The sequence below is a fragment of the Rana temporaria genome, chromosome 5 (genome assembly GCF_905171775.1).
Source record: "Rana temporaria chromosome 5, aRanTem1.1, whole genome shotgun sequence".
Classification (NCBI taxonomy): Eukaryota; Metazoa; Chordata; class Amphibia; order Anura; family Ranidae; genus Rana; species Rana temporaria.
The window spans coordinates 30373879-30518057 of record NC_053493.1 but is presented as its reverse complement, the minus strand read 5'-3'; the positions used below and the strand labels follow the sequence as shown (position 1 = coordinate 30518057).

Here is a 144179-nt window from a genome sequence, read left to right as displayed (position 1 = left end):
TTATTTGCTCCGCCCTTTTGCATCAGAGCCAATCAGAGTTCTCCTTCCACACTCGTCACAGGTTAGCAACCAATAGGAACCTGCCTGCATGGACATTATATAAGCTCACTCCCAGCACCATTTCATTGCAGATTCAGAAGCTGGCTATAGAGTGTGGAGGCTGTTTCTGTGTTCCTGGTTTCCTGTGTCTTTGTTCTTGATTGATTTAGATCATCACCAGCATTGCTATTTAGTGATTCCAGTGGATCTTTTCCAGTATATCAACTGCTTTTTTCAAAGCAATAGACCCAAGAGCTTTTTTCAAAGCTACGTTTTGTGCTGTTTTGTGCTGTTTTTTTCATTTGTGTTACTGTTTGATCCTGCAATCCTCCCTGTTCAGTTATATTTGCAAGAGATTTCAGAACACATATTGATCTGAGCTTTATAAAAGAGCTTTTCTAAAAGCTAAGTTTTGTTCATCTTGTGTTACTGTCAGATCTTGCAGGTTCACTGTTCAGTGATATTTGATAGGCATCTCAGTTCAAATTTTGTTTAGTTTTCCCTAAAGAGCTTTTATAAAAGCTAAGTTTTGTGTTCAGTTTAGTTAAATTTTGTGTAGTAAGTGTACACACTGTTAGTGTACATTTATTTCATCTAGCTTAGCTTAGTGTGTGTTTAGTGTCTGTGTTTTGTGTTTAAAAAAAAAAAAAAAAAAAAAAAAAGTTAGTGTTTGTTTAGTGCTTTTTTTTTTTTTCTTTAATTTTGTAGTCCTTGTCTGGTGTACTACTTTTCTTATAGTTTAGTAGCTGTCTGTGTACGTCTTTGTCTGCGTGCCTGTCTTGTAAAAAAAACACAAAAACACATTTTGTTCACATTTTCCCCCCCAATAAAGTTTAACCCCCCCACACACATATCAGCAATTATGAGCGGCATCCGTGGCCGTGGCAGTAGGGGTAGGGGAGTTACTCCCAGTGCTGGATCGCTGCCAGCACGGGGTACCTCTCGTGCCCCTACTAGTGGTAGAGGATCGGGTGCAAGGGGAGTACGCCTGATCCGGGAGTTCTTCCCATCGGGCAGCCGCCCGATATTGCCATCTCAGGCTCAAGTAGTGGTGGACTACATGGGGCACAGCAGTGCCACTGAGTCGTCGGTCCCGACTCACAGTAGTACCACCATTACACCGTTGCCTGTACTACCCCCCCCCCAGCCCCCAAGAGTCCAGCATCTTACTGTTCGACAGCGACAGTGATAGGGATCTCTTGGGGGAGGCCATGCATCAGGCAGACCTCCAGCTCTGTCCTGATGGTCAGGACCTTTTTGAAGGGATGGATGAGGAGGATGGGATACCTGCTGGCAGTATCCCAGAGACATCCCTTCAAACTGGTGCTGCTGTTTTGGTGCAGGAAACAGCAGCACCTAGTCAGACCCAGGCGTGGGTGAGGGGACAGCGGAGCCAGGCTAGAGGCTCCATGTCACGTGGTTCCCTCAGACCAACACATCTCAGCCCTTGGTCTGACATCTCTGGGGGCGAAGAGGGTGACCCATCATGGTTGCCATCTGACGCGTCGGCTCACTACGTCAGTGACGACGGGGAAGGTAGGCACCCTGGTGAAACGGTGCGCCAGGTCACCACCAGGGAGACCATCGTCAGGGTCTCCACTGGTGATGGCAGCAGGAGGTGTCAGGAGGAGGAGCAGCAGCAGCAGCAGCAGCAGCAGGCAGCTCCACCTGTGCGCACCGAATCCCAGCAGGTGCAAGTAAGCGTCACCCCATCTGACAGGAGGGCGGTGCTGAAGTCACCTGTCTGGAATTTCTTTACCCTGGTGGCAGACAACCCTACCGTGGCCATCTGCCGGATTTGTAAAGTGAGGGTGAAGAGAGGGAAGTGTTTGGCTCGGGTGGGTACCACAGCCCTGAACCAGCACCTGAGGATAAACCACTGGGCGTTGTATGACGAGATGAAGCGTGGTGGTGGTAGCAGCGCCACCACCACAAGTGAGCAGGGTACAGCAGCCCCTGCCACATCTTCATCTGTTTCCAGCAGGTCATGCCCCCCCGCTCCCTCTAGTAGAGGTACTGGTACCGGCAGCCAGACCTCTACTTCCACAGCACCCTCCACGTCTGTGTCCCGCACTGCCGTCCGGCGCCAGGCGTCGATTTCAGACGCCTTTGACCGCACCACTCCCTTCCCCCCTGGAGACCGACGTGTGCGTTCCCTCAATGGGCTCCTGGCAAGGGTTATTGCCCAACATCTGCTGCCCTTCAACATAGTTGACAGCAACCCCTTCAGGCAGATGTTGGAGCAGGCCCAACCCCAATGGCGTGTCCCCAGCCGCCATTTCTTTGCCAGGACTGGTGTCCCTGCCCTACACCAGCACATTGTTCAGAATGTAACCCTGTCGCTGGATCACGCTGTCAGCGACAGGGTTCATCTGACAATGGATGGCTGGACCAGCAGGCATGGGCAGGGACGCTACATCAGCTTCACGGCCCATTGGGTTTCCCTCCGAGGCGTCGGTGAGGGATCGTCGGCAACCGATCTTGTGGTGCCGCCCCGGGGTGTCCAGGGGAGAACTGCTGGTCTCCCTCAAGCCACTGTCTCCGCAGCTGCTGAGCCTCCCAGCAAGCGCCCCCGTAGCTACTCAAGTGTGGGGCACGTGCGCTGTCAGGCCGTGCTCCAGCTTGTTAGTTTAGGGGACCGGAGACACACTGCAGAAGAAGTGCTGAAAGCACTTCAAGCTCAGGTCCAGAAGTGGCTGACACCCCGAAGGCTCCAGCCAGGTATGGTTGTCTGCGATAACGGCAGCAACCTACTCGCCGCCCTCCATGCTGGCAGTCTGACGCACGTGCCCTGTCTGGCACATGTCCTCAACCTGGTGGTGCAGAAGTTCCTGCGCACTTATCCAGGGTTGAGTGACATTGTGGCAAAGGCGCGTAGGATTGCCAGCCACTTCAGGCGCTCCCCAACCGCTACCGCGTCCCTGTCCAAATTGCAGCGGAAGTACAATCTGCCCCTTCACAGGCTGATTGTGGACAGTGTGACGCGGTGGAACTCCACCCTCCACATGCTGAAGAGGTTGTGGGAGCAGCAAAGGGCGGTGAGGGAGTACCTGATGGAACTAGGCACTCAGAGGGCTTCACCACAACTCCCTTTCATCGCCTGTGCGCAGTGGGGGCAGATAAACCAGGTCTGCCAAGTGTTGTCCTCCTTCGAGCAGGCGACCAAGATGGTCAGCAGTGAGCAAATTGGCCTCAATAGCGTGCTGCCAATACTGTTCATGCTGGAGAGGACACTAGATCGCCTGCTCGAGGCTGGGGAGAGTGCCTTGGTGGAGCAGGAGGAGTCAGCAATGCTCCACCGAGACCAGGGCCAGGACCAGGAGGAGGAGGAGGAGGAGGAGGATGATGATGAAGAGGAGGAGGAGGTGGTTGCTGGTGTCGTCCCGGAGTCAGGGCCTGGTCAGGAGGGAGAGCCGGTGTTGGGGGCACCGATAGTCCGGGGGTTGGGCATGTCTGAGTTTGACCAGCAGCGCCTCAGGGAAGAAGAGTCGCACCTCATTCACCTGGCCAGCATTGAGGAGTCACAGCGGGCTGTGCTCTTCCCCATGGCTGCCCACATGCTCAGATGCCTCAGGAGGGACCCCCGGGTTAAGACCATCAAGACGAGGGATGATTTCTGGATGGCCACCCTTTTGGATCCCAGGTGCAAGGGGAAACTGGAGCAGTTCATCCCAGCCAGCCGGAGGCAGCACCGGATGGAGGAACTGCAGGCAGCCATTGTCAGACGGTTGGAGCAGGCAACTCCCCGGCCTCCAGTTGTCCCCCCTCATCTCACCCAGCAGGTGGCTGCACCCAGCTGCAGCCGAGCAGGGGACCTAATGGAAGAGATGAGGATGTTCTTCCAAACCGAGCGACCCAGTACCACCACCAGCAGCAGCAGCAGCAGTCACCACCAGCGGCTGGCCCACATGGTGGCAGACTACATGGCGTCCGTCGGTGCTTCTGACAGTATGAGCACCGACGACCCCATGGAGTACTGGGTTGCCAGATTGGACACCTGCCGCGAGCTCGCTCAGTATGCGCTGGAGTTATTGTCTTGCCCCCCCTCCAGCGTACTATCTGAGCGGACATTCAGCGCGGCAGGTGGGGTGGTCACGGACAAGAGGACCCGTCTGTCCACAGAGTCCGTGGACAGACTCACATTCATAAAGATGAATGAGTCCTGGATCGGCGGTGACTTTCTGGCACCCGTCGTCGGTTCAGGGCGCTGAAGGGTCCCTTGCCATGCATTCCCTGATGAAGCCCCGGACCTGATGTATTTACAGTGCTGAATATAACTATTTCAACATCAGAGAAAATCAATGTTAATATTTGGTACAGTAGGCTTTCTTTGCAATTACAGCGGTCAAAAATTTCTTGTAGTTTTACACCAGCTTTGCACACACTGGAGGAGGGATTTTGGCCCACTCCTCCACACAGATCTTCTCTACATCAGTCATGTTTCTGGGCTATCGCTGAGAAACACGGAGTTTGAGCTCCCTCCAAAGATTCTCTATTGGGTTTAGGTCTGGAGACTGGCTAGGCCACGCCAGAACCTTGATATGCTCCTTACAGAGCCAATCCTTGGTTATCCTGGCTGTGTGCTTTGGGTCATTCTCATGTTGGAAGACCCAGCCTCGACCCATCTTCAAAGCTCTAACTCAGGGAAGGAGGTTGTTGCCCAAAATCTTGCAATACATGGCCCCGGTCATCCTCTCCTTAATACAGTGCAGTCACCCTGTCCCATGTGCAGAAAAACACCACCAAAGCATGATGCTACCACCCCCATGCTTCACATTAGGGATGGCGTTCTTGGCATGGTACTCATCATTATTCTTCCTCCGAACACGGTTAGTGAAATTATGATCAAAAAATTATATTATAGTCTCATCTGACCACATGATTTTCTCCCATGACTCCTTTGGATCAGTCAAGACAATTATGTCAGCAGTTATTTCACACCCTATATACTCTTATTAAGACTGCTGTACATCATGGCAACTCCTGCCCATGTGATATGACTCTGTATCAACTACTACTGTTAATACTACTACTGCTGCTTCTGCTGCTGCTGCTGCCCAGTCAAGACACCTATGTCAGCAGTTATTTGACACTCTATATACTCCTATTCCTACTGCTGTTCATGATGGCACCTCCTGCCCATGTGATATGACTCTGTATCAACTACTACTGTTAATACTACTGCTGCTTCTGCTGCTGCTGCCCAGTCAAGACACCTATGTCAGCAGTTATTTGACACTCTATATACTCCTATTCCTACTGCTGTTCATCATGGCACCTCCTGCCCATGTGATATGACTCTGTATCAACTACTACTGTTAATACTACTGCTGCTTCTGCTGCTGCTGCCCAGTCAAGACACCTATGTCAGCAGTTATTTGACACTCTATATACTCCTATTCCTACTGCTGTTCATCATGGCACCTCCTGCCCATGTGATATGACTCTGTATCAACTACTACTGTTAATACTACTGCTGCTGCTTCTGCTGCTGCTGCTGCCCAGTCAAGACACCTATGTCAGCAGTTATTTGACACTCTATATACTCCTATTCCTACTGCTGTTCATCATGGCACCTCCTGCCCATGTGATATGACTCTGTATCAACTACTACTGTTAATACTACTGCTGCTTCTGCTGCTGCTGCCCAGTCAATACACCTATGTCAGCAGTTATTTGACACTCTATATACTCCTATTCCTACTGCTGTTCATGATGGCACCTCCTGCCCATGTGATATGACTCTGTATCAACTACTACTGTTAATACTACTGCTGCTTCTGCTGCTGCTGCCCAGTCAAGACACCTATGTCAGCAGTTATTTGACACTCTATATACTCCTATTCCTACTGCTGTTCATCATGGCACCTCCTGCCCATGTGATATGACTCTGTATCAACTACTACTGTTAATACTACTGCTGCTGCTTCTGCTGCTGCTGCTGCCCAGTCAAGACACCTATGTCAGCAGTTATTTGACACTCTATATACTCCTATTCCTACTGCTGTTCATCATGGCACCTCCTGCCCATGTGATATGACTCTGTATCAACTACTACTGTTAATACTACTGCTGCTTCTGCTGCTGCTGCCCAGTCAATACACCTATGTCAGCAGTTATTTGACACTCTATATACTCCTATTCCTACTGCTGTTCATGATGGCACCTCCTGCCCATGTGATATGACTCTGTATCAACTACTACTGTTAATACTACTGCTGCTTCTGCTGCTGCTGCCCAGTCAAGACACCTATGTCAGCAGTTATTTGACACTCTATATACTCCTATTCCTACTGCTGTTCATGATGGCACCTCCTGCCCATGTGATATGACTCTGTATCAACTACTACTGTTAATACTACTGCTGCTTCTGCTGCTGCTGCCCAGTCAAGACACCTATGTCAGCAGTTATTTGACACTCTATATACTCCTATTCCTACTGCTGTTCATGATGGCACCTCCTGCCCATGTGATATGACTCTGTATCAACTACTACTGTTAATACTACTGCTGCTTCTGCTGCTGCTGCCCAGTCAATACACCTATGTCAGCAGTTATTTGACACTCTATATACTCCTATTCCTACTGCTGTTCATGATGGCACCTCCTGCCCATGTGATATGACTCTGTATCAACTACTACTGTTAATACTACTGCTGCTTCTGCTGCTGCTGCCCAGTCAAGACACCTATGTCAGCAGTTATTTGACACTCTATATACTCCTATTCCTACTGCTGTTCATCATGGCACCTCCTGCCCATGTGATATGACTCTGTATCAACTACTACTGTTAATACTACTGCTGCTTCTGCTGCTGCTGCCCAGTCAAGACACCTATGTCAGCAGTTATTTGACACTCTATATACTCCTATTCCTACTGCTGTTCATCATGGCACCTCCTGCCCATGTGATATGACTCTGTATCAACTACTACTGTTAATACTACTGCTGCTTCTGCTGCTGCTGCCCAGTCAATACACCTATGTCAGCAGTTATTTGACACTCTATATACTCCTATTCCTACTGCTGTTCATCATGGCACCTCCTGCCCATGTGATATGACTCTGTATCAACTACTACTGTTAATACTACTGCTGCTTCTGCTGCTGCTGCCCAGTCAATACACCTATGTCAGCAGTTATTTGACACTCTATATACTCCTATTCCTACTGCTGTTCATGATGGCACCTCCTGCCCATGTGATATGACTCTGTATCAACTACTACTGTTAATACTACTGCTGCTTCTGCTGCTGCTGCCCAGTCAAGACACCTATGTCAGCAGTTATTTGACACTCTATATACTCCTATTCCTACTGCTGTTCATCATGGCACCTCCTGCCCATGTGATATGACTCTGTATCAACTACTACTGTTAATACTACTGCTGCTGCTTCTGCTGCTGCTGCTGCCCAGTCAAGACACCTATGTCAGCAGTTATTTGACACTCTATATACTCCTATTCCTACTGCTGTTCATGATGGCACCTCCTGCCCATGTGATATGACTCTGTATCAACTACTACTGTTAATACTACTGCTGCTTCTGCTGCTGCTGCCCAGTCAAGACACCTATGTCAGCAGTTATTTGACACTCTATATACTCCTATTCCTACTGCTGTTCATGATGGCACCTCCTGCCCATGTGATATGACTCTGTATCAACTACTACTGTTAATACTACTGCTGCTTCTGCTGCTGCTGCCCAGTCAAGACACCTATGTCAGCAGTTATTTGACACTCTATATACTCCTATTCCTACTGCTGTTCATCATGGCACCTCCTGCCCATGTGATATGACTCTGTATCAACTACTACTGTTAATACTACTGCTGCTTCTGCTGCTGCTGCCCAGTCAATACACCTATGTCAGCAGTTATTTGACACTCTATATACTCCTATTCCTACTGCTGTTCATGATGGCACCTCCTGCCCATGTGATATGACTCTGTATCAACTACTACTGTTAATACTACTGCTGCTTCTGCTGCTGCTGCTGCCCAGTCAAGACACCTATGTCAGCAGTTATTTGACACTCTATATACTCCTATTCCTACTGCTGTTCATGATGGCACCTCCTGCCCATGTGATATGACTCTGTATCAACTACTACTGTTAATACTACTGCTGCTTCTGCTGCTGCTGCTGCCCAGTCAAGACACCTATGTCAGCAGTTATTTGACACTCTATATACTCCTATTCCTACTGCTGTTCATGATGGCACCTCCTGCCCATGTGATATGACTCTGTATCAACTACTACTGTTAATACTACTGCTGCTTCTGCTGCTGCTGCCCAGTCAATACACCTATGTCAGCAGTTATTTGACACTCTATATACTCCTATTCCTACTGCTGTTCATGATGGCACCTCCTGCCCATGTGATATGACTCTGTATCAACTACTACTGTTAATACTACTGCTGCTTCTGCTGCTGCTGCCCAGTCAAGACACCTATGTCAGCAGTTATTTGACACTCTATATACTCCTATTCCTACTGCTGTTCATCATGGCACCTCCTGCCCATGTGATATGACTCTGTATCAACTACTACTGTTAATACTACTGCTGCTTCTGCTGCTGCTGCCCAGTCAATACACCTATGTCAGCAGTTATTTGACACTCTATATACTCCTATTCCTACTGCTGTTCATCATGGCACCTCCTGCCCATGTGATATGACTCTGTATCAACTACTACTGTTAATACTACTGCTGCTTCTGCTGCTGCTGCCCAGTCAAGACACCTATGTCAGCAGTTATTTGACACTCTATATACTCCTATTCCTACTGCTGTTCATCATGGCACCTCCTGCCCATGTGATATGACTCTGTATCAACTACTACTGTTAATACTACTGCTGCTTCTGCTGCTGCTGCCCAGTCAATACACCTATGTCAGCAGTTATTTCACACCCTATATACTCTTATTAAGACTGCTGTTCATCATGGCACCTCTTGCCCGAGTGATTTGACACTGTATTGTCAATGTCTACTACTACTATTACAGCTCAGTCAAGACACCTGTGTCCCAATTTTTTGGTACACTATTGACTACTATGACCACTACTGATGCTGTACAGTATTCCCCAAGTGTTTTTATGCTATGTATTACTATTACCACTACTGCTTGTAAATCATGCCTGTGTGATACTTAGTGGGAATGCTTTAATAAGCATTCCCAGTATGGATACCCGTAAATGTATTAATCTTAATTAGTGTGAATGCTTTAATAAACATTTCCAGTATTGATATACGTAAATTTAGTAATCTTATTATTCCTTACGTTTTTTGGTTCTGCGTAACTTCGGCATACTTTCAGCTATTGAGACCATTCAACTGTAAAAATGTTCGTCTCTTTCAGCTAATGATGGGACTTCTTCAAGTTTTTTTCTACTTTTTACACTTTTATAAATTTTAAGCTTTTAGACCCTTTTTTTAACATTGAAGTCAATGAGAACATCCTTTTCCCCTTTGAATTCACATGCCCTGCCAAAAGTTTCAGCTACTTCATACTTTCACTTACAGACACTGAAAAAACTGTAAAGCGGTCACAAAATATTTAGCTATCCGGCTATGACTTTTCAGATCTTCATCGTTTACAATTTTTTGTTGAAAACGCAATTTACGTTTTGCGAATTTTTCACAAAAATGCGATAGGTTATAATGTAATCCTATGGAGGGGATTTAGAGTCTGTCATGTGACCTTAACATTGGAGATCTTTGTAATTAAAAATATCTTTACAAAAAGGGGAAACAAAATGGTCTCACGCCCACAAGATCTACTTTTCATACACAATTTTTATATCAAAACGTAGCTATGCTTGTCTGGTTTCTGGCAATGTGATCAATTCTGCGATACGTATTTTAGTTTTAGTTATTGGAGCAACAGCCAGAAATTATGTCTCATAGACTCTCATGTTAAATTATCTAAAAAATGTTGCTGCAAAACTCACAAAGACGCTGTTTTCTAAATCGCAGACATGGCCACATTTTTAAGTTTATCAACATAAATTTCATATCAATGCGTTCACAAGGGCCGTGTATTTCAAACGGTGTAGTCGTTGTATCGATCGCATGTACGGTTGAGGATTTATTAAGCTTTGTTTGGAGGCTTAAATCATGTATTTGATCTGTGAATTAAAAGCGTTTGTAATGTTATTTCTTTCCATAAATAACTTTCCTGACCTCAGTGCAATATTCCTCCTCACTGACCTGGGGGGGAGGGGAAACCTCTTGAGGGGGGAGGGGCGACCAGGAAGTCAGCATACTCTATACTTTGCAGATAGAGAAAGAAGCTGTGTGTCCTAAAGATAGTGTAGTGGTTATGGTGAATGTCTTTGGCAAGGGGCTCAGCAATTAAGCTATTCAGCATTCCCACTCGCATTTTCCTCAGGAAATGCATTGTCTAGTTACATTATATTTTAATACTACTGCTGCTGCCTCCATGCTGAGTAAAGCTTCATGACCTCTCTGGCACAGCGGATTCACCAACAGCCTCCGCTTCAAGCTACCAGACCGGATCGTAACAGCAAGTGTAACTAAAACAATTAACCTTATGTTAAACCCTGGTTTGCGGCCTTTATACTGCAACCATTAGGCTGTCTGCAAGAGCAAATCTGCACTCTCTCTCTCTTTCTTGCTCTCTCTCTCTCTCTCTGTATATATATATATATATTTATTGTTGCTTTTGTTATGTTCATTTTTCAACAGTTTATTTTGTGTTCGTCGTGTCTGTGTCCGTGTGCTTTAGTTTGTCCTAGGTTTGTGTTAAATAAAATGATAGTATAAAATGTTTTTGCTTATTATGAAGTTAGATGTGTTGATGTTGATTTGTTCGATGTGAAGTTAGATGTGTTGAAAAACCTAAAAATCGATCTCAAAAAGAAATGAAACATTTCCAAAAAATAACATTTTTTAATCAAAAAATTAATTCAGACATAGCTGAGCATGAGCTTCTGAAGCCTTTCCAGCTCAGCAAGATATTCTAATTGCTGCTGGTCTAGCTGCGTATTTTGCTGGACCAGGTATTTAATTTGTTCATGATTTGCCTTTATCCTCTGATGTGTCTTCTTTAGCAGCGCGTGCTGCTGCATCATCTTTCTTGCTACTGTTAGGATATAATAAAAAAACATTTGGATTTCAAAGAACGTTACCAAATAAATAAAATATTTTTTTTGCTTATTAATCAATCATTATCATGTGTATACACTTGTTATGTGTCTAACACATCCCGGGAGTGCAGAATTATTAGGCAAATGAGTATTTGGACCACATCATCCTCTTTATGCATGTTGTCTTACTCCAAGCAGTATAGGCTCGAAAGCCTACTACCGATTAGGCATATTAGGTAATGTACATCTCTGTAATGAGAAGGTGTGTGGTCTAATGACATCAACACTCTATATCAGGTGTGCATAATTATTAGTCAATTTCCTTTCCTTTGGCAAAATGGCCCAAAAGAAGGACTTGACAGACTCTGAAAAGTCCAAAATAGAGAGATATCTAGCAGAGGGATGCAGCACTCTTAAAATTGCAAAGCTTCTGAAGCGTGATCATCAAACAAAAGAAACGTGTGGAAAAACAAAGGCGCAAACTTAACTGCCCATGACCTGAGAAAGGTTAAGCGTGCAGCTGCCAAGATGCCACTTGCCACCAGATTGGCCATATTTCAGAGCTGCAACATCACTGGGGTGCCCAAAAGCACAAGGTGTGCAATACCCAGAGACATGGCCAAGGTAAGAAAGGCTGAAAGACGACGACCACTGAACAAGACACACAAGCTGCGACGTCAAGACTGTGCCAATAAATATCTCAAGAAAGATTTTTCTAAGGTTTTATGGACTACTGAAATGAGAGTGAGTCTTGATGGGCCAGATGGAAGAGCCCGTGGCTGGATTGGTAAAGGGCAGGGAGCTCCAGTCCGACTCAGACGCCAGCAAGGTGGTGGTGGAGTACTGGTTTGGGCTGGTATCATCAAAGATGAGCTTGTGGGGCCTTTTCGGATTGAGGATGGAGTCAAGCTCAACTCCCAGTCCTACTGCCAGATTATGGAAGAGACCTTCTTTAAGCAGTGGTACAGGAAGAAGTCACCATCCTTCAAGAAAAAAATGATTTTCATGCAGGACAATGCTCCATCACACGTGTCAAAGTACTCCACAGCGTGGCTGGCAAGAAAGGGTATTAAATAAAAAAAAGTAATGACATGGCCTCCTTGTTCACCTGATCTGAACCCCATTGAGAACCTGTGGTCCATCATCAAATGTGGGATTTACAAGGAGGGAAAACAGTACACCTCTCTGAACAGTGTCTGGGAGGCTGTGGTTGCTGCTGCACGCAATGTTGATGGTGAACAGATCAAAACACTGACAGAATCCATGGATGTCAGGCTTTTGAGTGTCCTTGCAAATAAAGGTGGCTATATTGGTCACTGATTTGTTTTTGTTTTGTTTTTAAATGTCAGAAATGTGTATTTGTGAATGTTGAGATGTTATATTGGTTTCACTGTTAAAAATAAATCATTGAAATGGGTATCTATTTATTTTTTGGTTAAGTTGCCTAATAATTCTGCACAGTAATAGTAGTCACCTGCACACACAGATATCCCCCGAAAATAACTAACACTAAAAACAAACTAAAAACTACTTCCAAAAAAATTCAGCTTTGATATTAATGAGTTTTTGGGGTTCATTGAGAACATGGTTGTTGTTCAATAATAAAATGAATCCTCAAAAAATACAACTTGCCTAATAATTATGCACTACCTGTATACTTCTAGCATCAATACCATATTATGGTTCTACAATCTGACAGGTGCGCTTTATATGTTGTCCATTTTTATATCTACATTTTGTTGTTGAAATGTTATTAATCATTGTGCACATATTTACCTTCCTGAGCGAGGCTCACAGGACCGCTCTCTTCCTCCTGCTCTTCCGCTTGAGAAGCTGGGGTGGTGGGGGGGGGAATCTCCTCAGCTTGCTCCTCAGCAGGAGCTGGGGTTGGGGAGTGGGAGGGCCCTGGCTGCTCCTCTTCATCCATCTCCTCCTCTGCCGCATCCTCCTCTGCCGCATCCTCCTCCTCCTCCTCATCGGCCTGGCGCCTTCTGCGCTTGGCGCGGATAACTGGCATTGGAGCTCCTATAATAACACAATGTTCATATATTATAAAAATGTTTTCTAATGACGTATGCAAATTCTGTGTACTCTGCTGTATTGTATATGAATACAAATTGATTTATATAGACAGTTAACCAATGGGACAATGTTATATTAAAGGGTCTTGTGGGCACTACAGGGGACTGAGCGTGAGCTGGGATGCAACCATGTTAAAATGAGCTGTTTTTGTCTCCTTTGTTTTGTTCAGACCATCTCATGTTAAAAAAAGGGCCTGATGGAGCACACGGGATTACTATAACAACCCCACTCCTAACACAGGAATTTAGTGGTAATCTATATATATAAAACTCAACGTGTGTGTGTGCATAAATGTATGTATGTATGTATGTATGTATGTATGTTCCAGCATCACGTACAAACGGCTAAAGATATTTATATGAAACTTGGCACACAGGTTACTTATATGTCAGCCACAAACATAGGATAGGTGGTTTAAACCTTACCCACCCCCACTTGCCATGGTCGGGGTTTTTCTTTAAAGTCCCATGCAAAGCAATGGGAAAATTATGTTCCCACATAACTTCTGTGTTCCTGTCTGCTGCCCCATGTCTTTTTTCAACAGTACTATGAATACCTTGGCCGGTGGTGATATATGTTAGCACAACATGGCATCTTGGTTAACAACATCTGACCTTACATGAATTACATATGACCTTACATAACTGTCACCAAAGGAGCTGCGGTGGCTCCACGCGATTGCCACTGCACTGACAACTGATTCACCTCTGCAGCTAGGGGTTCGGATCCCGCTCTCGGCTACCTGTGAATTGAGTTTGGTGGTCTCAGCCCCGCCACTGGTGGGTGTGCTATGCGAGGTTGGGTTGGGAGGACCCCCTCACACCCGCCATTGCCAACCGGGGCATGGAGAAAGGTGGCAGATTGCCTCTGGGGGAGGCCTCCCAACTCCTGCAGGCCGGCTCCTCTCTCTTTCGAGTTCACGCACAAAATACACTTTTTTAAAAAAAAACATAACTGTCAACAATAACTTACCTGGATGATATTTAGCCCGAAGACGTCTGACATTACCCATTTGGCGCCTCTTGAGGTCAGACCACTTCTTAACAATGGCCTTGTGGTCATGTTGGCCGCCAAAGTCAGCGATTAGGGCGCTGACCACAGCCCTTTTCTGTGGCTGCCGCCGCAGGTCATCATATCCTGTTTCCAGGAACTTCTGCAAGATGAAGAACAAAGTATATTGTAATACTTCTGTTGACAGCCTTATGGATATATGACGTAAATGTATGCTATTCAACAATTGGAAGCATTCTCGCCTTATTAATCAATGACAGGGGTAACATGAAAGATTTTATATCCTGCCATTTCGGTCGCCACCTTTTTTGCATAAATATAGCAGCCATTATCATTTGCATAATTATGAATATATTATTAACAACACAGGATACACGTATAGGGGAGATATGCGTTGCTAACTCTTTTCCCTGTCAGGAGCCTAACGCCCCGGGGGGTCAGAGACGGGACCTTTTTCGGAGGACCACTGACGTATGTACCAGTCGCAGTTTTTTGTGATGTCACTCTTTAGGTGTGTGCACATTTTTCACTGCATCCGGGTGGAGTTTTTGGGTTGTGTTTTGCACGCCACAGGCTTTTCAACAGGAAAAAAAACAGCTGGAGGCAGAATGGTTGCAAAACACTACGTGTTTGTTACTTAACTCTGGGTTTCAAGACCAGTCCACCTCCAGCTGTTGCAAAACTACTACTCCCATCAGCCACGGTCTGTCAGTGCATGCTAAGAATTTTACTTTTGCTGCATCTAGGGTGCCACAGTTTAGAGACCCGTGCATAAAGGCCTGAAAAATGGGGGCCTGCAGAACTTACAATACTAGAAGTGCCAGCATTCCCAGGCATGCTGGAAGTTGTAGTTCTGCAACATCTAAAGGGCAATATGTATTCGAACGTCCTTGGGCCTTGAGGACACTGAAGTCAGGACGTTCGCATACGTCCTATGTCCAAAAAAATTTTAAATTCATTATGCTAAATAACAAGGAAAAGTGCCTAAATACACATTTGCCAACCAGGGTGTCTGCAGCTGTCCAGGCATGCTGGGACTTGTAGTTTTGTAAAAGCAGGAGACACATTTTTTGTGAAATACTAATATATGATCATATATACTAACTTTTAAACTAGACTTAAATGCTGGGCTGGGCTGGGACTTGTAGTTTTGTAAAAGCAGGAGACACATTTTTGGTTAAATACTAATATCTGATCATATATACTAACTTTTAAACTAGACTTAAATGCAGTTGAAGATGATGAAATAACAGTGGTCAAAATACTTACACAAATCAGCAACTTTTCCTCAGACTTAGTGAAATTGCTTCCAACCATGTTGCTGTGTGATTGCGCTGCGATCATAAGTTGGAAACTGGCAAGGCTCCAGGAAATGGTCGCGTGTTGTTCGCGTGTTGATTGCGCTGCTTGGACCGAGATGGGTCCATATGGCTTCGGCTGTATGGACCACAGTAACTCTTTTCCCTGTCAGGAGCCTAGGAGCCTAACGCCCCGGGGGGTCAGAGACGGGACCTTTTCGGAGGACCACTGACGTATGCAACCGTCGCAGTTTTTTGTGATGTCACTCTTTAGGTGTGTGCAAATTTTTCCTTGCACCGGGTGGAGTTTTTGGGTTGTGTTTTGCACGCCACAGGCTTTTCAACAGAAAATAACCAGCTGGAGGCAGAATGGTTGCAAAACACTACGGGTTTGTTACCTAACTCTGGGTTTCAAGACCAGTCCACCTCCAGCTGTTGCAAAACTACTACTCCCATCAGCCACGGTCTTTCAGTGCATGCTAAGAATTTTACTTTTGCTGCATCTAGGGTGCCACAGTTTAGAGACCCGTGCATAAAGGCCTGAAAAATGTGGGCCTGCAGAACTTACAATACTAGAAGTGCCAGCATTCCCAGGCATGCTGGAAGTTGTAGTTCTGCAACATCTAAAGGGCAATATGTATTCGAACGTCCTTGGGCCTTGAGGACACTGAAGTCAGGACGTTCGCATACGTCCTATGTCCAAAAAAATTTTAAATTCATTATGCTAAATAACAAGGAAAAGTGCCTAAATACACATTTGCCAACCAGGGTGTCTGCAGCTGTCCAGGCATGCTGGGACTTGTAGTTTTGTAAAAGCAGGAGACACATTTTTGGTTAAATACTAATATCTGATCATATATACTAACTTTTAAACTAGACTTAAATGCAGTTGAAGATGATGAAATAACAGTGGTCAAAATACTTACACAAATCAGCAACTTTTCCTCAGACTTTGAGAAATTGCTTCCCACCATGTTGCTGTAATATTGGGAAACTGGCAAGGCTCCAGGAAATGGTCGCGTGTTGTTCGCGCAATTGCGCATGCGCGATCGAAAAATCGCAATCGCAATATGTATTTTGGTTAAAATATCATACATATTCGATTTCAGAGTGCTGCTACAGCAGTTTTCGAAATATCTGCAATAAATTTCGCATTCGCATGTTGCGATATTTCGATAAAATATCAGGAATATTCTGAGCCAATCAGAGCGCTCCTCCAGCATATCTCGAAATTGCGCAATAAATATCGCATTCGCATGTTGCGATATTTCGATAAAATATCAGGAATATTCTGAGCCAATCAGAGCGCTCCTCCAGCATATCTCGAAATTGCGCAATAAATATCGCATTCGCATGTTGCGATATTTCGATAAAATATCACGAATATTCTGAGCCAATCAGAGCGCTCCTCCAGCATATCTCGAAATTGCGCAATAAATATCGCATTCGCATGTTGCGATATTTCGATAAAATATCACGAATATTCTAAGCCAATCAGAGCGCTCCTACCGCAGTTATTAAAAAAATCGCAATTATTTTCGCATTCGCAATAGCGAAAAATCGCATTCTATTAATTTCGATAAAATATCACGAATATTCGAATTTAGCGAATATATCTCGAATATTCGAATATATATTCGAGATATATCGCGAAATCGAATATGGCATATTCTGCTCAACACTAGTGATCAGTGGGAAGAATGTCCCTTATATTGGTGATCAGTGGGAAGAATGTCCCTTACATTGGTGATCAGTGGGAAGAATGTCCCTTACATTGGTGATCAGTGGGAAGAATGTCCCTTACATTGGTGATCAGTGAGAAGAATGTCCCTTACATTGGTGATCAGTGGGAAGAATGTCCCTTACATTGGTGATCAGTGAGAAGAATGTCCCTTACATTGGTGATCAGTGAGAAGAATGTTCCTTACATTGGTAATCAGTGGGAAGAATGTCCCTTACATTGGTGATCAGTGGGAAGAATGTCCCTTACATTGGTGATCAGTGAGAAGAATGTCCCTTACATTGGTGATCAGTGAGAAGAATGTCCCTTACATTGGTGATCAGTGGGAAGAATGTCCCTTACATTGGTGATCAGTGAGAAGAATGTCCCTTACATTGGTGATCAGTGAGAAGAATGTCCCTTACATTGGTGATCAGTGGGAAGAATGCTCCTTACATTGGTGATCAGTGAGAAGAATGTCCCTTACATTGGTGATCAGTGAGAAGAATGTTCCTTACATTGGTGATCAGTGAGAAGAATGTCCCTTACATTGGTGATCAGTGAGAAGAATGTCCCTTACATTGGTGATCAGTGAGAAGAATGTCCCTTACATTGGTGATCAGTGAGAAGAATGTCCCTTACATTGGTGATCAGTGAGAAGAATGTCCCTTACATTGATGATCAGTGGGAAGAATGTCCCTTACATTGGTGATCAGTGAGAAGAATGTTCCTTACATTGGTGATCAGTGAGAAGAATGTTCCTTACATTGGTGATCAGTGGGAAGAATGTTCCTTACATTGGTGATCAGTGAGAAGAATGTTCCTTACATTGGTGATCAGTGGGAAGAATGTCCCTTACATTGGTAATCAGTGAGAAGAATGTCCCTTACATTGGTAATCAGTGGGAAGAATGTCCCTTACATTGGTGATCAGTGAGAAGAATGCTCCTTACATTGGTGATCAGTGAGAAGAATGTTATTTACATTGGTGATCAGTGGGAAGAATGTCCCTTACATTGGTGATCAGTGGGAAGAATGCTCCTAACATTGGTGATCAGTGGGAAGAATGTTCCTTACATTGGTGATCAGTGGGAAGAATGCTCCTTACATTGGTGATCAGTGGGAAGAATGTTCCTTACATTGGTGATCAGTGGGAAGAATGTTCCTTACATTGGTGATCAGTGAGAAGAATGTTCCTTACATTGGTGATCAGTGGGAAGAATGTTCCTTACATTGGTGATCAGTGGGAAGAATGTTCCTTACATTGGTGATCAGTGAGAAGAATGCTCCTTACATTGGTGATCAGTGAGAAGAATGTTATTTACATTGGTGATCAGTGGGAAGAATGTCCCTTACATTGGTGATCAGTGGGAAGAATGTCCCTTACATTGGTGATCAGTGAGAAGAATGTTATTTACATTGGTGATCAGTGGCAAGAATTAAATTCCTATAATAAACATTTATTTTGAACATTGTGTAGAGAAATTATTTGCAATGTGGGCAGTGCAATATGTAGGTGGGACTTTGTGTGGATATAGCTTGAACGTGGGCGGGGACACAGGGGGCCCCATGATCTTCTTTTGCCCGGGGGCCCCATGAGCTGTCAGTCCGCCCCTGCTCCAGTGTGAAAGCCCGAGCTGCCAGCAGCTTTATTGGAGTGCATTAGGAGCAGTGAACTCACAGCTCCTAATGCGCTGCTGCCCATTGAAGTCCAGGATCCCCATATTTTGACCAGTGGTGGGGTGGGTAGTCAGCTACATACCAATATGGGGTCTCTGTGACCCCTGGTCGTAAAGCTACAATCCTCGAAGTCAATCTTTTTTTGGGGGGGGGGGGAAATGGTCCTATCTTGAGGAAGGGGCCTGGAGCTGCAGCTCCGATAACCCCTATGTTAATCCGGCCCTGGAAAAGGGGACTTTGAACAACTGAGCAACACACCAGGTCTGTTTTTTTTTTTATCCCAGGTAAGACGCTTCTGACGTTGTTTGTTGGTCAGGAGGCTTGACAAGAGGAATACGACATTTGAAGCCCATGTCCAGGATCCGTCTGTGTGTGGTGGATCATAATGCACTGAATCTTTTGCAATTACCTTTTGAGGCGTTCCCTCCTTATGGAGGGTGTCAATGATGGTTTTCTGCACAACTGTCAGGTCAGCAGTCTTTCCCATGATTGTGATTCCTACTGAACCAGACTGAGAACCCATTTAAAGGCTCAGGAACCCTTTGCAGGTGTTATGGCTTAATTAGCTGATTAAAGTGGGACACTTTGAGACTAGAATATTGCACCTTTTCACAATATTCCATTTCTGAGATTGTGGATTTGGGGTTTTCATCAGGGCTCAAGTCCTGCGGGAACGCGTGGGAACGGAGTTCCTGCACTTTTTTACAGCAGGAACGCAGTTTCCATTTGCAGGACTAGAGCAGCCAAGCCACCCGAGCCAATCCTTCACTGAGCGGCGATGCCCAGCTTGACTCACTGTCAGGGGCAGGTCGAACCTTAGTAATCTTTTATGTTACTGGCTGCTTCCTGTATATGGATTCATCGGGTAGTGTGCGGGTATTCCATCACTTCCTCGATGCCGCAATGTCTCCTGGGAGCTTTTGTCATTGTTCCCAGGAGACATTGCGGAGGTCTGCCGCGAGTTATCGTGGGATTTAGAAAGAACTTGTTTAAAAAAAAAAAAACATGCGCTTTAGTAATTATGCATATGAGCGTATCATTTTTTTTTTTTTTGGTGGGGAGTGGATCTTGGGTGGGAGTTCCCACACTTTTTTCCCCAGGACTTGACCCCTGGTTTTCATGAGCTGTAAGACATAATCATCACAATTATGACAAATCACGGCTTGAACTATCTTGCTTTGCATGTAATGAGTCTCTCTCATATATTAGTTTCACCTTTTAAGTTGCATTAGTGAAATAAATTTACTTTTGCACGATATTCAAATTTTTCTAGTTTCACCTGTATATCTTTAGTGGTTGCAGTATCTTTTCAGTATCTTTGCAGTATCTTTGCAGTATATTTAGTGCAGTACTGCACAGTAATGAAGATATTCATTATTTCAGCTGGAAGTGATACACTGGAGGTGCGAGCCGGTGATCTGCCGATATGGTTCCGGCTATCGAGATGGTTCCTGTAGAGACTGCGCAGGCGCAATCCTTGCCGATGGAAATCTCCGAACCTTGGCCCGGCATCGAGGGCGACGTGGAATTTGAGGAAAGTGGCCAGTTGGCCTCACGTCCTCGCTTCGCTCGGACGGCTCGCTCCGCTTGCTCAGCCTCCTGGCCCTTTTTTTAACATCCTTCAATCCACGGGGATGTTAAAGAATGAGAGTGTATGCCGGCCGAGGTTCGTAGATTTCCGTCGGCAAGGATTGCGCCTGCGCAGTCCTTACAGGAACCATCTCGATAGGGGTACCTTAACGACAAGTCACCGGCTTCACTTTAGACACATTTGAAATATAGATTTTTTCTGCTTTGTTGCGCTCACATATTTTGCACTAATAAAGAAGCACGTTTGTCTTTGGGTACAATTACTCAGAAGCCACGTCCTGTGTATGGTGGGGAATATACAGAAGGAAGGGACGTGTCTGCACAGGTCTGTCTGGACAGGAATGTATCCCTGGAGGGGGAGTCCTGTCCTCGGCTTCCATACCTCCCCCTGTCATAGAGACAACCATGTCAGTTTGACAAGATGCTCTCATTTAGACATTCCTGGATTGAGGCAAGTTCAACATGCAAGCCTTTGACTCCACAATTTTTGTAGAACTACAAGTCCCAGCAAAAAAAAGGGATGTATTTAAAAAGGGGGTTGCTGTTCTAGAAGGACCCTAAGATCTGATGTCAGTACGGAGTAGCATTACCAACTCTCCATATGTGAGCATGGAACCCACAAAACTGATTTCTGTGCCTGGCAATGGAAAGATAAAAAAAATACATACTGGTATATATATCTGGGTAGCTCCTGGCATGTAGTGGAAATATTCAGGCCCACAAATTATCACACCAGATCTCCCAAAAAATAACATAATGGCCCGGATTCAGAGACATCTTACGCCAACTGTTGATACGCGGCGTAAGTTCAAGGATGCGCCGTCGTATCTATGCGCTGTATTCAGGAAACAAGATACGCCTGAATTTCGCCAAGATACGACCGACGCAAGTCTCCTACGCCGTCGTATCTTGGGTGCATATTTACGCTGGCCGCTAGGGGCGCTTCCGTTGATTTACGCGTTGAATATGTAAATTACCTAGATACGGCAATTCACGAACGTACTTGCGCCCGTCGCAGTATGCTACGCCGTTTACGTAAGGCGTATGTCCGGCGTAAGTTTACCCCTCATACACCAGGGGTAAGTCATGTTAAGGTATGGACGTCGGAAACGTCGAAACAGCGTCGTATTTTACGTTACGCCGGCGTAAATATGGGAGCAAGTGCTTTGTGAATACTCAGCTTGCCTCTCAATGTTAGGTCGGCGTAGCGCATATGAGATGTGCTACGCCTATCTAAAGATGCGCCGATCTCTCTGAATCCGGGCCAATAGTTTTAAAATGGGCAGATGTGTCACCCCTAGTCATTCACTGTAGGACGTGTCTTCTATGGCCAGTCACTACTGATTACTGTGTGTGATTTTTTTCACATTCCGCAGCAGTGGGCATAAAAGAGGAAAATAGGGAAAGAAAGAAAGGAATGAATGGATGGAGTTTGAAAGGAAAGAAAAAGGAGCGAAGAAGGCAAACAAAAGGAATGGAAGATGGAAGGAAAGAAAAAATAGAAGTGGGCGAAAGGAAAGAAGAAAGAAAGAAAAAGAGAAGATATGGAAGAAATTGAAAAAAAATAAGAATGGAGGATGGAAAGAGAGAAGGACAGGGAGAAAAAAAGAACTGTGAAAGGAGAGAATAAATAAACTGAAAATGAAGGAAGGAATAGAGGATGGAAGGAAAGAAAGAAAGAAAGAAAGAAAGGAATGGAGGTTGATAGGAAAGATAAAGGAGGAAAGTAGGTGAAGGGAAGGAAGGAGGAAATGGAGAATGGAGGGAAAGGAAAAAGGGAAGTAGGCAAAAGGAAGGAAGGAATAGAGGATGGAAGGAAAGAAAAAGGAGGGAAGTAAGTGAAAGGAACGAATGAAGAAAGGAGGGAATGGAGGATGGAAGGAAAGAAAAGGAGGCAAGGAGGCAAAAGAAAAAAAGGAATGGAGGATGGAAGGAATTAAAAAGGAGGGAAGTAGGTGAAAGGAAGAAAGGAAAGAAGGAGGATGAAAAAAAATAAAAAGGAGGGAGGTAGGCAAAAGGAAGGAAGGATAGGAGGATGGAAGAAAAGAAAAAGGAGGAAAGTATGTAAAAGAAAGCAAGGAATGGAAGATGAAAGGAAAGAACGAAGGAAAGGAAGGCAGGAAGGCTGTAAAAAGTTATACATTGAAGGAAAGGAGGATGGAAGGAATGAAAAATAAGGGAAGAAGACAAAAAGAAGGAAGAAAAGAAGAAGGAGGATGGAAGGAAAGAAAAAGAAGGGGAGAAGGCGAAAGGAAGGAAGAAAAGAAGGAGGATGGAATGAAAGAAAAAGGGGGAAAGTAGGTGAAAGGAAGGAATGAATAGAGGATGGAAGGAACAAAAGAAATTAAGAAATTAATGGAGGTTGATAGGAAAGATAAAAGAGGGAAATAGGTGGAAGGAAGGAACGAGAGAATGTAAGGAAAGAAAAAAGAGAAGTAGACGAAGGAAGGATGGAGGGAATGGAGGTTGGAAGGTAAGAAATAAGAGAGAAGGAGACAAAAGAAAAAAGGAATGGAGGATGGAAGGAATAAAAAAGGAGGGAAGTAGGCGAAAGGAAGAAAGGAAAGAAGGAGGATGAAAAAAATAAAAAGGAGGGAAGTAGGCAAAATAAGGAAAGGAAGGAAGGATAGGAGGATGGAAGGAAAGAAAAAAGAGGGAAGTGGGCAAAAGAAAGGAAGGAATGGTGGGTGGCTGGAAAGAAAGAAAGGAAGGAAGAAATGGAGGATGGAAGTAAAGAAAAGGGAGGGAGGAATGGAAGATGAAAGAAAAGAATGAAGGAAAGGAAGGCAGGAAGGCAGTAAAAAGTTATACATGGAAGGAAAGGAGGATGGAAGGAATGAAAAATAAGGGAAGAAGGCAAAAAGAAGGAAGAATAGAAGAAGGAGGATGGAAGGAAAGAAAAAGAAGGGGAGAAGGTGAAAGGAAGGAAGAAAAGAAGGAGGATGGAATGAAAGAAAAGGGAGGGAAGTAGGTGAAAGGAAGGAATGAATAGAGGATGGAAGGAAAGAAAGAAATTAAGAAAGGAATGGGGTTTGATAGGAAAGATAAAAGAGGGAAATAGGTAAAAGGAAGGAAGGAAGGAATGGAGAATGGAAGGAAAGAAAAAAGGGAAGTAGGCAAAAGGAACGAAGGAAGGGTGGAGGGAATGGAGGATGGAAGGAAAGAAAAAAGAGAGAAGGAGGCAAAAGAAAAAAGGAATGGAGGATGGAAGGAATTAAAAAGGAGGGAAGTGGGTGAAAGGAAGAAAGGAAAGAAGGAGGATGGAAAAAATAAAAAGGAGGGAAGTAGGCGAAATAAGGAATGGAAGGATGGATAGGAGGATGGAAGGAAAGAAAAAAGAGGGAAGCATGTAAAAGGAAGCAAGGAATGGAAGCTGGAAGAAAAGATAAAAGGAAAGAAAGGCAGGAAGGCAGGAAAAAGTTAGACATGGAAGGAGGGAAGAAAGTGAAAGGAAGGAAAGGAGGATGGAAGGAAAGAAGGAAGGAAGGGGAGAATAAAGCAATTGTGAAAGGATAAAAAAATTGTGAAAGGATAAAAAAAATTGCGGAAAAGATAATGGAGGAAAGTACAAAACTGATAGCGTTACACATTGGATAACATCAATAAATCCAAACTTTTAGTAGTTAAAGCAGTATTAAAGCGGAATTAAAAAGTGGAACTTCCGCTTTAAGCACTCCTCGCCCCCTGACATGCCACATTTGGTATGTCATTTTTTTTACCTTCTTTTTAGTGGAACTTCCTGTCCCACTTCCTCCTTCCTCTTCTTGAAAGCCTAGGCGACTCCTCCTCTTGCCCTAGGCGGCCCCTCCCTGCCAGCGATCTTCTGGGACATGTCATAGGTCCCAGAAGATTGGCTGGCCAATAGCAGAGCACAGCACCACTCGCGCCCGGCCGTGAAGCCCTAAGCTGTCACGGCCGGGTGCCCACAGTTGCTATGACGGCGCCGAGGAGAGGAGGGTGAGAGGAGTGACGCTCCAGGGGGCCGCATCGCTGACTTATTAAAAGTCAGCAGCTACGCTTTTTTTTAGCTGCTGACTTTTAATAAACTTAAAAACAAGTGGAACTCCGCTTTAAATCCATATGCAAACATTTATTATATTGCAGTTTACCAATTCTTAAATGTGGTGGCTGCATTCATTTTCTTTTTTTTTTTTTATTTAGGCTTTCTTCTGTTTTCATCTGGTGATCCAGCCAGTAAGTCTGACGCTATTCAAAAAAACAAGCTCTCTTCCAGATGTATCAGTTTACAAGGATGAGAAAAAAATATTTAACACTGACAGGGGAGCTTACAATGATCAACTTTTACTTATTTAAAGGGGAGTTCCAGCCTTTTTTATGTTTATTGAAAGTCAGCAGCTACAAAAAGTGTAGCTGCTGGCTTTTAATATACAGACACTTATCTGTTCCACTGTCCAGCGACGCGACGCACGGAGCCCCCCCCCCTCTCCGCCAGCGCCTCCATTCTAACTGTGGGCACCCGGCTGTGACAGCTTTCGGCTTAACGGCCGGGCACTCACTGAACATGCGCGGGCGGCGATGCGCTGCATGAGTGGACAGGGGATCACCTGGGAACTGTCACGTGTCCCAGATGATCGCCTACAGGGAGGGGCCGCCTAAGGCGAGAAGAGAAGTCGCCTTAAGCCCTTCACACACGATCGGATATCTGATGGAATCGAATCCGATGGATTTTTTCGGCGGATATCCGATGAAGCTGACTTTCATCAGTCTTGCCTACACACCATCAGTCAAAAATCCGACCGTGTCAAAACCCGGTGACGTACAACACTGCTTCCGAGCATGCGCCGACTTGATTCTGAGCATGCGTGGATTTTTCTCCAATGGAGTTCCACACAGACGATCGGATTTTTCTATCCAAAGGAAAAATTTAAAACATATTCTATTTATTTTTCACTGATGGAAAAAAGACCGATGGGGCCCACACACAATCCGTCGGTCTGTTTTCATTGGACAAATCGATCGTGTGTACATGACTTAAGCGGTCCCTGGGTGGAAGGAGGAAGCAGGACAGGAAGTCCCACTCCTACTGAAGCCCCCCCCCCCCCAAAAAAAATTACATGCCAAATGCGGCATGTAAGGGGGCGAGGAGTGGTTTAAGTGGAAGTTCCACTTTTGAGTGGAACTCCACTTTAACTGCTTGCCGACCAGCCGCCGCAGTTTTACGGCAGCAGGTCGGCTCTGCTGGGCGAGAGCACGTAGCTATACATCACCTCGCCCAGCAGCCAATAGGGGCGCGCGCGCCCCCGCTCGTCCCTGACTCCGTGCGCGTGCCCGGCAGTCGCGATCGCCGCCAGGCTCCCGCGATCGCTCGTTACAGAGCGGGGACCGGGAGCTGTGTGTGTAAACACACAGCTCCCGGTCCTGTCAGGGGAAAAATGCCTGATTGTCTGTTCATACAATGTATGAACAGCGATCAGTCATTTCCCCTAGTGAGTCCACCCCCCCTACAGTTAGAACACACCCAGGGAACATACTTAACCCCTTCCCCTCCCCCTAGTGTTAACCCCTTCACTGCCAGTGGCATTTTTATAGTAATCAATGCATTTTTATAGCACTGATCGCTATAAAAATGCCAATGGTCCCAAAAATGTGTCAAAAGTGTCCGAAGTGTCCGCCATAATGTCGCAGTGCCGAAAAAAATCGCTGATCGCCGCCCTTACTAGTAAAAAAAAAATATAAAAAAAAATGCCATAAAACTATCCCCTATTTTGTAAACGCTATAACTTTTGCGCAAACCAATCAATAAACGCTTATTGCGATTTTTTTTTTACGAAAAATATGTAAAAGAATACGTATCGGCCTAAACTGAGGAAACATTTTTTTTTATATATTTTTGGGGGATATTTATTATGGTAAAAAGTAAAAAATATTAATTTTTTTCAAAATTGTCGCTCTATTTTGGTTTATAGTGCAAAAACTAAAAACCGCAGAGGTGATCAAATACCACCAAAAGAAAGCTCTATTTGTGGGGAAAAAAAGGTCGCCAATTTTGTTTGGGAGCCACGTCGCACGACCGCGCAATTGTCAGTTAAAGCGACGCAGTGCCGAATCGCAAAAAAGTGCTCTGGTCTTTGACCAGCAATATGGTCTGGGGGTTAAGTGGTTAATGAAAAATCTTTATTCCAAAAGGAAAAAAATGTGTGCTGTAACTGCTTATAAAGTATTAGCTCGACTTCGGCTTTGACTTTGGCTAGTGTATTTAAATCTGCTAGTACATCTAAGGCCCCGTACACACGAGAGGATCTATCCGCTGGAATTGATCTGCGGATCAGTTCCAGCGGATAGATCCGCTGGTGTGTACATCCCAGCGGATCTTTTTCCGCGGATTTTTTTCGGGCCGACCGATTTCCAGCAGATAAAAATTTCTTAGCATGCTAAGAAATCTATCCGCTGGAATCGGCTTCAGCGGATCGATCCGGTGGTCTGTACAGACTCACCGGATCGATCCGTCCGATTCCCTCCCTCGCATGCGTTGTAATGATTCGACGCATGCGTGGATATCCTTATATGACAGCGTCGTGCACGTCGCCGCGTCATCATCGCGGCGACGGCGCGACACGTCATTGCGATGGGATTTTGGCGCGGATTTCGATCCGATGGTGAGTACACTCCATCGGATCCAAATCCGCGGATCAATCCTCTCGTCTGTACCCGGCATTACACTTCGGCCCCCCCCAGACCAACAATGCTGCTGTCTACTGTACCTCCTGTGCTCTTTCATCGAGAGTGGGGGGCACTCCAATACAGGAGGTGTGTTACTTGCCAGATCACCAGGTGAAAACGGAGGGGAAAAGCCTAAAAAGGGAAAACGAATGCAGCCACCGCAATGATTGGGTAAGCTGCAAAATATAACATTTTTGGTTTTGAGTTTAATACTGCTTTATTGGTACACTCTACAAATGTGCTGACAATGACATATGAAGTGGTCAGACTCTGTATGTGAGTTTTTAGCCCCTATTACACACAATAGTCTGCAGACTCCCCCCTTGTACTCCGTTCTGGTATACTTCTCTGCTGGAAAGTATGACGCATCTGGATAGATGGAGGTGGGGGGTGGGGTTGGTCTGGGATGCTGCTGTCTCTCCCTTTAAGATATGCTTAGGAAACACATGGTTCACGTCTTTTCTTTTTTTTTTTTTAGAGCTATAGACGGGAGGAGATAGAAAATAAGAGCAGAAAACTTTCTCCGCCTCCTCCATCCAGTGTTTTCATTAAGACAATAAGGGGTTAAACAATGTAACACATCATCAAGTTGGAAAAATCTGTCTCAGCAGCCAAATCCTCGCTGCGCCACTCCCACCCCCATCATTGCGGTTGGTCCAGAGGAGCTTTACGGAAAAAAAAGGAATAGAAAAGGAGACTGAATTTTTTCATTTTTCTTTTTTCTTTTTTTTTTCTTTCTTTAAGAACTCGGCTTCTTTTGTATATATTCTTTTTCACCGGCCATCGAAAATCTAAGCTCTATCTGTTTGATTTTCTTTATTTTTATTTTTTTTATTATTTTCTCTCTGTTAATATTACAATTCAAAATGACAAACATCAAAATCAACATACAGGCATATATACTGTATATCTATCAATAAGCCCCCCACCCCCCACCCAAGACAAAACTACTATCCTTTCCTTACCCAGAGAATACAATTTTAATTTAAAGGGGTTGTAAAGGTAAAAGTTTTTTCACTTTAATGCATCCTATGCATTATGGTAAAAAAACATCTGACAGCACCGCCCCCCCCCCCCCCCCCCGAGCCCCCGTTTTACTTACCTCACCCCTCAAAAGTCCCGGGCGCGTCCTCGTCATCCTGTTCGGTTCCCAGCCTGGCCGTTGATTGGCTAGGCTGGGCGGATTGATAGCAGCGCAGCCATTGGCTGGCGCTGCTGTCAATCACAGCGGATGACGCGGCACGCCGGGGGGTGGGGCCGAGTGATACAGTCGGCGGCTATGGCCGCCGCTGTATCACGGGAGCGCGCTCGCAAAAGCTTTCCACCATGCGAGGGAGCTCGCATGAAGGTGGAAAGCTTTTGCGAGGAGGAGCCGAGACAGCCGCCGAGGGACCCCAGAAGACGAGGTTCGGGGCCACTCTGTGCAAAACGAACTGCACAGCGGAGGTAAGTATAACATGTTTGTTATTTTTAAACAAAAAAAAATCTTGGCTTTAGTGTTTAACCACTTAACCCCCGGACCATATTGCTGGTCAATGACCGGGCCACTTTTTGCGATTTGGCACTGCGTTGCTTTAACTGACAATTGCGCGGTCGTGCGACGTGGCTCCCAAACAAAATTGGCCTCCTTTTTTTCCCACGAATAGAGCTTTCTTTTGATCACCTCTGCGGTTTTTATTTTTTGCGCTATAAACAAAAATAGAGAGACAATTTTGAAAAAAAAATGAATATTTTTTACTTTTTGCTATAATAAATATCCCCAAAAATATATCAAAAAACGTTTTTTTTCCTCAGTTTAGGCCGATACGTATTCTTCTACATATTTTTCGTAAAAAAAATCGCAATAAGCGTTAATTGATTGGTTTGTGCAAAAGTTATAGCGTCTACAAAATAGGGGATAGTTTTATGGCATTTTTATTAATATTTTTTTTTTACTAGTAATGGCGGCGATCTGCGATTTTTATCGGTACTGTGACCTTATGGTGGACACTTCGGACACTTTTGACACATTTTTGGGACCATTGGCATTTTTATAGGGATCAGTGCTATAAAAATGCATTGATTACTATAAAAATGCCACTGGCAGGGAAGAGGTTAACACTAGGGGGCGAGGAAGGGGTTAAGTATGTTCCCAGGGTGTGTTCTAACTGAAGGGGGGGTGGGACTGACTTGGTGAAATGACAGATCGCTGTTCATACATTGTATGAACTGACGATCAGGAATTTCTCCCCCTGACAGGACCGGGAGCTGTGTGTTTACACATACAGCTCCTGGGTTCTCGCTCTGTAACGAGCGATCGTGGGTGCCCGGCTGTGACCGCGACCGCCGGGCACGCAAGTCGGGACCAGGGGCGAGTGGGGGGCGTGCGCGCACCCCTATTGGCTGCATAGTGAGATGACGTATAGCTACATGATCTCGCGCAGCAGAGCCAACCTGCCACCGCATAACTGGTCAGCAAGCATAACTGGTCAGCAAGTAGTTAAGCAGTCTATTGATTGGCCCAATTGTGTAACAAAGAAGCATAGCCTTAAACCAGGGGTCCCAAATGTCCCCGATTTCGAGGGACTGTCCCTGATTTGGAGCAATGTCCCTCTTTCCTCCTCATTTGTCCCTCATTTTGGTCTGATCTATATAGTTGTACAGTAAAACCTTGGTTTGAGAGTAACTTGGTTTGAGATGTTTTGCAAGACAAGCACATTTTTTTTATACATTTTGCCTTGGTATACAAGCGATGTCTTGATATAAGAGTAGCGTCATGTCACAACTGGGTATAAAAAAGAACACAGGCGCCTCTAAGTTTAGCAATATGGTTACATTTAATGAAGGTACAACATTTAGCAACTTATTTCTACACTTAGAGGCGCCTCTCTTCTCTTTTATACTCTGTAAAAAAAATGCTTTGATATACAAGTGCTTTGGATTTCAAGCATGTTTCTGGAACAAATTCTGCTCGCAATCCAGGGTTTTACTGCATATAAAATGCACTTATCTATCAAAAAGTGTTTCCCAGTGCTAATCCTTTCATCTGATTTCTAAATTGCTGCATTTGTAAATTTAAAAAGCCAATAAAAGAAACAGAAGAGGTAAAAAAAAGCCCTTGTGGGTTTAACTAACTTTTAATTTTTGGTTAATTCTCCTTTCAGGGGGTGTGGCAGGGGGCGTGTACATACTTTTGCTAGTAGGTGTCCCTCATTCCCATTTCAAAAAGTTGGGAGGTATGTTAAAGTGGTTCCAAAGTCTAAACATTTTTTACTTTTTCGTCGTTTATGATCATGTGACTGCAGTGATTGGCTGATCACATGATCAGAAAGGTCCCAATCACAAGCAGCTATCTGGAATTTTCTATTTGGCACCAGTAACTGTGTCAGGAGTGCACAGGGCATGTTTAGGCATTCATTTTGGCCCCTCACCCTCCCTTATACTTACCTGAGCCCTCATTCGATCCATCGCTGTGCCCAGTGCCGATCCTGACCTCCCTGGGGCCCTAAGCAAAATGACATGGCACATTAAAAATGAGAAGCGGGGGGCGCTGATGACAGTGACATGTCACATTAAAGAAAGTTGAGAACCGGGGGGAGGGGGTGTTCTGCTGTCGAAAATGACATCTTACATTAAATTGAGAAGCGGGGGATGGTGACTTCTTACCTCTTCTCCCATGCAGCCAGCGAGTTGAGAAGCAGGGTGAGGGGGCGAAAATGACTTCTCACCAGGCAGGGCCTCTAGTAATTTGGGGGGCCCTTCGCAGCTTTGCGGTGCCCTAAGCGACTTGCATAGTGAGCCTATAGGGCGGATCAGCCCTGGCTGTGCCCATCTGCAGTTCTTCTCTCCCCTCACCTCCGGGTCTCGCTGGCTTTGCTGGGGCACCGGGAGCCATTGGCTCCCAGTGCTGTCGATCAAAGCCAGCAGTGGGTGGAGCCGAGTCCCATAGCTCCCAACTGTCCCTGATTTGGAGCAATGTCCCTCTGACCCTCATTCCTCCTCATTTGTCCCTCATTTTGGTCTGATCTATATAGTTCTATATAAAATGCACTTTTTATCTATCAAAAAGTTTTTTCCAGTGCTAAACCTTTCATATGATTTCTAAATTTCTACATTTGTAAATTCCAAAAGACAATATAAAGGAATAGAAGTGGTAAAAAATAGCACTTGTGGGTTTAACCAATCTTGTTTTGTTGTACAATTCTCCTTTAAGGGGGAGTGGCAAGGGGTGTGTCTTATGCCTGCATATTTTTGCTGACAGGTGTCCCTCATTCCCATCTCAGAATGTTGGGAGGTATGCGAGTCCCACTGTCTATGTCAATAGAGGCATTGGGAGCAAGCATGGAAAGCTGCTTCCAGTGGGGGCCCTGGACAGAGAGGAGGGGCCAACAGCACCAGCGGGGGGACCTGAAAAGAGAAGGTTTGGGGCCACTCAGTGCAATTTAGTTGCACAGAGCAGGTGAGCATAGAGAAGTTTGTTATTAATGTAGCGCCTGGGTGCTTTATAGTACCGGTGCTAGTTAAATTTAGAGGGAGATCAGAGTGTAGTTAGACTCTGATCCAACTTGTTATGTGCAAAACAGGGTCTCTGTCTCAGCTGGGCTGTGCTGCAGGCTATTCTGTTGCGCTGGGGTGTTCTTCCAACCCCGGTGCTGCAGGTGGCAGCAGTGGAGTCAAGGTTTGGGTACTTTTTCCCACCAGCCAATCATGAGGGTTTGGCCTTGCTGTGCTTGCTGGGGAGGGGTATTATGAGGCAGACGCCATTGGTTCTGGGTCTTCTTCTTCGAGTGTGGCACCTTCATGGTGACCGCGTCACGGCGCCCCAGCATTATGGCCTACCTGACCGGGGCGTGCGTCCCGCGCGGTGTTCCTGGTTCCGGGGCTATGTTGGCCCGGAGCATCTGAACAGCGACGGGGACCCAGTGAGTGACTGGGTTCCCACCTTTGAGGATCCCAAGCGGTATTGCTGTTTGGTGGGGAGTCCATTTGAGGAGCGCCATTGAGAGGCTGGTGGTCCAAAAGGATTTCGACAACCCACCAGGGATCAAGGTAGCCGGACACCGAGGGATTGATCACCTGTCAGTCGGTACCTGGGCAACAAGTTGAAGGAGATCCAGGCGTAATTCATCTAAGGAGGGATATCTCCGTGATTACAATCCAGAGGGCCTGTGGCAGAGGTATCTTTTTTGAAGTTCACCAAGGAGGGTCTGTGGCAGGGACTTTATCCTACAAATGTTCGAGTGATACTCCGGCTGCCAGGTCAGTGAGAGGGGCCTGTCCGGGTACAGTAATCCCACTCACATAGGAGTGGCACAGAAAGTGTGAAGCCTCGTACACATGACCGAGGAACTCGACGGGCGAAACACATAATTTTCCTCGTCGAGTTCCTTGTTAGGCTGTCGAAGAATTCGACAAGGCAAGTTTCTTCATTCCCGTCGAGGAAATAGAGAACTTGCTCTCTTTTTGGCTCGTCGAGTTTCTCAACAGTTTCCTCAACGAAAACACACGACCGGTTTCCTCGGAAAAAAAAATATCTCCCAGCAAACTTTTGTTGAATTATATTCCTTAAAAGCCACAAAAGCTATAAACCCATTATGTGTGGATCAAATGCCTTTTCAAACCCAAAGATAAAAAATTCTGTCAAGAGCTGAACCCCCCAGCCCCCCTCCCTTAAACACTTACCTGAGCCCTCTCTCGATCCAGCGCTGTTCCCATCTGCATCAGCTGTTCCCCCCTCTCTTCCGTCTCACAGGAAACTCGACAGCAGGGGGAGGCATTGGCTCCCTCTGCTGTCAGTCAATGCCTGTGAGGAAGAATCGGGGGGGGGGGGGCGTGGCCGAGCTGTGCTGTGTGTGTAACGGCCGCATACAGCCCAGCTCAGGAGTGCGCTCAGAACACTTCTAGATTGTAAGCTCTAACGAGCAGGGCCCTCTGATCCCTCCTGTATTGAATTGTATTGTGACTGTACTGTCTTCCCTGATGTAAAGTGCTGCGCAAACTGTTGGCGCTATATAAATCCTGTATAATAATAATAATAATAACAGTGCCCCCATAGATACAGCACCTCCTCACCAGATGTTAAATGCTCTCTGAATTCTCCAGTACTTAGATTTGGAACCTGCAAGATTCACCTTGAACCCAAGGTAGCAGTGAACCCCAACCTCACCCCTATTCCGCAGATCATGTGGGAAATCAGGTTGCTCAGGGCTGAATTATGGGGTGCCTTATGGGCTTGTCAGTGGTGCCACACTGCATCCTATATTTTTGTAAAGAGTCATGCCTTTCCATGGTGCAAGCGGGCTGGCAGAGGACTCTGATGTGAACGTGGGGGGGGGGGGGGGACTGAGGACTCTGATATTAATCGAAAGACTGAGAACTATGATGAGAATGGGGGGACTTAGGACTCTGATGTAAAAGGGGGGGTGAGAACTCTTCTTTAAAGGGAGGGACTGATGTGAAAGGGGGGACTTATGACTCTGATGTAAAAGAGGGGGGGCTAAAGACTCTTCTTTAAATGGAGGGACTGAGAACACTGATGTGAAGGGGGGAGGGGGTTAGCACTTTGATGTAAAAGGGGGGGTTGAGGACTCTGATGTACGAATGGGGGGACTGAGGACTTTGATATAAATGGAGGGACTGGGAACTCTGATGTGAAAGAGAGGGGGGACTTAGCACTTTGATGTAAAAGGGGGTGGGTGAGAACTCTGATGTAAAAGGGTGGAGACTGAGAAGTCTGATGTAGAAGAAGGGGGCTAAAGATCTTGATGTAAATGTGGGGAGCTGCGTATTCTGATGCGAAGGGGGGTGGGGGGCTTGGGACTCTGATATAAAGGGAGGAACTGAGAACTCTGATGCGAAAGGGAGGGACTTAGGTAAAAGTATGGGGGGTGAATGAGAACACTGATGTGAAAGTGAGGACTCTCACATAAAGGGAGGGACTGAGAACTATGATGTGAAGGGGGAATTAGCACTTTGATGTAAAAGGGGGGGCTGAGAAGTCTGATGTAGAAGAAAAGAAATGAGGATTTGGTTGTAAAAGTGGGGGGAATGGGGAGCTGAGTATTTTTATGTGAAGAGGGGGGGCTGTGGACTCTGATATAAAGGGAGGAATTGAGAACTCTGATGTGGAAGGGGCGACTTAGATGTAAAGGGGGAGGGGCTGAAACTCTGATGTGAAAAGGGGGGACTTAGCACTTTGATGTAAGGGGGGGGAGCTAAAAATTCTGAGGTGAAAGTGAAGGGCTGAGAAGTCTGATGTAGAAGAAGGGGACTGAGGACTTTGTTGTAAAAATGTAAAAGGGGAAGGAGGGAGCTGTAGCCACCCCCTATTTAGGTGTCCAGCCCCTTTTCGGACACCGCGTGCCTGAATTACAGCGGCGGAGATGATTTTTTTGAAGCACCTAATTAGAGCCATAGGCTCTAATAGGCTTAACAAAAAGGTGGACTTGGCGTGCAGAGCATTGAGCTCGCAGTTCACCCAGGTGTGTTAGAAAAGCAAATAAATACTTGCTTTTCCAACACTGAACCACCTCTCCGCCAATCAGGAGGCGCGGGTCTAATACCCATCACCTGAAGGCACAGGTGATCCCATTGGACGGCTAGCAGAAGGCAAGAAGAGACGCATGGAGGAAACAGGAGACGTCGCCTGACCTGCGCTAGCCGTCCCACAGCGGCTGCATTTGCTGGGCACAGTTGGCTGCATATGATGGGCACAGATGGCTGCATTTGCTAGGCACAGTTGGCTGCATTTGCTGGGCACATTTGGCTGCATATGATTGGCACAGTTGGCTGCATATGATGGGCACAGATGGTGGCATTTGCTGGGCACAGTTGGCTGCATTTGCTGGGCCCGTTTGGCTGCATATGATGGGCACAGATGGCTACATTTGCTGGGCCCGTTTGGCTGCATATGGTGGGCACAGATGGCTACATTTTCTGGGCACGTTTGGCTGCATATGATGGGCACAGATGGCTACATTTGCTGGGCACTGTTGGCTGCATATTATGGGCACAGTTAGCTGCATATGATGGGCACAGTTGGCTGCATATGATAGGCACAGATGGCTGCATTTTCTGGGCACGTTTGGCTGCATATGATGGGCACAGATGACTACATTTGCTGGGCACTGTTGGCTGCATATGATGGGCACAGTTGGTTGCATATGATAGGCACAGATGGCTGCATTTGCTGGGCACTGTTGGCTGCATATGATGGGCACAGATGGCTGCATATGATGGGCACAGATGGCTGCGTTTGCTGGGCACAGTTGGCTGCATTTGGTGTTTTGTTTCAGTATTTTTCAGAATGTTCAGTTCGCTTGCGCCCCCAAAACTTTTGAGCACCACTTGCCACTACTTAGGACTCTTATATAAGGGGAGGGACTGAGAACGCTGATTTGAAAGGGAGGGACTTCGCACTTTGATGTATAGGGAGGGGCTGAGAGCTCTGATGTGAAAGGGAGGGGCTGAGAGCTCTGATGAGAAAGGGAGGAACTGAGAAGTTTGATGTAGAAGACGGGGACTTTGTAAAAGTGTGTGTGGGGGGGGGGGGGGTTAGCTGATAATTCTGATGTGAAGACGGGGGGTGGGGGGCTTAGGACTCTGATATGAAACGGAGGGACTTAGGACTTTGATGTATAAGTGGGGGCTGAGGACTCTGATGTGAAAGGGGGGGGGGGGCTGGGAAGTCTGATGTAGAAGAAGGGTACTGAGGACTTTAATGTAAAAAAGAGAGAGACGGGGGGGGGGGACTGAGGACTCTAATATGAAACGGAGCGACTTAGGACTTTGATGTAAAAGGGGGGGCTGCGGACTCTGATGTGAAAAGGTGGCTTCTGATATGACACAATGACCCAATTTTAGAATGGGGTGCCTTGAGATTTTGCACTTTTAAAGGGTTCTGTGAGTAAAGAAACACAATGAAGTTGATTTACTAAAACTGAAGAGTGTAAAAACTGGTGCAGCTCTCCATAGAAACCAATCAGCTTCCAGGTTACTGTATATTGTCAATGCTTAATAGAACAAACTGATTGGCCACCATGCAGAGCTGCACCTGATTTTTCATCTGTTATAGTAAATCCCAAAAGTCTTAGAGAATAATGAGTCTTATATTGTAGGTGGGTGTGCTGACAATGATGGTTTTCTACATGAAATGTATCTGATGTTGGCCACGTGTTATAATAGATTTTCAACTGTCATTTTTAGAATACAAATGATACATAATAATATAAATGAGGAACAATCACACACACACACATTATACACATTAAAAAAAACACAAATAAAAAATCTGTGCCCTAAATATGATCAAAAATGGATCCAACCTAAGAAATATTTCACTGTAAAGTTTTGGCTCTGATAGTCTTCTGACGGGTGGAATATGTTGTGGTTCCATCAGAGACAGCATAGCAAGTCCTACGTGTCATCCCAACCAGCACAGATCCAACACACAAAGGGTTAACACCCTCATCCCAACATAGTGGGCGGGGCCATGCCAATCATTCCTTTATCTTTTATCCTGCAGCCTCAATGGGAACAAATATGAACATTTACTTCACTTTTTAAATGATTTGCTCCAAAAAATATATATATTTTTGTTTTTTTCACAAGAAAACCTAGACGTGTCTTAATTTGATTGCAGCAAGAATGGAAGAATCCGATAGAAATCCATGCAGCCTGAATTTATTTAAATATTGATATTGTTCACTTACTGTACATCTTGTACTTGTTCAGGTCTGTAGACACTGGGGGTGAAAATTCCCCAAAATAGACAAGTGGAGCATTGGAACCTAAATGTAATCTAAACCCAGGAATGAAAACTAATAGTATTACAACTAACTGCTCCTTAGATGTGGTGGCTGCATTACTTTTCTCTTTTCTTTTACATTTTATTTTATTCTGGGAATCCTACCATTAAATCACTTCTGGTCTTATGGTAACAACCGTACTGAGCAGCATTTTCACCCTAGGACAGAGAATGTGTTAGGACTACATAAAATGGCATTAGGACTACATAACCCCTCCCTCTCCTTTCCATAACATTTTTTTTCCCTCGTTTTGCAGTGAGAGTCACAGAGATAGCATAGCAGGGAACAATGCTAACTGATAAAAGTCCAGAGGCAGAGAGTACATAAAGTTATCATCTCACAAGCTTTCTTGTTGGATCAACAGTCTTTTTATATTTTTTTAATTTTTGCATTTTCTAAACAGATATAATTAAATAATTTAAATGTATTAATATATATATATATTATAATGATTAAAAAGAGAATATATATATATATATATATATATATATATATATATATATATATATATATATATATATATTTTTTTTTTTTTTTTTTTTTTCTCTCTTTTTATTCGTTATAATATATATCTTTTCATTTTATATATATATATATATATATATATATATATATATATATATATATATATATATAAAAATGTAAATATATATATTATAATAATTAAAAAGAGAATATATATATATATATATATATATATATATATATATATATATATATATATATATATATATATATATATATATATATATATATATAAAATGAAAAGATATATATTATAACGAATAAAAAGAGAAAAAAATATATATATCAATATATATTAAAAGTGAAAATAGATATATTATAATGATTAAAAAGAGAATATATATATATATATTCTCTTTTTAATCATTATAATATATATATATATATATATATATATATATATATATATATATATATATATAAAAATGTAAATATATATATTATAATAATTAAAAAGAGAATATATATATATATATATATATATATATAAAATGAAAAGATATATATTATAACGAATAAAAAGAGAAAAAAAAATATATATAAATATATATTAAAAGTGAAAATAGATATATTATAATGATTAAAAAGAGAATATATATATATATATATATATATATATATATAATGAAAAAATATATATTATAACGATTAAAAAGAGAAAATATATGTATATATATATATATATATATATATATATATATATATATAATGAAAATATATATATTATAATGATTAAAAAGAGAATATATATATTATAATGATTAAAAGGAGAATATATATATATATATATATATATATATATATATATATATGTATGTATATAAAATGAAAAAAATATATATTATAACGATAAAAAAGAGAAAATATATATATATATATATATATATATTAAAAGTGAAAATAGATATATTATAATGATTAAAAAGAGAATATATATTTATATATATATATATAAAATGAAAATATATATATTATAATGATTAAAAAGAGAATATATATATATATATATATATATATATATATATATATATATATATATATATATATATATATAAAATGAAAAAATATATATTATAACGATTAAAAATCTCGCCACCTTCCTCCGGTAAATGGTTAAGTCTGAAGTGGAAAAAAAAAATAAAAAATAACGATTAAAAAGAGAAAAAAAAAATATATATATATATATCAATGTATATTAAAAGTGAAAATAGATATATTATAATGATTAAAAAGAGAAAATATATATATATATATATATATATATATATATATATATATAAATATATATATAAAAAATATATTTTTTTTAATAAAAAAATATATGATTTAAATATATGCATATTCCCCCTGTGCCTGCGTGGGTTTCCTCTCACACTCCAAAGACATGCTGGTAGGTTATTTGGCTTGTGTCTAATTTGGCCCTAGTATGTGTACGTATGAAAGTGAGTTTGGGACCTTAGATTGTAAGCTCCTTGGGAGCAAGGACTGATGTGAAAATACAATATATATGAAAAGCACTGTGTAAATTGATGGTGCTTTTAAGTACCTGTAAAAAATGTATTATATCTATCTATCTATCTATCTATATATATATATATATATATTAGTAATATTATACATGAGTTATATTGCGCCAACAGTTTATGCAGCGCTTTACAGTATAAAAAAGAAAGACAGTACAGTACAGTTAACATACAATAAAATACAAGAGGGCCCTGCTCATAAGAGCTTACAATCTAATAGGGTGGAGATTGTGGTGCAAAAATTTTATAACTGGGGGGGGTGAGCTGATGGAAGTGATAAAAAAAATAAAAATGTTGAAAGAATGATAGGCTTTCCTGAAGAGGTGAAAATAAGATAATAAAAAATAAGATATTAAAAAAATATTATAAAATAATAAAAAAAAAAATCTGTGGTAGTTTAACAGATGACAATAAGAGCAAATAAAAAGTAAGGAAAAAATAAGAATTAATAAGAAAAAAATAAAATAATTTATAACAAAAATGTACATTTACATACACGTTAAAGTTCTAAAAGAGGAAATATCAGTTTTTGTAAAATGAACAAAAAACGCAAATATTAGATTTTAACATAGGGAGCATGCTGGAACTTGTAGTTTCACATCAGCCGGAGAATTATCACAATGAAAATCTTATTTAGCACAATAGGGCATGCAAAAGAATGCCTTCCTCTGGATCAACTGTGGGTATGGAGTTGGGTGTATGGGATTGTATTGTGTTTTTTATTTTGTTTGTTTATTTATTAAATTTTTTTGTGGTTGAACTGGATAGACTTGTGTCTTTTTTCAACCTAACTATGTAACTATGTAAGTAAGCAGCATTAAAAAAAAGTGATGTGGCTAAATGCTCAGAGGAGCATGCTTGGACTTGTAGTGCCCTTACGGGAACTATTAACCTAAAATCTGACAAAGGGTGTGTTAGATATTGTAAATCCAGCAGGTTATAGTCAATTCAGGACTTGTAGTTCCACATCAGCCAGAGAATTATCACAATGGAAATCTAATTTAGTACAATAGGGCATGCAGAAAATTCTTAGTAAGCAGCATTAAAAAAGTGATGTGGCTAAATGCACAGATGAGCATGCTTGGACTTGTAGTGCCCTTACGGGAACTATTAACCTAAAATCTGACAAAGGGTATGTTAGATATTTTAGATCCAGTAAATTATAGTCAATTCAGGACTTTTAGGAGAATAGCAAGGTGAGAACAATGGTGAGCCTTCTGGGTGGACCTTCTAAGGTCTAGATGGACCTTCTAAGGTCCACCACCTGGAAGGTTCCATCCAGCGCCCTCTCCACCTGCATGCCACCAGTAGACACATCAGCATCTTCTGATTGGTTCTGGAAAGGCATTCTGCCCCAAAAAAAAGAAATCCAGCTTTTCTTTTTTAAAACCAACTACTGTCCACGTCCTCAAAGAGAATGGAACTAATTTAACAACAGTGCATTCGTCACCACCTCTCCTTTGTTGCCAAAAGTGGTGGGGCAGGCAAGAGAAGGGAGTAGCTCATGACCTGCTCACTGTTAGATCCCACTCCTCATTGGTCTACGGTTTATTGATGACACTCTACAGAGGGAACCTCCTGCTGTATAAGAGGGGAGGACCAGGCATTATTATTTTAGCATCAAGGCTGCAGGTTTCTGCTAAGAAGGAGACATTGAAATCAACACTGTATGCCAGCAAACTATAGGAGTTAATACCACCCAGCCCTGTACACAAGGAGTCTGCATGACTAAACACTAGCCATGCTCAGCTTTGTGGATTTACGGAGTTTGTTGCTGCTTGCAGTAACCTTATGCCTAGTAACATGTCAAGGTCAGTGTTTATTATACATTTTCTTTTTTTTATTCTCTTTTTTTATTGCGCAAACTTGCGCTTGGTCCTGTCTCAGTATGCATGGTGTTTCTTTCTTCTTCCTTTTTTTTCTCCCCTAATAGCTTCATTCTGCTCCTTGCACTTAATGGTTAATTGCAAACACTAACCAGATGTTTTCTGTAACCAGTCATCATGGCAAGAAGCCAAGAATGCACTTTAAATCATTTTCATGCTCTAAGCTTGGGTAGGCTTTTTTTTTTTTTCAATCAGGAATAAAAGTTTGCTCTGGATAGTCATTTTCTAACGTGGCTTTTAAGTTATTCTTGAAAAAAGTTTTAAGGATGGAAAAAGACAAAAGTTTTTTTTGGCACATCTGGGAGACAAGGGCGTTGTGCAGTATTGTCTAGGCATTTGCAGCTGTATGATGCACGCCATCTTGTGGCTGTTTTGTGTTAGTGCAGGGGACCTCAAACCAGCAGGGATACAACTAGAAATACATGCTTTCCAAAGTTTTTTTTTCCCCAAGTACCAGAAGGCATTAATTACTTGAGAAATTATTTAGTCTGGGATTCTGTAAGGAGAGTTAGAAAATATGTTAGGGATATTTGGGGTAAAGGTTTGAGTTAACCGATTATATAGCCTGTAGGGTTGATTTAATACAATTGGAGAGTGTAAAATCTGGTGAAGCCCTGCATAGAAACCAATCATCTTTCAGGTTTTATTGTCAAAGATTAATTGAACAAGCTGAAGTTAGAAGCTGATTGGCTACCATGCACAGCTGCACCCGATTTTGCACACTCCAGTCTTAGTAAATTATCCTCTGTATGTAAAAAGAAGTTTAAACAGATATGAGAAGTAGAGCAGAGCTGACATGCATCATTCTAAAGCTATTCAAGACAACAAGAGTGCAGATAAAACTTACAACTCCCACCACTTACAAAGCTGGCCAACAAATTCTTGACTTATGACGGTTATGCTAGAGGTGCAATTTTTTTTTTGGCCAATTTTGAGGTTTTTCCATCAGCTCCCAACCACAGCGATCTCCCACCCACTCTTTTTTTGTATTAGCTTCCCAGTTTTAAACAATTAAACAATCAATCATAGCATGGAAATTATATATTTTTTTTAACATTTGGCCAATTGAAACTGACAAGGAAACCCTTCAACAAGTGTAAAACCTGTGATGAGGTTCCAAAATTGGCAACAAAGTTACCAAGGACATGGAAATCTGGAATGTGATTTCTTAGGACACAAGAATTTAAGAATTTTTAGATGAGGAATGCATTCCAGCAGAATTTCCTATATATATATTGTTTTTTTGATTTTATATATATATATATATTGTTTTTTTTAATGATATATATATATATATATATATATATATATATATATATATATATATATATATATATATATATATATATATATATATATACATATATATATTTATATTTTAAAGAAATATATATATATATATATATATATATATATATAAAATATATATATATATATATATATATATATATATATATATATATATATATATATATATATATATATATATTTATTTAATTAAAAAAAAAAATATATATATATATATATATATATTTCTTTTATATATATATTTCTTTAAAATATATATATATATATTTATATATAAAATTAAATATATATATATATATATATATATATATATATATATATATATATATATATATATATATATATATATATATATATATATATATATATATATATATTTATTTATTTATTTAAAAATATATATATATATATATATATATATATATATATAAAAAATTAAAAAAACAATATATATATATATATAAAATTAAAAAAACAATATATATATATATATATATATATATATATATATATTGTTTTTTTAAATTTTATATATATATATATATATATATATATATATATATATATATATATATATATATATATTGTTTTTTAAATTTTATATATATATATATATATATATATATTGTTTTTTTATTATATATATATATATATATGAAAGAGGTGCCATTAGAAATGTATAAGCTGCTAGACCACTAGAATGGCCCCCCTGGCTCTTTTCCAGCACATGTTCCAATTTCTCCTGCCAGAAATTTGAAGCCAGAGCATGCTTGGACCTTTAGTTCTCCAGCAGCTTGGGGGCCAAGGGTTGTCAAAGCTTTAAACAGGCACAGAAAGGGTGAATGAACATGACTTCAGAATTTTCCCACAGCTGCCTCTAGGCATCCTCATGTACAGACCGGTTCCCTAAGGAATGCAGTTACATGTTAGAGAAATTGACGGTTGCTCCCTCTGGTGGACATTTCAAGATAATGCAGATCATTGGAAAATACACCAATTTTTAGACATATATGGAGAGAGAAATTCAGCCAGGCAAAAGTAGTTTGATGTGTATTTGAGATGTAAGCTTACATATAAAGTCTGTGACAGTCACTGGAAAAAACAGTAGGCATCAGGTATCTAAGCCTCAAAAATTATATTATATACATTTTTTTGTATGTGCCTTTTTTTAATTCAATGTATTACTAATACCTTAACCTTGCATAGGATAGATAAAAACATGAGTTATTAATTTGAGATTAAAGGAAAATTTCAAACAGATGCTCATTAAATACACACCAAGAAATGTTTTTTTTTTTTTTTTTTTTAACTTTTGAATTAAAAACAAGCTAAATGTTTTCTCCTCGTCTACAAAATAACCTGTCCTCCTTTTTATTCTTATCAGTTAACAAAAAGCTAATAAGATTTTTAATTAATAGTGCAAAGGGGAGTGCTGTAACTCTAACCCAAGATGGCCAATCCTAGGTCAGTTCTCAGCAGCCTAGAGCATGTGGGCAAATGGAATCTGATTTCTGATTGGTTACTGTGAGTTAGTGAATACCACCACCACTTTTTTCCCCATATTATTAAAACCAGTAAGTGTTCTGTAGCAAGGTGAAGGGGTCAGCTGTCAGTGGCCTTTATAACTATAAATGGCTATCACTATATCATATATGTACTAATTATATCATGATCAATAAAAAAAAACGATTTAATTTTATTATATTTTATAACTGAATATAATTACATTTTATAATTTAAGGTGTATATATATTTATTATATATTTTATAATTTAATAACACATTTTAACAATTTTTTATTTTAATAATTTTTTTTTTTTTTTACATTTAGGACAGTGATATATAAGCTGTAGTAAATAAAAAAAGAAAAATAATTAAGTGAATATAATATCATTTAAATTGTTTTTATTACATTATGTTTTAATATTTTTATATATGCTGTAGTAAACAGAAAAATAATAATAATTAAGTGAATATATTATCATTTAAATAGTTTTTATTACATTATGTTTTAATATTTTTTATATAAGCTGTAGTAAACAGAAAAATAATAATAATTAAGTGAATATATTATCATTTAAATTGTTTTTATTACATTATGTTTTAATATTTTTATATAAGCTGTAGTAAACAGAAAAATAATAATAATTAAGTGAATATATTATCATTTAAATTGTTTTATTACATTATGTTTTAATATTTGTATATAAGCTGTAGTAAACAGAAAAATAATAATAATTAAGTGAATATATTATCATTTAAATAGTTTTTTATTACATTATGTTTTAATATTTTTATGTAAGCTGTATTAAACAGAAAAATAATAATAATTAAGTGAATATATTATCATTTAAATTGTTTTTATTACATTATGTTTTAATATTTTTATATAAGCTGTAGTAAACAGAAAAATAATAATAAATAAGTGAATATATTATCATTTAAATAGATTTTATTACATTATGTTTTAATATTTTTTTCTTTCTTTTTTTTTTTTTTTTCCTCTCCTTCTCTGTGTTTCTCCTGAACAGAGGTCAGTATAATATTTATTATTTTTTTCCCTGTTCTTCACTCCTTGTATATTTGCTTAGATAAATAATAAGTCTATTTGATACCTTAATAGAGTTTGCTTGTATGGATGACCTTCATTTTGGCTTTTCTGAGCCCACCCAGACTTCCTGAGTGGGCAGGTTTTACCGGTGGGCTCACCCTCATATAGGGGGGCAAACATGGCACAGTGCAATGATCCCAGTGACAGATCTGGGGATAGAGCTAAAATTCTCACCACTGGATTTAAAAGCAAGTGGACTTTGCACTTTATTTCAACAACTTTAAAAAACTTTGTACCATTGGTCGGATCTAACCAGGTGCGGATACAAAGTTGGACAATCCAATGGATATTCATTACTCCAGCTTGGGCACCTTGACTTTGCCTGACAAAAAATTTACCTTTGGATTTATAGAGACGATAGGTTTGCTACTGACCTCTTCTTTTTTGCCATGGAAGTAGTTGGTCGGCACTTAAAATGTAAGAAAGAAAAACGTCTTGGCATAAAAATGTTGTTAAGATTAATAATTATTAATCGTTTTTAATTAATTTATTATTATAATTTTGAAGTGTTATTAAGACTTTTGCTAAGACTGATGTGATGCCTTTACTTATTTTCTTTTTTTTCTCTCTTTTCGCTTTCTTTTTTACTTCTAGAACGAAAGGGTAAGCATTTTCTGTGTGTTTTTACCTCTGTGATTTAAGTTCAGATCAGTTATTTAAGACAATATAATGGAATGTTACAGGCGTTTTGGATGAGTTGTGGTCATAAGGGAGGGAGGAGGGGGGTTGGGAATGTATTTGCCTGGGGTGACAGGTGTTGTGCAGGTCCAGGCAGCTCCAGATATGGATCCTGAGGCTACTAGGAGGCAGGTGACTCTACTTCATAGATGTCCATCAACAATCAATTTGGACTTGCTAACTTAAAACAAGACTGCAGTGGATGAAATAGGGTGGCTGCCAATGTTGACTTCCTTTTGTAAATGCTAGCTGCCTGGCTGTCTCTGGGTTCAATGTTTTCTAAGCCACTGACCCTGAACAAGCATGCATCAAATACAGTCAAAAGAAATGCAGAAGCCTATGGGGTTGATTTACTGAAGGCAAATGTGCTGTTGACTATGCAAGAGTCTTTACTCTTAACTAAAGCTGGTCATACAATTTCCTTTAGCTTTAACTTCAGCGATGTGGTGCAAGGGCCTGCCTGATTGCATTCAAATTGAAAAGTGCTTAGGTTTGCCCTTATACTATATGGTTTTGGTCAGAGCTTTTTTTTCTCAGAAAATAGGTGCAGGAACTCAACCACGAACCTGTTCGGATTTCAAAAACAGTAGAAGGGTCTTAAAGGGGCATTAAATACCAGGATTGCATTACATAAAGAGTGCAGAGTTCAGGGGGGGGTTACACACAGAGTGCAGAGCTGTCACTTGTAAACACAGAAACCAGACTTCTGTGTTTACAAGTGATTGTGGTGAGCAGGCACCAAAGGGTCTGAGCCAGAGGTGGTGGAACTGAGTTCCCCCAAGTTCCCCCTGAAAAAAAACCCTGGTTTTGGTAAACCTAAAGGAAAGTTGTACAAGAAAATCATATAATGTATTGTTAGCCTTCATGCATGCTCAGTTCCATCACCCAATCATGTGCAAGCAAAAATTAAAAATGACATTGTGAATTTTCATCTCCTCCACTAAGCTAAGGGAAAATTCCTTTTAAAAGTGAATGCTGCCTTGCAAAGGGAACAGCCTATTTGCCTTTAGTAAATCAACCCAATTGCCTGTATACGTGCGTGTTCCAGGTCAAAGTTATGAGGCTGTTGGAAAGCATAGCAGCCAGGCAGCTAGCATTTTCAGAAGGAGGACAGAACCCAAATTTCTCTAAGCAGGTTTCCTTTCTTATTGTTGTTTTGTTAGTTATTGCTTACTGTAGTAAAGTATATCATAGAAAGGCTTAAGGTTCCAATAACATGAGTCTTGATGCTATCAAATGAGGTTAAATTTCGATATGCTATTGATTCACAACCAACTACTTATAAATGTATAAAAATGTAAAATATAGGATTACTTTAATTTGTGTGTGTGTGTATATATATATATATATATATATATATATATATATATATATATATATATATATATATATATATATAAAATCTACATGCAGGACTGCTTAAATTTAAACTCAACACAAGACTTGACCATGTGTTTGGATGGCCCTTTAAACATAGTAATCTGGTACAGTAGGCCACGTGCAGTCAATGATGTCACAGTGTTGGGGTTTAGCTACACATGAGATTTTTATTTGCTTAGCAGCATGAAATTAACCCCTTTCAGAAAACTTTCTCTTCTGCCAACCTTACCATGAGTCTCATTATCCTTCTACTCTTCCAATAAAAATTCCATGTGTAGTTTGGCCCTTTAAATAACTGTTCGCCAGGACAGTGTGACGCCTCCTGGAGGTTACAAGTACCCATAGATCCGTCTATTAATGCTTGCTTGTGCCTGTATTTCATCAACCAATAGATAGACACTAAAGATGGGCTTCACATGAGGTTTTCAGCTTCTTAGTGTCACAAGATTATAAATATCTTGAAATTTTCCATAGCTAAACCTCATCCAAAGAGGTTAGCGCCATGTTAATACGGAATTAAAAATCTTGGGGCCAGCCTATAGGTAGCATGCCATCATCGGACCTCATCCAGTCTTGTGTTGTTAGCTTGGTTTAAATTAAGCAGTTCATGGTGGCAATTCCTATAGTCCTATTCAATTATGGAAAAAGTTTGGTAGAAAGTGTATTAACTCAAAACAACCAATCAAAAACCATATTGTACTGTTTCAAATGTACACTCATTGAATTGAGTTGGTTGCTGAGGGCGAATGCATTTGACTCATCAGCACAGTTAGGCCCCGTACACACGTCCGAGGAACTCGACGGGCAAAACTCATCGTTTGCTCGTCGAGTTCTGTGTGAAGCCGCCGAGGATCTCGGCGAGCCAACTTTCCTCATTGAACAACGAGGAAATAGAGAACATGTTCTCTATTTGGCTCGACGAGGAACTCGTCGGCTTCCTCGGCCGAAAGTGTACACACGCCGGGTTTCTCGGCAGAATTCAGCTCCGATCGAGTTTCTGGCTGAACTCTGCCGAGAAACTCGGTCGTGTGTACGGGGCCTTACTTACACTTTATGCCTTTGAATGAACCCAATGGTGCGTTGACCCATCTTGGGTTTTGCAGGTAGATACAGATGTTTGATGACGATGTGGACAATTGAAATGTACAAAAGCAAGTTGGATGTGTGCTTTGTAATGTGTAAAATCTGCGGTTTATGGGCAGGGATGGCAGACCTGTGTCTGGCCAAGACTTGCGCTTCTTAGCCAGTAGTATGTGGACCTCGAGGGCACCTACCGATAGCCCAAGGGGGTTATAAGCTTATTGAACAGTTTATAAAGTTATATTTGTTATAGAAATAATTGTAGTACTGTATCTGGTTTTGGTGATTCAAAACTGAGTAAGTGGGTTTGGAAAGTTTGCATGTAAGGGGTTTCTGACAATACCTTGGGCATTGAAGGGTAGAGGGCAACGTACACACCCTAGTTGGTGATTATCTGTTATAAATAGACACATAAAGTGATTACAAAGAGAAACTCAGATCTAGGCGGGTGTGGCAGTTCTGTGTTATGTCAGAGTTGTGTACGCCTACTAAGCATTTCCTTATCTGCAGGGTCCAAGAGGATATAAGGGCCCACAAGGAGAACAGGTGAGGAGAAATAATGTCTCTATAATGTGAATGCTCTACATTAGAAAGTAATTGTAATGCAAATATTGAATGTTTGGGAGATTTATATTCTTATTTTTACTATTTATGTGTTTCTTTTTTTCTTTTTTTTTACAAAAATGATCTCCAGCGATATACTGTAAATAAATAGTAGAGAGCAACAAAAAAGACAAAGGAGGAAAGAGACAGTGACCTTCTTGTAATATATGAATACAATTAAGATAATTATAAGCGTGTTTGTTATTTTTTTTATTATTTAGCAATTTTTATGGCAGATGCAAATTATATATATATATATATATATAGAGATATATATCTATATATATCTATCTATATATATATATATATATATATATATATATATATATATATATATATATATATATATATATATATATATATATATATATATATATTTATATTTATATTTATATATTATATATATTATTTTATATATATATATATATATATATATATATATTTATATATATTTTTTGCAATATTTATTTGCTGCTGTAGCAAGAAGGGCAATAGAAATATTATGTAAATGATAGCTATCCACTATCAAAAAGACTGGCAATGGATCCTCAACATTTGAAGGTGTTCTATTTGAACTTTTTTTGGAAGCTATAAGGAAAAATAATCCTAAAAATTGGCGGATGTTGAGTTGGAGGATCTACACATTGTTACCAAAAATGCTGGATACATTTTATACATATAGAAACCCAACATTTAATACATTTGGGAAATCACGTGCAAAGCCATTTAGAGGAAAAGCTGTCTTTGCTGCCTAAAATAACTAATCTAATTGTTATGTGATACAAACAGTTATAATTGGAGAGATGAGGATCTCTTCTTCAAACAGTGTTAGGGATGTTGCTCACAGGACACATGGCAGGCAAAGGGAGTTGCCCAAAAGCCCCCTAAAAAAGCCAATAAGATTGCAGGTTTCACGTGGTCCAATGACACATAACTGCTGCAAGCTGATCTCTGATTGGTTGATATGTACAAAGCTGATAGTGGCAATTGTATATTATTAAATACACTCAAGTCATGCTCTATAAATTGATTGTTTTAATCTGAAATTTTAAGGGACCCCCAGGAAGAGATGGTGTAGATGGAATACCCGGCCCACCAGGCCCCCCTGGACCCCCTGGACTCGGTGGAGTAAGTCTAAGAAAACTTTTAACTTTACACTTATCAGTGAACACTACAATATGGAGACTAACAATCATGCTCACATTACTGACAGAAAATTATTGCCAATTTCCAATTGCTGTCACAATTTCTGCAATATTGTGCCTTTGTTCCTTTGGAGTCATATCACCTGGTAATCCTGTCATCAGGGATCCAAGCCCATAATGGTCTGGAAACCATCACATGGTGTTCTTTCCTTGAGTACAAAGAAAACAGAGTCACACCCATTAGTGATATTTTAAATACCTTTTAGTTAATTTTTTTTATGGAGATTTGCGGTGCTGTGTTGGTTGATCCCTGTAAACAAAAAAGTCAACTGGGAAATCACATCACACACAAAGTGGATGAGGGTACAGAATCCAACCACCAAAAAGGAAGGGCCTCAAACCCTGCCCCCCTCTGAAGCACAGGGGTCCTGATGGGAAAAGCCACTCTAGTCCTCCTGGACGAAATCAGGCGGACTCCTGTCCTTACTAACCTGCCAAAGCTGGTGCACCATTTGCTAGCTGAGGGCTATCCCAAAAAGAGATCCATGAAAACCACAGACCCTCCCTCCTATATCAGGGTAGGCCTAGATAAGCCTGCAGCTATCGTCTTTTGTAGAGTGAAAAAAACAAACAAGTGCGCAGTGTAAATTCTTGTGCAATAAATAGTGAATCGTGCAAAAGGAATAAAAAGTTCCAAGCACAATACACATGGCAGATCTTTCAACCAATATAAAAAATACTCTAGGATAGCCAAAAGGCCTGCCCAAGAAACATTGTGCACTAAAAGCAGAAGTGACATGATTTAGTGCCAATTAATCTTAGTAGGGTCCAAAAACCCATGGTGTTTTTCAGGCGCCCCTAGGATACCCCCCCCCAGTGGGCACATCACTGGGAACTCCTTGTCCTCCCCATCCCTACAAAAAGGCATTAGCACCAAGAGAGACTGCTCATCATGGGAACACAGAGATTAGTCAGAAATTGACCTGGATTAGATCCCTTCCTTAGTCTCTTCAAAACTAAGGCCTCATGTACACTGCTGCTGGTAGATGGACGTTTAGGAGCAGTTGGGCATTTTTTTCAACGGCTCCTGAACTTTCCTCTATGTTACCTTATCAGTACACAGGGTCATTTATATTCATTTCTAGGCAGTTGAGTTTAGAGGCTTTTTCTGGAACCCCAAAAAATGCATTCAGAAGCTGTGTTTAGAGGCATTTCAAGCAGCAAACGTGGCTAAACGCATTTAGCAGCGTTTCGTTTACAGACGTTTTTCATTTTTAGACGCAGCTAAACGCAGCATGTAAACGCGGCTAAACGGTCATTTTTTAGACGACGGTTTCTAGCTGTCAACAAAAATCATTCAGGAGAGGTTGAACAACGTCCCGTGTACATGAAGCCTTATATTAAAGTTTGTCTGGAGTTTGGCCCTAATGATTCTACCTTTGAAATAATTGTATATATTTTTTTTCTCTTTTCAGAATTTTGCTGCTCAATATGATCCTTCCAAATCTGCAGAACCCGGAGCACAGGTAAAGAAATGTCTTTTGAGTTGGTAGTCTTTTTATGTAAGAGAGTTTCCCTCATCAGCACCCAACAGAGCAGTCAATTGCATTGGCTTACTAAATATTTGTGTGTTGGTTTAACCTAGCTTTTCTCAAATGTTTTGCCTCAGAGAAACCCTTGAAATTATTTTCAGTTCCTGGGGAACCCTTGCTAAACCAATTCATTGATGGTCATTTTCTAATGACATTGATAGCCAGTGTCAAAAATTCCCACTTACAGTGGTGCTTACACAGCCAAAAAGAGCACCAAGTGGCTGGTTTAACCAATGCTAACATCAGATGAGTCTACTGTCAATTCATATAGTCTCATTATCAATTTGTAACCATTCTTTTTGTTTCATGTATCTCCCCTTAGTGATTTGTACAGTAGTGTCCATCTCGAATTGGTCATAAAAACCATAGTAAAGGTTCCAACTCTCACAAATAAGTTGACCTCTAAAAAAGACAGCCACCAGATTCAGCCAATCAGGATCAAACATAGACACATGTGAAATGAAGGCCACTGTCTACTGATGTGGCCAGTTCAGAAGAATGGTATGGGTGGGTGACTGTTGGGCCACCTCACATTTACCATTTAACGCAGAACCTCTTTGGGGGTGGGTGGTCTTTTGTGTGTTTTCTCCAACAATGGGACATCTGCATTCCCCTCCTTGGTCTGTTCCTGCTGATAAAATCTACTAGTGGTCTTTTTTCAGGCCCAGCACCCGGCTTTGTTCCCAGTATCCTTCAGATACTGGGAATAAGCCCATCAGATACCGGGAATAAGCCCTTTAGATACCGGGAATAAGCCCTTCAGATCCCGGGAATAAGCCACATGCAGTCTACACAAAATAAAAAACTGCTAGGAGAAAGAGGAATCATTTTTTGGGCAGGAGAGACTTTGCATGACTCTTCTGCCAAAATACTCTGCCTCCTAGCAGTTTAATATTTTTGAACTTTTTTTTAACTTTAGTTCATTTAAATATATTTGTCAATAGCTACACTTAGATCCACTTTGTGTGCACACAAAAAAAATGCCTTTGCAGAGCCAGATATCACCCTGTTAAAAGTAACAGTGATATAGTCACTGTACTGTACATAGCCTGTGCAGAAAATAGAACAGTGTATGGGCAGGAGACCTTCATGGCATCAGCAATCTGCTGATCGTGGGATCAATGCTTTTCAGGCTCTTAAAACAAAAGAAAATACATGCACTGGTGTTTACTGGTGCAGCTGTCTTGCTTATATCACCATACTGTAGAAGACTGCTTTTCACATAGGTGACCTTAGACCCTGAACAGTTTTGAGCCAAGAAGTTACTATTGAAAATGTAATCCAAATGCCTTAATGATGTCTCATCTAGCACAATAACAATGCAATTGTGTTTATGTTTCTTTAATTATTATCTACATCATTTTTTATAGGGCATCATGGGACCAAGAGGACCTCCAGGAGCCCCTGGATCTCCCGTAAGTATATTGCCTGGAGTGGAGTCACAAGAATTGCAAAAATTAAGCTTAATGTGACAATTGTTTGTGATGGAGTTTAGGAATTGAGGTGCCATAGTGCCAGAATTAGGGACAATAGGACATAATAATTGTGTGTGGCATGGCGGTTTATGAGGAGCGCGTCAAAGTTGATAATATTTTGAGATTAATAAAGACTTGTGGCCCATTGATCAGGATAATGAGAACTTGAATAGTGAATCTTGTGACTCTAGAATTATGCATGGAATGGCTACAGATAAAAAATTTAATATATGGGTCAGAGATTTAGAAGTGCTGTGACTGTGATTTGTGGATTATGTGTCACCAATGTTAGGTTTGTTATAGTGAGGTGTCATGTGGGTCAGGGTGATGTGGCAGTAGGGCCATGTGACATCAGCCTTTGGAGTGATATGACGCTAGAATTAGAAATGGCGTGACACTGGAGTTAAGAGTGATGACACTAAGGTTGGGAGCCATGTGACACTAGGGTTAGGAGTCATGTGACACTAGGGTTAGGAGTCATGTGACACTAGAGTTAGGAGTCATGTGACACTAGGGTTAAGAGTCATGTGACACTAGGGTTGGAAGTCATGTGACACTAGGGTTGGGAGTCATGTGACACTAGGGTTTGAAGTCATGTGACACTAGGGTTAGGAGTCATGTGACACTAGGGTTAGGAGGGATGTAACACTAGGGTTAGGAGTGATGTGACATTAAGGTTAGGTGTGATTTTACACTAGGGTTAGAAGTCAAGTGACACTTGTGTTAGGAGTAATATGGCACTATGGGTAGGAGTGATGTGGTATAGTGGTTAGAAGTAATGGAATTTGGGATGATGCAATACTGTGGTCAAGGGTGATGTGGCACTGGAATTAGAGTTGATGTGTCACTTGACTCAAAAGTGAAGTGGCATACGGGCTAAGAGTGATGTGGTACTGAAGTAAGAGATATTGTTTAATACTGGGTTAGAGGTGATGTGACACCACCATCAGGGGTGATGTGACATTATAGTTAGGAGTATTGTGGCAATACATTTATAAATTATGTAGCACTGGTACTGGGTTTAGGGGCAATGTCCTTCTAGAATTAGGGGTAATGTGATGTTGTAATTAAGGATGGTGAGATGCTAAAGCAAGGGTTTTTTGGTTTTGGGATTAGGAGTGATTGTATTCTAGATTTAGGGATGATGTGGCACTGGGGGCTAGAGTGCAATGGGGTTTCAGTTGAAGTGACACTAAAGCTATAAATAATGTGAACTGGGACATGACGTGGCATTTGGATTGGGGATATTATAGCAGAGGGTCAAGAGTGATCTGGCAGTTGGGTTGAGAGTGGTGGGACACTTGGAATAAGGATGACGTGGCAGTGAATTAGGACAGATATTGCATTGCAATGAACTGTAGGACCCAGAGGTTAGGAGTGGGATGATGTGGCAGTAGAGTGCTGTTGCACTTGCAATTGCAGTGATGTTGTATTTGGGTTAGGAGTGATGTGGCACTGAAGCTAGGGATGATGTGGCATTTGGAAAAGGATACTATGGTTCTGGGTAGAAAATGACATGGAATTGGGTGTGAAACTAATGTGCACTGAGGTGTGGCATGACATGGCACTGGGGCATTGGATTTTGGAATGATGTGGATGTAGGATTAAGAATGGTGTGGCGCTAGGCTCTGGAATGGCATGGTACTGGAATGTCGAATGATGTGGGTATGAGGTTTGGAATGATGTGGTACTGAAGTTTGGAATGATGTGGTACTGAAGTTTGGAATGATGTGGTACTGAAGTTTGGAATGGTGTGGCACTTGGTGCAAAGATGATATGACACTGGGATTTGTGGTATTGGGATTTGAAAGGGTGTGGCAATGAGGTTTGGAATTATATAGCCCTGGGAAATCAAGATGTTTTTTTAAATGCCCTAAAGGCAACTTGACTAATACTCAATTTACTACTTGAATACTGTGTGATATAACCCTTAGATTATACAGTGAGGGTGGACACTGTAATAACAAATCTAGGGAAAGTGATTTATTTTATCAACATTGTGTATAACTATAACTTTGTTTTACATTTGTAGGGCTCTCAAGGTTTCCAAGGTCTTCCCGGTGAAAACGGTGAACCCGGTCAAACTGTAAGTGCCCAGCTTAATTTATAATCCTAATAAATAATATTTTATTTAAATACTGTAAGTTTGCATTATTAATTATATTACTTTATATCTTATAGGGCCCTCTAGGATCCAGAGGACCAACTGGTCCCCCAGGCAAACAAGGTGAAGATGTAAGTAATTAAGACCATTTCATACATCACGCACCTTTTAATGGAACACCATATGCCTTTTACATTACCAACTCACAAAATACATTTTCTGTGCAATATTACTGGATGTCACCAGAAATGAGAGTAATGGAAAAGTGTTTGTTTTGTCCATCGCATTAGTCAGATATCAGATGCATTGTGTAACCTATGGTATAAAATGAAAGCTGTTATTTAATTAGTGACTATGGACATCAACTCTTATTTTATTTTCTCAAATAAGAAAACCTGAGGCCCCAATGCTGTAACATTAAATGACATCCAGCTAACAGAATTCTGCAAGCATCTATCATACAATTGTAAAATAATATATGTCATCTAATTCTGATTGCCACAGAAAATCTTGTTTTGGTCACATCTTCAAATCCCTTGGAAACTGTAATATATACCAAAAAGTGGAAGATTCTTTTATAACTAGTCCATTATAAAAGCAACACTCGGAAACACATTTTTCAAACCTCTTTCAAATAAAAAAATTCAGTAAAGGTTTCTACAATACCACCCTTTACTCCTGGCAACAAACCCTGATAACATAGACAATTGGAAAATAAAAGGGGATGACATACTGTATATGGCACTTTGCGGCACCCGCCCCCCGTAGCCAATTCTGGCAGGAATTATCTGTCAGTGGCAAAATAATCTTCTCTGTTATCCCCTGGAGCTTCTTGAGATGAACTTGGCAGCATTGTAGAGTTACCCAAGAGTCCCCTAAACCAGTGGTCATCAACCCTGTCCTCAGGGCCCACTAACAGGCCAGGTTTAATGTATTACCTTGGGGAGATGCAGACTAGAATACTGCAATCACTGAGCAGCAAATGATATCACCTGTGATGTATTTCAGTTATCTTGCAAACCTGGCCTGTTAGTGGCCTCAGAGGACAGGGTTGATGACCACCGCCCTAAACTATATAGATAAGTATGGATTCACACAGCAATCAGTGGTTCTTGGATACGTTTTAAAGAATCGAACGCTGTTAAGATCATGAACACCATACAGAAATCCTTTTTTGATGGGTATTAACTTATTAGCAGGGTTCGAATTAGTGTCTTCAAGTTGGCCATATACCAGAAATGTGCAGATGTTGGCCTATTAGGTGACTTAACATACATGAGTGGACATCTTCCTCAGTAACTATCTCTATCAACTGATACCTCATTGTAGTTTAAAGTAGAACATATGTATCTATATATAGACATATCTATATCTTTTTTTACTGGAACAGATCCAACATAGTTCAGTAGATCATAGCTGCCAGCCTTGAATCCAGCAATGGCCATGCCAACATTGTCTGCATTATGTTGATTTTTTTTAATTTACCAGAGACCTGACTTGGTTATCTTTTTTGGACAGATAGTAGACCCTCACTATTGTTAGCATTTAAGCCAATGCCCCTTAAACAACAAGCTTTTGTTGCCAGGGTCACTTCCCTATCAACCTATAAACTCCCACTTGGACGTCTCTGCAGCAATGTATGAATGTATATAGGTTGTAACTTTCTATCATTAGACATCGGCTGCCATAGTGCTGCTGTTTAAAAGGAGGAACCTTGCATCAATATGCATTACCCCCCAGATATCTATCGCATGGGGTTGCTTCACCTGGAATTAGACCTACAGTAGGTGCTGCATCACCCACTGCAAGCCTAATAGGTTTAACCTCTATTACTGTTCGTTATCTTAGCAGTTTATAGATGAACATATTATTGGATGTGTATTTACCTCTTTTCTAACAATTCATTTTAATGTTTTTGTTTCTTTTTAGGGTCATCCTGGCAAATCTGGAAGACCTGGTGAGAGAGGACCCGTCGGCACACTGGTATGAGTACTTCATTTTGCACCAGTATTAATAAATCTAAAATAAGCATGGGCTTGAACCTTGGAAGCCCATACATAACAACAGAACTAGTTTAAACATTATTAATCTGGTGTTAGCTCCTAAGTGATTATGAGCACTTTTGTGGAGGTATAATATTTTAGAAAATTTTAATTTGTTACACTTTATTTACACCATTTACACGTTTATTTGGTAATACACAGGATATATAGAAAAAAAAACAGCATTCAGTAGCATTCCACATTTATTAATTGATTCTCCTTTCTCTATTTTAGGGTGCTCGTGGTTTCCCTGGAACTCCTGGTCTCCCCGGATTCAAAGGCATTAGAGTAAGTTACAGTTTACAAAAGAATGAAGATGATTTAGTTGTTCCACTTAATGTTAAATAGTATATAAGGGATTATAATAATGCTTATATTCTGTTTTTTATATACAAATAAAATTGTGATCCTTATTATTCATCATAGAATCCTCATACCATATAATTACATACTTTTTTTAGCATATTGATGGTTTGTTGGACCATATTTTTTAATGCACTACTAAAGAGCTTAAGCTGTAAAGTTCTACATCTAGAAGACATTAAAGTTAACTCTTATTGTAGCGATATCACACTATGCAAAATAGACGTTACTTAGCTTAGTAAATAAGATGAAGCTTCACCATCCAAACGTGTACAAAAAATTACTCTTGTGCATGATTGGGTATTTTAAAGTGAAGCTAAATTTAAATTCTCTACTCCTTTAGTAAACTCCATTGCCTTTGTATTTGCCATGACAGTGCACATACACCAGGTCTCACTGTTACAATTATCAAGACATTAAGGTTGATTTTGGAAAAGAATACAGCCTGTAAAGTGTACATGAATGAGGCTTAGGCCCCGTACACACGACCAGTTTCCTCGGCAGAATTCAGCTTCCGACCGAGTTTCTGGCTGAATTCTGCCGAGAAACCCGGCCGTGTGTACACTTTCGGCCGAGGAAGCCGACGAGGAGCTCGGCGAGGAAATAGAGAACATGTTCTCTATTTCCTCGTTGTTCTATGGGAGCTCTCGTCCCGCCGAGCTCCTCGGCGGCTTCAGTGCTGAACTGGCCGAGGAACTCGATGTGTTTGGCACGTCGAGTTCCTCGGCCGTGTGTACGAGGCTTGAGCTGTGATCACTTCAATTATCCAATCACATTCAAGCAAAATCCATTTTTTCCAAAATCCAATACACATAATTGGGTATTCTAATGCCCTGTACACACGATAGGTTAGTCTGATGAAAACGGTCTGATGGATTTTTCCATCAGTTATCCAATGAAGCTGACTGATGATCAGTCGTGCCTACACACCATCAGTTAAAAAAACGATCGTGTCAGAACGCGGTGACGTAAAACACACAAAGTTCAATTCTTCCAAGCATGCGTCGATTTGATTCTGAGCATGCATGGATTTTTAACCGATGGACGTACCTACAGACAATCGTTTTTTTCTATAGGTTTTTTTATCCATCAGATAATTTTAAAACAAGTTCCTATTTTTTTAACCTATGGATAAATAACCGATCGGGCCCACACACGATCGGTTTGGTCTGATGAAAACGGTCCATCAGACCGTTTTCATCAGACTAACCTATCGTGTGTACGCAGCATAAGTGAACACAAACTCATTCGTTGTACAAAATTAAGTAAGCAATCAATTTTCTAAGTGAACAGCATCTACTACTTTAATAAATCAACCCTGTTGTCTTCTTAAACAGTAGGTTTTAATAAAAATGCACAGTATTCAATGTGCTATTATCCAATTTGATAAGATTGTATTATTTTTATTTATTTGTTTGTAAATTCTTCTTTATTGGATTTCAAAAGGCCTAGTTATACAAAACAAAGCCTATTGGGCATACCCATGCTTAAACAAACACTATATGACCCAACAAAACAGCACAAAACACACTTGACAAGACAACCGATGCCCTAGGGAAGGGGTGTCAAACTCAATTTCATTGTGGGCCACGTCAGCATTATGATTGCCCTCAAAAGGGCCAGTTGTATCTGTAAGATTAGATGTCCAGCGCACCCCCTCCCTTTTTTCATTAGATGTCACGAGCCACCCCACCATCAGAAGTTGAGTCCCCCACTCTCCCTTACATCACAGTGCACCCCCTTTCCTTATGCTGCTGCTGGGAAGAAGCTGGATGCATTGTTTAAAAGCAGAAAGTAAGGGTCTGGAGTAGGACCAGAGGAGGGCTGGAGCTCTCCTGCAGCTGCAGGAGAGGTGCAAGGGCCACATGAAATGGCCTGAAGGGCCAGATTTGGCCCACGGGCCTTGTGTTTGACACCTGTGCTCTAGGGCAAATTAATTTGCTCCACTGAAGGCACCATAAATAACAAAGAGGATCCTACAGAGCTCTGAATTGAGCCATAACCACCCCCAAGGAAATACTATTAAAAGTACTGGGAGGACATGGGGACGGAAGCCACTGTCTCCTTGGATTTAGTCCAAACATCCCAAACTTATAGCTAATTAATGTTTTATCATTTTACATCTCATAGCAAAATGTATGATTGCAATAACTACGCAAATTTGAAATTGATCAATAGTGTAAGTTGCATGGGGTGCTTATAAGTGATCCAGTTAGATTTAACGTGTATAATCCAGTCATTGTGTGCAATGTGCATAACTTTTGTTTCCAAAAACATCCCTTTTTGGATTGGTGTAAGACATCTACTCTACATCTACTCTAAATTTACCTTGCAAAGATTCCTAAATGAAATTCCAAAAATAATGTATTGCATGCATTTATGCAACAAAACCCAAGATACATGACAAATTATACCTACCGTGTAAGAGCAAAGCACTTAAATCTAATTTGTATCAGTATTTGGTTCTGGCCTGATAGAGATTCTAATCGTTCTTTGTGTTTTCTTTCAGGGACATGCTGGTTCAGATGGTCAGAAGGGAGCTCCTGGTGTCTCTGGTGTGAAGGTAATTTGCTTTCTACTTTCTGTTCTATAAAGGGAACACGTGCAAGGAGAAGAATGAATCTCTAACTTGAATTTCCAATTCTGGGATTGCTGAGGTTCAAATTAAAGCTTTGTTTCAGCGCCTGGCACCATGGAACAATAAATACAAGTTTAGGCCAAAACATTTTCATGGTCATGTTTTCATTGTAGGGTGTCTTAGCTTCAATGGGTTTGTATGTATTGGGGATCCCAGTGATAAAAGTCAAGTTTTAATTGGTACCTGGGAAATCAAGGTTGTAGTAGGCCAGTGATGGCGAACCTTGGCACCCCAGATGTTTTGGAACTATATTTCCCATGATGCTCGTGCACTCTGCTGTGTAGCTGAGCATCATGGGAAATGTAGTTCCAAAACATCTGGGGTGCCGAGGTTCGCCATTACTGTGGTAGGCCTTATGATCCCTTTATGAGGGATGTGGTCTAGATCCAGGTTTTGGTGGGCAGATAATGACAGCAAGAGGTGGACTCTTAGCACATGTCATCAAGGATCAAGCAAGCTAGCTTTTCCTTCTGTTCACTTTAGGTCATTCCTAGATTGTAAGCTCTAACGAGCAAGGCCCTCTAAAATGTCTGCCTTCATTTTGTTAATCGTTGCGCAAACTGTTGGTGCTGTATAAATCCTGTATAATAATAATAATAATAATAATAATGTGCTGACATGGGTGCATCTAAAACTTACAAATGGCTGGCAGATGTGAGAGGCCTATGACAGCTGCCATCTTTCTGCAGTTTATTATTTTTATTTATTGCAGGTTCTTATATAGCACCACCAATTTACATAGCTCTTTACATATACAGTGTATCATATCAATCCCTGCCCTCAAGAAACGTACAATCTAAGGTCCGTAACTCACATTTCTACACATAACCTTCCAGCATGCATTTTGAGTGTGGGAGGAAACCCACACAGGTACAGGAAAAACATGCAAAGTAGCGTCGTGGTTGGGATTTAAACCAACGACCCCAGTGCTACTCGGTGGAAGTGCTAACCACTTAGCCACTGTACTTCCTTACACTGCAGAGAAGGCATTTGAGATATAGAAATCAAAATTCTGTCTCTTGGCATTAAATCGACTAGATTGCATAAGATTTCATTTTTATTTTTGTCACAAAGATGCACTTATCCTGAGATATTCAGAAGTCAGTGAGGTAGGAATGTAAAGGATAGGTGCCATACATACAAAAATGATCCATTTATTCCACAGCTGGTAGTAAAGTTTGATATGGAGCATATTTGTCTTTTGTCATCGAATTCAATAAAATATTGCATTACTGAAGTCCTACATGTTGGTGCAACATAAGCATTTATTGATGATCGCTTAACCAATTTTTTTCTTCTCTTTTAGGGAGAAAATGGCGGTAATGGTGAAAATGGTTCTCCAGGTCAAGCTGTAAGTGTCTTTTTTTTTTGTTTGTTTTGTTTTGTTAATTTTTTGTCTATTGTGATAGTAATTTGTCAAAACAAAAGCATAATTGAACTATTGTTCTTTAGAACAATGGTGACATTAGCATCCATAACCAATTTAGCTTAGCATACATGTTTTTGCAACAAAAACCTGCAGTATCAGCTTTATTCAGTGAAGCCTTACCATGCAAGGAAAATCAATTTTAACAATCAATTCTTTGAATGACATATGTCATACAGAGAGACAACAAAGTGGCCACAGAAATTCTTCTGCTTCTTGATTCTACTGTAACATATCAGAGTGGTCAATGAATAACCTTTGGTTATGGTTCTCTTACATTATAAGAGCATTTATTCATCTTGACTACTTGCAAAAATATTATTGGCCTGTCTGGATAGAAACAAAGTCTTGAGGTCATGTCTCTCCTCCATATAATGCATAGGTAATGAGAGGGCTTCCCTTGCGGCTAAAGTCCTAACACCCCTGGAGGTGATGCAAGGTAATGCAAGTATCAAAGGAGCAGAGGTGCCGTTAGGTTGATCCACTAAGAGCTGTTTTAGGAAGTGTCCGCCTAAGTGGTCCTCAGGCATGTGGTGAGGAATGATGACAGCAACTCAGGGGACCCTTGTGGTACAGCAGGTCCAGTGTGGCAGCAGGTGATATATTAATACCTGTGGAGGAATCAGGATCAGACTAGCAGGGCAAAACTGGAAAAGCATAGCCAAGGTCAATATCTAAGCCGGGGTCATACACAGGAGGCTAAGATTTCAGCCAAGGAAGCTGCCATCTTGGCCTCTGTTTAATCTACAACTGCCATGATGCTGCACATGTGATCAGTCATGACACCAGCTATTGGATCGTTCAACAGTTTGGTTGAGAGCACAACCAATGGGAGTGTTACATTGCCGACACGTGCAGCAAATGAAACGGTTTTATGGATGGGTTTACTTCCGCTTTAACAGCCCTGTATAATGATGACCCCCTATAACATTAACCTAAGGGTAAACCAGGTGTTCCTTTAGCTTGTCCACTACCTCAGTGCACAAGTTGAAGACATATTTGTGATGGTTCTCTTTTGTCCAGGCCATGGTATAGCTAGTAATAGCTAGTCACATTCAACTGAACTTGATCTGTAAAGTTGAAGGACATTTTGCTATAGTACTCATCCAAACTGAAGAAGCTCCTTCGATCGGTAGCAAAATGTCCTTCAACATTACCGATGTCCAGTTAAAAGTGGCTAACTACCGATACCTACAGGTAGAGTATTTTTCCACCCTTGCTTCACTGAAAAAGGTAATGCAGGGGGCGTTAAACTACAAAAAACATGTTTATTAAGGTGTTTATTAAGGTGGAACTAGTTGATAAGTAGGTGTGCTGCCTTTTTACAGTGATGCTAATTTCCATTTTTTTCCGCATCTATTTTCCATTGTATTGTTTAATTATCTGGCCCAATGGGTTTACTGTGTACATGGCGACGCATGGTTATAATGATTCACTAGCTTTGCAATGTTCATAATAGCACACAGTTATAATGTTCTACAAGTTATATAGATAATAAACAAGGGGTTTGTAACTAATGAATATATAAAATAATGAATGTTCCCTCTTGTTTTGTAGGGTGCTCGCGGTCTCCCCGGTGAGAGAGGACGTATTGGACCTGCTGGCTCTGCTGTAAGTTAATAATCACGTTTATCTGAAATGTAGCTAATCACTGAATGTATTAGGTTTTCTAATCCGTGTGCTTGTTGTTCCTGTAAGCTTATCATATATTTCTATTTCATTAGGGTTCTCGTGGAAGCGATGGCAGTTCTGGCCCCGCCGGACCTGCTGTAAGTAGATACTTTTATTTTTATTACAGACGGTATGAATTAAAGAAGATCTTGTTTTAGTAAAGCAGTATTTTACAAAAAAATAAATAAAATTTGACCTTGTATAATAGAAGCTAAAAGTGTTTTGGCAATTTTGAGTGCCCATAGTAAAAGTGTATTTATAGTTAAACTTTTGCGCTAGTTTTGAACTGTAGGGAAGATTAAATCCTCTGTTAGGTTTTTAATGAAGTTCATGTACTCCCTCCCCGGGATCACACTCTCTAACTGTCATGGTGACTATTGTCCCTGAGAATGCAAATGATAGGATATCCCAAAATTCTCATTAGAACAGTAGGGGAGGGGAAATTCAACACATCGGAAACAAGACCAGTATGTAAAATAAAAAAGTCAAGGCAAGGTTGCTCCATCATTTGCTGGGGGATCTCGCAAAAGATGAACCTCTGGAGCATTATTTAAACCTGAGAAGTATTTTCATTTTAAGGATATAAAATAAAGGCATTTTAAAAATTCCTAACTGGTTCATTTTTTGTGATTCTATTTCAGGGCCCAATCGGTTCAGCTGGTGCTCCCGGCCTTCCCGGTGCTCCTGGTGCCAAGGTGAGTGTACCAAGCCTGTGTATTTCTGGTTCACAGTTACCTGAATATGTTAAACCTACACATTGTATGCTTTATTGAATAAGGCAACGTGCATTGTGCATTGAGACCAATCATAACTCACCTTTAACAGATCTGCCATTAGTAGGTGATAGCTGATTGGTTGTTATTGTTTTTTTGCACTTTGCACATATTATTGTTAAATTCTCTTACATAATAAGCGTGTGAGTGTAAAGAATCATTATAATGATTAAACTCAGCATACCGAAGAATTATATCTCAAGGCAAGGTTAATATCTAGGCATGTTGGGAACGTGTGAATATTTGCATGTTTTCCCAAAACGCGTTGCCATTTAGCTGACACAAGGCGGTGCCATTAACCATGCGGCTCACTTCATCGCGTTTTTGGAAAAAAGTCAGGGCATTTCTCATGCATAGGGCAGCCTATTGAGATGAATAGGCTACCCTACATGTAGCATGCTGGGATGTGTGGAAAAAGGTGCAGAAATGCCTCTGCCCTTGGCCGCAACTGTAGGTGTGAACCAACTGTAAGAAAACAGTATTAGAACTAACTAGTAGGTCTGGTGGTGTGGAAGGTCTGATCTTTTGGCCTAACTTTATCTAATGTGCCTCTGAAGGAGTGCTTATTAACATGCCAAATAATATGTTGACTTTGTGTGCTTCCTGAGCTACTTCATTGGCATAAATAGGCCACAACTACTATAGGTCAAAGAGTCTTCAGCTAGCAGCTAAGGAAAATAAAAATATTAGCACATATGCCCAGATAGCAAGCAAGTGTCCTGCAAGTTTGAAATGACTTGTTAAGCTATTGCTAGACTTGCCAGACTTCACAAGTTTGTTGCACAATTGCAGCAAGTCCGCATTGCATGACTCCAGATCAACTTACTTTGCAAACATTCTGCAAGTCTGCTGCAAGTTCTGGTTCAGTTATCTTGTGCAATAGTCATCCCACCACAGGGGTCACTGTGGCTGAATTGTTATGCTGTAGACTTGCAGAGCTCTTGCTGTAGGCTCACCACTGCAACTTTGCTCTTGCTAGAGACGTGCAACGCAAATTTGCTCCAAATTGGAAAAGTGTCACTAGAACTTGTCCTTTAAGTGCTCTGCAAGTGTATAACTTGCCAGTGAAAATATGCAGCACGTTAACAGACTTACAATTCAACACTGCCACACATTTGTGGCAAGTTATCCTTGCTATCGGGGTAGTGGTTGCTTTACTAAAGGCAAACAGACAGTTCACTTTGCATGAGCAGTTGCGCTTTGTATAGGAATTTGCCCCAGAGCTTAGTGAAAGAGGAGAAGCTGTGCTTGCTTCCATCATCCAATCATGTGCAAGCAAAAATTCTGTTTTCTGATTTTTCTTGCACATGCTTGAATATTTTTTATAAATGGAATTTCAATACATTCACTAACCACTGGGGAAAATTCCCATGCAAAGTGCAACTTGCCTCACAACGTGAACAGCCTTTTTGCCTTTAGTAAATCTGACCCCTAGTCTTAAAATTCATCTTCCTCTAATGAGCAATATGGCAGCATAGAATAATGAAGGTGACATTTGTCAGATCCTAATGTTCTGTAGACCCTGTGACATGGCCCACCACCCGCCTGTTCTTTGTAAATTGGTAACACTTGCCTTGAGTTCTTCTTGTAAGCCTATTTGAAAACCTCTCTCTCCACCCATTAGCTTAGTATGCAGGTACTACCACTGCAAACCTTAGTTTTTCAGCTGAGACAATACAACTTAGTATAATTGCAAATTTTAGGTGATTTATTTATTTATTAAAATGCTTATTGAGAGCGCAGTCTTTACCCAAAGGCCTCGATGCGCGCAGTCTTTACCCAAAGGCTGATGATGCTGGCCTTGCTGAAAAACATATGTATGACGGTTGAAGGAATACATGCATGATGTAATAGGCCTTGAAGTGCAAGCAGTATTTTAAAGAATATTCTGGTGGTATTATCTATATTATCAGCTTGCCTCTCATTAACATTTTTTTTTCACCTACTAGGGTGAGTTAGGACCTTCTGGTAACAGTGGCCCAACTGGTGCTGCTGGAGGAAGAGGCGAGCCTGGACCCCCTGGTTCTCTTGGACCCGCCGGACCTCCCGTAAGTAAATTTTGGCATTGAACTTGGATAATTAATTTTACAATCTCAATTGTACCTAAAAATTGTCTTTGCTTATATTTTAGGGAAACCCTGGTACTAATGGCGTCAATGGAGCTAAAGGTGCAGCTGTAAGTATCCTAATCACTTAAATTATTGGGTGTGAGATAAGCTGCGGGGGGATTATTTATATTGTGAATTAACTGTATTTATTTGGATAGATTCTTAACTAAAATGTTTTTCTTGCACTATTTCAGGGTACTCCTGGTGTAGGTGGTGCTCCTGGCCTCCCCGGAGGTCGTGGTATTCCTGGACCTGCCGGACCTGCTGGACCATCTGGCGCAAGAGGTCTTACTGTAAGTAACTCAACTCCTACCAGCCATATATACTATTTAAAGGACACTTTGGCTTAAATTGAAGATATAGCCAAGTGTTTCATAAACCTATTGGGAGTTAAAAGATAATTTTCACTACTAATCTACCAAATACTCTCTTCATTTGAGCCCTATTGCTCACTGATTACATATTTCCTGTGAGTTGGGCAGGACTGCTCAAATAGAAAGTGTTGCTTCTGCATTTTTTCTTAGAGTTTGGCAATGGAAACACCATGATGATCAAATTGTTATGTCTCACACGCTATGCAATAAATCAGTAATACTAATCCTTGACTGACTTTAGAATGTCTCATGACAATATATTGTAATGACAAATTTAAGCTCACATACAAGTAGCTTCCTGTTGCAAATTTTTGTAACACTGTTAAGGCTGATGTCCACCAAAGCCAACCTTTATATCTTTATGCAACATTATTAGTTTAAAAACACCTACCCTACTAAGTGTTTGGTTTTCCAATTTTATATTGTTGGCAAAACAATGTTGTACAAATAAAAGATTATATAAATAAAGTTTTACGGGTTAATATGGTCACATTAATGACAGACTTTTTTTTTTTTTTAGGGCGACCCCGGAACTGCTGGTGGCAAAGGAGACACTGGACCTAAAGGAGAACCTGTGAGTATCATCGGCCAATGTTTAAAACACATTTTTGAGCCATAGTTTGCTTTGAGGCTCATCAAAAGCTGTTTTTTGTTTTAAGGGTTCCGTTGGTCAACAAGGATCTGCTGGTCCCTCTGGTGAGGAAGGAAAGAGAGGTCCCAATGGAGAGTCTGGATCTTCTGGTCCCTCTGGCAGTGCTGGAATTAGAGTACGTATGCTATTATGTCAACTGTAAAAATCTGTTTTATCAGTTATCAGTTTGAAATAAGAAATTAAAAAGTGAGGAAGACTTTCCAAGCAGTTTTAGCTGACCTGTTCATATCCTTGCCAAGTGTACCTTTATTTATTACTTATTTATTACAAGTGCTTATATAGCGCTGTCAATTTATTCATCACTTTACATATATATTGTACATTCACATCAGTCCATGCCCTCAAGGAGCCTACAATCTAAGGTCTCTAACTCACATTCATACATAGTCCAGGAGATTGGTATAGAAATACATTTACCCATGCCATTCCAACATGGATGGTTGGGGCCCCTTATAATGGGCACAGCAGGTGTGCAGATCAAAGAACTGCAGAGATAACAGCAATAGAGTTCCCGAGAGATAGAAGAGACGGCCAGATGATTTAACCCTACAGTCTTTACCAAAGTGTCCACTAAGTATCTCCAAAGTATCCACTGAGTGTCGACTGGCACATTTAATACATCTAACACTTTTGAGATTACATCTGTGTCTTAAACATGTTGGGTTTAATTTCAATCCCTGTAAGGGAAGCCACAGTTAGAACTTATTTAGCAAAATTGTTCCCTTTTAATGGTGTCTATTTTTTGTGCATTTTAGGGTGTTCCCGGAACTCGCGGTCTGCCTGGACCTGATGGTAGAGCTGGTGGATTAGTAAGTTGGGTAAAGGGTATTCGGGCTGTTCAGTTACTATAAATATTAGATACATATTTGTAATTACTTGTTGTATGTATTTTAGGGCCCCGCTGGTAGCCGTGGTGCTTCTGGTTCTCCTGGTGCCAGAGGTCCTAATGGAGATGCTGGACGCCCTGGAGAGGCCGGTCTTCTCGGAGCAAGAGTAAGTCAATCTCGCATTGTAATCGGATTGATACTAATAAATTCCTCCATACTTCTTCACACCATCTTCTTCATACTCACCTGCTGCATATTTTCACTAGTCAGTAATTATTAAAAAGTTTACAATAACCTAATTTTTTTTTGCACTTCTTGACATGTTTACGCTTTTGCTGTGTCTATTGTTATTGCCTGTTTCCTAAACGTGTATAAAAAAGCCCAAACTTAGTTTTGAAGTTTTAGGTATTTACTGCTATTCCGGGGCTCTGTTAGAGAGATTTACCCTCACTTCCTATCATGGTGGTAACAGATTCTACAGGCAAGAAGTGAAGGAATAAAATCTGCAACAGAGACACAGATAGAAATACATATTTTTTTTTAATAGGTTAGGAGAAGGCCAGGACTCCTGTGGGCTATTTATTTCTGTCTGTGTCACTGTTGCATATTTTCCTTCACTTCTTGTCCAGAGAATCTGTTGTCACATGACAGGAAGTGAGCGTAAATCTTGTGAAGCAGTTGTGAGCAGGACAGGAAGCGGGTCTAAATATCTCTAACAGAATTAAAAAAACCTGAGGAATTCTAATCCTTCCTCGCTCTATGCTAAGCTAAAAGAAACAGCTTATGGCTTCATATATCTTTTAAATATAAATATATATATATATATATATATATATATATATATATATATACTCAAATGTAATATGCACATGAACTTTAATGTCATCCCAGTCTTAGTCCGTAGAGTTCAATATTGCTTATCTATGGGGGTTATCCACAAAGCCTTGGCGCAACGTAACTTTTCTGATTTAAGTTACTCCGCCGCAAAATTCCAAAGTTAGGTGCCGATCCACAAAGCACTTACCTGGAATTTTGCGGCGCTGTAACTTAAATCCGTCCGGCGCAAGGCGTTCCTATTCAAATGGGCGAGTCCCATTTAAATTAGGCACGCTCCCGCGCCGGACGTACTGCGCATGCTCCGTCGGGTAAATTACCCGACGTGCATTGCGCTAACTGACGTCGCTCCGACGTCATTTGCTTAGACGTTACCGTAAATGGCGTCCAGCGCCATTCACGGACGTCTTACGCAAACGACGTAGAATTTAAAATTCGACGCGGGAACGACGGCCATACTTAACATGGCTTAGGACAACTAGGGCTTAGCCCTAGTTTTACGCGGCGGAACTCGACGTAAACGACGTAGATTTAGAGCGTCGGGCCCGTCGGAGCGTTCGTGGATCGCCGTAACTGGTCATTTGCATATTCTACGCCGGCCTCAATGGCCTCGCCACCTAGCGGCCGGCCTAGAATTGCATCCTTAAGATCCGACAGTGTAATTCAATTACACATGTCGGATCTTCGTCCTAACTATGGGAAACTGAGTCTGTGGATCAGTTCCATAGTTAGGACCAGGGATACGACGGCGTAACAGCAGTTACGCCGCCGTATCTCTTTTGAGGATCTGGCCCTATGTCTTTATGGACCTCCCTACAGACTACAACTGGGATGCCAATAAAGGTCATGTGCGTGTAAAGGCAGGTGTCCCAATACTTTTGAAAATCAAGTGTATTTAGCATACAAATTTCTAGGTGCTCCCTCTAGTGGCTATCTTGTGCAGTTGAGGAATATTATTAATAGAACAGTCAATGTGACTTCCTCCTAACATTCTCTGGTGGTGAATCAATCACTGCCAAATAAAACCCATGCACCAATAAGTGCTTGGTGAATGTCAGACTTATTGATTGATAAATATACCCGTGTGACAACATAAGCAGCTGCCCATAGATTTACACTGAGAGGAGCGGTAAAGCACAATCAATGCAATGTATTACCAAGCAGGAAGAACAAACGTGGCTGCACCCATGTACTTATTTATTTTAACACTGTAGAAACAAGATGTTCAATTTATAAAACATTCATTGCATAAATGTTAGAAACATTCATGCTAACTGAACAAAACTTAACCAAATATTTTGAATAGATTAAGTCCTCTTTCATTCGCTCCATCTAGTCACTAAAATGTGGTATGTTTTCTCATTGCGGTATTTCAGGAATCAATACCGCATTGTGGCCACTAGATGCAGCTGATAATACGCTATTCAGAAACAAAAGGGGAAATTTAGTTCAGCTTGCAGGAATACAGTAAAACCTTGGATTGAGAGTAACTTGGTTTGAGAGCGTTTTGCAAGACAAGCAAAATGTTTTAATACATTTTGCTTTGATATACAAGCAATGTCTTGATATAAGAGTAGCGTCATGTCACAACTGAGTATAAAAATAAAAGAGAGGAGCCTCTAAGTGTAGCAATATGGTTGCATTTAATGAAGGTACAATATTTAGCAACTTATTGTTACACTTAGAGGCGCCTCTCTTCTCTTTTATACCCTAAAAAAATGCTTTGATATACAAGTGCTTTGGATTACATGCAATACAAGCAATACACATTCCTTTCAAACAGCAAACTGGCCATAAAATGATAAAATGTTTTTGGATGTGTCATGCTTTTTGAACAAGAAGCAAAAGAGTTGCTAATAAAGTTATTAATTGTATATACTATTTTCTCATTCTTTCATGTTTAATCATGTTTTTAATCCTTTCCATTTAGGGTCTTCCTGGCTTCTCTGGCAGCAATGGTCCCCAAGGCAAAGAAGGCCCTGCTGTAAGTTTCTGACATTTTTATTGAAGGGTACATCACAATGACATGGTTCTCCAGCCTGGGAAAAGGGAAATGTCCATTAGGCGGTGACTATCTCCAAATTAGTTGCAAGGTCATGCAAGGGGCTATAGCTTCTATCATCAGTTAAAGTGGTAGTAAACTCTTTTACACCACTTGTACCTACAGGTAAGCCTGTAATAAGTCTTATCTGTGGGTACTGTAAATATCTCCTAAACTTGCCCAGCTTAGGACATATTCAGAGAAATAGGATTTCCGTTTAATCAGTACAGTTGTCGTCTGAAAATACAATACAAATACAATACAACACATCAACGATATTCTCCTGCGCATAGGTATAGTAGTCCAAATCAGAAGAGCACTCTGTAGTCTCTCTGTCCGTGCCAGACAGGATTCTTCTCCCTACATTAACCACTCAAAAAATACACGCCAAACCTGGCAGAGCACTGCTATTCATTAGCACTTCCCTCAATCAAAATGGCCACAGAAGGTCACTGGGAGTTGTAGCTTCCAATCAGACAGCTCCTTCTCCTGGGACACGTAGGGAGGCTGCAGGGGAATACCATCCTCTTAGGTTTTCATCCCTGAGCGGCAAGGTGCCACGTGTTGGGTGGATTAGAAGTACACCTGCCAACATACATGTTTGCCCTATGTAAACTTTTGTAGAAGTATCCTTTGTTAAAACGATTGTTCAGTTACTGGGTCCTGTTTGTAGACAGCTTAAGAAGGGTCTAGGGACTGGGTACCAGAACTATTGGAATAAAGGACCCCATAGGAGCAGAAGACGAAAGTTAGATGAGCACTTCTTTGTTTTCTTTCTCCCACGGTTTAAACCATTGATGGCTAGCTGTAAGAAGAAGGATTATTTGTTTACATTATCTATAATCTGAAAATTAAAGACCTGTACAATGGAAAAACAATTAATGTCAAATAGGCTAAAAAGTTCTCATGATAAAGTTACTGTCAAATTATAGGATAAGATAGGTGTATTCAATACATGTGTGTGAGTTGATTTAAAAAATACCATAAAGGTAACAGTAGAATGTATTACTGAAAATTAAATGATCCTTTTTATCTTCCAGGGTCCCCAAGGTATTGAGGGTCGTTCTGGTGCATCTGGTCCTGCTGGTGCAAGAGGTGAACCTGGTGCTATTGGATTCCCTGGACCCAAAGGACCCAATGTAAGTTACCTCCCCAAGTTTACACTTTAAAAAAGTTAACTTTGTAGCTTACACTGCAAATTACAGGTTTGTAACAGTTCCTAATTTGTTTATAGGGTGAGCCTGGCAAGAACGGAGATAAAGGAAACCAAGGACCTTCTGGAAACAGGGTGAGTGTAAAATCCACACCTCGTTAATATCAAAAGGCCTATCCAGTTTGCTGCAAATTGAGTAGACTTTAATCCACATCTTGAAGTGCACCTTTGCAGAAGTTAAGATTTCAAACTTCCTTTTTTAACTCAAAAAGGTGTAATAACAATCACCACATACAGTGAAGGGGTGGCATGGTTAGGAACCACTGATACTATAGTCATTGCCAACTCAGCCCTAAGGAGGTAATAGCTCCATTTAGCTGCATGTTGTATATGGGTTTTTATACTTGGCAAAAAGGACTATTTTACTACTGTTATGATATTTAGGAATAAAAAGCACATGATATGGGCACTATTAGTAAACTTTAAAAGTACAACGCTCTAACAAAAGATATTGCCCCCAAGAAATTGCAACACCACAATATAATACATAAAAAATGTGAAGGCCAATATCTGTCCAATATCCTTAGAGCACACGCTAAACTACACTTATCAACAATAACCTACTTTTTCAATCTTTGTCTTTAGGGAGCTCCTGGACCCGATGGAAACAATGGTGCTCAAGGACCCGCAGGTCTTGGTGTAAGTATTGACTCTCCATTGTCTATCTTCTATGACTGGAACTTATTTACTGACCATACCCATTTGCTTTGAGAATGATGTAATCCATTAGGAAGTAGTGATCTGTCCGAGACATTTTTCTAAGGTCTCGTGATGTCATGTGTTCATGAAGAAATGTTGATCCACATAAGCTAGAATAATGGCTGGCTAAATGAAGTCGTTTCCTGTAGTCTAGATAATCTTTATGCCAAACAGAAGAAATACCTTAAAAGAATACAAACCCTGAAACCCAAAAAGATTTAACAAATATATACATTTTTTGTTTCTCCTATAGGGTGCTAATGGCGAGAAAGGTGAACAAGGTCCCTCCGGTGCTCCAGGTTTCCAGGTGGGTTTTTCTCTAATCATCCTTCACATTAAAAATGAATTCACAGATGTAACAGGCATTTTCTAACTTTTTTAAAGTCGGGCGTTACTGAAAATATGACTATACATTTAAGGTGCGGGCTGTGTGTCTACACGATTGGCACATAAAGGAGTATAAACATAATTAAAACACTGCTCTAGACTACACTGTCACAAAAAATAGGCACTTTTCAGCTGTGTTAAATGTATGAGATAATGTTTAATGTATAAAAATTTTACATTATTAGGCAATTGCTTTTTTGTGACACAATAAAAAATATCCTAAAAGCCCATTGTAACCATCCTCAATAGTGCTATTAATAAACAGATTCTTTTTGACACATTAGTTAAAGGAATGTACACAAAATATACTCTCATCAAACATATATCTTCTGTTCTCTGTAATATTGCCTATGATTTCTAACACTTTCTTCCTATTGGCAGGGTCTTCCTGGTCCTGGTGGTCCTCCAGGAGAAGTTGGCAAACCCGGTGAAAGAGTAAGTTCACTTTTTTTTTTTTTACTTTACTTCTACAAAGTCACCAATATGCACATATACAATAGGACTAACTTGGGTGGAAACCAGTAACCTACTGGAATGTTTTTTGGGTTGTTGGTGGGAACCAGAGAACCTGCAGGAAACCTAACATGGTGAAAATATGCAAACTCAATGCAGTTAAGGACTAAGTGAGAACAGAGACTACAACCCCCCCCCCCCCCCCCGCTACATAGTGCAAGTCAAGAGCACTAATAATTTAATACCCTGCCAGTAGTATTAATTATTAGACAGATATCACAGTATGTCAGTCATTAAAACTGGCCATATATGATAGCATTTAAATGTCTGTACACAATCTAATCAAATTATCTATTTTATACTAGAGCATATAAATATAACCCTTTGCAGTCTATGGGCACATGCATGTGTGTGAACAGTTAAGTCCCTAGTAATACGCATATCTATTATAGTCTATCTGTGGTAGGCTGTGTGATCTAGTTGGAGGAAACATTCAGACCTTTGTAGGCCCTCTATAACCCTAGATGATGCTCCTTTAGTAGAGCCTGAAGGTTGATTATTTGGAATTAGTTTATCAAACCAAAAGCCATTGATTCTTCAGAGGCACCCATGGTACTCTGTGGTAGACAGTGTGATCTAGTCGGATGAGGGAACATTCAGAAGTTTGTAGGCCCTCTACAACCCTAGATGGTGCACCTTTAGCAGAGCTTCGAGGTTGATTATTTGGAATGAGTTTCTCAAACCAATTTCGATTGCTTCTTCAGAGGCACCCATGGCACTCCCCACTTTCTCTCTGTGCTAGACTGTGTGATCTTGTTGCATGAGGGAACATTCAGAAGTTTGTAGGTCTTCTACAACCTTAGATGGTGCTTCTTTAGTAGAGCCTGAAGGTTGATTATTTGGAATTGCCATTGCTTCTTCAGAGGCACCCATGGCACTCCCCACTTTCTCCTCCATTATCAGAAACACAATTTCATCAAATGAAAATGTGCACATTAATAGAAAGATCTTTTCTTAGAAAGATTGTTCAGTGTGCATAGAAATCATCTAATATATTTAAGCTAATTTAAAGTGTAAATACATTTTACATGAGGAAGTACTTTGCAAAATGAGCTTGATGGTTGTCCACATATGTAAATCTTTGGGAAAAGCTTAAGAGGCTAAGGTTAGGGAATAAAACATCAAAATACTACCTTTTATATTGTTGGCAGGCATGCAGATTCATAAATGAAAGGCAAAGTTAATGTTCAATCTTGCCAGTTGCTGATAAATAATGATTTTGCAGTAAATTTGTTTCAATCTGTTTCATTAGTGAGCTTTACAATGCAAGAGTAGCATTTCTAAACTTAACACTAGTTGAGGAAACGTGTTGTCATACTTGGAGCATTAAATAAGGCATTTGAAATTCAGTAATTGTTCCTTAAGTAGTTAAGGATCAGCTCAGTATGACCTAAAAGGCCCGTTCCATTTTCTTAATCCAGTTCTTTGGTTCATCTAGAACTGGGTAGACAATAACTCCTCTTGTGTGTTTTTTTATAGGGTGCTCCTGGTGACTTTGGTCCTTCTGGTGCTGCTGGTACTAGAGTAAGTATTTATTTGCTACAGAAGGCTTTAAAAAAATGATTTGATTATATACTTGATAAATTGAGAGTTAAAAAATGTGTTCCCCTAATTTTATTTATCTCAACACAGGGTGAACGTGGTGCCCCTGGTGAAAGTGGTGGTGCTGGCCCTCATGGACCTTTGGGATCCCGTGGCCCATCTGGAACTCCTGGACCTGATGGACAAAAGGTATTTTGGTTGTTGTAATATAAGAGATATAAAATATTTGCTTTGAAATAAAGCTCATGAGCATTACAGGTGTAGTTTAATCAGCAGATCATACCCTCACCTTTCCCCTTTTCTGACTTCTTCAGATTTAGGCCCAAATTTATACTAAAATGTTGTTACTACTTGTCAGCACCCTAACAAGTCTTCCTGCAGTTATCCCGATCTGTTGCTCCTGGTTATTACTCAGCATACTCTCTAGAATCTGTTTCTGACCTTCACCCCTTTTAATGACTCTTGATCTCTAGCTTGGTTTCTGTTATCCACGTCTGATCTGTTGCCCCTGCTTGTGATTCATTTTACCTTCACCTGCCTGTCTCTTGCCCTGGTCTTCTACTTGGTCCCCGACAATGTCCCTTGGCCACCTGCCCTTTCCTGTGGCTTATTATCAACTGTCAAATTCTGAACTACATAATACAAGACACAAACAATGAACTGAACAGGTAAATATATGCCATGGGACAGGCTAGGTAGCCAACTGGAATTGGCCACATCCATAAGAACTGTAATATTCATAAGATGAGTAGAGATTATGGTGCAGTTTGCGTAAATCTGCATGCAGAGTCACAATAAAAATGCATTGTCTTATGCTCCCAAAGTGACCACAAACTCCAACTCTAGAGGTGCAATGCTTTTAGATGTCATGCAATCAGTTAAAGTTCTTCTAAGCAACAAAAAAAGGTAATCTGACATGTCATCTTCAATAAAGCAACTTTATTTAGACAACAGGCTGCTCTTACAGCTGCTGTGAGAGCAGCTTGTTTGTTCAATAAAGTTAATTCCTGAAAGCGGACATGGTGTGTGGCCCACATTTATGGATGTTTCTGCATCACAACATTAATTAACATGGCTTTGCTGCTCAGGGACCAAGAATAGAATGTTTTTAACGTTATTGGTTGAGGAAAGTGGAATGCTGGTAACCACCACTGCATATTAATAATGAAATGATGGACATATTTGGCAAAACAGCCTTTATTCTACTTTAGAGAGTTAATGTGTTATGTCTTCCTCATACCTAGGGAGAGCCCGGTGCTGCTGGTTTGAATGGAGGCCTTGGACCTTCTGGCCCTGCTGGTATTCCTGGTGAAAGAGGTACTGCTGGAACTCCTGGAACCAAAGGAGAGAAGGTAAAATAAGAGAAGATACCCAACAAGTACCACCAAGTATATGTCAATTTTCTTCACCTTAAAGAACATTAACCTTACTTATTACTTTCCCAAAACCATTAAACCTAACATTAACAACACCCACACCCCTGCCCCCCGAAACCATTGTCGACACTCTAATTTGTTTAAGAAACAATATATATATACATTAAAAAAAACCAGTAAGCTCATTGGCTGGGTTTACACACAAATAGAATATACAGAAAAAAACATCGCAGTGTCTATTCTTACTCCACAGGGTGATGCTGGCAACTCTGGAGAATATGGTCACCCAGGAAGAGATGGTGGTCGTGTAAGTACATTTTATTTGGTATTCAACATTAGACACAGAGGGCCTTTGCTTAAGACTTTGCTTTGCTTGTGCATTTTTATATACCATATATATATATATATATATATATATATATATATATATATATATATATATACTGTTTGTAAAATAGCCATTTTCTGGTTGACTTTGCCTGCTCTGTGACAGGGCACAAAGTCTAAAGAGAAAATGCCTAGAATGATTAGAGATAGGCTTAAAGAATGAACTAATGAATTTCTCATGTCTTTTAAATGGGAAGAGAAATCCCAAATGAATAGGATAAGGTGCCCTAGTGAATAGGTAGAGGACTGCCCAATGTGACGGCCTTACTTGATGACTGAATTTACTAGTAAGGGATATGAAACCATGGGAATGGGAAGAGGTGGTCCTATTAGATGCGCAGAAACATGTCATGTGGGTGTGAATATTTGGCCCTGCTGGATTGAAGCCTGGCCAATGGAAAGACGCGGCACTATTGAATCTGCACAGGAGTACCTACTACACGGGAAAAGGTGGTTCTATTGGCTAGATGGAAGACTGCTTATTTAATTTATTTGCTGGGAAAAGGTGTAATTGGTATATGGGACAATTTAGTCCTATTGGCTGGGAAGAGGTGTATCTGGATCAAGGGAAGAGACAGCCATACTGTCTAAGAGGAGGCAGATCTACTAGCTAGGAATAGGTGGTTTTGCTGGTTGGGAAAAGGTGTGCCTGGTAAATGTGACAATGTGATCCTACGGGTTGGGTAGAGGTATGACAAAGTGGTTCCAATTGGCTGGAAAGAGGCGTCCATGGTTATTAGAAAAAGTTAGTCCTACTGGCTGGAAAGTGGGGGTCCTACTGACTGGGAAAAGGAGCATCTGACTGATGGAACAAGGTCCTGAACATAGTCTGACTGTTTAAATTACTGGAAAAAAAAGGATGTAGTATCCATGGCGACACTATTTTAATATTTTAATTTGTCTTCTTTAGGGTCCAGCTGGTGCTGCTGGTGCCCCCGGTCCATCTGGTGGTCCTGGTGATAGAGTAAGTACAATTCTTGGATGCAGCGGAACACTGCAGCCTCTATTTTGTAAACCTCCAGTAAAGACATGGGAATTACTCTGACCCTGATATCTATTTTGCCTTTTTAGGGCGAATCTGGTCCTGCTGGTCCCTCTGGTCTTTCTGGTCCTCGTGGTACACCTGTAAGTGAAAAATACAAAATTATATTAATATATGTAACTTAAAAGTAGCAAGTGGAGTCTGCCATTTTGTGAGCAGAATCAGTACTTACCAATAATATTAATCAATGCTTTGAGAGATGTTGCTAGTTCCTCATTATGATACATTTTGGTTCAGTTTTTTTAAATGGCTTGTTATAGGTGTTTGATACAGTTTGAAATATCAATATTTTCCTGTTTTGGCTCTGTGCAGGGTGAACGTGGTGAAGCTGGTCCCGCTGGACCAACTGGTTTTGCTGGTCCTCCTGTAAGTAATTGACTTTTAAAAAAATTGAAATATACACTTCTTTTCATTGTCCCAAGGAAATCATTGTAATTAGCCTTTTTCAATTACCTCAACAGGGTGCTGCTGGTCATGCTGGAGCTAAGGGAGATAGAGGACCCAAAGGTCCCAAAGGAGAAGGTGGTTCCCCTGGTCCTTTGGGCGCTCATGGCAGCGCTGGCCCTGCTGTAAGTTATTAAATCTATAAATACATTTAAAATATTTACCATACACTTTAATACAGAGGCACCAATAAACGGGTCTAATATTTAATTGTTAAAGATCTGAAAGACTGAAATGGATGGTTTGGCTGAGGTTTAGAGTAGGTTGGTGCAAACGTCTGTTGGCTGTTCCAGAATGGCACAGAAATAGTAGGACTAGAGTAGACACAGGCTCTGGCCTCAATGGGTTAGTGGGTTAGGTAGGATCTAAAATGCAATATATATATATATATATTTTTTTTAACTAACAGTGATAATTACCCAATAATTTTGTGTAAATTAGACTAAACCGGCATTATGGGTACAATTAGGTAAATGCAGAAGGTATTGCTTTTGCCTCCTGACTTAGAAGAACAGATTAAAGTTTTAGAAAACAAATATGTTATACAAAAGGCACTATAGTAGAATTGTTGTTGCTATTTAAAACACAAGCAGTGACAGACAAGTTTGCATATTTTACTGGGGGGTACTGGCAACAAATGCACATAATTCAATGTGTTCAATGTTACTTACGTTGAATAATGCAGTCATTGCTGGAGTTCAAGTAACCTACTGACCTAAACCCATAGGATTAAGTCTTCAACCAAAGTCAAATATGGCCATGATTAAAAAGTTCTGTCCTTAATATTATGCTTTTTTCTCTCTATAGGGTCCAAATGGTCCCGCTGGAAGCACTGGAGCTCGTGGTGATGCCGGTCCCTCTGTAAGTCACTTACGTTGGTCCTTCTGTTAAGAAAAAAAAAGAAAAGTCACTCAAGTTTGTGATTTTAAGAAGCTAGTGATACTAGCTAGTATACTAAATTATGAATCTTGAGAATATATATTTTTTTATCCATAGGGTGCTACTGGATTCCCTGGCCCCGCTGGTAGAGCAGGAGCTCCTGGACCCTCTGTAAGTACACTTTCTTCTATAATAGTCTGTTACTGGTAACTGTTTTTTATGCAATGACTGAGAAAGGGAATATGAAATGAGAGACACAATGTAGATTTGAAGTCATGTACCCTATTTAGAAAGTTACCCAAAACCCATTATTTTAAATGTGGATCTTACCTGGTTTCTTTATAAACATTGTCACTGAAATTGCCATAATTAAATCCTTGGATTCCTCCCTGATGCTGTATATCCCTGTTAAACATCTTATATTATTTTCATTACATATACCTGTAGCACAAACGAGGCATAAAGTTTAAGAGGCATAAAGGAGGGGACAATAAAAGACACCCCAACTAAAAAATCAAATGCCTATACTATACGTTAGAATGATCTCAGACAGTCCTTGAAAGGGTGTGCCTTAGGAAACATGGGAATGAAGAAGATTGATGATGAAAATTCTGAATTTTTAGCTTCATAGAACTCCCACCTTTAAAGTTCCTGATGACCATAAAATACCCAACATTACTTGGGAGACATTCACATAAAACACAAAAGTTTTGAAGATATCACTGACATGATGCAGTCCCCACATTGGGTGCTCGCCCCGGCATGCCACCACAATGTAGTAATGTGAAGAAAGTTGGCAGCACACCAAGCTATAGAGATGCCAAATCTTTATTCCATATGTTAATTGAGGACAACCCAAAGACAGAGTGGCTGGAGCTGTTAATGCAAGAATGCAGGTAGCAGTAAAGCACCCAACTGATGCTCTTACAGACCAATTTGGGCTACAGTTGCAAGTGTAGTTATAAGTTTTAGATTTTATTTATATAGTAAGGAAAGGTTAAACCCTCTGTGAGGTTTTTGAGTCACTATTGGGGAGATTTTCCACAGGTGGCCATTTTTAACAAGGAAGAAAGTGAGGATAAATCCAAAAATATTAGAGATGCCCCACAACCAGAGGTGAAGGGAAATCTTCCAATGGTTACACCTGTTTCAGGAAATGTTTTCCAAACTTGAGTAGTTTTCCTCTGGGACCGAAAGTGAAGGTTTTTTCCCCAATGATATGCAAACAACCAAAAATAAACCTTCCCTACTCTATCCAAAACTAAAAAAAAAGTTTTGGTTTTATATACACTATAAAATAACCATACAGTATAGTAGTCTGGAAACTCTTCTACAGACAATACATAAAAAACTGTGGACCTTATTTGTTAAAATGTCTGAGGGAACACATGTCTCAGTGATTAGATATCTATTGTCATGCTCCAATGTTGCAGTGAACAAGGATGAGTATCAATTGAATTGGCTGCACTGGGTAGAAACTTCCATAGAGGAAGCTCAGTGTCATCATTTTGAATACAAAAGTCATATAAGTATAAAAATAATTCTAGTAAGCCCATCCACAATGTGCCAAAACTGGACAAAACACCCATTTTCAGATAGTAAAATCAGTTATCTGCAGCTGCTAGTTTACGCAGCCAAACATAGCTCAGTTACCTTTCTGTGATTAAGATGAAATGTTTACTTTGAAGTAAGTATTAAAATTAACTTTTGCAACAGTTTATTAACTCTGTTATTTATTGTTGATGTGTTTCACTTGCATTTGTTTTACAGGGCAATGTTGGTCCTTCTGGCCCAACTGGTCACCCTGGCAAAGATGGCGCAAGAGGTCCTCGTGGTGACTCTGGCCCTCTCGGTCGTCCCGGTGAACAAGGTCAGCATGGCCCATTAGGTCTTGCTGGAGATAAAGGCCCATCTGGAGAGGCTGGCCCTGCTGTAAGTAATAGTGCCATTACATTGAATTGTTGATGTTAAAACAAAAGGAGATCAACTTAATTAACTAATAGGGATGAACAAATCTGCCCGGGATTGATTATCTGAGGGTTCAGTGAATCTTGTTTAAAATTTGGTGAACCTTAACTTAGCGGCGAATTCCAATGAAAACTATGGGAGGCAAATCTTGTTAGTAAGCTTTGGCCTTTTTGGGGCAAATTGAGGAGTTTTTTTCTTTTAAGATTAGGCCAGCTACAGATCCCTTAACCTACCACAGTGCTTCCCAGCTCATGTAGTGCCCCCCAACATTTAACAGTGGCACACAGTGACCCCAGGCCCCCTCAAAGCTCTAGCCCTCCACAGTGCTCTACCCCCATCCTTCCAAAATGCCCCACCAGCTTGCTGTGGAGCCTCTAGAACTCCATAGTCCCCCCAACTTACAACAGTGTCCCACAACCCCCTTCAGAAACCTCACCCTTTACAAGGCCACCAAGTCTACTGCAGGGTTCCCTAAAGCAACCCATTCAACATCCCCATCCCCTATAATGACATTCAGCCCCTTCAAGCATTTCAATTGGTATTAACATATTTTTTTTGAGTGAGCATAAATGTATTTTTTATTGTTGGGGTATAGAAGGTTTTAAAAGAACTTACTAGGCCTTGGTATTGAGAACCATTGATTTACTGGATTTGATTAAACAGTATCAAAACATTTTTTCCTTTATTTTCTCCTATTTATGGAGTAGCAGCATATCAACCCTCCATAACATGGGGAAGGTGTTTTGTGGTTCACAGAGGTGAACTAGGCAGAGCCGATAACATTTTTTTTAAAACACTGCATAGTGCACAGGGCAGCACTGGATTTTTCATCAGGTATTTCTTGCACTTATCGACCTGATATTACATTGTACAAAACCTATTCAGTGATTTAAAAGGCCAAAATGGAGCAAATGAGGGCAGCTCTTTGTTAGAGTTTACATCATTTTTTTATTTGCCCAGTGCAGAAATATAATAGTATAATGAAATCGCAAAAGTAATAACATTTTTATATTTTGTATTTCCAAATAGGGTCCCCCTGGTGCTTCTGGTCCATCTGGTGTTCTCGGTTCTCGTGGTATTGTTGGTCTTCCTGGAACAAGAGGAGAGCGTGGTCTTCCTGGTGGAGCTGGTTCAAACGTAAGAGCATTAATTAACCATATTCACATTTTAAAACCCACAGCAAACAAAATCATAAATGTCCTTTATTTATTTTATTAGTGGACCAGGAAGTGACCACACTTGAGAGTACGATGTTTAAATGATTTTGCCATATACAGCATATGTTTAGTGTAAAAGAGGATTGCTTGGTCAAGCCATGCTTCTGGATGTTGAAGTGTTTCAATGACCACTCTCACTTCATTGTTCAGCCAGATCGTTTTTTCGGCCTGGTATTGAAGTCAAAATATATGGGGTAATTTTAATTTCTGATTATGGCAATTTTCTTGCAGACACTGGGCCTGTGTATGGGAGTTTTATGCACACTGGCAAGTGTCTTTCATGTGCTTTGTGCTTGCATTGGATCTCATTTGCCCCAAGGCTCTTTAGAGATCATTATTGAAATGTTACAGCCATTATTAAAAAGTATACCAAACTTAGCTAGTGTGTACTACACAGGGGTTCACAATAGTGACCTCATGCTAATGAATCCAAGGCAAACTACAGCACAGTTGTCAATGTGCATATCCTTATTATATCTATAGCCCAAACTTTTTTTTTTATGTTTTGGATAAAATAAGACCCCTGTCAAATTTTAATGCTGTCTGGGGAATTTAAACATTTTTGATTCATCCTGGAAACCATTGTTAATGGGACACAAAGTGATGGAAGATCCAAAATGTTACGGTCATCACCAAAGCAGGTGGTGAAGAGGTATCTTCCAATGTAGACACCATAATAACAGCTGACCTTGGAGGGATTCCTTTTACCTACTGTTGTGTCTCTAGAAAATGAAATGTAGGAACATTTTCCCAATGGGACAAAGGAAGCAATAAATAAATTAATTAATTAATTAATGGAAACATTTTTATTAATTTATTAATTCCCTACCAACAAGACAGAATATTTGAATTCTACCTGTGACAATAAGATTGAGGTTAAGGAACAAACATCAAATAGCATAATGAAACAACAAATATCAGTTCTTGTTGTTTATAGGTATGATTCTTTTAGAATAGTAATTTCCATTAGGAGCATCACAATGAACCTTTTTGGTCTTCTTCTGCCTTTATTGCTTTCTTCACAAAGCCCAAAGGGGAAGAACATTCCTTTATTCGGAATAGTGCATGAAGCCATGCAGATAATTATTTTATTCCCCAGAGTCAGCTGTCCATCCAAAGCTACTGGTTCACCACAAAGATACAGTCTAATATTTTAAAGAAATGTATTCCAAACTGCATATAGCTGTTTCAGAGTTATTGAAAACCATGGCATCTTTGGAGTAGGGCTTGGGGAACAAGAGAAAGTATATATAGATAGCTTATGGTGGGCTGAAAGGAACCAGTCAACTTAGGTTAACCGTTAACAATTGCCATATGTGCTTTGTAATCTTTTTGAGAATAGGCATCAACATCAGAACAACATTTTCTAGTTTACTCTGTAGCCTTTGACGTTAATAAGTTGGACTGTTGAGAAGGTTAAGTCTCCTGTATAATAGACAAAGTTTGCTTTTATCCTCTTTAGGGTGAGAATGGTCCCTCTGGTCTTGCTGGTTCTGCTGGTTCTCGTGGTCCCCCTGGCTCTGTTGGTTCTCCTGGTCCCGTTGGTCATTCCGGAGAGGCTGGTCGTGATGTAAGTAGTAAACTAAAATCCAGAGGTTTAAAATACCTATAAAGATCTAGTTTGGTAATATAATATTAGTTAAAAACAGAAGAGGAATGGAGGTGAGAGACAATATTAGATAAACATTTGTGGATCAATAATTTTCTTAGCCAATGTCTTCTATTTCCTGGTATGTAAAAGTTGCCCATTTTATAACCAAACTGGAAAACCGTGAATTCTTAGGTCACCATTTTGTGTAGGTATTATTTTTGATTATTCTTTTAAATGTATACAAGTCTGTTAAAGAAAAAAAGTAACTAAAGTTCTTGTTTGAAAGTCCTGGATCTTAGTCCTTATTCTGGACAGGACCTCTTCAGATGCTTACACTATAAATATGTTCCCTTCTCAGTGCTTGTAGGTATATATTTTGCCAGCTTAGGTAAAATTCCATTATTTTTAGATGCCCCACTTACTTCCTTTGTTCTCCATTAATTCTATACCACCTGCAACATCTCAAAGGCAACAGCCCACCCACAGAATTGGTGGATTAAGGGGGAAGGGGTAGCTTTGGCTACCTGGTTTACTACACAAGCATTATTACTGTAGTTTTAATCCCATGGACATTAACAGGGCCTTAGGATCCTGCCTACATTGACTTGTGGATGTTTAGGCTCTGTTTTCCACTCATTGATGATTCCTTCAAATTACTACCCAAACCGTTGCATTGAAAGTTAGTTACTTGAACTGCCCTGTCCACCTTGTATGTTGGTATTCACAATACTTATTACAGCACTGTAAAACAGACAGCTCATTTATGCATAAAAACCAACAGAAATCGTAAAAAAAAAAAAATTTCTCCATTTTATTGGGTAGATAGGAAAGTGTGCTACACAAACTACAAAATGCTCACATTTAACAAACTTTTTCTTTAGATGTTTAATCAATCAGTAAAAAAGATAAAGTATATCCTAATAACTAACTACATCCAGGTGCTTTGTGGTTACTGTCACTCTGCTTTTCTAATAACAGGATGTTTGTTTCATTAAAATTAACATATTTTATATTTCTTTTACATTTTAGGGTCACCCTGGTAACGATGGTCCTCCTGGTCGTGATGGTCTTCCAGGCTCTAAGGTAAATTTGACTCACCAAATATAACATGATGTGGCAAGAGCTTGAAACAAAAATTGTCTATAATGACAATAGCATTTAATAATCCAGTTCCGTGGTGTCATATGCTCGACTGAGAGGGAATGAAAGGAAGAAAATATTTGGTTGGTACCGCAGCCATTTCTTCCCTAAAGATCAGATAATGTCTTGGGTAGCTGGACTTGATCAAAAATGTAAACCCATAATAATGTTTCCTGATAACTATCAAGGCAGCCAGAAACTTGCCGGTTTAAATCGTTTTTCAGTACTATGGAGATGTCCCATTAACTCTACCCAAGATCCCTTTCTGCCCCACTACCATGTTCTGTAGCATCTGCATTTTTTTTAAGGTAACTAATGACCTGTAGGATTGATGGTCATATATCAGCCAATTCTTAAGACTACCATTTCTGCCACCTTAATTTCTAAATAAGTTGTTTGACCCAAGAAGAGTTTGAATGCTCTCTGTGGCTCAAGTTAAACATCTAAATAACATTCTTCTTCAGCTATTCTCCTTACTGCAACTGTAACATTCAATGTTGACTTTTAGGGAGAGCGTGGTTACCCTGGAAACACTGGACCCGCTGGTCTTGCTGGAGCTCCCGGCCCAATGGGTTCTTCTGGAGCTGCTGGTAAATCTGGAAACCGTGGTGAAGGCGTAAGTTGACTGCATTTATACATTTACAATTTGTTTATCATGTATAGAGAGTGATATTGTATCAGAACAATAACTGTAATTCTTGTACATCATATAGATAAAACCAAAACAGGCAGATTATTTTCAGGTCTCAATGTCTTAGAAAGAGTAGATAAATGTACTTACCTTACAGGATATAGGAAATTGGCAAACTCCAATTTTACATTTCGTTGAGAGGTATCTTATTTACATTAATTTTATACATTGCTCCAACATTTCCTTAGTGGCAATGTACATATGCAATAACCAGAAGCACACGTGCGTTATAGCACATAACAAAATATGTAAATGCCTTGTTGTTGAAGTAGTGTGATATAGGTTTCAAGTATTAGTGAGACATTAGTTTACAGGCAATCTATATTACAGCCGGTGTTCTTAAACATTCAGTATGCCATCGATGATGTAGTAGACCACATGACCAGGACATTTTTGCTTAAGGGATCAAATGGGTATTTGCCCTAGGCATACTACTGCTCAAAGTCTACTCTTAAATTAATTACAGGGGTGTTAGATTGGAAAACAGCAACCGATAACAAATAGGTGGTAATCCTTGATCAGACAATAGTTTGTGACTTGTTTACTCTATATACCATTTTATTAATATTTTTCTCTATTTAGGGTCCATCTGGTCCCGTTGGTGTCACTGGCTCAGCTGGTCCAAGAGGTCCTGCTGTAAGTATCTAATATACTGTATATTAACATTCAAAATCTTGGAATTTCGTTTCCTGTTTTACTCTACCTCTTGAACCTTTCATTGAGGTTGCAGTATGGGTGGTCATTGTGGATGATCTTGCCACAGGAGTTTTTAGCCTTCCAAATTTCAACCATAACTAAAATCAGGATGGCGTTGGGAGAACCTTTAAAAAATACACAGAAGAATTAGTGTATGGAACTAACAGCATCTATAATAGGGAATATTACTTTAACTATAGGCTGAGAAAGGATGGGAAAAAGAATTGGTGTTTGTGATTGTTGTAGACCAGGTGTCTCAAAATTTCTAAACAAAGAGCCAGTTTACTGTCCCTAAGAAGAACTGGACTGTGGCCAGTGGAAGAAGTAAAGGACCCAAAGTTAGTGGGAATAAACAATGCCCCATATTTGGTGTAAGTCAGAGGAATGACTCCCCATTGTTGGTGTCATTGGAAGGAATTATGCCCCATCATTGGTGTCATTGGGCCCCATTGTTGGTGTAATTGGGAGGAATAGTGCCCCATCCTTGGTGTCAATTAGGGGAATTATGCCCCATTGTTTGTATCAGTGCATGGAAATAGTGCCCCAAGGGCCATATAAAAGCAAGCAAATGGCTACAGCTTGGAGACCACTGTTGTAGACTAAACATGATCAGAATGGTTTTAAATAAGAAACCTATTAAGTATTTGTCCTAAGGAACCTTACAAGATGCTAGCAGGTAATGGAGATGAATTTGGTGGGCAGTACAGAAGTCTATATAAAATTGACTTCTTGTTTAATGGAGAAGGGTGTCATCTTTCAGTTTATTAAGGTTAATATAACAAATGTTTTGGGTGGAATGAAGAAACTGATTCAATATACTGGCAAAACTTTACACATCCACTACAAATTATTAATCTATTTCAGAACTATCATATGCCTCCTTAAAATCATCCAGTTGATACCCACTCGCATGACCTTTGCCCTGAGTCCATGTGTATTTAAAATGAGCCATGAGCATATCTAACCACCTTTTACTTGTAGGGTCCACAAGGTATTCGTGGTGACAAGGGTGAGGCTGGAGAGAAAGGAGGCCGAGGTCTGGATGGTCGCAAAGGACACAGTGGTCTGTCAGGTCTTCCCGGTGCTTCTGTAAGTACAAAGAATAAAGTCTTTATAAATTATTATACATGCAAGTAAAAACATGCAAAACAAAAAAACAAAAAAACCCTGAGAGCAAAGTAAGTCCAAATACTACTAGGTTTCATTTATAAAGTCACAAAGGAGATTTCAAAATGAACCAGCCTATCATCCAACGCTATACGTAGGGAAATAAATACTTCAATAATGTTTTGCATATAGGACCGGTAAAACAGGCCTCTATGCCAGCCTTAGTTCCCACTAGAGTCGAATAAATGTTGTTTTTATAAAAATGTAGATGTGTGGAGTATGTTAAACTTTACCTACATCTTCATTTAATTACTTAATTTTATACCACAATATTCCCATTTTTAGAAGATGGGCTAGAAAATCTGATGGATCTGGCCATATGGCCTTCCACTTTCTGTCTTGTCTATGGTTCCTTATTACTTAGTGTATATACTGTAGGTTTAATTTAAAGAACAGAATTAGGTAATTTTTCTGCTCATAAAATCTTTTGAAAATTGAAGATTCAGTAGAACAACATATTGCGTGTAACATATGAATCTCTAAGACGTTTTACATCTAGATCAGAATCTACTCTTGGTGCAAATAAGTTCCAAAGGATGACCCCCGTCCCTGAATAGATAAACTCTTTTGTTATCAAAGTATTATAGAGAACTTTAATTATCAGTGTTCCTCTAGTATAGTGTTCCTTAATTATAGTCAAATTTTCCTTCCAAAGTCACAGAAAGGCAAATTTAGGCAAATCCAAAGGGGTAGTTCTGGACTGGCAAGGAAAATGGAACAACCCCCAGACAATATAGAGAAGACATTTCAATACTAAAGAAACAATGCCCACGACACCAAATTATTATTCCTCTAATTCCGAGAGGTTAAATGGCTTTATAATAATTTACCGCATATTATATTATTATATGACAGGTACAGGGACCATGTCTGGAAAAAAATATGGTTGCTGCCTTAGCAACCATATTGTGCTGAAGTGCGCACTTTCAATTTCTGGTTACTTTAGGGTTAGCCACAACCAGTGGTTCTATCATAATACAAAGTATGTTACATTCCAAAATTTTCTTTATTTACCACTTTTTATCAGTGCTTTTTAAAACATAAATATTATTTTCTTGAACTGTAATGTATATTGCAATGTAAAGTTTTGCAAATACCTTTTGGCCATTTTTAAAGCCCACCTCTAGTCAAAAATCTTTCCTTTAGCTTTGGATAGCGTTGGGAAGACTTAAACTTTGTCTAGTTATTTTTTCTGTCTGTGACCCCCATTGGGGAGATTTTCCCTCACTTCCTGTCCTTGAGCCATCCAGGCAAGGAATTGAGAGAATGTTAGTCACCAGTAAAGGAAAGATCGGACATCATTAAACATTAAGTTCTAACTCTTCCCCACTCCACTAAAAAATATATTTTGTTTTAAAAAAAATTGTCTACATCCTTATTGAATACATTTCCTATCACTTCCTGTCCTGCCAAAATGTAATTTTAAATCTCCCCAATAGAGAAAAAGATGACAATAAAAACCTGACTGAGGCTCTAGCCCCTTCCCTCTCTATTTTATCAAAAAACTGTTTTGGCTTCAAGTCATATGTTTTTGGATATTCTATCTCACAAAACTAGGAATTCATTTTATTACATCTAAGTCAAATTTTAATAATACATTTTCTCTTTTTCCTTCAGGGTACTCCTGGTGAGACTGGTCCCTCTGGTTCTGTTGGTCCCGTTGGCCCAAGGGTATGTAATGATCAGTCAACAATGTCAAATCAGAGGCACATATTTGGGTATTATTTATTCTTTTATTTTTATTTTTTATTAATGACGCAATTTTTTTTTTATTCCAGGGTCCCTCAGGTCCCTCTGGTCCTCCTGGCAAAGAGGGTCGTTCTGGACATCCTGGTGCCATGGGTCCCGTTGGTCCACGTGGTCCTGCTGGTTTCACTGGTCCTGCTGTAAGTAATTTTTTTAATTTAAAAGAAGAAGATCAAATGTGTCTTTCTTCAGGAAACTTTTGATGTACTATTCAATATAAGGCAAACAGAACTCGAGGCAGTCAGCATGTTCCTTGTTATTACAATTGAATGCAGCACACCAGATTGGTTCCCAGTCCTGCCTTTCCCTCTCCCAGTCTAAATAATGCTGTATATGAGATTGCAAAAGGCTGACTCCAAGTCAAATTGAGGTACTTAAGCTTAAAAAACAAATGCAACAATATAACAATAAATACAGAGCTGCATTCGTTTTTAATGTTATATCTGCCTGTGATTGAGCTTTAAAGCCATAGTGGAAAATAGTAATTGTAATAGGAATGGTGAACAATTATCAGGGATTCTTATATTTAAAATCATGTTCTCACATTTAATTTTTTTTAAGTTTGCAATAACTGGGTAGTTTGATGTCTTACAAATGCAAAAGCAAAAAAGGAACGAAAGTTATGGGTTGAAATAATGCTTATAGATGAGTCAATAGCCTTTAGTGTAAAAAAAATAATTAGTGCTAATTTTTGATAACTGTCTCTTTAGCATGTTGTTTTATGGGGCAAACAATTATTAGGATGCTGTTAATGCTAGTATTTACACATAATTGTACAACTGATGCCATTGTAATAATGCATAGGGTGAGTTTCAAGTTTAGGGGATTGAGTTCAAAGGTTAATTTAGGGTTACATTAGTGGGCTAGCCAATAACATTTGGGTTAAGTTTACGAGTTAGGTTGAGTTTATTGATTAGATTTAGGGCCAATTGGGGGTTTACGTTCAGGTGAAGCTTTTAGGTGACTTGTTTTACTTGGGTTGTGATATACTTAATTTTTGTATGGAATAAATTAGTTCTTTACAGAAATATAAATGAGATGATCATAAATTAGATGGAAACAAACAAATCAAAAATGTGCTGGTTCACAGACTGTGTAGGATCACAGTAATTGCTATAACTATTTCTCCATTTTTGTTTTTTGTTTCTGCAAATCTAAAGAAGATGATGTAGAGTGTAAAGTAGAAGGATGGCTTAATTAGATTTCATATTTTCTATTTAACACATAAAGTGCATTATAACAATAAAACTTCAGTATGTATTTACTATTTTTTTTGTAAAATTTTAGGGTCCACCTGGTCCCCCTGGTCCTCCTGGTCATGCTGGTACATCTGGTGGTGGATATGATGGTGGTGATGGCGGTGAATACTACAGAGCTGACCAGCCTGAACGCAAACCTAAGGATTATGAAGTTGATGCCACTCTGAAATCCCTGAACCAACAAATTGAGGTCATCCTGACCCCAGAAGGCTCCAGGAAGAACCCTGCTCGTACTTGCCGGGACTTAAGACTCAGCCACCCCGAATGGACAAGTGGTAAGTAGAAAACCTGCCAAGATTATATCTTAGCTTTTCTTAATATGTGGATAAGGTGATAAGATAGGTTTCAGGAGAAAGCTCTCATTGCAACCAATAATCATAGTAAACTTCCTTTCTAGGATTCTACTGGATTGACCCCAACCAAGGCTGCACTTCTGATGCTATCAGAGTCTTCTGCGACTTCTCCTCTGGCGAGACTTGCATCCATGCCAACCCAGATGAAATTACACAGAAGAACTGGTACATCGACACCTCCAACAAGGAGAAGAAGCACCTCTGGTTCGGCGAGACTCTTAACGGAGGCACACAGGTGGGTCCAATTTCTAGTCTTTGTACAGGCATGGAACCAAAGAAAGTTTCCTTTGAAAGCCTTTATTTAACAGTCTGCTACAGTTAGAGTGTAAATACATGTTGACCTGACATCTATAACTTGTATGTAGAGCACAATCTGAACTAAAACTCTCCAAACTACCTTAATTTAAACAGGCTATAGAATAAGCTTCCCATATGCTATAAAATTAGGTTTAGTAGCCATCTGTTAAAGTTCTGGCACATTACATATTTTTTTGCTGAGACTTGTCTATTCTTTATTAGCCCATACTGATGTAAAGCCTTCATATAATGTGACCTCCATTATGTATTTAGGAGAGACAGAATAGTCTCCCTTATTGAGAAAATCTGGGAGGTTCGTTGTATGCTTACCTGGGTCAGCAAAGGCCAAAGTTGCCCAGGTGGGAGAACCAACAGCACGACTGTCCAACAAAAGTTGTGGCACATGAAACTGCATAGCAGAACACCAAAAAACACAGAACAAGGATGTAAAATAACTAACAATAATGTTATAAACCTCTATTATTAGCCCAATACACTCCAAAGTAAATATGTGATGGCTAATAATAGTTCTGAATAGTAACAGGTTTATGACTTTCGATCTTCAGTATACTATTTTAAGTGTATGTTTATCCATATATTCAAGCTAATTCATTTTCCTTCCCTTCAACAGTTTGAATACCACGACGAAGGAATCACAGCCAAGGACATGGCCACTCAACTCGCCTTCATGCGCCTGTTGGCTAACCAAGCCTCTCAGAATGTCACCTACCACTGCAAGAACAGCATTGCCTACATGGATGAAGAGACTGGAAACCTGAAGAAGGCCGTCATACTGCAAGGATCCAACGATGTTGAGCTGAGGGCAGAAGGCAATACCAGATTCACGTACAGCGTCCTTGAAGATGGTTGCACGGTAGGTCAAGGGGCAAAACAATACTGGTCCACTATAATCAAAGTGGAAAACATTTGGTGGAACATTTGTTTGGTTTATTAAAGTTTCAGCCCAGTAGACCACAGTGGGCTGACATGGAGACATGTAGGGTGAGGCCGCTCTTCATCATTTATTCACCTGGGCTGGTTGGCAGTAGCGGTGATCCTTTCCTTTTTATATTTACTAATCCCATGGATTGGTATTAAAACAAGCATGCACCCCATGTTCTGGGCGACAGGGATGTGCTTTCACCCCTACCTTGAGTGGCCCCATAAGCAATCAAACAGCCTACTGCTAGAGTCAGCTCTAGGCTTTTCCTTTTTATAGGCCTTGGATGCTCCAAGGGTCAACTGGAGGTTGTAAGTGTCCCTGCCTTTCTGCTAGCTCTTCCTGTTATAATCTCTATATTATGAATTAAAAAGTCCAGCATTGAGAGTGGAAGCCCATCTAATTGCTATATCTACAACTCATGATATAGTGTGATGGTTACTCTGAAGAGTGCTCATAAAGCCCCAATGGCAGAGAGCGCTGATCGGAGCTCTCCCCCTGTCAGAACACAACAGCTCCTCTGGGGACATCGCTTGACTAACCTTACATGGTTAGTACAGTGGCTCCGACCAGAGCTGTCAGAAAAAAACTGTAGTGTCTACTCGACTTTACACTTGTAGTCATTGGGAAAAATTACGCCTTAGGCCCCGTACACACGACCAAACATGTCTGCTGAAACTGGTCAGTTTTAAGCAGACATGTTCGGTCGTGTGTTGGCCCGAGCGTGCAGGATTCCAGCAAACATTTGCCCGCCGGGCCTTTTCCCAGCGGACAAATATTTGTGGACTTGTTTTAAAACAGTCCGCTGGAATCCTGCCCGCTCGGACATGTTCGGTCGTCTGTACAGACCTACCGTACATGTCCGAGCGCCCGCCATCCCTCGCATGCGTCGAATGACTTTGACGCATGCGTGGAAGCATTTAACTGGCAGGCCCGCCCACGTCGCCGCGTCATCAACGCGGCGACACCGTGGACAGGCCCCGCGTATTGTTTACGCGCGGATTTCTGTACGATGGTTAGTACAGCCATCGTACAGAAAGCCCCGGCCAGACATGTACGGTGAAAACGGTCCGGCGGACCGCTTTCATCGTACTTGTTTGGTCGTCTGTACACGGCCTTACAGATAGCTAAATAGATCAATGGTGTCAGTGGGAACTTATCTGAGAGGCAGAACTTGCTCATTGTTCAAGGAACCTCTAGCAACCTCTGGAGAAACTCTAAGGATCCATGGAACCCTGGTTGAGAAACCTTGCTCTAGAATCTAATTGGGTGGAGGGAACTTATTCAGAGATGGAAAAAGGAAATGCTTTGTTATTGAAAAAACTGGCTTCCAGATTTAGTAAATGGCCCAATTAAAATTTAGGACCAATAACTGATCCCATTTTTATCTTTTCCTTTCAGAAACATACTGGCGAATGGGGAAAAACAGTCATAGAATACAGAACCAACAAGCCATCACGTTTACCCATCCTAGACATTGCACCTTTGGACATTGGTGGTCACGATCAGGAAATCGGATTGGAAGTTGGCCCAGTCTGTTTCAAATAACATGAACTATTAAAGTCCAAAAAACTAACTTAAGAACCATCCTCTCTTTGCCTTGTTTTATTCACAAAAACGAAAGCTGACACATTCCATGTGTTTTTCCAACCGTCAACGTGATTCCACCTTGGGCAAAAGAGAAGGAACAATAAGGGAGCATTGTGCAATGCAATTTAACACAAGTCAACGCAAAGTTGGAAGTCTTCCACGAGTTTAACATCACGTTTTGGAAAGAAAATAATTGTCAGCTTTTGTAACAAAAAATGAAAAACCCAAATAAAAAAAAACGTGAAAACTTGCACCATTTGTGGCTTTTTGAATATCTCTAATGGAAGAAGTGAAAAACCAACAACATCTATAGGTTTTAAATACCTCAAAGTATCATCTGATTTCCAGCAAGTCAAAAATGGTGTTGAGTGAGCAATAAAATTGTGCAAAGGGTGCTAATTAAGGTACTTGAACATATTCAATGGTGCTAATAAAGCTTGACATCCAACTTTTTTCATATCAAGTTGTATTGTGTTAATTGTCTGGGGTTGGTGGCAATTATTTGAGAGAGACTAAAAGCTGTGCCCAGAAGCCAGTAAAACGCTTGGAATGGCCAATCGTTCTAAAATTCAGGTGTTCACTCTATCTCATGCTATCGGAAGACTCATCACCTCGACTGGGCTAAGGGAGGTTTTTTTTTTTTTTTTACGTGTTTGTGTTTTGTATATGTGAGATGTTTTAATAAATTGTGAAAATTAAAAAAAAAAAATATCATGTCCAGTGCTCACAAACAATTCATTTTTGGATAGGTAAAAATGTTGCTTGTAGATGTTTGGGGGCTTCTTACTAAAGTGTATGAAAAGCAAAAATGTTGGCCCGGATTCAGATAGGAGATACGACGGCGTATCTCCTGATACGCCGTCGTATCTCTAAGGCCGGCCGGTCGTATCTATGCGGCTGATTCAAAGAATCAGTTACGCATAGATATGCCTAAGATCCGCCAGGTGTAACTGTGTTACACCGTCGGATCTTAGGCTGCAATTCCAGGCCGGCCGCTAGGTGGCGCTATCGTGTCTTTTACGCATCGAATATGCTAATGAGCATTTACGCCGATTCAGAAACGGACGCCCGCCCGTCGCTTTTTTTTTACGTCGCTTGCGTTCTGCTTTTTCCGGCGTATACTTACCCCCCTGCTATGTGAGGCGTATCCTATGTTAAGTATGGACGTCGTTCCCGCGCCGAGTTTTGAATTTTTACGTTGTTTGCGTAAGTCGTTCGCGGATACGGATGGACGTAATTTACGCTCACGCCGAAACCAATGACGTCCTAGCGACGTCATTGGGAGCAATGCACGCCGGGAAAATTTGCGGACGGCGCATGCGCATTTAAATCGGCGCGGGGACGCGCCTGATTTAAATACTACACTTAAATACTTGAATTCCGCCGGGAGATTTATGATACGCCGCCGCAAGTTTTGAGGTAAGTGCTTTCTGAATACAGCACTTGCCTCACAAAATTGCGGCGGCGTAAGGTAAATCAGATAGGTTACGCGGATCTAAAGATCCGCTAACCTATCTGAATCTACCCCGTTATTTTTAGTTGTAGATCAGCGTGGGAAAGGGCAGGCGAGGGCAAACTCGGCCCTCCGGCTGTTTTGAAACTACAAGTCCCATGAGACATTGCAAAACCCTGACAATCACAGGCATGACTCCTAGAGGCAGAGGCATGATGGAATTTGCAGTTTCACCACAACTGGAGGGCCGAGATTGCCCACCCCTGGGTTAGACCCTCTGTCAAGTTCTCAATGGAAAGATCTGCTCCTCTATGTGTCCTAGAGACAACTGTCACTGAAACAGAAAGTGAGGGGAAATCCAACATTTTACAGTTGTCACCAGAACAAGCGGTGAAGGTAGGACTGCCTATAGATGGGTCATTTTTTTCCCGATCCTCCAGTAGGTTGATCCGGGAAAAAAAAGGATTCCCCTATGCACACAAGCGACAGTAGATGATAGCTAGATAGACTAAACCATAGGCATGTGCACAGGGTGTGCCGGATGTGCCTAGACACACCCTAATCACCCCGTGCGCCCTTCTTGCAGTGTTGCCGGCTTCCCTCCTTTCCCATTGGCTGCTGTTCAGAATGTTTCAGGATGGAGAGCGAAGGAAGGGGCCAGTAAATGACATTTATTTCTGAATGAACACAATGGGGGTTATTTATTAAAGGCAAAACCACTTTGCACTACAAGTGCAAAGTGCACTTGAAATTACACTTGGAAGTACAGATACGAGGGGGACATGTAGGGGAATAAAAACCAGCATTTTAGCATGCACATGATTGGATAAAAAAGATAAAATCAGCAGAGCTTCCCCTCATGTCAGATCTACCCCTCAGATTTACAGCGACTGCACTTCCAAGTGCACTTTCGGTGCAATTTCAAGTGCACTTTGCACTTGTAGTTTGCACTTGTAATGCAAAGTGGATTTGTCTTTTCGTAAATAACCCCCAATGAGTGATCGGCACTGTGTTCATTCATAACTGAAGCATAGAAAACAGTGTTTCCTATGCTTTAGTTTGTGAATTAACAGGAAAATTCTCAGCACAGAGCATTTCCCATTCATTCATTATCCAGTGTAGCTGAAAGGGACTATCCTGTGTAGCTGAAAGGGACTATCCGGTGTAGCTGAAAGGGACTATCCGGTGTAGCTGAAAGGGACTATCCTGTGTAGCTTAAAGGGACTATCCTGTGTAGCTGAAAGGGACTATCCAGTGTAGCTGAAGGGGACTATGCAGTGTAGCTGCAAGGGACTATCCTATGTAGCTGAAAGAGACTATCCAGTGTAGCTGAAGGGGACTATCCTGTGTAGCTGAAAGGGACTATCCTGTGTAGCTGAAAGGGACTATCCTGTGTAGCTGAAAGGGACTATCCAGTGTAGCTGAAGGGGACTATCCTGTGTAGCTGAAGGGGACTATCCTGTGTAGCTTAAAGGGACTATCCTGTGTAGCTGAAAGGGACTATCCAGTGTAGCTGACAGAGACTATCCAGTGTAGCTGAAGGGGACTATCCTGTGTAGCTGAAAGGGACTATCCTGTGTAGCTGAAAGGGACTATCCAGTGTAGCTGACAGAGACTATCCAGTGTAGCTGAAGGGGACTATCCTGTGTAGCTGAAAGGGACTATCCAGTGTAGCTGAAAGGGACTATCCTGTGTAGCTGAAAGCTGAAAAAAATTACAAAATTAAAAAAACAGTGACACCATCTACTACCTTACTGACACCAATCTCTGCCCTACTGACTCTGCCCCCAGCCCTACTGACAAAGTCCACTGCTCTACTGACTGACACCATCCACTGCCCTACTGAAACCAACCTCTGCTGACGCCATCCACTGCCCTACTGACACCGTCCATGTTTTAATCACTTGCCACAGTACATTTACTGCGGGCGACATGTACAGGCAAAGTGACGTACCCATATGTAATTTGGCCTGTACAGACACAGGAGGCAGGTGCGCAAACCCCCCCACGCACGCACGCACGACCGATATGATGCATAAGAGCTTTGCCATATTTGCTAGTAAGCTGTGATTGGCCCACGGCAATCACATGGTACCTGGACTTGTTACAGCACCCTGTACCATGTAATTAGCTGTAGCCAATCACAGATCACTAGTATTCACAGATGCCACGAACTTAACCCATTCTTGACAGTTGAAAAAAATCCCTAATCCTCCTTCCCCAGAGTAGTACAAGAGTAGTCTGATTAAAGTATGTAAAAAAATATATATATAATTTTTTTTTTTTATTTAAATATTAAATAAAAATGCATTTACTGTAAAAAAATATATATTTTTTTTAACATGCTGTCACCAGTCAGTGTCCCTGATCACTGCCATACTAGTGATACCATGATGCTGTACTGCACTGGTGACAATATATATATATAAAAAAAAAAAAGTGAAAACATTTTTTTTTATTTAATTTCTTAATTTTTTACAAAATTGTGACAAAAAATTACAAAAAACTCACCAGGTCTCTTACAAAATGCCTCAGAATGACTACTTTCCATAAAAGGGGATTTTGGGGGGAGGGTATTTGTACTATCTTGAAATTTTAAGGGCCTCAATGAATGATTGATCAATTTTCAAGTATATATATATATATATACTGTATACCATTGGCCTAAATTTATAACAAAATTTGATTTTACTGGATATGTTTTATGACAGAAAGTACAAAATATTGTTTTCGCAAAAAAAAACAGTGACGATCAAATAACACCAAAAGAAATCTATATTTGTGCAAATTTTTTTTATAAAAACAAATAGCCGGATTCAAAAAGACTTACGACGGCGTATCAGTAGATACGCCGTTGTAAGTCCTTATCCGCGCCGTCGTATCTTTAAGTGTATTCTCAAACTGAGATACGCTTCTCTGTTGCTAAGATACGACCGGCGTAAGGCCCCTTGCACACTGGGGCGTTTTTCATGCGGTACAGCGCTAAAAATAGCGCTGCTATACCGCATGAAAAATCATGCCCTGCAGTGTTCAATGTGAAAGCCCGAAGGCTTTCACATTGAAGCGGTGCGCTAGCAGGAGCGCTCCAAAAGTCCTGCTAGCCGCATCTTTACCGCGGTATAGGAGCGGTGTGTTCAGCGCTCCTATACCGCGCCTTCCCATTGAAATCAATGGGAAAGCGCGGTAATACCGCCGCAACGCGGGCGGTATTAACCCTTTTTCGGACGCTATACCGAGTTCACAGGCTCAGCAGGGTAGAGGTGACATCAAAATCTCCACATCAAATGGTTATGTTGAAAGTGAAAGACAAGGGCAGATATGGCATAATACTGTGACTGCGGGTATGGAAGATAATATATCACATGCACGTGCACCAGGGGAGGGCTGGCAGCCTAAGGCCTGGGGGGCAAGTCCAGTCAAGTGGCCCCCTGCACCTCTGGACCCCTTTACATCACATAGCCCCTGCACCACTTTACATTACACAGCACCCTGCACCTCTGGACCTCTTTACATTACACAGCCCCCTACATCACTGGACCCCTTTACATTACACAGCCCCCTGCACCACTAGAGCCCTTTACATCACATAGCCCCCTGCACCTCTGGACCCTTTTACACTACACAGCCCTCTGCACCCCTTTACATTACACAGCACCCCGCACCTCTGGACCGCTTTACATTACACAGCCCCCTGCATCACTGGACCCCTTTACATCACATAGCCCCCTGCACCTCTGGACCCCTTTACATTACACAGCACCCTGCACCTCTGGACCTCTTTACATTACACAGCCCCCTGCACCTCACACAGCACCCTGCATCACTGGACCCCTTTACATCTCAAAGCCCCCTGCACCTCTGGACCCTTTTACATTACACAGACAGCACCCTGCATCACTGCACCCCTTTTACATTACACAGCCCCCTGCACCTCTGGACCCCTTTACATTACACAGCCCCCACAGCTCTGGACCCCCCCTCAGTGCAACCCCCCCCCTTAGTGAAAACACCCCCAGTGCAAACCCCCCCTTAGTGAAAACACCCCCAGTGCAAACCCCCCTTAGTGAAAACACCCCCAGTGCAAACCCCCCTTAGTGAAAACACCCCCAGTGCAAACCCCCCCTTAGTATAAGGTGACCAGATTTTTTAAATGAAAACCGGGGACATATATATATATATATATATATATTTATTTTTATTTTTTATTTTTATCTGCAAATGGTAAACTATTTTATAAGCATATATTCCTCAATTGATATATGCAGTGTATGTGCTATGTGTTTATGGAATGATTTATGATTATATATATATATCTATATATATATATATGTTATTTCTCACATTTCATCCATGAGATAAATAAAAGGTAACCACTGGCCCAGCATATTGGTGGTCAGTGTGCCTCCTGTATGCTGGTGCTACATGCAGGAGGATGCTACGTACAGAGTGCAGGGCTCAGGAGGATGCTACGTACAGAGTGCAGGGCTCAGGAGGATGCTACGTACAGAGTGCTTTGCTCAGGAGGATGCTACGTACAGAGTGCAGGGCTCAGGAGGATGCTACGTACAGAGTGCTGGGCTCAGGAGGATGCTATGTACAGAGTGCTTTGCTCAGGAGGATGCTACGTACAGAGTGCTTTGCTCAGGAGGATGCTACGTACAGAGGGCAGAGCTCAGGAGGATGCTACGTACAGAGTGCAGGGCTCAGGAGGATGCTACGTACAGAGTGCAGAATTTAGGAGGATGCTACGTACAGAGTGCAGAACTCAGGAGGATGCTACGTACAGAGTGCAGAACTCAGGAGGATGCTACGTACAGAGCTCAGGAGGATGCTACGTACAGAGTGCAGGGCTCAGGAGGATGCTACGTACAGAGTGCAGAACTCAGGAGGATGCTACGTACAGAGTGCAGGGCTCAGGAGGATGCTACGTACAGAGTGCAGGGCTCAGGAGGATGCTACGTACAGAGTGCAGGGCTCAGGAGGATGCTACATACAGAGTGCAAGGTTCAGGAAGGCACCCTCGCCCCTATCCTGAAACTATCCCCCTGTGTGCTGAGAGAAGAGAAGCTGCTGGGTGCACAGGGGGATTAGGTCTGCTGGAGGGGGGTGGGAGAGTTGAATCCTGGACAAGGAGAAGGATCATGGCTGATCCCATAGAGAGATTGGTTTTGGAGATTGCGAGCCCCCCCCCAAACACACACACACAGATTAATGCTTATTAAATATCCATTGAATTTGTTTTTTAACAATTAGGCCCCTTTCACATTGGGGCGTTTTTCATGCGGTACAGCGCTAAAAATAGCGCTTCTATACCGCATGAAAAATCATGCCCTGTAGTGTTCAATGTGAAAGCCCGAAGGCTTTCACACTGAAGCGGAGCGCTAGCAGGAGCGCTCCAAAAGTCCTGCTAGCCGCATCTTTACCGCGGTATAGGAGCGGTGTGTTTTTCGGCCGCTAGCGGGGGTTAAAACCTCACCGCTAGCGCCCGAATATCGCGGTAAACACGACGGTATAGGGTTCACAGTGGTGTGATGTGGGATACCCTGCGGATCCTGTGCGGGTTCCCGCATCACACCTGAATCACAGATGGTTCACACTGACATCTGCGAACCACTGCGGGTGTCAATAGAAAACTAATGACACCCCCTGATTGGTTCGCAGGTTGCAGTGTGAACTATAAAATGGTACAGGAATCGGATCGCATTGGGTGTCAACACCCATGTGATCCGATTCCAGTGTGGACACAAAAAAATAGTCCTGCACCATTCTGGTGTCAATGTGATGGGATTTCAGAAATACAGTTGCACAGACATCGCATGTAATGTGCATGGCAATGCGGTGCGGATCACATGCGATGTACATGGCAATGCGGTGCGGATCACATGCGATGTACATGGCAATGCAGTGCGGATCACATGCGATGTCTGCGATTGCACAAGTGTGAATGTGAAATTATGGATGCAATTGGACTAGCGCTCAGACTACATTAAGAATCCTATAATGACAGATCTAAGCTATAGGTGATAGAAAATGACACATTAACCAGATCAGTCAGTAAAGGGTTAATTAGTTATTTAGGGGTGATGATAGTGTAGAGGGGGGAGTAGAAGTTACATTGGATAGGGGGGGAATGGGAGATTTATAGCAGAATTGAGGGGGAAATGAGACTAGAAGAGAGAGTGAGAAGTTGCACTGGATAAGATAGAAGACCTGAATCTAGGTGACAGAATGGGAGGGGGGGGGGGGGGCAGAACGGAATACACAGCCTGGGGGCAGTGAGTTGGAGGAACAATCCACTATGGGGCAGAGAAGGAGAGTACAGGGGTGACTGCATTGAGACTGTCCTGGGCACAAGTGAGGGAGAATGTGAGCAAGACGACAAGTATCTAGAAGGGGGAGGGGGTCACAAACTTATGGAGGAAGATCATGCAGGGAGGAGAGCTGATATCACAGCACTGCTAAAGACTGGCATGTCATCATTACATTCACAGTCAGACTCAGACATCACACGGCACCTTACTTTACTTTTGGTTCAGCTGTGTGCAGTCTCTCTGACTCGGTCTCTTCTCTGCAGCCAGCCCACGATGTACGGCGCTTGCCTTGACCCTCCCCTGACGTGCCACATGTCCTGGCTTCCTACAACTCCCACAATGCAGCGCGGCAGCAGCCAGCCAGCCAATCGGTGGCCGCTGCTGCCGAGTTTTGAAAGAAAAAAAAAAAAAAAACAGCGCTGCGGCCCTTTTAAATATAATGTGAGCGGCCTGGGGGGCAATGTCCTCTTTTCCACCTGGGCCAGTCCGCCCCTGACGTGCACTCACATGGAGGCCTCTAGCAGTGGGCCTATCTCCTACGAACGGCGAGTTCGTGCGATCCGTCTTGATAGGTGCACTTCCTCTATCTTTCGTTACCACCTAGGCATCCACTGGGTGTTGGGTGCTCAGAGGGGTATGTAAGCAAAAAACAAGAGGAAGGCAATGGTGCAGCTCCGCATAAAAGGTTTAATATAAAAGAAAGGGTAAAAAAACTCACATTTCCAATGGTAAGGTGTTTCCAAACAAAACGAGCGCCGTGCTCGTGTTCCTCCCGTTAGGATGTGTGGGGTCTGGTACTTCCTGTCCCTACGCGTGGCATCACATGACTTCATCATTTAATTATAGTATATGTTAATATTTAATTTATGCTTACTGCTGTTCACCATCACTGACCCACAGACCTCCCACCCCCACTGGTTTTAGCGATTACTCAGTGGTGGGTTTTTGCTACTCACTTCCCTGTGCATCTGCTCTTTCCACTTCCTCACACAGCGCAGTCACCATCATTTATTTCATGGAAGGATGTCAGCTGTCTTTGGCCTTGAGGATCCTCATTAGACTGGAAAAGGCCAGAGAACTTGCTACAATTGTATTATATTCAACATTTTAATTTATATCATGAATTTAAAGTGGGAGTTCACCCGAAAAAAATTTTTTAGCATTAGATTGAGGCTCATTTTGTCTAGGGGAATCGGGTGTTTTTTTTTAAATCGAAGCAGTACTTACCGTTTTAGAGAGCGATCTTCTCCGCCGCTTCCGGGTATGGTCTTCGGTACTGGGCGTTCCTATTTGATTGACAGGCTTCCGACGGTCGCATACATCGCGTCACGAGTTGCCGAAAGAAGCCGAACGTCGGTGCGGCTCTATACGGCGCCTGCGCACCGACGTTCGGCTACTTTCGGAAAATCGTGAGGCGATGTATGCGACCGTCGGAAGCCTGTCAATCAAATAGGAACGCCCAGTTTTTAATTTTTGGGTGAACCTCCACTTTAAATGAATATGAATTTACTGTCAGCCATTATCAGCACCTTTAGCACAAGAAAAGCTCAAGAAAAATGCATCCCTTTAAATTCTATGTATGTCTGCACATTGGTCTGTTGCGCTTCCGCCGTGGTGTTAAAAATCTTGCTTGCTGCATTTTTGGTCAGTTAACTGCACCAAAAATGCACCACCTCATTGAAATGCATTGAAAACGCAGCACAAATGCACCAATAGCGCACCCATATTCGATTTTGATGAGGTTTTTGAATCACATGACCTATGAAAAACACACCATAATCACAGTAAAATCGTGTGACAGTACATCACGCCAGGGTGACCACATTTCCAAACTGCCATTTAGGGACACCCCAAGAAAAGATGAGGGGGGGACGGGGGAAATGTAGTCTCGGAGTTGATGGGGAATTTGGTGGCGGGTTATTTGTCAGCTGAATGTGCCATTTGCCATCAGATGCAGTGCCGCTTGCCACCCATAGCCTGCCGCCAGATTAGGGTGACCACATTTCCAAACTGCCATTCAGGGACACCCCCTTCCCAAAAATCAGCTTGTGTTGTAACGAATCACAGCAAAGTGATTGGACACAAGAGGCGGGATTTATGATTTCTCCAATCACAAGCAGGGGGCGGGATTGTGATCCTCCAGGCATTCCCGGCCAGGACAAGTACTGTCAGTGAGTAAAGCGGTGATGTGGCAGCCTTTTTTGGGGGCATCAGATTGGCCCGGGGGGGGGGTGGCTGTGTCAGTTTCATTCCGGGACACTGTATTGTCCTGGAATGAAGGTGCCCGGGACAGACCTGCAAAATGCGGGCAATCTGGGACAGGTGGTCACCCTACGCCATATGCAGTACTGCTGCCACTCCCTTTGCATGAGCTCCGTGCATTACAGGAAAGGAGTGGAGTCGCTATCTGGAGAGTGAAGATCACACCAGTCCCTGCTGCTTGCCGCTTGGTGCCAGAGAAGAAGGAGGAGGTGCCGAGGTGGGTGGGGATAGTGGTGCTGCAGTAAATTGTCACTGGCTGCAAGACGCCAGGCAGCGCTGGCCTTAGCAACCAGTTCCGGAAATGTAGTTACTAGTTAGTAGGCGGTAACTGTGTCCTCTATTTCATTCCGGGACACTGTATTGTCCCGGAATGAAGGTGCCCGGGACCAGGGACAGACATGTCAATTGCGGGACAGTCCCGGGCAATCCGGGACACGTGGGCACCCTATGTGATTGGCCAAAGCTTGCAGGTCAGGTGCATGCTTCGGCCAATCAGCAGCCGTCAACACACTGCGATCTTATGGTCGACTCAAACATCGGGGCCATCCCTGGTTGTTACCGAAAATTTCATGTCAATAGCACCTTTAGAAATATATTTACTTACAAAAATGGTGACGTGTTCAGTACTTATTTGACTCTCTGTATATCCCATAGTTTGTAGATGCTATAACTCTCGTGAAAACCAATCAAGTACTGTGATTTGTTTTTTACAAAAAATATGATTTTTTTAATTGGATAAGTTTTATAGCAGAAAGTAAAAATAATAAAAGTCAAAATAAATAAAAGTCAAAGTAACCGCCAAAAAGCAAAAACTTGGCTGGTCGGGGTGGGGGGAAAATCCTCCAGAGATCAAGTGGTTAAATAAACAACAAAAAAAACAGTATTACTATTAAAGGGTCACTAAAGGAAAAAAAATGTTTTGCTGAAATGACTGGGGTGGATTCAGGTAGGGGAGCGCAAAACTGTGGCGGTGTAACGTATGACATTTACGTTACGCGGCCGCAAGGTTTTACGGGCAAGTGCTTGATTCACAAAGCACTTGCCTGTAAAGTTGCGGCGGCGTAGCGTAAAAGGGGCCAGCGTAAGCACGCGTAATTCAAATGATCCCGTAGGGGGCGTGGATCATTTAAATTAGGCGCGTTCCTGCGCCGAACGTACTGCGCATGCGCCGTCCCTAAAATTTCCCGACGTGCATTGTGGTAAATGACGTCGCAAGGACGTCATTGGTTTCGACGTGAGCGTAAATGGCGTCCAGCACCATTCACGGACGACTTACGCAAACGACGTAAAATTTTGAAATCGCGATGCAGGAACGACGTCCATACTTAACATTCTAATAGCAGGAGCAGCCTTACGGCGAAAACGACGTACGCAAACAACGTAAAAAACGACCGCCGGCTGCACGTACGTTTGTGAATCGGCGTAAGTATGCAATTTGCATACTCTACGCTGACAACTACGGGAGCGCCACCTAGCGGCCAGCGGCAGAATGCACCCTAAGATACGACGGCATAAGAGACTTATGCCAGTGGTCTCTTATGCTACAGTCGGCGTATCGAGCTTTCTGAATACAGAAAGTAGATACGCCGGCGCTACTGAATCCACCCCACTGTTTACAGGGTATAGAGACATAAAAGTTAACTGATTAATTTTAAAAATGATTAAAAATAGATAAAAATCAATCATATAATGTACCTGCAGTTTCACTTTTGTTTTTAAACTGGTTTCATGTTTCTGTGAAGTAAAGAGACCCACAGAACAAAAAAAAAACAAATCCAGGGCAGTGTTTTGTTTTTAAAATGAATCTGGAGATCTGAGCAGAATTACAGCAACTTCAAAGCAAAAACGAACAATGAGGACATGAAACCAGGACTGCAGTAAGGTAAAGGAAGCTATTTAGCTAAAAAAAAAAAATTCCTTTAGTGATCCTTTAACAGCTGTTAGAGTGGAGAATTATTTACCTGTACAATGAATAACACACGTATAAAAATTCTCTAGGATGACTTTTTATGTAAAACCTTACACATAATTGGGCAGGCAGTTGAAAGATAATGATGTCCTCCATGACACGTGTTGCTGATAAAAAATACCTGAAATCATTATTATTATTTCTTTTTTTTTTAATTCTATGCACCAGAGTACGCTGCACTGCAATAGTTAATTTCACCAGAAGATGGCACTGCAGGTTAGACTATAAAATGACAGCATCAAGTACAGGAAAAACTGGCTGCTGTATGAACTTGGGCTTATTTTTCAAACTTTTCAATAGCCAGGTGACGGCAATTGTAACCGCGAGTCTTTTTAAATGTGATTTGACACGTTTTTTTTTTTCTTTAGAAAAATGTTTTACTATCCAAAGTTATAAAAACAAGACTGAATGTCCTCTTTAACCACTTAAGCCCCGGACCTTTAGGCAGCTAAATGCCCAGGCCAGGTTTTGCAATTCGGCACTGCGTCGCTTTAACAGACAATTGCGCGGTCGTGCGACGTGGCTCCCAAACAAAATTGGCGTCCTTTTTTTCCCACAAATAGAGCTTTCTTTTGGTGGTATTTGATCACCTCTGCGGTTTTTATTTTGTGCGCTATAAACAAAAATAGAGCGTCAATTTTGAAAAAAATGCAATATTTTTTACTTTTTGCTATAATAAATATCCCCCAAAAATATATAAAAACTATTTTTTTTCCTCAGTTTAGGCCGATACGTATTGTTCTACCTATTTTTGGTAAAAAAAATTGCAATAAGCGTTTATCGGTTGGTTTGTGCAAAATTTATAGCGTTTAAAAAATAGGTGATAGTTTTATTGCATTTTTATTATTTATTTATTTTTTACAACTAATGGCGGCGATCAGCGATTTTTTTTGTGACTGCGACATTATGGCGGACACTTCGGACAATTTTGACACATTTTTGGGACCATTGTCATTTTCACAGCCAAAAATGCATTTAAATTGCATTGTTTATTGTGAAAATGACAGTTGCAGTTTGGGAGTTAACCACAGGGGGCGCTGAAGGATTATGTTTCACCTAGTGTGTGTTTACAACTGCAGGAGGTCCGACGTCACCGACGTTTCCCTATAAAAGGGATCACACGATTGATGCAGCCGCCAGTGAAGCACGGGGAAGCTGTGTTTACATACGGCTCTCCCCATTCTTCAGCTCCGGGGAGCGATCGCGAGGGGGCGGCTAGAAACGAATAGCCGCGCCCTCATCCCGGATCGCTCCCTGAGGCTTACCGACCGCCGCATGTACCGGGGGGGGGGGGGTCCCGATTGGACCCCCGACCCGCGGATTGGCAGCGACGTGCGGGCACGTCGTTCTGCCTGTCCGTGCCATTTTGCCGACGTATAGTTACATGCGGCGGTCGTTTAAGCGGTTAAGGGGCCATCCCCACCAGGCACTACATTTAAAGGAATTTTTCTTTTTTTATTGTTGCACTTTAAGCATCATTAAAATCAGCACCATATCCCTTTTATGGCCAATTACTTGCATATAAAGCCCTGTACACACGGCCGGGAATCTCGTCAGGAAAAAAACGTTGTTTTTCCTGACGAGATTCCTGGCAAGCTTTCTTGCTCGCCGAGTGTACACACGGGCCATTCGAAAGAACCGCCATTCTTCGAATGGCAAGAACGCGGTGACGGCTTCGACTACGACGAGCATACGCTCGTCACATTCGATGCCGTCGCCGCCATCACGCCACTCAACACTATGCCTTGGAAGATACCGGGCATGCGCCGAAGTCTCATCGAGCATGCGCGGGTTTCCATGGAGGCAGGTAAGTGTACAGGCGCTTGGGTTTCTCGGCAGGAAAACACTGCCGAGAATCACAACGAGAAAATAGAGAATCTATCTTTCTCGTTGAGATTCCCGGCAGTTTTCTCGACGAGAAACATGAAAGCCTCGTACACACGCGCGGTTTTCTCAGCAAGAAAGCTCTGTCAGCAGTTTTCTTGCTGTTTCTGGTCGAGAAAACCGTGCGTGTGCACGTTGAAATGGGCACTCTTGATTTTTCCTGTTTGGCTCCCATAGACTTCAATGGGGATTGCCGTTCAGGTTTGAACTTTTCCCCTGTTTGGGGGGTGTTCGGCCCATCCTTAGTGCTAACCACTTCACCACTGTGCTGCCCAGTATTTAACTGTAAAGTACATTTACAGTTAGGTGTTAGGCGGTTGGCAAGTGGCAGTACTAAATACAAAAGCAAACACTTGCATCTTACAAAATCTTAGATGTGATGGCAGCATTTATTTTCTTCTTTCAAATTTTTTTTTTTTGTAATTTTTTTAGGTGTTGGTGTCGTGATTGACGATGGATCCCCCCGCCCCAAAACACCCCCCCCCCATGTTGAGGGCATGTAACCTGGTATGGTTCAGGAGGGGGGTGTGGTGCTTGCTCACCCCCTCACTTTCCTGACCTGCCAGGCTGCATGTTCAGATAAGGGTCTGGTATGGATTTGGCCGTGTGGTTCCCCTCCAAATCCATACTAGACCTGGTGTAGATTTGGGGGGCACCACACGCCATTTTTTTCCTCAATTTTTTTTAGCCGGCAACTTTTTTTTTTTACATTTAGCTGTCAGCGGGGAACCCTGCTGACAGCTGATGACTTGGTTGTTAAGGATGCAGCGGCTGGCTTCCCGGCCCGCTCCTTAGCAACCAGCTATTCATGCAGTGTTTTTAAAGAAACCCCCCCACAAAATGCACAACGCAATAAAAACGCATCAAAAACGCAACACTTGCGTTTTTGGTGCAACGTCATTGCCGTCTATTACACGCAAAACGCAATCTGCTGCAGGGAAAAAAGTCCACAGACTTTTCCAAAAACGTACAGGCTGAAAAACGCATTGATGTGAATGTGTACCATAGGAAACCATGTTAAATGGACTGTAGTGCGTTTCTGAAACACGCAGGTGTGAACGTAAGTGGTGCATTTATAGGTAGATTTTGCCAGCCGGGTTATAAATAATGCAGAAGGTCATCGCCTCGGGAGGGGGTTAGCACCTGGGTGTAGGGTTTATTTAGGATAATTTAGGGGGATAGGGAGGAGACCTCAGATTCGCATTTAGATGGTGAAGTCTCTATGAAGAAGGTCAGTGGGCCAGATTCACAAAAGAGATACGACGGCGTTTCTCCTGATACTCCGTCGTATCTCTGTTTCTATCTATGCGACTAATTCATAGAATCAGTTACGCATAGATAGCCATAAGATCCGACAGGTGTAATTGTTTTACACTGTCGGATCTTAGGATGCAGTACCGCGGCCGCTGCTGGGGGGAGTTTGCGTCGTAAACCAGCGTCGGGTATGCAAATTAGGAGTTACGGCGATCTACGACGGATTTTCACGTTCGCTACGTCGCCGCTAGTCTAGTTTCCCGTCACAAAGTTAGTCGTCGTTTTTGGTGCCCTAACTTTACACAGCAATCGTATTGCTGTATAAAGTATGGCCGTCGTTCCCGCGTCGAAATTTAAAAATGAACGTCGTTTGCGTAAGCCGTCCGGGAATACGGAATTACGCTACGCGCGTCGCCGTTCGAAAAAATGACATCACTTCGCGCAAAGCACGGCGGGAGTTAGGAAACGGAGCATGCGCAGTAGGTCCGGCGCGGGAGCGCGCCTAATTTAAATGGCACACTCATTTGAATTGGCCCGCCTTGCGCCGGACGTATTTACGATACACCGCCGCAAGTTTCCAGGTAAGTGCTTTGTGGATCGGGCACTAAAACTGGAAACTTGCGGCGGTGTGTCGTAAACGGGTTACGTTACACGGCCGCAAATGTATGTGAATCTGGCCCATAGTTCCCATTTGCTTTTTCAATTTTGATATGTTTTGTTTGTTAAATACCTCATAAATAAATGACAAAGAATATCCAGGGACTCGTGCACTATGGTGACCACAAACTACCGGCACCACCCTGAAGCCATTGGCTGGTAGAACAAGAACAACAAAAGCAGGCTGAACTGTTCTTACAGTTTTTTACACATTCTTACCATAGAAGAGTATTGTGTATTATCCTATTGTCACGTTAACCACCTTAACGCCTGCTCCTGCTGCTAACTGTGGCCTTGGCATTTAGGCATCGATGACATCTACTCCAGAAAATGTTCAAGGAAAGACAGAGGCCCAGATTCGCAAGGACGTCATTTGCTTTGACGGGAACGTAAATGGCGTCCAGCGCCATTCACGATCCACTTACGCAAACGACGCAAATTTCGAAAAACGCGACGCGGGAACGACGTCCATACTTAGCATTGGCTGCGCCTCCTAATAGCAGGAGCAGCCTTACGACGGAAGCGCCGTACGCAAACGACGTAAAACTCGAACGCCGGGCGCGCGTACGTTTGTGAATCGGCGTGAGTATGCAATTTGCATACTCTACGCTGACCACTACGGGAACACCACCTAGCGGCCAGCGTCAGAATGCAGCCTAAGATACGACGGCATAAGAGCCTTATGCCAGTCATATCTTAGGCTACAGTCGGCGTATCGAGCTTTCTGAATACAGAAAGTCGATACGCCGGCGCTACTTAGCAATTACGCTGCGTATCTATGGATACGCAGGCGTAATTGCTACCTGAATCTACCCCAAGGCCAGTATTCACAAAGCACTTGCTCCCTAAGTTACGGCGGCGTAGCGTAAATGGGCCGGCGTAAGCCCGCCTAATTCAAATTAGGAAGGTCGTGGGCGTGTTGTATTAAAATTAGCCGTGACCCCATGTAAATGAATTCCCAAACGAACGGCGCATGCGTGCGCATGCTCAGAATCACGTCAAATTTACGCCCTAAGATACGACGGCTCAATGGCAACGACGTGAACGTAACCTACGCCCAGCCCCATTCACGTACGACTTACGTAAACGACGTAAAATCCGACGGCTGTTCCGTCTATACCTTTGCATTGGCTGCGCCACCTGTAGAGGTGTTTTATCTTTACGCCGGATGTACGCCTTACGTAAACGGCGTAGCTTATTGCGACGGGCGCTTGTACGTTCGTGAATCGGCGTATGTCGCTCATTTACATATTCGACGCGTAAATCAATGGAAGCGCATCTAGCGGCCAGCGTAAATATGCACCCAAGATACGACGGCGTAGGAGACTTACGTCGGTCGTAGGAAGCCAAAATTCAGGCGTATCTTGTACTGTGAATTAGGCGCATAGATACGACGGCGCATCCGTGGACTACGCGGGGTATCATTAGATACGTTGCGTAAGTCTTTGTGAATCCGGGCCAGAGTGTGCATCCCTACCTAAATTCTGTAAACCAGAGAGGGTTATATTTATAATTAACACAGTTAAAATCACCGAAAAAAATCGTTAGGAAAAAATCCTCATTTGGCAAATCCACACTAGTAGGTAGATTCAGGTAGACCGGATTAAACTTGCGGCGGCGTAGCTTAGCCTTTTTAGGCTACGCCGCCGTAAATTAGCTAGGCTAGTAATGATTCTAAATCAACTTACCTGCTAATCTACGGCGGCGTAGCCTAAAACGAGCGGGCGTAAGGGCGCCTAATTCAAATGGGTTGGAGGGGGGCGTGTTGTATGGAAATGAGGCTTGACCTCACGTTTTTTGACGTTTTTTGCTACTGCGCCGGGCGCCTACATTTCCCAGTGCGCATTGCGGCTAAGTACGCCGTACAGGCCTATTGATTTCGACGTGGACGTAAATGACGTAACTCCCGATTCCCGGACTACTTACGCAAACGACGTAAAAAATTCGAACCTCGCGGCGGGAACGGCGGCCATACTTTAACATTGTTATTCCACCTCATAGGTGGAATAACTTTAGGCCGCCTAAGGCCTTACGGAAATGACGTAATTAGACTGCGGCGGGCTGGCGTACGTTCGGGAATCGGCGTACAAGCTCATTTACATAATCTACGCCGGCCGCAATGGATGCGCCACCTAGCGGCCATCCGAAAAATTGCAGGCTAAGATAGAACGGCGCAAGCCGTCCTATCTTAGCTTTGTTTAAGCGTATCTCTGTTTGAGCATACGCTTAAACATACGGCGGCGTAGATTCGGAGTTAGGTCGGCTTATCTACTGATAAGCTGGCCTAACTCTTTGTGAATCTACCTATAGGTGATCTATACCGTGCCAAGAACATTTGACCACCAGAGTCCAGTGTGTTTGACTAGTGTGATAGCTCTGTACCATGCTTGAAGAGGTGAGCTTGGGCACCATTCAGTTGGACTGTGGCACGTTACACGTCTGCTCGGGCATGGTTCAGCATGTCATGTCCCTATTGAAGAGGTGAGGTTGGGCAAAAAATATGCCACTGTCCCCATCTATAGCTGGCCATCGCAGTAAGCAGCATTGGAAGGCTACATGAGATATAAACAGGGCCATGGGTGAATCCATTGGAAAAAAACCGAGCTTACTTACCGACCAGCTCGCAGACAACCAATTAAACATGTCTAACAGTGTGCGTTAAAAGCAGTTTAGTCCGTGTAAGCCACAGAGCCTCGCCACGGCACCCTGGTATCTGTGGTACCTAACGCTGTGTCCCCACAGTGGAAGCACATGCCTTCTGATGGATAGGTAAGGGAAGGTAGGCTGAAGGGGAGCCCACCTCTTCTTAAATGGTACAGGAGCAAACAGAGGCTCAGTTATAAAAAAAAATCAAATAAGTAAATTTTCTATTTCACTGATGTGCACTGATGAGGCTATACAGATGGGCACTGATGAGGCTATACAGATGGGCACTGATGAGGCAGCACTGATGAGCTTGCACTGATGAGGTGGCACTGATGAGCTGGCACTGATGGGCACTGATGAGGTGCTACTGATGGGTACTCATAGGCAGCACTGATGGGCACTGATAGCTGACACTGATGGGCACTGGTAGGCAGCACTGATAGCTGACACTGATGGGTACCTGTAGACAGCACTGATGAGCACTGATAGCCGACACTGATAGCTAGCTGACACTGATGGGTACTCAAAGACAGCACTGATAGCTGACACTGATGGGCACTGATAGGCAGCACTGATGACCACTGATAGCCGACACTGATAGCTAGCTGACACTGATGGGTACTCATAGTGTATAGACTGATTGCTGACACTGATAGCTGATTCTGATAGCTTAGACTGATGGGCACTGATAGGCAGCACTGATGGGCACTGATAGGCAGCACTCATAGCTGACAGTGATGGGCACTCAGACAGCACTGATGAACACTGATAGCTGACAATGTTGGGCACTTATAGGCAGCACTGATAGCAGACACTGATAGGTACCTATAGGCAGCACTGATGAGCACTGATAGCCAGGGCCAGCACTATGATGGGACCGGGTGGTACCATGGGTACCAGGCAGAACTTTTAGGGGGGCAGCATTCTGCCGCCCGCCAGACTGCCCACTCCGCTGCCTGTGAGGACACTCACAGCCGGAGGGGAGGAGACTGCGAGTGAGAAAGGCAGGCGCCGCTCACTCTGAGGAACCTGTTGTGCCGAGAATGGTTGCCCGTCGGAATCTGTTCCCCCTAGCTCTCGGCTCCGATCGGAACTCCGCCTCTCCAGCCATCTGCATTGCCGCTCCCTCCTACTCTACCCACAAATTCTTATGATCCTAATACCGCCCCATCCCCGTGCGTGTCCCCGGTACAATTTAATTACTCATTATGGCAGATTGGATAGCAGCGTTTGCCCCCGGGAGACAGCCTGTGTACAGGATATATCTATACCTATGTGGCTCGGATTACTTTGACTATTTTCCTCTCTTGTCTGTCCTGAAGAAGCCTCATGGCGAAACGCGTAGACGCACAGGGGACATTTATAGGCAACATACATACCTGACATCTTGTATGGTTTTCTTTTTAATGTTGTTTTATGTAACTACTTTGTAATAAAATTATATATTTTTTACTATTCCTGTCTGTGTTGCCTATAAAGTCCGACCATTGGTTGCTTTCCTTAAGCAATTTTGTCTTTATCACATGAATAGAGCCATGACAGGTCCTCTTTATACGTGTATAGAGCCATGACGTGATTTTTTTTGGGGGGGAGGGGGCAGCATTTCATTCTTGGTCCCAGGCAGCACAATGTCTTGGGCCGGCACTGCTGATAGCTGACACTGATGGGTACTCAGAGACAACACAGATGGGCACTGATAGTTGACACTGATGGGTACTCATAGGCAGAACTGATGGCTGACATTGATGGGCACTGATAGGCAGCACTCACTGGCACTGATAAGGCTGCACTGATAATCAGGATGCTAATGATAAGTGTAAACAGTGTGCTGACAGACTTGCTGGTTATCGTCACTCCTTCCCTCACACGGACACAGTGCGTGAGGTAAGGAATGCCGATAACCAGCAAGTCTGTTAACATGAGATCAGCTGTGATTGGCCCTTTACCCCGATCTGTAATCAGCTGTGTCAGAGCATGCCCAATGCGTGCCGCAGGAGACAGGAGATTTGCGTACAAAGGATGAATTACAAACTACCACAGATTATATTTTCACATACCTACATAATATAAAACACTCTAATACATTGCTTTCCTATAATCATCAACTCCTTCTAGTGGCCATAAAGCAGTATTTGCCTGACTGAGTTATTTCAGGAAAATACCACATCATAGCCACTAGATGGAGCTGATGATCATAGAAAATCAGCTTTAAGTGGATGTAAACCCGATTCATGAAATTTGAGCTGGGCACATATATCTGCAGTATTTTGTTATCTCTTTTCTTATAGTTCTCTTCTGAACTGTTCCTCAGCCTGAGAAATATTTTTTTTAACTTTTTAGAGAAAAGCAGCCTGAATCTTTTGTCAAAGGAGGTTGCTAAAATAGAGTAGCAGAGAGCAGCTCCTATTACAAAACAGCTCTGAGGGCCATATTCTGAGTAAAGTTACGATCGAGCATCTCAGGATACTCCATTGTATCTCTCTTTTTTGGCCCGCATATCTATGCTCCTGATTCTTAGAATCATTTTCGCATAGATACACTGAAGATTCGACATGTGTAAGTCACTTACACTGTCGGATCTTAAATGTAATTACTCCGCCGGCCGCTAGGTGGCGTTTACGTTCAGGTCTCATTTGTTTATGCAAATGAGCCTGATACGCCGATTCCCGAACGAATTTGCGTCGCGTAACCGTCGCTTACGTCGTTTGCATAGGCGTAAGGTTACCCCTGCTATATGAGGGGTAACCTTACGCCAGTCCCACGTATGCCATGTTAAGTATGGCGTCGGGTCCGCGTCGTGTTTTCCCGTCGGGTACGTCGTTTTACTAAGTCGTTCTTGAATACGACTTTACGTCAATGACGCACACGTCGGCGTCATTGACGTTTTACGCCGAGAACTGGAGCATGCGCACTGGGCTATTTTAAGCCCGGCGCATGCGCAGTTCGTTAGAATCGGGGGCGCGCTTAATTTAAATAGAAGCCGCCCCCTTGGATATACGCGGGGATACGCCGGGCCAATTACACTCCGCCGCCCCAAACTACGGAGCAAGTGTTTGGGGAATACAGCACTTGCTCCTGTAGGTTGGGGGGGCGGAGTGTAAATGGCTTACGCGCCGCCCGTCTACTTTCTTTAAGAATATGACCCTGAGAGTCTCTGGGGGTTATTTACGAAAAGGCAAATCCACTTTGCACTACAAGTGCAATGCAAGTGCACTTGGAAGTGCAGTTGCTGTAGATCCGAGGGGGACATGCTAATAAAACAAAAAACAGCATTTTAGCTTGCACATGATTGGATGATAAAATCAGCAGAGCTTCCCCTCGTTTTAGAGCTTCCCCTCAGATCTACAGCGGCCTACAGCGACTGCACTTACAGGTGCACTTGTAATTACGGTAAATACACGGGTAAATATTAGCAGTCATTAGAATCACATTCACAAATTGCTCATGATATGAAAATAAATATACATTACGTGTTATTATTTGTCTTGCATAATCACTGGTTAAACGATACAAGAAGTTTGTTTGTTATACTAAAGCCCAATTGTATTAAACCCAAAAGCAAACATTTATTATATTGTAGATTAGCAATTCTTAGATATGATGGCTGCATTCGTTTTCTTTTCTAGGCTCTTTGGCCCAGATTCACGTAGAATCGCGGCGGCGTAACGTATCCTAGATACGTTACACCGCCGCAATTTTTCATCGCAAGTGCCTGATTCACCAAGCACTTGCGATGAAAATCTACGCCGGCGGCCTCCAGCGCAAGGCGGGCCAATTCAAATGGGCGTGTGCCATTTAAATTAGGCGCGCTCCCGCGCCGGACCTACCGCGCATGCTCCGTTTCTTAACTCCCGCCGTGCTTTGCGCGGCGTGACGTCATTTTTTCGAACGGCGACGCACGTAGCGTAATTCCGTATTCCCGGACGGCTTACGCAAACGACGTTATTTTTTAAATTTCGACGCGGGAACGACGGCCATACTTTATACAGCAATACGATTGCTGTGTAAAGTTAGGGCACCAAAAAAAACGACTAACTTTGCGACGGGAAACTAGACTAGCGGCGACGTAGTGAACGCGAAAAACCGTTGTGGATCGCCGTAACTCCTAATTTGCATACCCGACGCTGGTTTACGACGGAAACTCCCCCCAGCGGCGGCCGCGGTACTGCATCCTAAGATCCGACAGTGTAAAACAATTACACCTGTCGGATCTTCTGGCTATCTATGCGTAACTGATTCTATGAACCAGTCGTATAGATAGAAACAGGGATACGACGGCGTATCTCCACTGTGAATCTGGCCCTTTATTTCTTCTATTTTCATCTGGTGATCCAGCCAGTAAGTCTGCTGTTTTTCAAAAGAACAAGCTTACGCCGGTTGTATCAGTTTACAGGGATGAGACAAACTATTTACCACTGACAGGGGTGCTTACTATGATCAGCTTTTATTTATTCATGTAAAACCTTAAGTAAAAAAAACTGTTTGCTATAACTGATTATAATTTATATATACATTATCCACTTAAGGACCACCTAACCAGGGCAGGACTTAGGGTGGTGGGGGCCCCTGGGCTTGAGTGTTGAAGGGGCCCCCTGGAGCCGAGAATTGGGGGGGATCGAAGTTGTTGAGCGGGGGGGAGCGCATTAAAGTTGTTGAGCGGGGGGGGATTTTGCAGTTGTTGAGGGGGAGTGCCTCTCACCTGTGCCAACAGCCGGGGCCACAGACTGTCATTAGCCCGGCTTTCTGGCTTTCTTCCCTTCAGCAGCCACAGTCCTCCACACACCACTCCGGTTCCTCCTGCTTCCGTGCTGCCTCCTCTTGCAGTGCGGGAAAATTAACCCTTTTGCGGGACTGCGGGAAGAAGCTGTCTGTGCGGGAAAGTCCCACAGAATCCGTGCGTGTTGGGAGGTATGCGCAGGGCCGCCATCAGGAATTTTGGGGCCCCTTTCACAGCGTAAGGCATGGGCCCCCTGAAGCAGAGAACCTAGGGGGGGTGGGGGTGCTGCCGCCTGAAATTGAGAAGCGTGGGGGCTGCCGCAAATTGAGAAGCGGGGGGGCCTTTACAAAAAAAAGAAGAAATAAAGAAGAAAACAAATATATATAAATATATGTAGCCATCCGGGGCACTGGGGACCTCTGGGCCTTTTAATAAAAAGAAAAAATAAACCTCTGGGCCCTTTAATAATAATAAAAAAAAACATTTATAAAAAATACATAAAAAAAGGGAGGTTGCCAAACCCGGGGGCCCTGGGGACCTCTGGGCCCCTGGGAACCTCTGGGCCTTTTAATAAAAAATAAAAAAATAAACAAAAATAAAAAAATAAACATTTATAAAAAAAATAAAAAAAGGGGCGGTTGCCACATGGGGCCCTGGGGACCTCTGAGCCCTTTAATAAAAAAAAAAATATATATATATAAAAAAAATGTATTTTTTTTTATAAAAAAATAAAAAAGGTGGGTTGCCACCCGGGGGCCCTGGAGACCCCTGGGCCCTTTAATAATAATAATAAAAAATATATATATATATATATATATATATATATATATATAATATATATAAAAATAAAAAATATATAAAAAAAAACATTTTTTTACAAAAAATAAATAAAAAAAAGGGGGGTTGCCGTCCGGGGCCCTGGGGGCCTCCGGGCCCCTGGGGACCTCCGGGCCCCTAAAAATGGATCTGTGACTATTGCAGTCACAGATCCATCCATCCCTGCTCAGCCATCCCTGAAACCCCCTGCAATACTCTGCAATACCCCCCTACAATACTCTGCAATACCCCCCCTGCTCAATACTCTGCATACCCCCAGCAATACTCTGCATACCCCCCTGCGCAATACTCTGCATACCACCCTGCGCAATACTCTGCATACCCCCCTGCGCGATACTCTGCATACCCCCCTGCGCAATACTCTGCATACCCCCCTGCGCAATACTCTGCATATCCCCCTGCGCAATACTCTGCATATCCCCCTGCGCAATACTCTGCATACCCCCCCTGCAAAATACTCTGCATACCCCCCCCCCTGCGCAATACTCTGCATACCCCCCTGCGCAATACTCTGCATACCCCCCTGCGCAATACTCTGCATACCCCCCTGCGCAATACTCTGCATATCCCCCTGCGCAATACTCTGCATACCCCCCCTGCGCAATACTCTGCATACCCCCCCTGCGCAATACTCTGCATACCCCCCTGCGCAATACTCTGCATACCCCCCTGCGAAATACTCTGCATACCCCCCTGCGCAATACTCTGCATACCCCCCCTGCGCAATACTCTGCATACCCCCCCTGCGCAATACTCTGCATACCCCCCTGCGCAATACTCTGCATACCCCCCTGCGCAATACTCTGCATACCCCCCTGCGCAATACTCTGCATACCCCCTGCGAAATACTCTGCATACCCCCCCCGGCGAAATACTCTGCATACCCCCCTGCGCAATACTCTGCATACCCCCCTGCGCAATACTCTGCATACCCCCCTGCGAAATACTCTGCATACCCCCCTGCGCAATACTCTGCATACCCCCCTGCGCAATACTCTGCATACCTCCCCTGCGCAATACTCTGCATACCCCCCTTCGCAATATTCTGCATACCCCCCTGCGCAATACTCTGCATACCCCCCTGCGCAATACTCTGCATACCACCCCCTGCGCAATACTCTGCATACCCCCCCTGCTCAATACTCTGCATACCACCCCTGCTCAATACTCTGCATTACTCCCCGGCAATACTCTGCATTACTCCCCTGCGCAATACTCTGCATTACTCCCCTGCGCAATACTCTGCATTACTCCCCGGCAATACTCTGCATTACTCCCCGGCAATACTCTGCATTACTCCCCGGCAATACTCTGCATTACTCCCCGGCAATACTCTGCATTACTCCCCTGCGCAATACTCTGCATTACTCCCCGGCAATACTCTGCATTACTCCCCGGCAATACTCTGCATTACTCCCCTGCACAATTACTCTGCAATACCCCCGCACCAATACTCTGCAATACCCCCGCACCAATACTCTGCAATACCCCCGCACCAATACTCTGCAATACCCCAACAGCAATACTCTGCAATACCCCAACACCAATACTCTGCAATACCCCCGCACCAATACTCTGCAATACCCCCGCACCAATACTCTGCAATACCCCCACACCAATACTCTGCAATACCCCCCGCACCAATACTCTGCAATACCCCCGCACCAATACTCTGCAATACCCCCGCACCAATACTCTGCAATACCCCAACACCAATACTCTGCAATACCCACGCACCAATACTCTGCAATACCCCCGCACAATACTCTGCAATACCCACGCCCCAATACTCTGCAATACCCCGGCTAATACTCTGCAGTACCCAGAAAATACTCTGGGAAAAAAATGCGTTTTAACCACTTCCCGCCCGCCGGCCGTCATGACGTCCTTGACTTTGTGCAGGGATATCTAAATGATGCCTGCAGCTACAGGCATCATTCAGATATCATTTTTTTCAGCCGGCGATTCCCTACAGCCTACACCATAAGAACAATCATGTTGGCTGTTCCGCCTCTTGATTGTTCTTACGGGAGGCGAAAGGGGACGTCTCCCCTCCCTTCTCCCTCCGGTGCCTCTTCTGACTCACCGCTACGATCGAAACCAGGATCGTTTTATTTTTTTTTATTTTTTTTCAGGCTTCCCAGCCTAGAGGTGAGATGTGGGGTCTTATTGACCCCACATCTCACTGTAAAGAGGACCTGTCATGCTATATTCCTATTACAAGGGATGTTTACATTCCTTGTAATAGGAATAAAAGTGATCAAAACATTTATTTTTGGGGAAAAACGTATCAAACTAAAATAAATAAAGTGAAATGAACAATAAAAATATATTTTTTTTTAAAGCGCCCCTGTTCCTGCGTGCTCGTATACAGAAGCGACCGCACACGTAAGTCCCGCCCACATATGAAAACGGTGTTCAAACCACACATGTGAGGTATCGCTGCGAACGTTGGAGCAAGAGCAATACTTTTGGCCCTAGAGCTCTTCTCCAACTAAAAAGATGTAACCAGTAAAAATATTTAAAGCGTCGCCTATGGGGATTTTTAAGTAGCGAAGTTTGGCGCCATTCCACAAGCGTGTGCAATATTGAAGGGTGACATGTTGGGTATCTATTGACTCGGCGTAACTTCATCTTTAATATTATGCAAAAACATTGGGCTAACTTTAATGTTTTTTTTTTTTTAAAAGCACAAAACCGTTTTATTTCCAAAAAAACGCATTCGAACAATTGCTGCGAAAATAACGTGCGCGATAAAAAGTTGCAACGACCGCCATTGTATTCTCTAGGGTTTTTGCTAAAAAAGCATATATAATGTTTTGGGGTTCTATGCAATTTTCTAGCAAATAAATGGTGATTTTTCCATGTAGGAGAGAAATGTCAGAATTGGTCTGGGTGTTCCAGAACGCCTGATGGTGCTCCCTGCATGTTGGGCCTCTCTATGTGGCCACGCTGTGTAAAAGTCTCACACATGGGGTATCGCCATACTCGGAAGGAATAGCAGAATGTGTTTTGGGGTGTAATTTGTAGCTGTGTGTGAGAAATAACCGGCGAATATGAACATTTTGTGAAAAAAAAAAAAATTGATCAATTTACAGTAATTGGTACCATAGCTTGTAGACCCTATAACTTTCACCCAGACTAAATAATAACCCAATTTTTTTTTTTTTTTTACCAAAGATATGTAGCAGTATACATTTTAGGCCAAATTTATGAAAAAAATTACTTTTTTGCAAAATGTTATAATAGAAATGAAGAAAAATTCATTTTTTTTACAAAATTTTCTTTCTTTTTTCATTTATAGCGGAAAAAATAAAAACCGCAGAGGTGATCAAATACCACCAAAAGAAAGCTCTATTTGTGGGAAAAAAAGGACAAAAATTTCATTTGGTTACAGTGTTGTATGACTGAGTTATTGTCATTCAAAATGTGAGAGCACCGAAAGCTGAAAATTGGTCTGGTTATTAAGGGTGTTTAAGTGCCCAGTGGTCAAGTGGTTAAGGTTAGAGGTTGATTATTATTTATGTATTATTATATATTATTACCATATATACTCGAGTATAAGCCGACCCGAATATAAGCCGGGGCACCTAATTTTACCACAAAAAAATTGAAAAGCTTATTAACTTGAGTATAAGCCTAGGGTGGGAAATGCAGCAACTAATGTAAGTGGAAAGAGGGTCAACAATGCCCATTTGCAGCCTCAATGTGCCCATTTGCATCCTCACTGTGCCCATTTGTGCCTTTACAGTGCCCATTTGCAGCCCTTACTGTGCCCATTTGCAGCCCTTACTGTGCCCATTTGCGCCCTTACTGTGCCTATCTGCAGCTCTTACTGTGCCCATTTGTGCCCTTACTGTGCCCATTTGCAGCCTTTACTGTGCCCAATTGCAGTCCTTACTGTGCCCATTTGCGCCCTTACTGTGCCCATTTGCAGCCTTTACTGTGCCCATTTACGCCCTTACTGTGCCCATTTGCAGCCTTTACTGTGCCCAATTGCAGTCCTTACTGTGCCCATTTGCGCCCTTACTGTGCCCATTTGCAGCCTTTACTGTGCCCATTTACGCCCTTACTGTGCCCATTTGCAGCCTTTACTGTGCCCATTTGCAGCCCTTACTGTACCCATTTGCGCCCTTACTGTGCCCATTTGCAGCCCTTACTGTGCCCATTTGCACTCCTTACTGTGCCCAATTGCAGCCTTTACTGTGCCCAATTGCAGCCTTTACTGTGCCCATTTGCAGCCCTTACTATGCCCATTTGTGCCCTTACTGTGCCCATTTTCAGCCTTTACTGTGCCCATTTGCAGCCCTTACTGTGCCCAATTGCAGCCCTTACTGTGCCCATTTGGAGCCCTTACTGTGCCCATTTGCAACCCTTACTGTGCCCTTACTGTGTCCATTTCCAGCCTCATGTATGGTACCTTGTTGCATGTTGTACCAACGTCTCCCGCAATGTTAACTGTAGACGCCGGCTGTTGCCGCAAAGCGGGCATTATCCGATGGGGGACCCATCTCGTCAGGACACCTGGTGTATTGGTGGGTGTATTGCGCATGGGTGAGCACGTCCTTCATTCAACGCACGATAATCCCTATCACACACCAAGAAAGAAGGTTCTCGTGCTTGCGCATGCGCAGTACACCCGGCAACGGCTGCCAAATAGTTAACACATCGCTCCCGAGTGAGACTCGAGGATAAGCCGAGGGGGGGGATTTTTCAGCATAAAAAATGTGCTGAAAAACTTGGCTTATATATATATTAGCTAGATTCAGGTAGGGCGGCGCATCTTTCAGGCGGCGTAGCGTATCGTATTTACGCTACGCCGTCGTAAGTCAGAGAGGCAAGTGCTGTATTCACAAAGCACTTGCCTCCTAAGTTACGGCGGCGTAGCGTAAATTTGGCCGGCGTAAGCGCGCCTAATTCAAATGAGGATGAAGGGGGCGTGTTTTATGTAAATGACTGGTGACCCGACGTGATTGACGTTTTTTACGCACGGCGCATGCGCCATCCGTGTACATATCCCAGTGTGCATTGCTCCAAAGTACGCCGCAAGGACGTATTGGTTTCGACGTGAACGTAAATTACGTCCAGTCAAATTTCGACGCGGGAACGACGGCCATACTTAACATTGACTAGGCCAGCTATTTGTTCGACTAACTTTACACCGGAAAAAGCCGTACAAAAACAACGTAAAAAAATGCGCCGGGTGCACGTACGTTTCTGAATCGGCGTATCTAGTCATTTACATATTCTACGCCGAACTCAACAGAAGCGCCACCTAGCAGGCCAGCGTAAATATGCACCCTAAGATACGACGGCGCAGGAGACTTACACCGCTCGTCTGGTTTCCAGAATACGCTTAAATTTAGGACGGCGTAGATTCAGAGTTACGACGGCGTATCTACTGATACGCCGGCGTAAAGCTATCTGAATCTAGCTAAGAATAATTGATTTTATTCTCCTCTCAGCAAAACGGAGGTTCGAGCTTCAAGTTACAAAATGCTCAGGTGTGAATGAGGCCTAAGGCCTAGTACACACGAGAGGATTTATCTGCGGAAACGGTCCGGGGGACCGTTTCCGCGGATAAATCCTCTGGCGGATTTTGATCTCATGGTTGTACTAACCATGAGATCAAAATCCCCACGGAATTCCGTCCGCAGTGACGTGTCGCGCCGTCGCCGCGATGATGACGCGGCGACGTGCGCGATGCTGTCATATAAGGAATTCCACGCATGCGTCGAATCATTACGACGCATGCGGGGGATGGATTCGGACGGATTGATCCGGTGAGTCTGTACAGACCAGCGGATTAATCCGTTGGAATGGATTCCAGCAGATCGATTTCTTAGCATGTCAAGAAATTTTGATCCGCTGGAAATCCATCCCCGGGGACAAAAATCCGCGGAAACAGATCCGCTGGATCGTACACACCAGGGGATCTATCTGCTGGAGCCGGTCAGCGGATCAATTCCAGCGGATCGATCCTCTCGTGTGTATGGGGCCTGAGGCCCCATACACACGAGAGGATTTATCCGCAGATACGGTCCAGCGGATTTTGATCTGCGCCGAAATCCCCTCGCGATGACGTGTCGCGACGTCGCCGCGATGATGATGCGGCGACGTGCGCGATGCTGTCATAAAAGGAATTCCACGCATACGTCGAATCATTACGACGCATGCGGGGGATCCATTCGGACGGATTGATCCGGTGAGTCTGTACAGACCAGCGGATCCATCCGTTGGGATGGATTCAAGCGGATAGATTTGAAAGCATGTCTTCAAATTTCTATCCGCTTGAAATCCATCCCAGGGGATAAAAATCCGCGGAAACAGATCCGCTGGATTGTACACACCAGGGGATCTATCCGCTGAAACCGGTCCGCGGATCAATTCCAGCGGATGGATCCTCTCGTGTGTACGGGGCCTAAGGCCCCATACACACGAGAGGATTTATCCGCAAATACGGTCCAGCGGACCGTTTCCGCGGATAAATCCTCTCGAGGATTTGTGCGGATTTCCATGCGATGGAGTGTACTCACCATCGCATTGAAATCCGCGCCGAAATCCTCTGGCGATGACGTGTCGCGCCGTCGCCGCGATTATGACGCGACGACGTGCGCGACGCTGTCATATAAGGAATTCTACGCATGCGTCGAATCATTACGACGCATGCGGGGGATCCCTTCGGACGGATGGATCCGGTGAGTCTGTACAGACCAGCGGATCCATCCGTTGGGATGGATTCCAGCGGATAGATTTGATAGCATGTCAGCAAATATTTATCTGCTGGAAATCCATCCCAGGGGATAAAAATCCGCGGAAACAGATCCGCTGGAGTGTACACACCATAGGATCTATCCGCTGAAACCCATTCGCTGGGATTTTTCAGCGGATGGATTCTATTGTGTGTATGGGGCCTTAGAGAAGAGAAGACAGCAGATAAACAGGTACAGCTTATTTAGGAGGATTTGTTTCATGTCTGTGTAACCTCTGACACCGGTCACTTCACTTGGTATATGTGAGAGCTTACAACCACTTTAAGTTCTACTTCAAGTATCATCTCTCCTAGGGTGTAACATTGTACACTCAGCAGTCCATTGAGCCCGGCTTTTCTTTGTTTGCTGTCACCGCCACCGTCCCGGATATAGAAATTCTCACAAATATTTGCTTTATATACACTTGGAAGATTTTCTGTGTCATGTAAATCCATCAAGACACACAATGAGCTCTGAGTGGTGATGGAACCACTGAGTTGTGCTGTGTAAAAAATTAAATGTATAAAATTTTCAGTATACAGAGGGGTTTATCATGATTAAAGTTGCCTTTTATTAACCACTTGCCTACCGAGCACTTTTACCCCCTTCCTGCCCAGGCCAGTTTTTAGCGCTGTTGTACTTTGACAATTACTCAGTCATGCAACACTGTACCCAAATGACATTTTTATATTTTTTTTCACACAAATGGAGCTTTCTTTTGGTGGTATTTAATCACCATGGGGTAGATTCAGTAAGCAATTGCGTCTGCGTATCCATAGTTACGCAGCGCAATTGCTTAGTTGCGCCGGCGTATCGACTTTTCTGTATTCAGAAAGCTCGATATGCCGACTGCAGCCTAAGATATGACTGGCATAAGGCTCTTATGCCGTCGTATCTTAGGCTGCATTCTTACGATGGCCGCTAGGTGTCGCCTCCGTCGTTTTCCCCGTCGAGTATGCAAATTAGCAAAATGCGCGAATTCCCGAACGTACGCGCGGTCGACGCAGTGAAGTTACGACATTTACGTTAGATTTGCGCCGCGTAAAGGTGCCCCTGCTATATGAGGGGCAACCAATGTTAAGTATGGCCGTCGTTCCCGCGTCGAAATTTTAAAATTTATGCACCCTGGGATATTTTCCGGACGGCGCATGCTCACTACGTTCGGCGTGGAAACGCGCCTAATTTAAATGCTCCACGCCCCCTACCCGGCTAATTTGAATTAGGCGGGCTTGCGCCGGGTGATTTACGCTACGCCGCCGCAACCTTACAGGCAAGTTCTTTGTGAATAAAGCACTTGCCTGTAAAACTTGCGGCGGCGTGACGTAAATCAGATACGTTACGCCCGCACAGTTTTACGCCCAGATACGAGAATCTGGGCCCTATTTCTTAGTTTGTTATAAAATTTTGCAAACAGGTAATTTTTCTCCTTCACTGGTGGGCGCTGATGAGACAGCACTGATCGGTGGAACTGGTGGGCACTGATGAGGCGGCACTCATGGGCACCAATGAGGTGGCACTGATTGGTGGAACTGGTGGGCACTGATGAGGCAGCACTAATGGGCACTGATGAGGCGGCACTGATCTGTGGAACTGATGGGTACTGATGAGTCAGCACTGGTAGGCACTGATAAGGCAGCACTAATCTATGAAACTGATAAAACAGCACTGGTGGGCACTGATGAGACGACACTGATCGGTGGAACCCGTGGAACTGATGAGGCAGCACTGATCGGTGAAACTGATGAGGCAGCAATGGTGGGCACTGATGAGACGGCATTGATTGGTGGAACCGATGGGCACTGATTAGGTGACACTGATCGGTGGAACTGGTGGGCATTGATGAGGCAGCACTGGTGGGCACTGATGAGGCAGCACTGATCAGTGGAATTGATGAGCACTGATGAGGCAGCACTGATCGGTGGAACTGATGGGCACTGATGAGGCAGCACTGATTGGTGGAACTGATGGGCACTGATGAGGCAGTACTGGCGGGCATTGATGAGGCGGAACTGATGGTCACTAATAAAACGGCAATGATCGGTGGAACTGGTGGGCACTGATGAGGCAGCAGTGGTGGGCACTGATGAGGCGGCACTGATTGGTGGAACTGGTAGGCACTGATGAGGCAGCACTGGTGGGCACTGATAGGTGGAACTGATGGGCACTGATGAGGCAGCACTGGTGGGCACTGATGAGGCAGCACTGATCTGTGAAACTGATGCGGCAGAACTGGTTGGTACTGATGAGATGGCACTGATCGATGGAACTCATGGGCACTGATTAGGCGGCACTGATCGGTGGAACTGGTGGGCATTGATGAGGCAGCACTGATCAGTGGAATTGATGGACACTGATGAGACGGCACTGATGAGGTGGCACTGATCGGTGGAACTGATAGGCACTGATGAGGCAGCACTGGTGGGCACTGATGAGGCGGCACTGATCGGTGGAACTGATGGGCACTGATGAGGCAGCACACAACACTACTCCACTGTGTGCAATATACTGCTCCGCTATGTACACTATACTACTCTACTCTGTGTGCAATATAGTGCTCCGCTATGTATACTATACTACTCGGTGTGCTATACTACCCCTCTCTATACACTAAGCTGCTCCACCCTGTACAATATATTGCTCCATTCTAAAATGCAAAAACAGAACCTTCTTCCTGATGACATTTCATGGGGGTGTGAAAAATAACTCCAGAGAAGTAGTAAAACAGCACAGCTATTTGTACTGCTATAAAATATTATGCACACAAGAAAACACCCAGTAAATGATTAGCTGACCTAGAAACTGAGATGTGCTGACGTTAAGGAAAAATAATTAAAAATCATGCTGTGTCCACGCAGAATTCATGTTTTCTTTTGAATTTATGTGAAGTTGGTTCCATGAGCTTCATCAGATTGAACTTTGATAGTTGATGGTGGGGGTCCGATACCTCCTGTCATTGTTACTGTATGACCAAAAATCTTTCTGGGGGAATTAGGACCTCCTTCTTCCTGGTGATGATCCTGAGATCAGTGCTGCCTCAAAGCCCGGTCTTTCAGGGTCTTTCCCAGTGACGTAGCAGAGGGTGCGTCAGAGGGGGCGGGGTCACGTGACGGGTGGCCGCTTACCCTATATAAGTAATGTCACAGCTCCAGCGCGTCATTCCGCTGGGCTGTGTCCAGCAGAGAGAGGAGCTCCCCTGCTGCGCTCTGGACGGATGGATCTTCTACATCGCTGGACCGGACCGCTGATCATCCGTCGCTGGAGAGATTATCCATCGCTGGAAAGGAGACAGTGGATTCACATCGCTGGATTTTTATTTATTTTTTATTAATAAAGGATTTTTTTCTACGGTGTCTGTGTGTTTTTTTTTTAAACTATTTACACTTCCTTCGTGAAATGGTAGAGGTACAGTGTACCCCATTACCAATTCACATAGGGGGGGGCAGGATCTGGGGGTCCCCTTTGTTAAAGGGGTCTTCCAGATTCTGATAAGCCCCTCGCCCGCAGACCCCCACAACCACCGTGCAAGGGTTGTGGGGATGAGACCCTTGTCCCCATCAACATGGGGACATCCTCCCCATGTTGAGGGCATGTGGCCTGGTGCGGTTCAGGAGAGGGGGGGGCCGCACTCTGTCCCCCCCTCTTTTCTGCGGCCGGCCAGGTTAACGTGCTCGGATAAGGGTCTGGTGTGGATTTTTAGGGGGACTCCACGCCATTTTTTTTTTTTTGGGGTGGAGTTCCCCTTAAAATCCACACCAGACCTGAAGGGCCTGGAATGGATATTTGCGGGGAACCCTACGTCATTTTTTTTTTTTTTACGGCGGGGTTCCCCTTAATATCCATTCCAGACCTGAAGGGCCTGGTAATTTAATTTGGGGGAACCCCCACACATTTTTTTTTCTTTATGAATGAATCATCTCTGTAATTGCCAGAGCCGACAATTCATTATAGCCGCAAAGCCGGTTTTAAATGCCTTTTTTTCTTTCAGAAATGACACTTTGTGCAGAGACAGTTCTAAGTACGGGAAACATGCGCTTTTTCACATGCTGACTTTACACCCCCCCTAGGTACGAAATTTAAAGTAATATTACACTTTTATTGTTTCACTTTTAGCATTATTAAATTCACTGCTCCCGAAAAAACGGCCGTTTTTAAAACTTTTTTCTGCATTGATACATGTCCCCTGGGACAGGACCCAGGTCCCCAAACACTTTTTAGGACAATACATTGCATATTAGCCTTTAAAATTAACACTTTAGATTTCTCCCATAGACTTTAACAGGGTGTTCCGCGGCTTTTCGAATTTGCCGCGAACACCCCTAATTGTTCGTTGTTCGCCGAACAGGCGAACAGGCAATGTTCGAGTCGAACATGAGTTCGACTCGAACTCGAAGCTCATCCTTACTAAAGACTAGACATGTGCACAGAATTTTTTTTCGTTTTTTTTGTTCCGTTTCGTATCGTTCCGTAGGTTCGTTCCCGTTTTATTTTCGTAAGACGCCCGTTTTCCTGTTCGTTCCCGTTCGTTTTTCATACAACACGATTTTTTCGTATTCCGATCGTTTCGTATTTTGGTTACCGTTTTATTTTCGTACTTGCGGGATGGTTCGTTATTCTGTTTAATTCATGTTCGTTACTTGTTAGTCAATAATTTTCGTGAATTTTCGTCATTTTGTACTTTCGTAAATATATCGCGGGATTCGCGGTACTTTCAACACGCGGCTCATCCATATTAACTATTGTTAAGCCCCATACACTTGGTCAGACTTTTTTAACAACAAACATAAAAACGATCGTTTTACCGAACGTTCGTTCGTTTTTAAACTCCATCAGAAAAACATTTTTGGGTTCCAGGTTCAAAAGTCTGGCCAAATGATCTCCCTTCAGACGAAAATCCACAGAAAAGTTTATTTGGCTTTACTGTACTACTGTACTTAGCGCAAAAGAGAAGCTGCTTCACTAACTAACTACACCCACTGTCCATTCAAAAAACCGAAAATGACATCTTATAACAAAAGATTTGCATTCTGTATTTTGAAACCAAATTATGAACAGAAAAGAGGAATTCAGAATACAGAATACAAATCTTTTGTTATAAGATGTCATATGAACATACAAACAGAAAAAGGATTCAAACAAAATACAGAATGAAAATCTTTTGTTAGATGTCATATGAACATATGACTGAAAATCAAAATACGAACAGAACAAGGATTCAAACAAAATACAGAATGCAAGTCTTTTGTTATAGATGTCATATTCGTTCTTTTGCCGTTTTGTCGTATTTTCGTCGGATCGTTCGTTCGTATTTGCGGTTGTTCGTTATGCGAATCATTCGTAATCCCGTAGTTTTCGTATTTTGGTGCTTAAATTTTTTCATATGTACACATTATTCTGGGGGTACGAAAATGAACATTTGTACGAACGGGAATGCACACATCTACTAAAGACCTACAGTATATGAAAGAACCAGGACCACCTTCCTCCTACTGGTGACCCCTCTAGTGAAAACTAAAGATCAATGAAGAGGAATTAAGACCTCCTTCCTCCTGCTGGTGATCGATCTAGTGATAACTAAAGATCTGTATAGAAGAATCTGGACCTCCTTCCTTCTGCCGGTGACCCCTCTAGTTATAAATGAAGATCTTTATAGAGGAATCAGGACCTTCCTCATCCTGCTGATGCCTCTAGTAATAACTCAAGGTCTATATAGAAGAATCAGGACCCTCTTCTATCGGGTTGAGGTCAGGACTGTGTGCAGACCAGTCAAGTTCCTCCACCCCAAACTCGCTCATCCATGTCTTTATGGACCTTGTTTTGTGCACTGGTGCGCAGTCATGTTGGAACAGGAAGGTGCACACCCTCATACTAATACTTTGTTGAAGCACCTTTTGATTTTTTTTACAGCACACAGTCTTTTTGGGTATGAGTCTATCAGCATGGCACATCTTGACTTGGCAATATTTGCCCACTCTTCTGTGCACAGCCCTCTTCAGATCACCCCACAGATTTTTAATGGGATTCAGGTCTGGGCTCTGACTGGGCCAATCAAAAACTTTAATCTTCTTCTGATGAAGCCATTCCTTTGTTGATTTGGATGTATGCGTTGGGTCGGTGTCATGCTGAAAGATGAAATTTCTCTTCATGTTCAGATTTCTAGCAGAAGCCTGAAGGTTTTGTGCCAATATTGACTGCTATTTGGAACTGTTCATAATTCCCTCTACCTTGATTAAGACCCCTGATCCAGCTGAAAAAAAACAGCCCCAAAGCATGATGCTGCCACCACCATGCTTCACGGTGGGTATGGTGTTATTTTGGTGATGTGCATTGATGTTTTTGTGCAAAACATAGCTTTTGGAATCATAGCCAAAAAGTTCAACCTTGGTTTCATCAGAAAATAACAAATTTTCCACATGCTTTTGGGAGACTTCGGATGTGTTTTTGCAAAATTCAGCTGGGCTTGGATTTTTTTCTTTGTAAGAAAAGGCTTCCGTCTTCCTACTCTACCCCATAGCCCAGACATGTGAAGAATGCGGAAGATTGTTGTCACATGTACCACACAGCCAGTACTTGCCAGATATTCCTGCAGCTCCTTTAATGTTGCTGTAGGCCTCTTGGCAGCCTCCCTAACCAGTTTTCTTCTTGTCTTTTCATCAATTTTGGAGGGACGTCCAGTATTTTGTGATGTCACTGTAGTGCCATATTTTCTCCACTTGACAATGACTGTCTTCACTGTGTTCCATGGTATATCTAATGTCCTGGAAATTCTTTTGTACCCTTCTCCTGACTGATACCTTTTAACAATGAGATCCCTCTGATGCTTTGGAAGCTTTCTGCGGAGCATGGCTTTTGCTGTAGGATGCGACTGAGAAAATGTCAGGAAAGACCTACTAGAACAGCTGAACTTTATTTGAGGTTAATCAGAGGCACTTTAAATGATGGCAGGTGTGGTTGCATAAGTGTGCAACCCAAAGCTTAAACACACATGCGTGTGTATATATACTGATGGTAACAGTAGGGCAGAGATTGGTGTCAGTATGACAGTGGACGGCATCAGTAGCTTTTATTTTTACATTTTATTATTTTTTACAATTACATTTTTTTTGTTTTTTTTTGGGAGCCCTGTGCTTTGGTGAAATATTAGGGGTCTAAACAGGTGGAATCTGCACCACACAGTGGCCTGGATTCAAGAAGCAATTGCGCCTGTGTAACCATAGGTTACACAGCGCAATTTCTTACTTGCCCCGGCGTAACGAATGCTCCTGATTCAGGAACCTCGTTACGCCGACTGCAGCCTAAGATATGCGCGGCATAAGGCTCTTATGCCCGCATATCTTAGGCTGCATTCTTGCGATGGCCGCTAGGTGGCGTTCCCGTTGTGCTCAGCGTATAGTATGCAAATTGCATACTAATGCCGATTCACAACGTTGCGCGAGCCCTGCGTACGCAATTTACGTCGTTTCCGTACGGCGTTTTTTGCGTAAGGCTGCCCCTGCTATTATACCTGTCGTTCCCGCGTCGCGAAATTTGAAATTTACGTAGTTTGCGTAAGTGAATCGTGAATGGCGCTGGACGCCATTCACGTTCACTTTGAAGCAAATGACGTCCCTGCGACGTCATTTGCCGCAATGCACGTCGGGAAAGTTTCCCGACGGAGCATGCGGGAACGCGCCTAATTTAAATGATTCCCGCCCCCTACGGGATCATTTAAATTGTGCGTGCTTGCGCCGGGCATTTTGCCGGCACGCCCACGCAATTTACGGAGCTACTGCTCCGTGAATCAAGGGCAGCGCAGCAAATTTGCGGGGGCGCAGGGCAAAAACGTTGCCCTGCGCCTCCGTAAAAAATTCGCAATTCTACCTGAATCCAGCCCAGTGTGATTAGGGTGTGCCCAGGCACACCCTGTGCGCACACCTATGGGCGGGTATGTACTGACTCCTATTTAACATAAGTTTGAATGTGATTGCTTAATTCTGAACACAGCTACATCCCCAGTTATAAGAGGGTGTGCACACTTATGCAACCACATTATTTTATTTTTTTACTTTTATGTTCCTCCACCTAAAAGATTTCAGTTTGTTTTTCAACGGAGTTGCACAGTTTATAGGTCACAGAAAAGGTGGGAAAAGTTCTGAAATGATTTATCTTTGTCTCATTTTTTTACATCACAGAAATTGACTGACGTTTTTAACAGGGGTGTGTAGACTTTTTATATCCACTGTAGGGGAATCGTGACCTCCTTCTGGTAATCTTCAGATACATTGGGGGTTATGTACTAAAGGCAAATCCACTTTGCACCTAGGCCGGGTTCACACCTATGCGAATTGGTTGCGGCTTAAACCGCATCCAATTCGCATAACATTATAAAATACATTGATTTCAATGAGGCTGGTTCACATATGTGCGATGCATTCGCACTGCGCATTGGCGAAAAAACGTGTGCCTTTTCTAGGCATTGCGGTGCGGCTCAGGTGCGAATTCAGGCCCATTATCTTCTATGGGCACGCATCTGATTCGCAGATGTGTTCATTTCTCATCAGGATTTCTCTCATTCACCTCAATACACTTCCTCCCTCCCCCTCCCCTCTCCTCTCCCAGGTCTCCAAATTCGCAGCTAAAACAGAGATGATCTGCTGAACAGCTCTCTTATCTCTCTGCAGAGATAACAGAGCTGGAATTCGCACCGCACAAGTGTGAATCCAGCCTAAAAGTGCAAACTACGGGCCAGATTCAGGTACCTGCGCCGCGGCGTAACGTATCCCGTTTACGTTACACCGCTGCAAGTTTTCAGCGTAAGTGCTTGATTCACAAAGCACTTGCCTGTAAACTTACGGCGGTGTAACGTAAAGGCGTCCGGCGCAAGCCCGCCTAATTCAAATGGGGCGTGTACCATTTAAATTAGGCGCGCTCCCGCGCCGGACGTACTGCGCATGCTCCGTTTTGAAATTCCCGCCGTGCTTTGCGCGAAGTGATGTTATTTTTTTGAACGGCGACGTGCGTAACGTACTTTCGTATTCCCGGACGTCTTACGCAAAAAAAACATTTTGAAATTCGACGCGGGAACGACGGCCATACTTTAACATGGCTCGTCTAAAGTTAAGCCATGTAAAATCAGGCTTAACTTTGCGACGGGAAAAAATGACTAGCGATGACGTAACGAACGCGAAAACCTTCGTGGATCGCCGTAAAAGCCCATTTGCATACCCGACGCTGGAAAACGACGCGAACTCCACCCATCGGCGGCCGAAGTATTGCAGCCTAAGATCCGAAGGCGTACGAAGCCGTAAGCCGGTCGGATCTTAGCCAAAAGCCGTCGTATCTTGTTTGTGAATCACAAATTAAGATACGACGCGGCAAATTTAAAAATACGCCAGAGTATCAGTAGATACTAGGGTTGTCCCGATACCACTTTTTTAGGACCGAGTACAAGTACCGATACTTTTTTTCATGTACTCGCCGATACCGATTACCGATACTTTTTTTAAATCTCATGTGTCAGTATTTTTTTTTTTTTTTACATTTTTTTTTTTATTATTATTTATTTATTTTTTACAATGCTTTATTTTTTTTAAGGGGGTGGGGGGAAATGTACAATGTCAGTGTGTTTTTTATTTCAATTTTTATTTTTTACAATTCATTTTTTTTTTTTTTTTTTTTAGCAGCACTGTGGGGGGGGGGGGGGGGGGGGGGGGGGGGGGGGGGGGTTTCTTTGGTGAGATATCGGGGGTCTTAACAGACCTCTGACATCTCCCCTCTGAGACAGGGAAAGGGACTAGGGACACAAATTCCCCTGTCCCTTTCTCTATAAACTCAGCTGCGCTGAAAATGAAAGAAGAGAAGCCAGCGGCTTCTCTTCATTCATAAACTGAAACATCGTAATCACAGGAGGTTACAATGTTTCAGTTCTGTGAATGCACAGAGTCAGTGATTACTGACTCTGTACATTCTGAAAAGGTAGGAGCCGGCTTACCGGCTCCTACCTCCGCTCTCCATCCTGACAGATCAGCAGCACGGCGGGGGGCATCACGGCAGCAAGGAGCGGGCCATGACGGCGGCAGCACTGAGGGGGGCATGACGGCAGAAGCAAGGAGGTGGGCATGACGACGGAAGCAAGGAGCGGGGCATGACTGCGGCAGCACGGAGCACGGAGGGGGGGGGGACACGGCGGCAGGACGAAGGGGGGCATGGCGGCAGAATGGGGGGACACGGCAGCAGGACGGAGGGGGGCATGACAGCGGAAGCAAGGAGCGGGGCATGACGGCGGCAGCACGGAGCACGGAGGGGGGACACACGGCGGCAGGACGGAGGGGGGCATGACAGCGGAAGCAAGGAGCGGGGCATGACGGTGGCAGCACGGAGCACGGAGGGGGGGACACACGGCGGCAGGACGAAGGGGGACATGACGGTAGAATGGGGGGACACGGCAGCAGGACGGAGGGGGGCATGACAGCGGCAGCAAGGAGGAGGGACACAGCACAGAGGGGGAATGGAGGAGGACACAAGGACAGTCAGCGGTGATCGGTGCTTCTAACTCCCCCACCGCACTGATCACCCTGACTGTCCAGGTATCGGGTGAGGCATCGGAGCATTTGCCCGAGTACAAGTACTCGGGCAAATGCTTGGTATCGGTCCCGATACCGATACTAGTATCGGTATCGGGACAACCCTAGTAGATACTCCGGCGTATCTCTTCTGTGAATCTGGCCCTACAAGTGCAATGAAATTGCACTGAAAGTGGACTTGGAAGTGCAGTCGCGGTAAATCTGAGGCCGCGTACACACGGTCGGTCCAAACCGATGAAAACAGACCAAAGTTCAGTTTCATCGGTCCAAACCGACCGTGTGTACGGCCCATCGGTCTTTTGTACTTCGGACAAAAATTATAGAACTTGCTTTAAAATCGAACCGATGGACCGCTGACCGATAGGTCCAAACCGATGGTTAGTACACAAAAGCATTGGTTCAAAACCTGCGCATGCTCAGAATCAAGTCTTGCATCAAGTCTTGAATCAAGCATGCTTGGAAGCATTGAACTTCATTTTTTTCAGCACGTCGTGTGTTTTACGTCACCGCATTCTGACCCGATCGGATTTTGAACTGATGGTGTGTAGGCACATCAGACCATCAGGCCGCTTCAGCGGTGAACCGATGAAAACGGTCCATCGGACCATTCTCATCGGATGGATCGACCGTGGGTACGCGGCCTGAGGGGTAGATCTGAAATGAGGGGAAGCTCTGCTGATTCATCCAATCATGTGCAAGCTAAAATGCTGTTTTTTATTTTCCTTGCATCTCCCCCTCGGACAGTGTTGCCAACCTATCAGATTGAAATTTACTGACAAACCACCCAAAATTTACTGGCACAGCCAAGTTTTTACTGACATTTTCCAAAAGTTAAAACATTACAGTTTAAGTGCAAATATCAGTATTTAGGCTACAAACAAGTCCAATATGCAATTAGCAAGGTGATTTAAGATACATAATAATGCAAATAACATATTTCTTATTTTATTTTCTATATAGTAAGTAAGTAGCTCAGGGACAGGACTCAGTAGGGTAAGAAATGAATCAGGCACACACATATGAAACTGACTCTGAAGGTGACAATGACAGCAGTGTGCAGCAGCACAGATCAGCGACACTACATGTCCCCTCCTGAGTCACAGCAACAGTCACTCTCCACGCCAGGTGATCCCTCCAGTCCACTCCAGTCTAAACAGCACTGACAGTCCTGCTCCCGACCCGCACACGAGGCTCTGGCCGCTCTGCTTGGCTCCCTTGCACTATGACATCACAGGACATGCTCAAGCACCGCCTCCGCCAGAACTGGCCAAACACACTATAGTGGGCATTCGGATGGACCTAGCCAAGCGTCACAGCCATATTTTTTACTGGCAGGAGAAAATTGCCTGTTTTTTACTGGCTGACGGTTGGCAACACTGCCCTCGGATCTACAGCGGCTGCACTTCCAAGTGCAATTTCAAGTGCACTTTGCACTTGTAGGCCTAGATTCACGTACGGCCGCTCTACACTGCGCGGGCGTAGCGTATCGTATTTACGCTACGCCGCCGCAACTTAGAGAGGCAAGTGCTGTATTCACAAAGCACTTGCGTCCTAAGTTACGGCGGCGTAGTGTAAATGGGCCGGCGTAAGCGTAATTCAAAGTAGGCTGGTAGGGGGCGTGTTGTATTTAAATGAGGTTTGACCCCATGTAGATGCATGGCCGAACGAACGGCGCATGCTCAGTATCACGTCGTATTTACGCCCAAAGATACGTCGGCTCAATGCCTGTGACGTGAACGTAATATACGCACGGCCCTATTTGCGTACGACTTACGCAAACGAAGTAAAAAGATACGCTTGTTCCGACGTCCGTACTTTGCATGGGCTGCGCCACCTAGAGACCAGCTTCATCTTTACGCCGGCGTATGTCTTACGTAAACGGAGCAACTAATTGCGACGGGCGAACGTACGTTCGCGAATCGGCGTATCTTGCTCATTTACATATTCAACGCGAAAATCAAGGAAGCGCCACCTAGCGGCCAGCGTAATTATTGCAACCCAAGATACGACGGCGTAGGAGACTTACGCCGCTCGTATCTTGGCCAAATCTATGCGTAACTGATTCTATGAATCAGGCGCATAGATACGACGGCGGCCATTCGGACTTACAACGGCGTAAGTCTTTGTGAATCTGGGCCGTAGTTTGCACTTTAGCGCAAAGTGGATTTGCCTTTCGTAAATAACCCCCATTGCAGCAGTTGTTGGCACTCCGCCCAGTGGAGTTTGGAGTCTCTGATAACCCCAGACACAGCAGATAAGAGTCTCCTCCCCGCACAGCTCCACGTTAACCAGGAAACGTCTATAATAATATAATATGTCAGCTCACAGACGCCCGGTGTCACCTGCAAACAGATGGGCGCGTTGTGCGGTGACACCAATTCAGTAACTGGAATTACTGGACTGAGCTGCTCACCCAGCCGGTTGCGTCTCCGCCCCTTCTGGTCACTAACAATGTAAAGTTGGCTGAGCAGAGCACAGAGGGAAGTCTGCCAAGGAGCTGGGAACCGTCTTACATCCTTCGCTGCGCTTTACTGGCAGGACTGAAACATCTTCAGATTACAGATTCAAATCTGAACGGAGGTGGACTATTCCAGATGTGGGTGGAGCCCCCCCCCCCCCCCCTATGATTGGCACCGTGGGATCACCATACTCTACCCCAGGGGATCTGGCTGCATGGCTCTGATTGGATGCTGACGTTCTGATTCCTTCCAAGTGGAATTTGGTCCTCCGCGACCACTGGCACCGAGTGCAGCTGAGGGGCACCCAGGTGGGGCGCAGAGACAGACTAATTCTGGGTGGAGCTGCTGTTTGAGTGTCAGCTTGCAAACTTCTGTTTTTGGGTGGAGCATTAACAGCACCAGCCGTTTCCAGAGCTGCAAGTGGAGTAACGTGACGCCGCAGAGTTACATTTCCCTGGAGCTGGTGGACCCCATTGTGCTCACAGCATCATTTTTTTTATTTTGGATGGAGCAGAGTCATTTCCCTTTTTGGGTGGAGCAGAGTGAAGAGTCTCGTTGTCAAGGCTGCTGTTGGTGTAAAGGGGGAGTCGGAGCAGAGGACTGTGTACTCTAGATGGAGGAGGGGCACTGGTGTTGTCTATTGTAGCAGGAGCAGGGGCACAGTGCTACCATTTCTGGGTTCAGCAGGGGCATAGTGCTGTCTATTTGTAGCAGGAGCAGGGGCACAGTGCCGTCTATTTTTAGCTGGAGCAGGGGCACAGTGCCGTCTATTTTTAGCTGGAGCAGGGGCACAGTGCCGTCTATTTGTAGCTGGAGCAGGGGCACAGTGCTGTCTATTTGTAGCAGGAGCAGGGGCACAGTGCTGCTGTTTCTGGGTTCAGCAGGGGCACAGTGCTGTCTATTTGTAGCAGAAGCAGGGGCACAGTGCTGCCATTTCTGGGTTCAGCAGGGGCATAGTGCTGTCTATTTGTAGCAGGAGCAGGGGCACAGTGCCGTCTATTTTTAGCTGGAGCAGGGGCACAGTGCTCTCTATTTTTAGCTGGAGCAGGGGCACAGTGCCGACTATTTTTAGCTGGAGCAGGGGCACAGTGCCGTCTATTTGTAGCTGGAGCAGGGGCACAGTGCTGTCTATTTGTAGCAGGAGCAGGGGCACAGTGCTGCTGTTTCTGGGTTCAGCAGGGGCACAGTGCTGTCTATTTGTAGCAGGAGCAGGGGCACAGTGCTGTCTATTTGTAGCAGGAGCAGGGGCACATTGCTGTCTATTTGTAGCAGAAGCAGGGGCACAGTGTTGTCTATTTGTAGCTGGAGCAGGGGCACAGTGTTGTCTATTTGTAGCTGGAGCAGGGGCACAGTGCTGCCATTTCTGGGTTCAGCAAGGGCACAGTGTTGTCTATTTGTAGCGGAGCAGGGGCACAGTGCTGTCTATTTGTAGCAGGGGCACAGTGTTGTATTTTTTTAACTGGAGCAGGGGCACAGTGTTGTATTTTTTTAACTGGAGCAGGGGCACAGTGCTGTCTATTTTTAGCAGGGGCACAGTGCTATTTTAGCTGAAGCAAGGGCACACAGTACTATCTATTCTGAGTAAATACAACTTTATTTTATAATCTCCAGGGTTCAGAGCTATATCGATTTCGGGAGGATAGGGGTCACAGGTCTTAGTTTTTTGGGGAAGCAGCAACACCAAGCGTCTTCTGAAGGATCCCAGGGATATCAGTTCTGGGTGGAGCGAGGTCAGTAGTTTCTATTTGCAGTGGAGCAGCGGTAGTGCTGTGTTCTATGTAAAGCGGTGGCAAGTTGTTATTCGTATTGGGTGGAGAAGAGCCACATGGCTTTCTGTTCTAGTTGGAGCAGAGTCGTAGCTTCGTTTTAGGTGGAGCAGAGGCACAGAGCTGTTCAGTGTAGGTGGCGCAGAGTTCTGGTCATTGTAGGTGGAGCAGAGGCACAGAGCTGTTTAGTGTAGGTGGAGCAGAGGCACAGAGCTGGTCGTTGTGGGTGGAGCAGAGCTTTAGCAGTCAGTTGAGAGGGCGGAGTCAGTCTTGTGTCGGGTGGAGTTGCTCCCCGCCCCTGTCAGTTGTGGGTGGATCGGAAGCCTTGCTCTGAGCGGAGATGGAAGATCTCAGGGGGCGGGACAGCGGCCGAAAGAAACGCCCGGGGGCGGAACTAGAGCCTCTGTTATCCGCAGACCAGGAAACCGGCTCAGCCCCGCCTTCTCCCTCTGCTGCCGCCCCTCCCACTACCGCCTCCCCGGCCGCCACTCCGCCCCCTTCACCGTCCTCCAAGAACGCCCCGCCCTCCGGTCCCGCCTCCACCCCGCTGCAGTGCTGCCCCCCCGCGCCCGACCGTCTCATCGCACGCTGCTGTCATGGAGGAGCCAAGATGGCAGCCCTGGCCTACAACCTGGGCAAACGAGAGATCAATCAGCATTTTAGTGTAAGGAACGCCAAGCTACTGGCCCTGAGCGCCGCCCTCCTCCTCACCGCCTGCCATGCCGCCTCCCGGGCCTACAGCCGAGGTGAGTGAGTCCTCCCCACCCCCCATCTGTGTAATCGGAGTGTGTGACAGGTCCTCTTCATCCCCCTGTGTGTTATGTGTGATCTTCTCCTCCTCATCATCACCCCGGGTCATCTCCATCCTCCGTGTGATCCCACAAATCATCCTGACGAAGAGGACTTGTCACACACTGATCACCATGGAGATGTGACAGGTCCTCTCCACCCCCTATAACAATGACAGGTCCTCTTCATTCCCTATAACAATGACAGGTCCTCTTCATCCCCTGTAACAATGACAGGTCCTCTACATCCCCTGTAACAATGACAGGTCCTCTCCACCCCCTATAACAATGACAGGTCCTCTCCACCCCCTATAACAATGACAGGTCCTCTACATCCCCTGTAACAATGACAGGTCCTCTACATCCCCTGTAACAATGACAGGTCCTCTCCACCCCCTATAACAATGACAGGTCCTCTCCATTCCCTATAACAATGACAGGTCCTCTTCATCCCCTGTAACAATGACAGGTCCTCTACATCCCCTGTAACAATGACAGGTCCTCTACATCCCCTGTAACAATGACAGGTCCTCTCCACCCCCTATAACAATGACAGGTCCTCTCCATTCCCTATAACAATGACAGGTCCTCTCCATCCCCTATAACAATGACAGGTCCTCTCCATCCCCTATAACAATGACAGGTCCTCTCCATCCCCTATATAACAATGACAGGTCCTCTCCATCCCCCTATAACAATGACAGGTCCTCTCCATCCCCTATAACAATGACAGGTCCTCTCCATCCCCTATATAACAATGACAGGTCCTCTCCATCCCCTATATAACAATGACAGGTCCTCTCCATCCCCCTATAACAATGACAGGTCCTCTCCATCCCCTATAACAATGACAGGTCCTCTCCATCCCCTATATAACAATGACAGGTCCTCTCCATCCCCTATATAACAATGACAGGTCCTCTCCATCCCCCTATAACAATGACAGGTCCTCTCCATCCCCCTATAACAATGACAGGTCCTCTCCATCCCCCTATAACAATGACAGGTCCTCTCCATCCCCTATAACAATGACAGGTCCTCTCCATCCCCTATATAACAATGACAGGTCCTCTCCATCCCCTATATAACAATGACAGGTCCTCTCCATTCCCTATAACAATGACAGGTCCTCTCCATCCCCTATAACAATGACATGTCCTCTCCATCCCCTATAACAATGACATGTCCTCTCCATTCCCTATAACAATGACAGGTCCTCTCCATCCCCTATAACAATGACAGGTCCTCTCCATCCCCTATAACAATGACAGGTCCTCTCCATCCCCTATAACAATGACAGGTCCTCTCCATCCCCTATAACAATGACAGGTCCTCTCCATCCCCTATAACAATGACAGGTCCTCTCCATCCCCTATAACAATGACATGTCCTCTCCATCCCCTATAACAATGACAGGTCCTCTCCATCCCCTGTAACAATGACAGGTCCTCTCCATCCCCCATATAACAATGACAGGTCCTCTCCATCCCCTATATAACAATGACAGATCCTCTCCATCCCCCATATAACAATGACAGATCCTCTCCATCCCCTATATAACAATGACAGATCCTCTCCATCCCCTATATAACAATGACAGATCCTCTCCATCCCCTATATAACAATGACAGGTCCTCTCCATCCCCTATATAACAATGACAGGTCCTCTCCATCCCCTATAACAATGACAGGTCCTCTCCATCCCCTATAACAATGACAGGTCCTCTCCATCCCCTATATAACAATGACAGGTCCTCTCCATCCCCTATAACAATGACAGGTCCTCTCCATCCCCTATATAACAATGACAGGTCCTCTCCATCCCCTGTAACAATGACAGGTCCTCTCCATCCCCTATATAACAATGACAGGTCCTCTCCATCCCCTGTAACAATGACAGGTCCTCTCCATCCCCCATATAACAATGACAGGTCCTCTATGCTATGTGATCTCCATGGTAATAGTATCACAGGTCCCCTCCATCCTTTGTGTTCTCAGTAATAATAACGACAGGTCCTCTTCATCATGTTCACATTAAAGTAGTGTGTTTGGTCCTCTTCATTCTTTGTGATCTGTTTTGTTATGATGGATCTGGTTCATTCTTTGTGTGGTCAGTTTGACAGGTCCCTTTTCTTCATCCTGTATACATAGTAATAGTGACAGGTCCTCTTCATCCTGTATACATAGTAATAGTGACAGGTCCTCTTTGGACTGTGTACATAATAATAGTGACAGGTCCTCTTCATCCTGTATACATAGTAATAGTGACAGGTCCTCTTCATCCTGTATACATAGTAATAGTGACAGGTCCTCTTCATCCTGTATACATAGTAATAGTGACAGGTCCTCTTCATCCTGTATACATAGTAATAGTGACAGGTCCTCTTCATCCTGTATACATAGTAATAGTGACAGGTCCTCTTCATCCTGTATACATAGTAATAGTGACAGGTCCCTTTTCTTCATCCTGTATACATAGTAATAGTGACAGGTCCTCTTCATCCTGTATACATAGTAATAGTGACAGGTCCTCTTCATCCTGTATACATAGTAATAGTGACAGGTCCTCTTCATCCTGTATACATAGTAATAGTGACCATTCCTCTCTATTTTTTATACATGGTAATAATCCTGTATACAATAGAATGATGACAGGTCCTTTTCATCATGTGTATTGGGTAATAATGATGGGTCCTCTTCACCCTGATGCTTGCCATTCACTGCTCCCACCACAAGCGCAGGGCCTGAGAGCATTACATTTCACTTCCAATGACCAACCAGTGCTGGGCGTTTCTTATTGCAGTGGGTTGTTTTTACGTCCATTGACACTGATGCTGGGGGTTATTAATGCCGTCGGTAACACCAGTTCTGGGGGTTATTTTTGCAGCCGAGGGACACCAGTTCTGGGGGTTATTGCAGTCACTAACACCAGTTCTGGGGGTTATTAACGCCATCAGTGACACCAGTGCTGGGGGTTATTATTGCAGTCAGTGACACCAGTGCTGGGCGTTATTATTGGAATCAGTGACTCCAGTGCTATGAGTTGTTTTTTTGTCCATTGATTCTGATGCTGGGGGTTATTATTGCAGTCAGGGACACCAGTTCTGGGGGTTATTATTGCAGTCACTATCACCAGTTCTGGGGGTTATTAACGCCATCAGTGACACCAGTGCTGGGGCTTATTATTGTAGTTGGTGACTCCAGTACTGAGGGTTATTATTGCCATCAGTGACACCAGGGCTGGGGGTTATTATTGCCATCAGTGACTCCAGTGCTGTGAATTGTTTTTTTATCCATTGATTCTGATGCTGGGGGTTATCGTTGCTGTCAGTGACACCAGTTCTGGAGGTTATTATTGCAGTCAGTGAACTTGTGCTGGGGGTTATCATTGCAGTCAGTGACACCAGTGCTGTTTTGTTTATTGCAGTCTGTGACACCAGTGCTGGGGGTTATCATTGAAATCAATTACACCAGTACCGGAGGCTATTATTTGAATCGGTGACACCAGTGCTGGGAGTTATTGCAGTCAGTAAAACCAGTGCTGGGGGATATTATTGCAGTCATTGTCACCAGTGCTGGGGGTTATTATTGGAATCAGTGACACCAGTGCTGGGGGTTATTATTGCAATCATTGTCACCAGTGCTGGGGGTTATTATTCCACCAATGCTGTATGCGTTGTAGTAATGACAGGTCCTCTTAGGCCCCGTACTCACGACCAAACAAGTCTGCTGAAACTGGTCCGCGGACCATTTTCGGGCGGATCGGGCAGGTTTCCAGCGGACAACTGTTTCCTGGACTTGCTTTAAAACAGTCCGCTGGAAACCTGTCCGCGCGACATGTACGGTCGTCTGTACAGACCTACCGTACATGTCCTGCCGCCCGCCATCCCTCGCATGCGTCGAATGACTTCGATGCATGCTTGGAAGCATTTAAAAGGCAGGCCCGCCCACGTCGCCGCGTCATTGTCGCGGCGACACCGCGTCATCGACGCGGCGACACCGCGGACACGCCCCGCGTATTGTTTACGCGCGGAGTTCTGTTCGATGGTGTGTACGGCCATCGAACAGAAGTC

At 42.8% G+C, this 144179-nt stretch overlaps 2 protein-coding genes across 3 annotated transcripts in view; both read left to right on the top strand.

Annotated features, from left to right (window-relative positions):
* The first annotated feature begins 40646 nt into the window (after positions 1-40646).
* On the top strand, positions 40647-94251 carry COL1A2 (collagen type I alpha 2 chain). Of its 2 annotated transcripts, XM_040352319.1 has the most exons (51): positions 40647-40855; positions 45442-45452; positions 48498-48533; positions 49644-49718; positions 51211-51261; positions 52698-52742; positions 54835-54888; positions 54984-55037; positions 56836-56889; positions 57183-57236; positions 59821-59874; positions 61256-61300; positions 62933-62986; positions 63100-63144; positions 63688-63741; positions 65769-65867; positions 65951-65995; positions 66122-66220; positions 66822-66875; positions 66961-67068; positions 67709-67762; positions 67848-67946; positions 70545-70598; positions 71696-71794; positions 71890-71943; positions 72454-72507; positions 72821-72874; positions 73336-73389; positions 74947-74991; positions 75100-75198; positions 76254-76361; positions 76639-76692; positions 77683-77736; positions 77844-77897; positions 78127-78180; positions 78276-78383; positions 79066-79119; positions 79255-79308; positions 80908-81069; positions 82135-82242; positions 83785-83892; positions 84943-84996; positions 85562-85669; positions 86327-86380; positions 87422-87529; positions 89225-89278; positions 89386-89493; positions 90641-90887; positions 91010-91200; positions 91894-92136; positions 93604-94251. In XM_040352319.1, the coding sequence occupies exons 1-51, from the start codon at positions 40786-40788 to the stop codon at positions 93748-93750; spliced, it is 4059 nt and encodes a 1352-aa protein (XP_040208253.1). In that variant the 5' UTR covers positions 40647-40785; the 3' UTR covers positions 93751-94251. The 2 variants fall into 2 exon arrangements, with proteins under 2 accessions (XP_040208253.1, XP_040208255.1); XM_040352321.1 differs by lacking the exons at positions 79066-79119; positions 79255-79308; positions 80908-81069.
* Positions 94252-139045: 44794 nt separating this feature from the next.
* Positions 139046-144179, top strand: part of CASD1 (CAS1 domain containing 1) — a 74441-nt gene continuing 69307 nt past the window's right edge. Inside the window, exon 1 of the mRNA XM_040352318.1 lies at positions 139046-140064. Within this exon, the coding sequence (XP_040208252.1) occupies positions 139659-140064 (406 nt within the window). The 5' untranslated portion in view covers positions 139046-139658. The remainder of the gene's footprint in view (positions 140065-144179) is intronic.

Excerpts from the sequence above, each read along its gene's own strand:
- COL1A2 (XM_040352319.1), top strand. The coding sequence starts at position 40,786 with ATGCTCAGCTTTGTGGATTTACGGAGTTTGTTGCTGCTTGCAGTAACC. Across the intron at positions 59,875-61,255 it reads CTGGTGTCTCTGGTGTGAAG|GGAGAAAATGGCGGTAATGG; the intron begins GTAATTTGCTTT and ends CTTCTCTTTTAG. Across the intron at positions 92,137-93,603 it reads TCCTTGAAGATGGTTGCACG|AAACATACTGGCGAATGGGG; the intron begins GTAGGTCAAGGG and ends TTTTCCTTTCAG.